This window comes from Pygocentrus nattereri, chromosome 7, assembly GCF_015220715.1.
Source record: "Pygocentrus nattereri isolate fPygNat1 chromosome 7, fPygNat1.pri, whole genome shotgun sequence".
Taxonomy (NCBI): Eukaryota; Metazoa; Chordata; class Actinopteri; order Characiformes; family Serrasalmidae; genus Pygocentrus; species Pygocentrus nattereri.
In genome coordinates this window covers 27,714,517-27,858,695 of record NC_051217.1, presented here as the reverse complement: position 1 = coordinate 27,858,695, position 144,179 = coordinate 27,714,517, and the positions used below count along the sequence as shown (strand labels likewise).

General features: G+C 39.6%; 2 protein-coding genes across 6 annotated transcripts; one reads left to right on the top strand and one right to left on the bottom strand.

The window, feature by feature from the left end:
* Positions 1 to 41,380: 41,380 nt before the first annotated feature.
* Positions 41,381 to 104,117, top strand: bcl9l (bcl9 like). 5 transcript variants are annotated; one of them, XM_037539942.1, is made up of 10 exons: positions 41,381 to 41,693; positions 75,398 to 75,500; positions 79,211 to 79,280; positions 81,771 to 82,148; positions 91,816 to 91,941; positions 95,982 to 96,159; positions 96,344 to 96,428; positions 98,471 to 100,865; positions 101,103 to 101,345; positions 102,440 to 104,117. In XM_037539942.1, exons 4-10 carry the CDS (start codon positions 81,848 to 81,850, stop codon positions 103,642 to 103,644), a joined length of 4,533 nt encoding a protein of 1,510 aa, XP_037395839.1. In that variant the 5' UTR covers positions 41,381 to 41,693; positions 75,398 to 75,500; positions 79,211 to 79,280; positions 81,771 to 81,847; the 3' UTR covers positions 103,645 to 104,117. The 5 variants fall into 5 exon arrangements, with proteins under 5 accessions (XP_037395839.1, XP_037395840.1, XP_017578062.1 ...); XM_037539943.1 differs by lacking the exon at positions 75,398 to 75,500 and having other exon boundaries at positions 91,819 to 91,941; positions 95,985 to 96,159; XM_017722573.2 differs by lacking the exon at positions 75,398 to 75,500 and having other exon boundaries at positions 91,819 to 91,941.
* A 92-nt stretch (positions 104,118 to 104,209) lies between these two features.
* On the bottom strand, positions 104,210 to 126,707 carry LOC108442502 (C-X-C chemokine receptor type 5). The gene is made up of 2 exons (XM_037539944.1): positions 126,619 to 126,707; positions 104,210 to 105,609 (listed from the first exon to the last, which is right to left on the bottom strand). Exons 1-2 carry the CDS (start codon positions 126,634 to 126,636, stop codon positions 104,545 to 104,547), a joined length of 1,083 nt encoding a protein of 360 aa, XP_037395841.1. The 5' UTR covers positions 126,637 to 126,707; the 3' UTR covers positions 104,210 to 104,544.
* Between the last annotated feature and the right edge of the window lie 17,472 nt (positions 126,708 to 144,179).

Sequence of the window (144,179 nt, the reverse complement as noted above, 5' to 3'; positions counted from 1 at the left end):
ACTACAGGCTGATCCAACTTTGATGTAATGTCCTTAAAACAAGTCAAAATGAGGCTCAGTATTGTGTGTGGCCTCCACGTGCCTGTATGACCTCCCTACAACTCCTGGACAGTCTGTGGTGCAACGTGCCGTTGGTGGATGGAGCGAGACATGATGTCCCAGATGTGCTCAATCAGATTCAGGTCTGGGGAATGGGCGGGCCAGTCCATAGCTTCAATGCCTTCATCTTGCAGGAACTGCTGACACACTCCAGCCACATGAGGTCTAGCATTGTCCTGCATTAGGAGGAACCCAGGGCCAACCGCACCAGCATATGGTCTCACAAGGGGTCTGAGGATCTCATCTCGGTACCTAATGGCAGTCAGGCTACCTCTGGCGAGCACATGGAGGGCTGTGCGGCCCTCCAAAGAAATGCCACCCCACACCATTACTGACTCACTGCCAAACCGGTCATGCTGAAGGATGTTGCAGGCAGCAGATCGCTCTCCATGGCGTCTCCAGACTCTGTCACGTCTGCTTTCATCTGTGAAGAGCACAGGGTGCCAGTGGCAAATTTGCCAATCCTGGTGTTCTCTGGCAAATGCCAAGCGTCCTGCACGCCTCTGGACACCATTACATTTTACATTACATTACCGGCATTTGGCTGACGCTCTTATCCAGAGCAACTTACAATTTGATCATTTTATACAAATGGCCTAACTGCATGTCTTTTGGACTGTGGGCGGAAACCGGAGAACCCGGAGGAAACCCACGCAGACACGGGGAGAACATGCAAACTCCACACAGAGAGGACCCCGGTCGCCCGGCCGGGGAATCGAACCCAGGCCCTCCTTGCTGTGAGGCGACAGCGCTACTCACCTGGATGAGCTGCACTACCTGAGCCACTTATGTGGGTGTCCGTCTCATGCTACCACGAGTGTGAAAGCTCCACCAACATTCAAAAGTGACCAAAACATCAGCCAGAAAGCAGAAAGGTACTGAGAAGGGGTCTGTGGTCCCCACCTGCAGAACCACTAATTTATTGAGTGTGTCTTGCTAATTGCCAATAATTTCTATTATTTATATATTATATTCTTATATTTATTATTATATTTATATATTAATTTCTATTAGTTATATTGTGTTGTTTAAGTGTTCCCTTTATTTTTTGAGCAGTGTATATAGAGAAAAAGTATAAGACACTTCAGTATGCTTTTTTTGCCAACCATAAATTTCTCTGTTGAGAACTGCTGTTTGTTTACAGTTAATTACTGTGGGAAAAAAGCAAATATTGTAAATCTGGATACATTTCGATTGAAAAGCTGCTGTTATGTCAAATAAACCCAAAAGTTATTCACCGAACGAATTTTAAATCCTTTCAAAGTTTCCAGAAGCAGCTCTAGGTGGACAGTTATCGCCTCCGCAGTGAAATGTTAGTGATGGCTTGGAATCTGCTCTCCTCAATACAGGTGGAATCTTCCTGTATGTTTTTTGCCGACACTCAAGGTCAAGAGGCTTTTATTGTCATTCCATCTATGTACAAGTACTCAGTGGAGTGAAATTATGTTCCTCCAAGAACAACACGGTGCAACAAGGAACAAAAAGTACAAAGTGCAAACATGCAGACATAGTGTGCAGACAAAAAATTAAGCTAGAAACAATATAATAAAAACGATAAATTAAACAGACATTAGACACAGTAAACAGACAGGGCAGTGCAGCCCTGACACAGCACACATTCCTCTGTCAATACCTCAACAGTAAAATCTGTAATTTAAGTCCAGGCAATGCTTCTATACTAATGAAAACTAAAATGTATTCTCTAGCTGCTAGCTAAAATTTGACTTACAGCACAAGAAATTTGACATGGCGTTTGGTAGCTGCAATGACATAAAAGAATGGACAACTGCCAAAGCAACATACTTGGAAATTGTTTGTTTCCTAGCAATAATTAAAAAGGTCTTACCTTTGGGAAGTTGAAGGACTGCGACCCCTGAAACGTGAAGTCACTGGTGTCCATGAGGCACAAAATGCATTAGGCAGACGTGTGAGGTGATTAAAATCAATGTTCCTGATAAAACATAAGTAAATTCTATTCAATGTATCAAGGCTAATTTTATTAAACCATCCATCCATCCATCCATTTTCTAAGCCGCTTCTCCGTCAGGGTCGCGGGGGGGGGGGGTTATTAAACCAAAAATGCATAAAATTGAATTCATAAAACATTCAAGTTTATTGGATTGAGCTCAGTTTGATTTCTAACTGAACAGTCTTTTTTATTATGTAGAGGCTACTGTTAGTTATTTAGCAGATATTAATTAACCCCAGTCCCACTTTTCACAGTGTACATCAGATAGACTTTAGAGGAAATGTACATTTACAGGGCAGGTGCACAAAGTTAAAAAGGTGGATCAAGATTTGAAATGGCAATATAAGCTGTAAAACCCTGTGGCTGTGGCAAAGTGAACTATGAAAAGCTTTGAATCAAATTCTAGCTGAAAAATAAACTGAATATGCAGCGGAACAAAACATTTCATTGCTACACACTTTGCACTAATATTGACACTCACCTAGCACTTCATTAAAAGCAGTATACTGGGTAGGTGCTCCCTTTTGGAACAACCTCAGTTCTTCATGGCATAGATTACACAAGATGTTGGAAACATTTTTTGAGATTCTGGTCCATGTTGACATGATTGCATCATGTAATTCCATCATTTATTTAGGTGCATCTTCATGCTACTAGTCTCCCATTCTACCCAAAGATGTTGGATTCAGATGCAGTGACGAGAAGGCCACTGATGAACACTGTCATGTTCAAAAAACCAATTTGAAACCATTTTTGCTTTGTGGATAATGCTGTATAATGCTGGAAGTAATCATAAGAAGATTGTGGCAAATTGTGGCCATGCAGGGATGCACATGGTCAGCTACAACACTCAAATAGGCTATGGCATTCAAGCAATGATTGATTGATGATAACAGGCTCAAAGTGTGCCAAGAAAACATTCTCCACACCACTACACCACCTCCACCAGCCTGGACTGTTGTACTCAGTGGTACAGAGTGGATTATCCAAGACTGTTTTGCATGAAAATGCCAGAAGATATTAACAGAAATATTCAAACCAGCCTGTCTGGCACCAACAATCATACCACAGTCAAAATAACTACTAAGTTCATATATTATGCCTCGTAAAGCATGCCACGCAAAAGTCAAAAACATTTTAACATATGATCCTGCGTGTCTACCATGGCAAACTGTGAATTTTCCACATTCAATATGAAATCAAATTAACATTGTGTGTGTGCCTTTGTCTATCATCCTTTAGCACAGCAAAATCACACTTATTGCTTTAATAAGTCAGCACTGCTGTCTTGTTAGAAGATCACACATGATCCTTGGTAATCTGTTTTTAGTTGTTAAAATGCTGAAAGACAAAGTGGACTGGGGCCTTATTGCTCGGATCAAAAAACAAGCTACAAGTGAGCCATACTGAGACCAACATGATAATCTGTGTTCAGATTGTTTTTTGGGTTTGATTGCATTTGACATGTTCACAGATGCAAAGAATACCATGACTCAGCAGTCTGGCGACCACTTGAGATGCTGAAACATGTGTGAAAACACCCGTAGATGCAGATTGGAAATAAATTTTGCAGGAAGGTAGATCTCTAGGAGGTGGGATGACAACCACTCCTGTAGACCTTCTTGACATCACCTCAGCAACTCAGGTGGGAGGTGAGCCTAGGGAGCTGCCAAGGTGGATTTCTTTAAAGACATTTCTTTGAAGAATACCAACATGAATCTGTGACAATAATAATTACAGACACTGCACATTTTGATAGGCCATGCTATGTTCACTACTGTTTGTATCTAGATGTTTGTCTGCAGAGCCTCAATGAGAACTGTGTCATCATCAGGCTGTCTCTCAGATCAGAATCTGGGTTGGGCAGCATCCGGCAATGAAAACTGTAACATACAAGGTAAAATGTATGTTAATATGTTCGTTACAAGCTTCAAATAAAGCAAGCAACCTCTTTTAGCTTAAAACATTTAATGTTTAATTTAAAATTATGTACTTTAAGCTTAGCACTGACATATTGCTAGAAAGCCCATAAAGGTGCTAACATAAATTAGCATTATTGTAGAGGTGGCAGGCCCCCTCCATTTTTTGACATAAATAACCTAAACCTCTAGCTCTGACAGTCAAAAGTCTAGCTCTGATAGTCATGGTTTGCCACTAGTATATAGGTAACATAGACATAACATATGGGTAACATATGGGTAACAGACTTTCTTATCAGTAAATACTATATATAATGTCATATCTTCAGTCTGTAGGCCAAACAACTTCCTTGGATCATCTTCTATGAATGTTGGCTCCAGTTTCCAAGCCATTTCCAAACCACACGGAGCCTCTCAATACTGGCTCTGCTCCTTGAGCTGTGTTATTTTAGGCAAATTTCAGGCCCCTAATCAATGGTGTACAAATCGACTATAGCCTTTTGTTTGGCCATAACCTCCACAGCCAGCGGGAAATATATGTAGATCTTCAGCTCTCTGTCTAAGGGCCAGAACTAGGACATGAATATTGATGAATGATTTTATTTTGTTGATGTTTTTTTTTGATAGTTACTTGACTTATGTTTTTGAGTCAGTGTGCAGTTTGCATTGGGCAAGTGGCTAGGCTACAGCCTCAGAGCTGAATGTGAATGCTTTCTGTCTGCAGGATGGGCTGGACTGCTATTCTTTCATGTATATTGGAATTAGAGATCATAATTAGTCTGATGATGACAAGCTGTGCAGGTTTGCTGACAGACCAGCCATTACCTCATACGACCTCTACGAAACCTTAAATGCTGACTGATACTTTGTTCATGTGTGTGTGTGTGTGTGTGTCAGAGTCAGGGGGAGAATTATTAGGTATAGGCTTAAGTAAGAACATTTTTATTAAACTGTGTGTTCTGGATTAAATTTTTGCTTGTCAATTTCATACTTTAACACTTTCGGCATATAGAAAAGACATGAATTTTCACTACATTATATCATCACCACTTCACACAAAGTGTGACTGAAAAATGTAACCATCATTATGTTCTGTTGTAAACATGCCGCAGTTGTCTCTGGAGATTTTCAACTTTAAAGGATAAGAGACGCTTCTCTTGATGATGTATCTTAAAGGTGAGATAAATTGTAACTTTTGATAAACTAAATTTTTTTCCCCCTTAGCTGGTGAATGTAGAAGTAACGCAGATAGCTAACGTTACAGCTAGGAAGCCAAAAATCTTATTGTAAACATTTGTAATTGTTGTCAAATCTTTACTACAATTGAAGAGAATGGGGTACTTAAATGACAAAAATGCCAAAAGATGAGGAAAACAACATGATGAAAGCTAAAGGTTTGGCTATGTTGTGGCTGGATATTTGACATTAATTTTTTTTTTTTGCTGTGTTAATATGACCCTTTTCTTTATGATTTTGTTTGAGTTACACAAACGTTAGCTTGGTTGCATTTATTAGCCCATAGATCAGTTGCAAGACTAGCAGTCAAGATTGGTTGACATCACAAGGATTCCTTATGGTTGTATAATGTATTTGTGTAATGCATGCTGGGCATTGTAGTGAGAGATCATTGATAAATGAAAGCCTAAAAACAATATAAGATTGTGGATTCTGTCAAATCAGTGAGGTTGAAGGCTGAGGCTGAAACATTACTGAGATACAGAATCCTGCATAACACATATTCTGTTTTTATTTATTTGCTCTGTCAAATAAAAATTTTGAACACCTTCTTGAGCATTGTCAATGGACCCTTTTAACCCTTTTATAATGGCTCGTACACTTCAATTGCTCACTCACATAACTAAATAGCTTAAATGTAACTTTGTTGGTTGTTACTGTACAATTTATGATATTTGTTGAAAAATAAGTGCTACAATTAACACCTACAGTTTACTACTACAGGGCTTATAAAAGCAACAACACAACATAGCTGAATTTGACTCAGGAATGAGCAAGAACAAATTTGTCATTGTTTTGGGGCTTGATTCATCCACTTGCAAGATACCACAATAGCAGCAGAGTCTGTCATTTTCCAGAGAGATAATGATGGCCAAAGCAAAGCTGAATTTCACTCCATAAAAATAACCAGCATGGAGCAATGTTTTTGGGATAAGCTCTGAGCTCTGTCTCTTTAAGCAGCTAATGCTTCGAAGCACAAATACAGTAATTTATGACTACAAAAGGCAGGCCCATGTTAAATTCTCTAAGGGCTGGCTGTTTTCCACTTGGTAAAATACAACTGAAGAATTATTAAACTCTATAAACTCATAATTTACAGACTGTCATAACTGCGGCTGCCTCTTCTAGGTTTGAAATCATCAAAATGAGCTCATGAATAAAGATGATAAGAGTGTGTATATTGGGAAAATTTTCAAATTTGCATTAAAAATATCTCAGTCAGCGCATTTCAGGAGCTCGGCTGTATAAACTCAGTCAAATAATGACAAAGTTGGAAAGCAGCAGAAGCATTTTTATTAGTACCAAAGTACTCGAACATCATACATTTGCTGCAACTTTTAGTGCTTGTTTATTTATTTATTTATTTGTTGCTAAGTTCATAACATATTAGAAATATTAGAAAAAAACACAAATTATTAAATGTACCACAAATTTTGCACAAGCCACATTTTCTGTTTTATTTTTTCCAGTATGTTAAATTCAGCAAATAAACAGTAATTATCCAATAAAATGTACAGAAGTGTGTTTTCTGTACAGGATGTGTTAACTTATTAAGAAAATCAACAAATGTTACAGTTTGTCTAGTTGGATATGATAACCTTATAGAATAAAGAGAATGTGATTTTATTGTACATTCATGTAATGATATACTATTTAAAGTAAGTCATACAAAAGAAAATTGTACCATTTTTATTGGTCCATTCATTATGAAATGTTTACAGAATGTAGAGGGCAGCTGGAATTTTCAAAAGATTTTCTAAAAGGCTTTGATGTGAGAACAGTGGTAGGTACAGTGTAACCAATCACATAGCTGAACATTCCTGATTAAAGTTACAGTCAAAGCTAATGAAAGCGCAAAATTCTTTATGCATTTTTCTTGGCCGTTTTCTGCTGACCTTGAAGGCTCAGCTGTGTGTAATAGAACGTAACTCTGGGCCCATCGTCAGTGTCGTAGATAGCCTGGCAGTTATAAAGGCCTTCTGCCTCAGCCTGCACCCTCTCCAGCAACAGGTTTGATGTATTGGTGGTCAGCAAAGCATCCCCCAGGGTGCTAGCCAGCGGCAGAATCTTGGGCCCCAGGCCATAGTTGTAGGCAACAGCTTCGCCATCAGAGCCATTTTTGGAGAACACCCAGATGAACAGGGTGGGCATAACAGCCCCACAGTGCAGGGACACGGTGCCATTTACAACAGCCTCACCTTTTTGATGTATGTAGGCGATGTGCTCAGGGTCAGGAATCTCCAGACCTATTAATGAAACCAAAAAGAAGGACAGGTTGAGAACACATTAGTAATAGTAATATATTATCATTTTTATTAAGTTGGCTTGACAAACAGTTCTTTGTTGTCCTCTTATTGTTGTTTTTATTTCATACAGTTTTTTGTACCATTTTCACGCATTGCACTTTTTGAGCTAGAACCTCAAATCTTTGCACAATTGTACATCCTATAGGGAAATAGTGCACTTCACTGACTCCACAAATGATTTTCATACAGCATTTGTCCAAACACATTTTTTTCTATCTAACTGCTGCAACCTTAGTAACTACTTAAAATATAGCAATGGCCTAACTGCACCTTAGCAACCACCTGCAATACCATAGTAATGGCCTAGCAACACCTCAGCAACTACCTGGGACACCATAGCAATGACCTAGCAACACTTTAGCAACCACCTGGGATAACATAGTAATCACCTTACAATACCCTAGCTACTACCTGGGATACCATAGCCAAGCAACGCCTTTGAAACAACATGGAGTACCATAGCAACTGCCTAGCAACACCTTAGCAATCACTTGGAATATCATGACAACAGCTTTGTCAAACCACCTAAAAGTACACTTTTCCAGTTTACCAAACATTTTTTACCATTTAGGTTCCATAATCTCAATGTACTTTACAAAGGAAAATAACTAGAACAGTGCACATATAAAACATTATGGTTTAAATGAAATAATAGCACAATTATAGACTAAACTCTGATGCATTGAATTTATTTGATTCAAATGTGTACATTGCTTGACCACAAGAATAAAAAGTATTACAACACAACTGTTGGCACATTAGTACAGTGAAGGACAAATTTATATTGACATAATGTAGTTTATCCATGCAAACATGTATCAAGTGAATTCAATGCTTCACATTTTTTCATTGTGGCTTGGAAATCAAATAAGTAAATAATCTCCCAAATTAGGAAATCTTCCAGAGCCGACAGTTGAAAGTGCCATCTTTGATGTCAGCTGACGAACATCAAAGATATTTTCCAGCATCTTATCTTCTTTAAAGACACTTAGAAGGTATTTAGGGTGGAATGAACATTACCAAAGTTCCCTTTAAGGTCTGTAATCTTGATTTCAGATGATTTCAAAGTCTAAGTGGTCACGCTAAACCCTAAAACCCATAAGAGTATGGCTGCTTGATTTCCTTAGAAGCATATCTCAACTGAACCACACTCGCTTCGAAGAGCAGCCAGAGAATATGGCATCCTGGATAACATTTGAGGTTATGTTGTTGAAATGTCTCCGAATCGTATATTTTATTTACCGCTGTCTATAATAAAACAGACTACACTATGTCTAACGAGGCATCACATTTTCTTCCGTTATGGCTCCCTACCTTGTGCCAGAATGAAGAGAAAGCAAAAAAACAGAGAGACGAACAGAGCTCTTTCCAGCTGCGTCCCCATAGTGCCACAAACGACAGGAAATGCTGATAGCAGATCTGCAGACAGCAGAAACTTGGAGAAGCTCTCAATGATCAGCCTGATTCTAACCAGACTATCCAAACCAGTAGTTGTTTCACTCTCAGGGTCTGGACAGAGCATTAGTTCAAGCTACACTTGAGCTGAGTTTAAAAAATGTATCACCTAAAAAAAAGCACAACCTCTCGTGTTCCATTGGTGTGTTCTCTCTCACTCTTCAGTATCAATAACAAGCATAGGTCTCTCTCTCTCTGGACTAGTAGTAATAGTGAGAGGTAGTGTACAGTATCATGACCATCGTTCATTATTTAGCACCTAGAGAGGGTCGGCTGAATGAAATTCCAGTAGGCCGCACCTCACCTGGATCTAGAACAGCTACGCAGTTTAAGCATGCAGAAAAAAGAGTTACACTTCTGTTTACCCACGAGGCAACAATCACCATGACTATTCAGTAATTCTGTGAACTGGTTTGCTGCACACAGATCACACAGACCTAGAATAAAAAAAGTCCCCTCAACTGTGAACTCCATATAGCAGTCCTGGATTAGGCTTAAACTAGAAAATCTGCTTCAAAACAATTTGAGAGGATAGAAGGCAGCTGATAAAATACACAGCAATAGAGGAGCTGCAGTCAGTAACTGTAAACCTATAAAGTGCAAAAGGCATTTCTGATAATGTGGTCAAAGAGTGTAGGTAGAAGGTAAGTATATGTTGTGTACCTAATAAACTGATAATGTATTACAGTATATACCTTAAAAAGCTATTTCTATACTTTAGTGCTTTTATATATTATGTTACCAGTTTATTGTGTACACTTACATCATACTCACTGGGTATTCAGATACACTTGCCCAATTGGTGTACTTCCAAGGTGTACAATTACTGACTGTAGCACATTTGAGGGGCAGAGGGCAACTAAAAATTGTGCAGCAACAAATGGGCTACAGTCTGTAATTGTACCTGCAAAATGCACTTGTATGGTAGTTGTTTCTGATAAGTGTAGGTACAAGGACCTAACATACTTGGCAACTCACTATATACTTTAAAAGCACCATTAATGGATAGACATATGCACTCTAAGTAGTCTCTATTCACCTTCATTTGGAATCCATACAGCATTATTTACAGTTTTCTGTACATACCCCAGGATTGGGGGACTTAAGTTAGCAACTTGGACTCACCCTTAACTGACTCTAGACTCATGACTTACTCCAATAAATTAATAAGACCTTTCCAACTTTACATGTGACGTTCCTTTCAGTTGTGCTGCGATCATGAGGCATCATTATTGCAATGCTGTTCCTCCCCACTGCTCACAACAGTGTCATGTTCAATATGACTTTAAATAATAAGCCTTTCATTATAATAAAAGCTTTGCTAACTTGTGTCACACTGTGCACTAAACTAAAAACATGGTGATTATTGGGTTTGTGTGTTAAGAAATGGGCTAAAATTTCACAGAGTATTTCTGGAGGGAATAATTGCCAAGGCAGGATGTTTAAAATGAGGCAGGATGTTTAAAATGACTAGCACCTTTGTGTCTGACTGCCATGGCATCAGCAGCACTTCAACCATTGTTCACCACCTGCCTGTGTGGTTTATTCATCAGCACAGCAGTGTACACTAGACTTGTGTTACATGTTATCAGATGGTATCAGATGTTGGTATTTGTGCATTTTTTAATGCGTGTGAGTGTGAGTAAATAAGCATGGTATGGGTTGATACCTGAAATCAGTATCAATATTGATGCATCCCTAATGTAAAAATTGCATCACTTCAATGGATGATAATATAAAAAACATGCTAGTGAGAGAGCGGAGAGTGAATATAAATGCTAAGGCTTGTGTCAGAGATGTTCTAAGGTGACTATGCATCCTCATTTTCCATGATGTCCTCTTTTTGGGATCTAAAAACATGTCTAGCCAGGATCTTTAAATTGCCCAAAATGTCCAATGGCTTAGCTTTCATTTGCTTTCTACAGTCTGCCCTGTATTTTCAATCTTCCCTCAGTGTTCTCTTTTTTCAAAGCCAAAATGAGGTAAGATGTGTACACATTGCTAATGACAGTCTGAGTTGAGTCTTGAGTCTTTATCAGAGAATTTTAATTTAGCTTAGTGTCAGTTTTATCTGCACACATTGCATTGGACAAAAGTAAACCCCTATTAAAACCTTACACAGCTTCAAATAATGAGCCTCTTATTGTTGAAGAATCTTCAGTCTCAAGGGCAGAACTGATGTGCTACATGCGGTACACGTTGTGTTGAAAGGAAAGCGGCAAAACCACTTAAAATGGCTGGTGAGTCTGTAGTTTATATTTGGGGATAGACTTAGTCATCCTTGGCTTGATCTCACAGTTAGAAACCTTCATTAACCCCATTTGTCCTAAAGACCATAGACTCCTCCAAAGAGACAGGCATCTGAAATTCCAGCAGGCTGCAACTTACCTGGAATCAGAACAGCTAGGCAATTTGAGCACACTTCTGCACACCCTTCTGTTTACCTGCCAGGTGTGTGCAAATAAAGCACTTAATAACAAGTCATAAGATTAGTGACTGAGCAGTAAATCTAGATTTTAAGTACACCTTTTGTGATATGTTTTCCACTTGTGGTGCTTGGACCCCTAAAGATCCATTATATCCACACAAAAGGCATCACTTCCATTAAACGAGGCAGATGTTACATGCCATTGCGTATGAAGGATCGCAGGTTAAAGAAAAAAGTGTGGAGAAGAGGTGATGTGTAATTTAGCGGGATGAGTGGCTCTGGTGGAGCCAGGCTCGCCTGGCTGAGCAAATTCCATACCGGTGAAGCACATCCCCTGTTAAAGCAGCCTTAGCCCTGCGGAGCCCTGCGATGTCTCGCACAAGGCCCTGGACACATCTGCTCCAGGAGACCCACAGGCCAGGGAGGGAGGGAGGGAAGAGAGAAGAGGACTGGAAAATGTGAGTAGTTTGAAAAACAAAATGTTTTGGGGGGTTGAATTGGTTGACGGTGAGAGGAGATTGGACTGGAAAGAGCTGACTGTGTCTAGGGAGGTCGGTGTGGAGTAGAAGATAGAGGAGGCTTTGAGCCTTATCTGGGACCTGTTTACTGGGTAAAAGCTTGCAGGTGTGGTACTCTTTAAAAAGCAAATCTGGCCCAGGGTAAGTTGTACGGGGCGGTGGGGTTCTGGCACCACATAAGAGGAGGCCATGATAGCAACGAGGAGGGGCCTGCTGAGTGCGCTGCTCATGTCACTGCTGCGCCAGCGGCATAGGCCATTTCAGGCAATACGTGTCATCATTTCAGATAAAAGGAGGAAGCGAATAGAAGAAGGGAGATACATAGTAATCACTGGCCATGATTAGATGGAGGAATCAAGATAGAGAGACAGTAATGGCGAGGGAGGAAGACAGAACAAGAGAGAGCATGTTTACAACAAAAACTTCCACTGATATGGTTCCCAGAGGCCTCAGGCCATGTTTAGTGATTGCAGTAGCCTGCCTTGGCTGGTAGAGCTGAGGGTAAATTAAGGATGATTGGATCTGGTAGATATCATTGTTTATTCTCAGTTGTAAAAGCTTTTTTCCTTCTCTCTGTGTGTGTTTTCTTCCCGCTATGACTGCCGAGCATGTGCAGAGATACAGCATGAAAGTGTGTGTGTGTGTGTGTGTGTGTGTGTGTGTGTGTGTGTGTGTGTGTGTGTGTGTGTGTGTACTATCTGCATGGATCTGAGGTGTGTGTGTGGTTAATTTGCAGTACTGTTCAGTGTACCTCTGTGGGGTGGGATATTCAAGCCGGCATTCCATTACGAGTAGAGGCCCTGTGTGTGTGAGCATGTTTTCCAGGCTTCTGTCGCATCTCATGTTAGTTACAGCTGTGAGCACACATACATATACAGCTCTCTTGGTTTTGCTTGTGTGAGAGACCACACAGTGTGGAGGTGGAGGGGAGGGAAGGGCTTTGGGGGTGGAGCTTTGAGATTGCTGCATGTACAGTATGTTACAGTCCTATCATCACCAATCTGCCTATCTGCCATCACCAATCACTACAACTCCACTCAGCCTGCAACCAGTTTCCAATATGGACCATTCTACGAAATTACTAAAAACACTAAATAATAAACACTGAACAATTCAGACCTTATTTCCATTATATTTACAAGGTCTAAGTTATGATCTACTTAAACCTAAGGCATTCACTATGATATTAATATTAAATCATCATTTAGATAGTACATTGTATTGGGTGGTGACTGTCCTAAACCCTTAAGTTATAGTTAAGAAAAATGTCCCATGTTTTTTGTCACCACGGAAACAAAAATAATTTTACTCCATAGATGAAGCCTTATTGTATTCCTGCATTTCAGAGCAGGTAGTAAGACTGCAAAAGGATTTTAATCTCCAAGTCCAAGTCAGTTAGTCAGAAATTATTTTTGCTTGAAAAATGCTAGATTTTGCAGTGGCAGTATTTGCAGTGGTGGGTGTGCAATAAAAGAAAATAATTGTTTTACAACAATTTGAAATATTTGAAATATTTACAAACAAAATATAAAGTAGTATTCAACCCCCTGCAGATTTTGCAGGTTTACACATTTGGAGTTAACTTAGTATTATAAAATTTGGACAGTAGATGGGCCTGGACATGTGAAATGTGCTGCAGCAAAAAACAATGTTATTCCTCTGTTTATTTATTTTTACAAATTTAGAAGTAATTGAGGTATTAAGAACAATGAGCTTCACAAGGAGCATTCCAAGGCCATCAGAGACAAAATTGTGGAGGGTCACAAGGCTGGCAAGGGGTACAAAACCCTTTCCAAGGAGTTGGGCCTACCTGTCTCTACCATTGGGTGCATCATCTGGAAGTGGAAGGCTTATGGAACTACTGGTTACCTTCCATGGCCTGGACAGCCTTTCAAAGTTTCCTCCTGTGCCAAGGTCAGGCTTGTTCAAACGGTCAAGGCTGACCCAAGGACAACAAGGAGGGAGCTTCGGAAAGATCTCATGGCAGTGGGGACATTGGTTTCAATAAATACCATAAGTAACGTACTCCACCGCAATGGTCTCCCATCCAGGCGAGCCCGTAAGGTACCTTTATTTTCAAAGCATCATGTCAAGGCCTGTCTAAAGTTTGCTCATGATCACTTGGAGGACTCTGAGGCAGACTGGTTCAAGGTTCTCTGGTCTGATGAGACCAAGATCGACGTCTTTGGTGCCAACCACGCCCGAGATGTTTGGGGAGAGGATGGCACTGCAGACCCCAAGAATACCATTCCTACAGTCAAGCGTGGTGGTGGCAGCATCATGCTGTGGGGTTGCTTCTCAGCCAAGCGGCCTGGCCATCTCATCCGCACCCACAGGAAGATGGGTAGCCTACCTGGAGATTTTGGCCAAAACCTCTGCTCCTCCTTCAAGGATCTTAAGATGGGTCGTCATTTCATCTTCCAACAGGACAACAACCGGGCCAAGATTACTCCAGAAAACTGTGCTGGCCTGATCAGGTCTTATAAAACTGTTTATTCCATAAAATATTAAACCTAGGGGTTGAATAATAATTGATCCTAAGTTTTATGTTTATGTATTATGATTTAAGTGAGCAGCTTATATGTTTTGTTTGTAATATTTAGGTATCTGTTAATAAATGCTACATTTGTACAAAGATTGAAGGCTCAAACTTATTTGCAACTTGTTGAATTTGGTTGAATACTACTTGGATATATGCCATCTTATATATATAAGGTCTCAGCATCTGAGTATCTTTTGAATCTTTAACTGTTTTAGGAAAGCATCTTGGGTGGTGCCTCATGAAGCTGTTAGCAAGAATGCTAACAGTGTGTAAAGCTGTATTTAAAAGGGGCACTAATTTCTAAAAGAGCATCTAAAATCAAAGGTATTTTGATTTGTTTAACACTTTTTGCTCTCTGCAGAAGTCCATGTGTTATTTCATTAGTTTGAATCAGAGACTTTTTATTTATTTAATTTTCAGTCAAAGTGGCCATTAAGTACAAGTTATCGTATTTTAAAACAAAGAAGCTGTTGGTGTTCTTAGAGTAATGGACTGGACACCCCAGAGCAACATCACTGAATTTTCTTGGGATTACTTGGATACTGAAAAGTAGAGTCTGGGCTGGAGGTTAGGGAACCAGCCTTGTGACTGGAAGGTCGCTGGTTCGATCCTCTGAGCCGACAGTTCATGACTGAGATGTCCTTGAGCAAGACACCTAACCCCCAACAGCTGTGGATAAGGCTGCCCACCACTCCGGGCATATGTGCTCACTGCCCATTAGTGTGCACGTGTGTGTGTGTGGTGATTCACGGCATGGATGGGTTAAATTGCAGAGGTGAAATGTCCCTGTTGTGGGACTAATAAGGGTCTCTTAATCTAAAAAACAATTGATATCATATTTAGCTATTGATTTTTCCATGTAATTATCTTTTTCCTGTCACTCAAAAATCAATAATGTGTACTTAATGGTTTTGACATGAAATTAAATTAATGGTGGTCTCTGATTTTACATAGTAAAACCAAATTGGTAACTGTGCATCAAAACCAAATTGGTAACTTTTAATGGTTTATTTTATTTATTTATATTTTATTTCTAAAACATTGGTTCATGCGACATGAAAAGTTCACACAATATAAACGGCAGTTTGTGTTGTTAAATGATTGAAAATAAATAAACAAATAAACTGAAAAAGTTCTCTTCCCCTTTCCTGTGTCCTTTCAGTTGCTCCTCCATCATTTCTCCTCTCTCACTCCAGGTCTGACATACCCAGCTCTCTGGTGGCTCCCTGGCCTTGGGGCTCAGCCTGTAAGTTAGGAGGGATGACAGCAAGACAGAAAGAGGATGAGGAAAGAGAGGAAGCAAAGAGGCCAAAATAGGGCAGATGAATAATCCAGGATAAAAGAGAAAAGTACACATGCAGTTTCTCAGAAGCTTCGGCCAGCGTTTTGCTTTCAAATGAGGTTTGAAGGATTACTGTGGAGTGTGATATCCTGAATACTGCTGTAAGTAACTCGTCCACGGTTGGCCTTTGCACACTCATTTATGAGCCTCTCTCATTACTGTAACCACCAGCAACACTTGGCTTAGACATCTGCCTTGCGCTTATTGTATACACAAACCACATTTTATGTTTCCAGCCTACACGCTACACGAAGCCCTCTGTGTTTCTGTATATAGCCCACTTTCAGCATGGCTGATATGTTTGGCTAGAGAAGTGAAGGCAGTAAGCTAACAGCTCCCTGCTAGCAGCTCCTCTAGGATCTCCTCAGTTTCTTAATGATGATGGGAGGGGGTTGCGGAGAGGCTTGCGGCCTGTCAGCGGAGTGTGTCGAGGTTATGAATGGATGAGCTCAAATGCTTCTCAAAGTGCCGTGGATGTATTTGTAGCCCGGCCAAGCGGTGGACACACTAGAGTGAGTTTTACAGCTCAGCTGACCTGCCGGTGGGAGAGAGGGACCCAGGACACGACTCTGTGTGTGTGTGTGTGTGTGTGTGTGTGTGTGTGTGTGTGTGTGTGTGTGTGTGTGTGTGTGTGAAGGAGAGAGAACAGGGGTTCATGAACAGGAGACAACAGAGGATAACCTACAGTGTAGCAACAACAAAAATTTTTTGAATAAAAGCTGCTTTCAACCATTTCTTTTTCACTACAAATGGTAAGGTAAGTTTTAGGTTTAGGTGCAGAAAATTCATATTACATCATACTACTTGTCGACTACATGTTGCCTCAGGGTAACAGGCAATATGGTCAATAATGGACAAAGGCATTTTTAAATAAACCAAGGAACACTTACATACAACCTCACTTACATAACCACCTGAGAGTACTTATTGGTCAGTTTCCTTCATATGTGTCTGTACTCATATCAACAGATAAGTCTAATTACAATTTATGTTCTAATAGTTACATTCAGCTGGATGTTCCAATAGAAATGTATGACTTTGGCAAGGCAGCTTTTTAGTTACAGTGCTCCATCTACATGGAATGATCTACAAAAACATTTGAAATTGGAGCAGTTTATTTCCTTGAGGGATTTTAAGATAATTATGTTTCTTTCCATTGTTATACTGTATTTGCTTTAAGTCAATATACCCCAAAAGTTTTTAATTTTAATAATTAAATTCATTCCATAAAAGAAAAGTGATTCAAACATTTAATAATGCTTCAACACTGCATGCAATAAAGGGAGATGGTTACCCATACATGACACATATGAGACAATGTGTATTACCCCATGTCCTAACACTGTACAAAAACAAGAATAAGTGTGTATGTGGCAGTAAGCAGTTGCAGATGAGTTGACCTGGAAAAAGGTAGCTGAAGAGGGGGCTATGAACACCACCATGGCCTTCTGCAAACAATATGTGGAAAGGCTCTGGCCTCTAATGTAGCGTGGAGCATTTATGCACTGAGCTCAGACTCCTTCACTGCCCATTAGGAAGCAGCCGTAGCGGTAGCGGCCATGATGACCAAACAGCCACTGCGGACCCCACTGCCTCATCCTCTACTTCCTGCGTGTATTAATCCCCCTCCTCCTCCTCTCAGACAGAAAGACTCCCAGAGGGCCGGTCCCTCAACAGCCCGCCTTCAGCTGTTTAAGTGCGCGGAAGTGCTTACCCACAATGCTCCCTGAGCAGGTGGCCCCTCACAGGCCTCTTTTGTTTTTCCACACCATGCCAAAGGAAGCAGAAGTGGGGGGGGGGGGTGCTGGGTAGATTAAAAAAATGACAAGGTCTTTCTTCTTATGTATTATATTCTGGCACGGCACACTCATCTCTCACACTGGCCGGATCGTTTCTGGAGTGGCTGAGGGATCCAGAATGGGATATCCTGTGCCGGTGCCTTGACATGCTTCTCGAAGCACTGGATGGCTCAATTTGCAGTTGGTGACTCAACACCAGGAGCTCCTTCCAGAAAGATACAAGTGTAAACATTTGGTGAAAGGCCAGACAGCACACTTGACCTTTGGCACATTCTTTGCACATTTCTCGCATTCTCCCTGGCCTGCTCCAGAGCTGCGTTTATGAGATCGCAGAAGGGCTCGCTCATTCAAAAGGAAAAAAGCGCTTGTGATTTTGTTCTGTGAATGACTTCCTGACCTGATCTGGCCTTGTGCACTGATGTTAATCTCTTATCTTTCTAAGTCAGCGCTCCCTTGGTCCTTTTCTGTCCCCAGCTGTGTGTGTTCAGCCTCATAACCAGTTCACAATTATGTACAATTAGCCCTTACAATTTGGCTTCGCTTCTGTAGATTCCACAGCCCGGAATGTCGTAGGGATAAAGGGGCAGAACAGATTACGGTTCCGGCCGAAACTTGGAAGGCAGGAGTGTTAATCGTTCATCTGGCAATGATTCGATTCTTTGGGAAATGATTCCCTGAACCATGTCAACTCAAATTTCACTACAATTTGACTTAATTGGATTTTGGTATGATTCAGAATTATTGTGACTCGAGGAATTACACTACACAGAGACAATAAAAACAATACACTAAAACAATTCACGATAAAATTAAAAATAGCCAGGGAAGGGAGCAATCAGTGGTTTCTTGATTTTATAAAATAGTTCAATTAATAATTATTAATAATAATCACAATGAACAATTCTTACGTCAAGCAATGGAGTTTTGTTATGTTAAGTGATATTCTGGAGCAGTGCACCCCTTAGTCCTTCTACTTCAGGGGAGAGAATTCAGGGGGTCCAAGAGGTTAATTAGGAGTCCTAGACACCCCTGGTCCCGCTGTATTTTGCACCTTCGTTACCTCCCATAATAACAGCAATAACTATTCAGTTGATGTTTGCAATCATATGAGTGTATATTTTATAAAGTGTATAAAGTATTTTACATTGGATTCGAATACAGTTTTAGAGCTGGAACTATCTCTTTCAAGAAACTGTTTCTAAAGTTCCAAAATGAATGCAGTGTGGCCATTTATTTTATTTACTATATGCACTTATACTACACTACTGGAGTGTATCTGTAGAAGGGGCTTTCATAGACTTCAACCAGGGGCCTGCTTCCCTCCCTTGCCCTCCCTGTCACGACAGCTGCAGAACACAGTCTCCAGTGGGCTCCAGACATATCAAGGACGAGCTCAGCATGAGAGGCATTTCTTAGGGCTGCTTGGCCTGGCCACTGTAAGTCTCCAGTGGTCCGGCAGTATGACGGAAGGACCTTTAGGAGTGGAGAAGATAGCTTCCTGCTGTTGGCCAACGGTCTCTTAAAAGAGTTAGATAGCAGCTCTTAAGCATTTTATGGACATGTGAAATGGTCTCCGGTGGTAACCTTGAATGTGTGCAAGATTTTGTCAGTAGCTTTTATTACATTTGTTCACAATCACAGAGAAATTTAGAGGGACATTCCCAAAGCTGTATGCATTTCTTCAAACAGACCCACTCATCAGCACCACCGGGAAAGGCACATGCAGAGTTCTCTCTCTATTTCTTTGTCTGTATTGCGCTCTCCCTCAATGAGAACCAGACCATGTCTCAAACCATGACAGCGTCTAAATGACAGTACGATAATGTGCTTTTCTTAACACTTACGAGCACAAACAAACACATACACACATATACAAATGAGTAAACAAATCATTCAAAAGAATGCAGCTGATGACTTCAGCCACAGTAAATACCCCTCCCTCGACCTCTCCCTTTTCCCCCTCCCCTGTTCCTTTATTCAGAACTGCATGTACAAATTTACAGACCTCAAGCCTTGATTTTTTTGGAGATTTTTTCTGTTTCTCGTTTCTTTTGAAAGGCGAAGACATTATAGCATTACATTTTCTGAAAAACAAACTTGAACCCTGGTGCGCCTCCCGCATCTGGAAATGGTAGAGGCCTTGTCTGAAAGATAAAAACGATATGAATCGCTCCTGGCAACTATAACACCCAGTCTGGGATCAATTACAGGGACGAGCATTCTGCATGCTGAGGGGCGGGGTGGTGGAACTCCAAACAGTTTGCGAGTCTGGTCCTGAGAACGTATACATACACACACAAACACATAGAAAGTAAATTAGCACTGGGCAGCCTGTAGCTTGAATGGTAAATGTGCACAGCCTGGTTGTGGATTGGCTGTTGCCACGGGCAACGTCGGTCCCACCCCTCGAGTAATAAGGGGCTGATGGAAGTTCAGTGCTTCCTAGAATATCTGTCCAGGCTTGTTGCCCATATGAACAACACTTCTGCCAAGGATCAATACAACACAACACATCTCTCTCTCTCTCTCTCTCTCTCTCTCTCCCGCCCAAACTCATCCATTTTTCCTTCAATCTGAACTATGATTGAACGCAGAGGCATCTGTATCCACAGAACGCACAGCTGTGATGCATGCTGATCTGCGCAAATATGACTGCTTTGCCTGCATCTGGTGTTTTCACACTTACAATTTGGCCTGAAAAGAAAACTTTTGGCTTTGCAAAAATTGTCGAAAGATGGAGCACTCCAGTGCCCCAACTGTGAAACATCTGCCAAACAGCCTGGGAGTGATGCGTTGTGGGAAGGACAGTGGGGGTTAATGGAAGGAATATGAATAGCAGAGAGAAAAAGCAGATAAGACACGACACAGAGAGAGAGAGAGAGAGAGAGAGAGAGAGAGAGAGAGAGAGAGAGAGGAATCTAATGCAGTCCAGATTGCATCGAATTTTTATTGTTCCAAATGGGGCACATTGCCACGTGTGTTTGTAGGCCAATATTACTAAACCTGTAAAATAAAGAGAGAATCCAGTGCAAGTCATACATTCTTAAATTAATCTTCAATAACTGTCAGTATGCATGTTAATCATGAAGTATAGACTTTCCTTTATTCCCATATCCCAGTCAGAAAACATGAACAGCACTTCATCCACACCTGGGTTATTGCCAGAAACAATGCCAAAGTTACTATAATAACTTTTTTTAAATTTCCACTAAAACCTATATTTTCTTCAGGTGCATCATTATTAAAGTGAAATAAAGTCAATGGGATAAATGTTTCTTTTTCTTTGATGGCTGATTAATTGAATTTGGACCGAGTCCCACAGCACTGCAACAATGGCCGCATGATGGAGTTAGTAAGTAATTCGTGACATTGTTTACTGCTAGATATAAAGGGAGCCACCGAGTCAGTGATGTGTTAGTTTAGCCTCCCTCCACAGCTTATTTAGGCTCCTGTTCATGTTTCTCTCAACAGCTGGTAGAATTTATTGTTTAAAAAGCCCTCTACTGCCATCTAGTGGCCAAAGGGACATGATACAGATCATAGCTCCTACTAATGGAAGGATAGTTTGCACGGACGTCCATACACGAGGACGGCCTCAATATCACTGGGTGTTACACTTGAATATGTTTTAACACAAGACTTACAACTTTAATACACGGCTAACTATATTACACACTATTCTGTGTTATTTTTTATGCATTCATTTATTTTATTACTTATTTTCTGTAATGTGCCTTCCTGACACCAACTGTTAAAATGTCAGTTACACTATACTGCCGAAAGTATTTGCACATCTGCCTTCACACACATATGAACTTGAGTGACATCTCATTCTTAATCCATAGGGTTTAATATGATGTTGGCCCACCCATTGCAGCTATAACAGCTTCAACTCTTCTGGGAAGGATTTCCACAAGGGTTAGGAGTGTGTTTATAGGAATTTCTGACCATTCTTCCAGAAGCGCATTTGTGAGGTCAGATACTGATGTTGGACAAGAAGGCCTGGCTCACAGTCTCCGCTCTAATTCATCCCAAAGGTGTTCTATTGGGTTGAGCTCAGGACTCTGTGTAGCCCAGTCAAGTTCTTCCACACCAAACTCAATCATCCATGTATTTATGGACCTTGCTTTGTGCACTGGTGTGCAGTCATGTTGGAACAGGAAGGGGCCGTCCCCAAACTGTTCCCACAAAGCTGTGAGCATGAAATTGTCCAAAATCTCTTGGTCTGCTGAAGCATTAAGAGTTTCTTTCACTGGAACTAAGGGGCCGAGCCCAACTCATGAAAAACAACCCCACACCATAATCCCCCCTCCACCAAACTTTACACTTGGCACAATGCAGTCAGACAAGTGCCGTTCTCCTGGCAACCGCCAAACTGAGACTTGTCCATCGGTTTGCCAGACGATGACACTTTGCATTGTACTTGGTGATGTAAGACTTGGATGCAGCTGCTTGGCCATGGAAACCCATTCCATGAAGCTCTCTATACACTGTTCTTGAGCTAATCGCGATTGACTCTGCAAAAAGTTTTCGACCATTGCGCACTATGCTCCTCAGCACCCACTGATCCCGCTCTGTCATTTTACATGGCCTACCACTTTGTGGCTAAGTTGCCATCGTTCCCAAATGCTTCCACATTGTTGTAATACTACTGACAGTTTACTGTGGAATATTTAGTAGAGAGGAAATTTCACGACTGGACTTGTTGCACAGGTGGCATCCCATCACAGTACCATGCTGGAATCCACTGAGCTCCTGAGAGTGACTCATTATTTTACAAATGTTTGTAGAAGCAGTCTGAATGCCTAGGTGCTTGGTTTTATACATCTATGGCCATGGAAGTGATTGGAATACCTGAATCGAATTATTTGGATGGGTGAGTGAATACTTGTAGCAATATAGTGTATATTGACTGATTAATTAGCACTGGTCCAGAATAAAAGACAAATTAATTATTACCCGAAGACAGCAGTCTATTGTTCATGCTAAAAGTAGTTAATTAAACTCATACAGCAGTAAAATGTTTCAAAAACGGATTTGTTGCAAATTATAAACAAGACTTTAGACCTTTTCTCTAAATAAGAAACATCTACCTTATACTTCCACTCACTAGCTACTTTATGAGGTTTACAGTGATGTCTTTTTGAGGGAGGTCAGATAAAAAAGCCCTGACTTGCTCAAATTGACAAGAAGGCTACAGTAACTTCAATAATAATTATTTACAACAGTGGTGATCAGAAAAGCATCTCTGAATGCACAATACATCCAACTTTCAGGTGGATGGGCTACAACAGCAGAATATTGTGTTCTTTGCCTATCAGCCAAGAACAGGAATCTGACGCTACAGTGGGGTCATCCAAATTGAACAGTTGAAAATTCTTGATAATTCCTGATTCTTGCTGCAACATGCAGATTGTAGGGTCAGAATCCGGTGTAAACACCATGAATCCTTGGACTCTTCTTGGAAGCCTGTCTTCTGCCAACAGTGCAGGCTGGTGGTGGTATAACAATGTGGGGAATGTTGTGAGCCCCATAGATTGGGCCCCCTAATAACAATCAAGCATTGTTTGCACAAGCACATGTCAACTCAGACTAGTTCCATAAACCATGACTGAGATTAGGGTTAATGTATTTCAAAGGCCTTTCTATTTAATTATGTGATGCAATCATGTCAAAATGGACCAGAATCTGTAATCTGGAATGTTTCCAGCACATTCTATGCCACAAATCCTTACCACAAATTATTCAGGCAATTCTGAGAGCAATGACATGCCCTAGTCAGTATTGGAAGGACATTCCTAATGAAGTGGCCGGTGAATGCATTATTTGGTGGTAGACTATACTCGGCAAGGCAGTTACAATGACATGGTAGTGTCATGGTAATTTGCAGGTGCAGCAGCACTGCTGGTGTTAGTTGCAGGTTAAGAGCAGTCTGCTACACAAAAATAGCCAAGAGTGGTCTTGTGGTAAGACACTGACCCTCGTTGAAGGGTAATGCCTGCAGAGTGGATGTACAAGGCAATGGTTTGTAATAAAGTGGTGTGATAGGGCGATAGGTTTACAGTTGGTTGGTGTGTTAGAAAAAGTGAGAACGCTGCCATGCAAAAACCCTTATGTGGACTAAATAAGCACACCAAGACCCCCTGAGGAGTCTGGTGGTATGATTTGTTTGAAATATGCAAAATGGACAAAATGCAAAACCCCTACCTCTACATATCTGGTTTGGGACATGGGTGTGTTTATCTATTCCTGAGCTCTGAGTCAGTAACTACACAACTGATATTTCTGGTTTTTAAATGCAACTGAGGCACTTTTCCAAGCATTATAAAATATGGCACACACACACATCACCCTGTTGAAAAAGGAAAAAAATATATAATACTGGTCTAATCGAGTTTCTGCTAGTATATGCTAGTCTGGTGAATGTCTGGTGCTGGTTTATTTGTATACCAGCATCCAAAACACAATATGCTGATTTTACTGGGTGATCTATACTTGTTTTTCTAGCAGGGTATATTAAATATTACTGGTTTACATTTTTGACATAAAAGCAGCAAGATGCACAGTAGTGTGTGCATTTTACTGCTTCTATTTGTTGGATTATGATTTTACCCTGTTTCACCTTGTGGGGAAAAACAATATTTCAAGGGTGGATTATTGCTCCAGAATATCACAAGACAAAGAAAAACAAGTCCCTAACTATAAACAGTAACAAAGCAAAAGTGAACAAAATTATTTACTCATGCACACTAATCTGTAGCAAAAAATGTAGACTACTGTCTGGCGATACTGAGGTGACTTGTGTGAAGCTGCAATTAGCCAAGCTACCATCGCCACAAACATTATAACACAAAAGTGAACAAAATTATATTAGACAATGATATAGTTGCCATAGCACCATGCTGCACATCATTGTGCAGAGAACAAATGTGGTTCACAGCAGTGGGGTGACTATGCAGCTGTGGTTAGCCAACAAGCTAACATTACAGATAGCAAGCTGGCTAATTTGTCGACCACAGACATTAAAACCACAAACATTAGATTAAGTACACAAGTCTGTACATTAGTACATTAAGTCTGACTGACTGTGTATCCTTTCTTGTGTTTCCTTAGCCAGTGGGGAAGAAATGTTCAAAGGTTCATGCTTAAACACTGCTAAAATGAGCATTTCCTCCATTTTATCAATGGAGATACCAGTGCACTTATAGCAGTAGCGCTAAAGAACGCAAATTTGTGTAACAGTTCACCAAGGTTAAACTCCAGACAAAATCCATTCACCCTCTAAGTCTGTGACGCAAAATCACAGCAAATTGCATTGAAATTAATGTGATTGCGCATGTGAAATTTCATTGACAGACACTAACATGACTGGGCAAAAAGACAATGGATGTTAATAATATGGCTAAGTTTTTAGCTTCAAGCAGATGCAAATTACACAGAGATAATATGCAAGTGGTTGCTATATGCTTGTGTATGTTCCACTGAAGGAGCTTCTTATGTTCTTCTGCTGTAATAGCCAGAGCAGGAGGGGGTTCATGAATTATTCAGAGATTCATTAGCCAGACGCAATCTCACATTAGCCCAATTAGCAGTGGGTGTACAACAGTTAGTGTGCTAATCAACAGGTAATTTCACAGGATTGGGTCAGTGGAGAAAGACATGTAGCACAGGTGCATCTACACTCCACACACCTGATTTTTTAATATGCACATATGTACATACAGTAGATGTATGTAAACTGTGGTAACCATATGGCTGTTAGCTCTATGTGTGCGCGTGTGGCCTGACTTCTCCATAACAGACAATGGCAGGGGTACTGTTGTCACCAAGGAAACCATTAGTTGCCAGGCAACCGACCCATCAAGCCAGACTGTGAGCGTGGCATCTAATGATGGGATTCCAGCAGCTCAGAGTGTTAAAATACATCCTCTTGCTTTGTGTGTGTGTGTGTGTGTGAAATTTGTGTGTTCCTAAGTGACTGAGTAGGTGGGTTGAAGGCTGAGAGAACATCAATAAAGTATTGAGATGTGCTTTAATAAAAAAAGGGGGCTAGAGATTGAAGGCATTGAAAAAAGAAAGAAAAAGGAAAACAGACCGAAGGTTACTGAAGGCGAAAGGACTGAGCTTGAATGGCCTCTATTTCAGTTTTACTGCTGTGCTTTGAGTAACTAAGGGCTCCTTAATGTGTGGTCATGTGAACTTTCCCTGGCCTTGAACATTCCCATTTCGCCAAGACCCCTGACGCTAAATGCCTATCGTTCCAGACGTGTTCTTTGCTAGCACAAGATCAACAGCCATGCCTCAGCCCTGAACCAGATTCAAAGAGGAAAAAAAAGCATAAAATGTTTTAGATTTACAGCATTTATATTTCAGAAATTAATTCTATTTATTAACATGTTAGAACTCCATTGTAGGTGGATGTTATATCATGTTTTTGACATGCCAAGACCCCAGAGGTGGTGACTATTTGTAGTTTCCAGAAGGAACTGGTAAAAGGATGTACACTCATCCTCCACTCTATCACAAACACCTTGTACTTCCACTCAGTGATCACTTTATGAGTTATCAAAATGGCCATTGGTTATTCATTTTTCAGCAGCAGGAAAAAAGCACAAAACATACAGTATATTTATGGAAATATATGTTCCATTCTTTTTGGGAGACCTGCTTTAGTTTTCAATAGAATCTGCTGGGATATTTTTCCACATCGCCATTTTTCAGTCTTAGAAGTTGGTTGCATTTTCTTTGTTAGTTACAAATACATTCAGTGTTGTTGATGTCTGGATTCTGGGGTGGTCAGTCCCTTGCTCTGGGAAGAACAGCAATTTCTTTGTTTGGTTTGCAATTTTTTCCCTTTTTGTCCATTTCCTTTTCTCAGTAATGACTACTTCACATCCTTTCAGATCCATAGTGCTCACAGTGGAAAGATGGACAGAAACACCTGTGAATTCTTTCAGACCTGAAGCAAAAGTAGAGCTTGATTTTCTCCTCTCTCTCAAAGATGAAAACTGACTGCTGTTTATTTGATGGTGGTGATGCATTTTCTCTGCATCTTTTTTTTTTTACTTCAGTTTTGGAAACTGTTTATTCATTTGTTTTCCTTTGACTTTCCCCTAGTCTCTGCTGGAATATCTCGTACAAAATGCATAACTTGTACTTAATGGCTGCTTTGACTGGAAGTTAAATTTATGAAGGGTTTGTGCACTCATTTTACCAAACAACTTCTACTCACTTATTGAGGTTCATCTACCTCATGAAACCAATATATAGGTCCAAAATTGCAAAATGCAGTCTTTCTGTTGTCATGCACAATTTGTCAGCCACCTTCTGTTAACCACATGGCTGTTAGCTCTTTGCGAGCAGTCATTTTATTATTTGGGTGGGGGATGAAGGGCTAACACAAAGTTTACTTCATCAACTAAAATGTTGGTAGTCATATATGAAAAATGTGCTATATGTCCATGCTAACTGAGACGTGCCACTTAAATAGTCCAAAATTATAGTGATTTATCACAATCGACCAATTTATTATTTTGATTTTGACTGACCAGTAGTGCATTTTTACTATGTAAAGTACTCTGAAAGCTGTTGCTACACCTACACATACCTGTCACAGCATTATTATGCATAAATCGTTGTTCAAATAGACAGTTTAATAACATGAATAATCACATTTCATGTTATTGAGATAGGAAACCAATTTGTTATTTTAAAAATTAAAACTCTGGCCTGTTGAGGAGCAAATAACGTTGTTTGTATTGCAACTTTTTCTATTAAACCCATATAGAAATCTGATATAAGGCCACATCATGAATATATTTATTTTAAAATATATGTACATATATGTTTGTAACACCAGGGAGCGATGATGTGGCAGATGCACACACTGAATTAAGCGAGATTTATTAGGGGCAATTCCATAATCAGGGTCAAAATGGTCCAGGGTCAGAGAGCCAACACGGATAGATGGAGGGACAGACGTAACGAAAATGAACACAGGATAAACAAACAACGGAGGCCAGAAGAACACCAAACAATTCAATACAAAAACTGAACAATGTTCTATAAAGACCAGCAAACAACTAGGGAAAAACACAGGGCTTAAATAGAGCAGGGTTAATAAGACACACACGGTAAACACAGATGAGAACAATCAAGGGCAGAGTCTAGAAACAAGGGGGCAAGACAGGGAAAAAATAAAACAAAGAAAGTACATGGACAACACCAAAACAAAAGCACATGGAGGACTGGGAGGGGACAATCGTGACAATGTTGTGTACATATATTTATGCTTACAATGTGCATGTTTTTAGAGTTTAGTTCTGTAGCCATTTTACTAAATGTCACTTCATGAGTTATGTGGAAGAAAATGCATAAAAACCTTATATAGCATGAAGCTAACACATATAGGTCATATATGCCATCATCAGCTGTTGGACGAGCGACTGAGAGTGCGCCACTGCGGCAACATTTTTTGTGCTATCAGCTTCTAAATCGACAAAAAGCGGTAGGTGGCTGAAATATCATGGCTTCTGCTGGTTGTTTCGTCTGCGCAGAGTGTGGCATGTTTAGCCTAATGCCCTTTTCCGCCTCTATCGCAATAGCGATAGTGGCTGTGTTTGTGCTAAGTGCCAGCTAGTTAGCTGTTTGGCGGAGAAGGTAGACCAGTTAAAAGTGTGCATCCGGGGGTTATTAAGGGATAAGCAGCCAGATACAACGTTAGCAGCTCCGGGTGCCATAGGGAGAGTTAGCACCCCCTCGACTCCGGTGTTAGAGCCCTCACAGCGGGGCGAATGGGTGACGACTCAACGGTCTTGCCGGAAAGCTAAGGCTAATGCTAATGCTAATGCTGAGGCCAAAGCTAGCCCACCGGAACACCACGCTCCTCTGATTCACGTGTCAAACAGGTTTGCCCTGCTCAGTGAAGCACCCACTGTGAAGCCTGTTAAAAGTACTCTGGTCATAGGAGACTCGATTGTTCGACACGTGAAGTTAGCTACTCCTTTAGGGACGCCAGCGGTTACAGTTAGATGTTTATCGGGAGCCAGAGCGCCGGACATTAGTGGCAACCCTAGACTCTAAGCTGATAAGAGATATTCGAGGATAGTCATTCGTGTAGGGGCCAATGATATCCATCTGCGGCAGTCTGAGGTAACTAAGGCTAATATTAGAGAGGTGATTAAACAGGCCCAGACGATGTCCAATGCCGTAATCTGCTCTGGCCCCATCCCAATGCGGCGCGGCGCTGAAGCCTACAGCAGGCTTCCGGCGTTAAACTGCTGGATGTCCAAGTGGTGTTCCGAAAATCAAGTGGGCTTTATAGATAATTGGTTGCATTTTGAGGGCAAACCTGGTCTTGTAGATAGGGATGGTGTCCACCCCACGCAGGAGGGTGCTGCCTTACTTTCGTACAGCATAGCACATAGTCTTTTAGTTAGTCGGCAGAGTAGTGTAAACAGCTGCTGACGGTCCAGAGCCGGGACCAGGCCGCAGACAGACAGGCTAAACCTTGTGTCTTTGCCCCGAATTAAAACAAAATTTAATCTTAGAAAAACTCAATCAGTCCATTTAAATAACCTAATCAACATATATCCATGTACTGATGATAGCACTTACACCTTAGATCTAAAATTTGGACTACTTAATATAAGATCACTAAACTCTAAAGCAGTTGTCGTAAATGAAATTATAAGCAATCATAAATTTGACTTTTTTTGTCTTACTGAAACGTGGGTTAGACCAGATGAATATTTAGCTTTAAGCCACCCCTGTACGCTATAATTATACACATAGGTCAGGATTATCAGGCAAGGGAGGTGGAGTCTGTATAATATACCAAAATACTCTCCATATCAGTCAGAAACAATGCGACACTTTTACTTCCTTTGAGGTCTTTTCTATTCACGTTACAAATCCGGTCACAAAAAAGAAGGCGTTTTCATTATTTAACATTTACAGGCCACCAGGGCCATACTCTGAATTATAAAAGAATTTAGTGACCTCGCTGCAAACCTGGCTGTGTGCAACGATAAACTAATAATTGTAGGAGATTTTAATATTCACTTTGAGAAGGTAGATGACCCATTAAAAAAGGCATTTACCTCAATCCTAGACTCTGTTGGTTTTACCCAAAATGTAACAGGGCCTACACACTACTGTAGTCATACGTTAGATTTAGTTTTGACACTAGGTCTTAACATAGACAGGCTTAATATCCTACCGCAAACCACAGTAATCTCTGACCATTACCTAATTTCATATGAGCTACGACTTAGCCATAATATATATACGTCCCCGCGTTATTCAACAAAGCGCTCAATAAAACCTTCTACCGCCCTACAATTTATAGAAAATCTCCCAGAGTTATCAACCCCAGTCTCCACTGCATCAGACCCAATGGAACTAGACTTACTAACTGATTATTTAGAAAATACCTTATGATCTACTTTAGAAAATGTGGCCCCACTTAAAATAAAAAGAATAAGGCAGAAAAAGCTCGCCCCGTGGTACAACGATAAAACCCGGACCTTAAAACAAACAGTTCGGAAATTAGAGCGGAAATGGCGTCAAACCAAACTGGAAGTGTTCCACTCTGCCTGGAAGGATGGCCTTATAGAGTATAGAAATGCTCTCACTGAAGCTCGCTCAGCATATCTGGCCTTGCGAGAAAAATAAGTATAATCTTAGAATACTGTTTAATGTGATTTCCCAAATCACAAAAAATCAGGCAGGTACTGAACCAGAAATTCCAGCAACTCTCACTAGTGAAGTTTTTATGGACTTCTTTAATAATAAAATTGAAAATATTAGACAGCAAATTCAACCCACAGTATCAAATTCAAATCCAGCTTGGCTGTCATCTAACTTGGCTGATATAGAACAAAACACAGCTGTAGAAAAGAGCATGCCAGTTATTATAAACCCTATTTCAACTATTGTAAACTCGTGTATATATATATATATATATATATATATATATATATATATATATAAAAAATGTATTTCATATGTTCATTTAAATCATACACAGTAATCTTATAAAAAGGCCAATAAAAATGGGCCAATTTGGCTGTAAGTGTTGCATAAAAAATCCAAACAGTGCATCCCTAAAAAATGACATTAAAAAGTTAAATTTTCGTTACATACTAGCTTTCAGATTTGCTCTCAATGACGTTGCTCATTATTGTCTTACATCATGACTTTACTGTGCTGAGAAATGGACCTCCTGCATCACTGTGACTCAAATGGGCTGCTTTTGGTTTTCACAACTTAATAATAAGGCTTCAGATCTGAGTCTTTACTACTATAAAATTCTCTAATAACTGCATTGTTCCACAGAGACTCCACTATAATCTTCGCACTCCTTCTGCCTGCACTGTCACTGTGCGTCTGCATGTTATTGCAATTTTCGATATAAAACACAAATGCAAGGGAAGCTGGCCCTCCCTCGAGGACGACTCCCCTCTAACAAGATTAATTAAATCTGTGAAAGGCAAACAAGGCAACACTCCTGCCACACCGCATGCACCCGTGCAGGGACGCATACAGGCACACAAACTCCACCCTCACTCACCTAAGCCTAATTAATAACACTTCTTAATTACTTGAGACATGGGTTTTGCCTAATTAGATCTTCTTTCTTCCAACGGATCATGTTTTGCCATCTTTTTAAGCACTTGGAGCTTCTGATGCGTTCGCTGCCTATTCACCAGAATCTTTCTGAGCTGCTCTGCTTCTGCCTGACGCAATTAACCTTTGGCTTTGAAAAGTTGGACTCATTTCACATTCTTTTCATATAATTTGAACGTATTTCTTAGATTTAACATACCTCCCCTCTCCTGCCTCGCATACATCCTCTCACTTCTTTATATCATTCTCTCACACTCTCTCATCTTGTTATCCAACTCAGTCACTCTCTCTGAGGGTAAACCAATTTCCATTCTTGTTTTAGTCTTCAGATCCTTGCCAGTTTCCATGACAACACTGCTTTCTCTCTCACTCTTTCTTTTTCTTTCTTTCCCCACACCTCAGGATCTTTTCATTCCCTGCTGCTTTTTTCCCTTTCCTCCTCTTCTCTTGACCTTCCTCTACTGTCTTGTTTTTTTTTTCTTCATGTCCTGTTAGGTTCTTCTCTCTCTCTCTCTCTCTCTCAGGAAAGACAGCAATGAAAGAGACAGAGAGAGAGAAAGAGAAAAAGGAGAAGGAGAGAGAAGAGAAAGAAGAGGGGGGAAGGGAGAAAGACAACAAAAAAGAGAGAAACAGGATACAGAGAAAGAGAAGGAGAAAGAAAAGAAGAAAGAGAGAAAAATGAACCAGAATGAGAGAAGAGAAAGAGAGCTAGAGACAGAAAAAAGGAGAGAAGGCAGAGAAATAGAGACAGAAAGGAGAATGAGAGAAGCGAGATAATAGAAAAAAGAAAGGAGAGGAAGACAAGAGAGAAAGGAAAAGAAGGCAGACAGAGTGGCAAAGAGGGAGCAAGAACAGAGACAATAGAAAAAGAAAGAGAGAGAGAGAGAGAGAGAGAGAGAGAGAGAGAGAGAGAGAGAAAGCGAGCGTGCCAAATGTGTCTCTCGCCCCACGCGGTGCCTCTGGTGTCTAAATGATCAGCACGGAGAGGAAATGATTTGGGCATCTCTTCGCCCTTCTCAGTGAGCACGTCTCTCTTTCTGTCCTTCATCTCTCATTCTCTTCGGGCCATGGCTCATTTCTCTCATGGAAATGAATCAAATGTCTGTGTGAATGACAGCAGCTGTTGGATTCCTTGTGTTTATAGATATACGGGTGAATACACTCATCACAAAAGCTGCTCCAATTTAGCCATTAAAAAGGCATTAGTCAGAGTCGTGTACCTGAGCTCCTCTTTTCCACACATTTCCCGCTCTTTAACAACTTTCCTTCTCTCCCTGCAGTTGCTCTCTCAACCACATAGGCGCTCACTCACTCTCCACTCTCTCACACTCTCTCTTCTTTTCTGTCTCTCTCTTTCCCCTCCAGGCTTGGCACTGGAAACTGTAACACAATACCCTGTCTGGGAAACAAAAGGAAAAAGGGCTCTGTTTCCTAAAGGAATATGAACTTGCAATTGCCAAGTTAAAGGTATTTAAAGAAAGCACTGTCAGTTTACAGAGGCTTGTTTAACTTAGACTCCCAAACAATGGAATTCATTTTCCACCAACCAAACCTTGCACACTCTTTCTACAATAAGCTGCATAAAAACTTCTCTCCAGCATGATTAAAAGATGATATGCATCCTGCATTTCGCTATGTTACATCATGCACTTATAATTATAATAAAAGCCTGCTGAAAAGGAAAGTATTAAAACTCACACACACATACACACTTTGCAGACTGTGGCTATTTATATGCAAAGTAATATTAAAGGAATAGGCCTGCCTTTTTTAGAGTCCATCTCGTTTAGGTTTTAGAGTTTTAAAAATGATTTTGGTGAGTTGTTTTGCAAAATGTGTGCTGCTCAGTAAGATAAGGGGCAAAAATAAGCTTCCATAAGCTTCCGCAGACATAGAACTGCATTCTATATAAGGTACAACTGCAAGTACGAAAACGGTCCTGTGAGCTGTGAATGAATATTTGAACATATCAATTAAAGATTTTAAAAGTAAAAGAAAAACATGTCAAATGATTAACAATGTTAACCATGATTAATCACATTTATCTTATCTGCTCAAATTTGACTGGAATTGAAAGTTTTCCTGAAAACCAAAAGCAGGGCATTTTGTCATAGCTATATGAGTGGACAAAATAAGCTTCACTCGAATGTATTTATTACTTTCTATAATTCAATAACTTTTTTTATTATTTGAACATTTGATTTGTGCAGTTCACATGAACCCGGACATCTTTATACAGTAAACACAGTTTATAATTTTCATCACCAATTGCCAGTGAGAGCAACAGTGACTGCACCTATGTACATATGTAAAGGTCACACAAAACACAAAGGCATAGCAGTGGCGTGTCTGGGCAGGGGCCAAGGGGTGGTCAGGCCCCTACAGCGATCCAGTCCTAGTCACCTGAGCCAGTTTAAGGAACAAAACTCAACTCAAAACGTAATCATCCTTAACTGTTCTGGAACAGAAGTGTTCATTTGGAGTCTCTGTTAATGGTGAGTAAAGTTATGTTTCATTCTGTGTAGCCCAGTAGCTTCATATTTGTGTCTTTCTTCCAATCTCTCAAATATTTTTGGACCAACATCAAATCTTGTGTGATTTCATTCAGTTTATCACTGTGCAGTATTTATATGGCATGTATGTGGTATTTTTATGCTAAAAATATAAGACGTGTGAGTAGACAACAGCTCTGAATGTTCTCTCTGTTTTTCAGTAGGCCTATACTCTTACAGTATCATATGTCAGGATGCAAGACCGCTTTTAACCAGCTAACTGGTAGCAAACCAGCTAGCAACCACCTATAATTGAATATAGGCTATTTCATAGCTGTATATTGGAGCGATTTACTTATTTATTTATGTGCATTAAAATTTCATAGCCTGTGTTTGGACATACCCTTATTGATACAAACACATTTAAGATTTCCAGTGCAGGAATGGAAATGCTGAGCTATATACAGCTATGAACCGATTTAATTTTCAGTCCATTTCCCAGTCCTGCTTACAGTATGAACAAAATTGTTCAGGACTATTATCAATTTAATACCCATTGTATCACACCACTTGATCTCTTCTGAGGGTCTCTATTTTGTCACCTTTCATGGAAACCCCTGCCAATGTACCTCAGAAGTAGACCTGCAGCACAGGAGCTCAGTCTTCTACTCAGAAGTAGTCACACTGAATCTTGGCCATCATTCTCATCAAATTTATTTTATTTTCTTGAACAAGTCCAATAACCATTTAAAAATTATATTTTCTTTCTTGTAACTGTCACAAATATGTCCTGACTTGCACTCAATCAACTCATTGGTTAAAGTGGACTGAGCGAACCAGAGCAAAGCTTCAGCACCTTTGGTTCTTCTTAATGGCAAAAAGAGCTTAACTTCAAGTTAATAGAAATTTAAGCCATTTTGCAGAAAATCATTTGTCAGCTCTGCTAGAAAATCAGCACAGCTGGTCACCTCCAAAACCAGCATATGCTATGTTTTGGATGCTGGTATGCTGATCAATCAGGACTACAATGCTGGGTAAGTAGCTAAACCAGCAAAAGATCAGCATAAACCAGCACATACCAGTTTAGACCAATCTTTTTCCTCAGGGAAATCTATTTAACTATTTGATGTGATAAACCACATTCTTCTGTTTTGTGACTTTTGTGTTTTAGCTAGGTAGACTAATTTGTTTACATTTTGTTATACCTCAAGAAGCAGACTAGATTATTTGATGTTATTTATCCTGATAAATCTAAGGTCATTTAAAGCATTCTGTCAGTGTTATTCTGTAGTTGGCATCATGCCCATATTAGGAACTCCAGGACTAAACGTTTTCTCTGTATAGGAAAAATGAATGGCATTTTTTCGAAAACTGCATCTATTGCACCCTGTGGTATACAAAAATGTTTCAAAACTGGTTTTGTGCTGTGTAACTTTCCCCTGAATGTCACTGGATCATCTGAATTACAAAGTCTTTAAGGAGTTAAAATTGTCCTTGTTATTATAGTGGACAGTATCTCCAGGAGAACAGGGTTCGACTCCCTGACAGGCTGGCATTGGCCTTTGGGCAGTCATGGCCTGGAAGTTAGGGAACCAGATTTGTGAAGAGAAGGTTGCTGGTTTGATCCCCTAAACATGAATGAAGTGCCCTATAAGCAAGCAAACAGTTCTGTCCACTGAAATCAGGTCACATACAAATAAGTGTGCTGCTAACAGTAATATTACTATATTACAGCATTAGCTACTCAAATTGTAGGCTATTACCGCTGAAACAACTTAAGTGCCACATTTGATGCTGGTTGCTGGTAAGATTTATATTTATTATGCTATGCACACACTCATGCACAAATGACTGACCATTAACCCAAGTTGCAGTAGGGTTGGGTGGTATTCCTTTTTGTAATACCTCCAAACTGTCTCCAAATGTTACCGTGGTACGTATGGTATTACAGATAAGTGACATAAAAAGTGATGTAAAAGCTTTTTGACTTCTCATCCTATGTTATTTCAACAGCTCTACTCACCATAGAACATGTCTGATTCTGGTTAACTAATGGTAACTGGTTTACTTGGTTGGCATGGTGACAACCAAGATGACAGATCAGCTGCTTCCTTGAAACTGGAACTTTGGCTGTGTCTGAAACGTAATAAATGCTGCCTACAGTATTCTGAAGCAGGAAGGCACCCAGTCATGTCCAAATTGAATGTTTGTATAAAACGTTGCCTGCTGAGGTTCCTCTTTGAAAGCAGCATAGAGGTATTCTTTGATTCCTTGCATATCCCATAATCCTTTGTGTCAGCATAGATGTGTCTTTGAAAAAATTGCAGAAAACTCCAGTACTGACACAGTGGAGGAGAGAAGGTGGGGCATACGATTCCTTTCATTTTGGTTATAAAAAGTTCAGCAAGCTAGCCTTCTTAAAAGACATTTTTTCTAGGTATAAGAGGCTAATATCTGATGCTAACAGCTAATAGTGGGCTGTCATATCTTGGCAACAACATGACGCATCACTGCTTTCAAAGTGCATCTCAGATATGATTGGTTGCAGATATCTTCATAACAATGCTTCCTTCTAAGGTACTGACAGAGCACTCTGCCTTCAATTTTGGATACAGCCTTTTAGCAAATGTTACAAGGATTAGAATCTTTAATTACGTGGCTCAAAATGGGCTAGAAATATTTAATTAATATGTAAAAGAGCTCAACATTTCAGCTGATGAATGATGCAATAAAGCTCTGTGGGCTACTTTCACATTTCACAAACAGAAAGCAACTTGCCCAGTCTTACAATTTGCTCATTCTGTGAGAATATTTTATTTTCACTAGAAGACATTTGACCTGTTTCTTTTGTACCTTATCTTGTGTGGATCTGCATCAAGCAGCTCAAATTGAATGCAAAGGAATATATATATCCATCCATCCATCCATTATCTAAATCGCTTCTCCGTCAGGGTCGCTGGAGCCTATCCCAGAGAACCGGAGAACCCGGAGGAAACCCATGCAGACACAGGGAGAACATGCAAACCCACACAGAGAGGACCTCGGTCACCCGGCCGGGGAATCGAACCCAGGCCCTCCTTGCTGTGAAGCGACAGCGCTACCCACCACGCCACCGTATTTGTATATATACATACACATAAGAGATATGTGCTCTGCCCTTTTTTGTGTTGCCAACAACTCAGTAAAATTCAGTTGTGTTGCATCCAGTGTGTATAGTTTTAAACAAAAAAAATGTATCTGAATATTTCCTTTTTTGTGAAGTTTATTCGTATCATGTTCAGTTTGTTATGTCCTCTTACTTTCGCTTAGTCATTCTAAGGTCTTTCCCAGTTCTGATTTTCCCCTCTTTCTAACAGCTTGCCTGGTTGGTGAGCTCCCTCACCTCAAAACAGTATAAACAGGTGGAATGTGTTTACTTAGCCATTCATGTGAAATAGAAATTTGACCTGTCACATTTTGAAATACTACAGTATACCTTTTTACGTTATAAGATAAGAAGGCTTTATTGTCATTCGCATCACACGTGGTACATGAGGTGGAACGAAATAGTGTACTCAAGGTCCCAGTTAACTCCTAAGTCCTCCTAACTCCTAAATACCATCTAAACCTAAGCTATACTATATAAGTTTTGGGATTTAGGAGAGGAAAGGTGTACTCACAGGCAGCATGCAGTAGCACATTTTGTAATGTTAGTTGTGCTTCGGACCCCTTCCCCAAGACGATTAATCTGTTGATTATGAGTGCAATGCATTGAAAGAGTATTCAAAGAGAATAGTCAAAACTTGGTGAAGGACGTGTCTTTTGAGGAAGTAAGTTATGTATCTTCATAACAATGCTTCCTTCTAAGGTAGTGACAGAGCACTCTGAAAGGACTTGCCCCAGGTGGAGGAGTTTAAGTATCTCAGGGTCTTGTTCACGAGTGATGGGAAGAGGGATTGTGAGATTGGCTGCAGGCTGGGACAGGAGGCAGTTAGGGTTAGGGTTAGGGAGCAGTAATGCGGTCAGTGTACCGGACTATAGTGGTGAATAGGGAGCTGAGCCATAAGGCAAAGCTCTCTGTTTTCCTGTTGGGTGCTGACCCTCACCTATGGTCATGAGCTGTGCGTAATGACCGAAAGAATGAGATCGTGAATACAAGTGGCAGAAATGAGCTTTCTTCACAGGGTGGCGGGCTACACTCTATTATAAAGAGCTCTGAAAGAACAAAACATAAAATATTGAAAGTCAATTCAAAACTTGACCTTAGAATCAAAAATTGTACTGTAATTGAAAATATGTGTTGGGAAAGAAGAAAAAAAGTTGGTAAATTACATATAGTGAATAGGTGAATTATAAGATTACATGCATTCTGTTTCTAACACAAGATGAACATATTGGAGTATATGGGCTCACTGCATTAGCGGCATTTTAAATACAATTGTACTGTTTTTTTCCATGCGCATGAGAAGCCGGGGAGAAATCATTTTTGTGACAGCACACATTTTACAAAAAGGAAAAAAATTATATAAAATATATAATATAATATAAATTATATAATATACATTTTATGTATGTATATATATATATATATATATATATATATATATATATATATATATATATATATATATATATATATATATAATATACAACCCCAATTCCAATAAAGTTGGGACGTTGTGTAAAACATAAATAGAAACAGAATACGATGATTTGCAAATCCTTTTCAACGTATATTCAATTGAATACACTACAAAGACAAGATATTTAATGTTTAAATGGATAAGCTTTATTGTTTTTTGCAAATATTCACTCATTTTGAATTTGATGCCTGTAACACGTTCCAAAGAAGTTGGGACAGGGGCAACAAAAGATGGGAAAGTTGAAGAATGCTCAAAAAAACACCTGTTTGGAACATTCCACAGGTGAAAGGGAGCATTGCTGAAATTCTGTAACGGATATTACCACATGGGCTGAGGAACTCTTCAGAAAACCATTGTCAGTGAACACAGTTTGTTGCTCCATCTACAAGTGCAAGTTAAAACTAAAAATGCAAAGCCATATATCAACAACACCCAGAAACGCCACCGGCTTCTCTGGGCCCGAGCTCATCTGAGATGGACTGACGCAAAGTGGAAAAGTGTCCTGTGGTCTGACGAGTCCACATTTCTGATTGTTTTTGGAAATCATGGACATCGTGTCCTCTGGGCCAAAGAGGACTGTCCGGATTGTTATCAGCACAAAGTTCAAAAGCCAGCATCTCTGATGGTGTGGGGGTGTATTAGTGCCCATGGCATGCACAACTTGCACATCTGTGAAGGCACCATTAATGCTGAAAGGTACATACAGGTTTTGAAGCAACATATGCTGCCATCCAAGCAGCGTCTTTTTCAGGGACGTCCTGCTTATTTCAGCAAGACAATGCCAAGCCACATTCTGCACGTGTTACAACAGTGTGGCTTCGTAGTAAAAGAGTGCGGGTACTAGACTGGCCTGCCTGCAGTCCAGACCTGTCTCCCATTGAAAATGTGTGGCGCATTATGAAGCGCAAAATACGACAACGGAGACCCCGGACTGTTTAACAACTGAAGTTGTACATCAAGCAAGAATGGGAAAGAATTCCACCTACAAAGCTTCAACAATTAGTGTCCTTAGTTTCCAAACACTTATTGAGTGTTGTTAAAAGGAAAGGTGATATAACACGGTGGTAAACATGCCCTTGTCCCAACTTCTTTGGAACGTGTTGCAGGCCTCAAATTCAAAATGAGTGAATATTTGCAAAAAACTATTTATCTGTTTGAACATTAAATATCTTGTCTTTGTAGTGTATTCAATTGAATATAGGTTGAATATATATATATACAACCCCAATATATATACAACCCCAATTCCAATGAAGTTGGGACGTTGTGTAAAACATAGATAAGATAAGATAAGATAAGATAAGATAAGATAAGATAAGATAATTCTTTATTAGTCCCACAGCGGGGAAATTCACAGTATTACAGCAGCAGCAGAGTAACAGGAGTAAGGCACTCAGTAATAGAAAGGGATAACAGTATAAACATTATCAACATTATAAATAATAAAGATTAAAGCTAAATCTCTAGACTATTTACAGGAAAATAAGGATAATAATAACATAAAATAAAATAAAATAAAATAAGAGTTGCATAGGAAAGAGAGAATACAATGATTTGCAAGTCCAATGAACAATGATTTGTCAATTGAATATACATATATATATATATATATACATATATATATATATATATATATATATATATATAATACAAATTGTTTTCCTTTTTATATATAATTTATCAGGACAGTTTAGATATTGGCAGGTAATCGTTTTAAAAAATGATCAGCATCTGGCAGATCTATAGATTTGACCAATATTTCAAACCGATATTTGAAGATATATTTATTACACTATGGAAGTGCAGAACGTTTAGGTGATGTTGGACTACTGTGATATTAATAAACATAAGTCAATATGAATAAATGTTAGATTTCTCCATAAAGATAATCCAGATAAATGTAGACCCAACTCTGAAATTTTATGTTGGCATCGGTATATGCGTACATAAACAATGCAGGATATTGTCATCGGCTGTCAATTCTGATGTTAAAGCATGCCTCGGCTTAATTAGGTTTGACACAGACACAGATGCTAATTCACTGAAAGGTAAACTGGTTTGCATATTCTCACAGCCACATCATCCTGTGCTTTAAGTGATTCAGAACTGTGATATACAGGGCAGTGGGGCTCCTCCTGAGGGACTCTAAAAGATTTCACAGAGCCCTGCACCACCAGAGGGAGTGCTCACCTGTGAAATGAGGAGGGAACTGAATGCCCTTTAACACTGATCTCAGATCAGTTCAGGAGGCAACGGCTGCCCCTCACAGATTCATTCTCATTACTGCCACCACATTCCTATGTGACATTTAGAGAGAAGGCAATCAAGTATTAAGCTTGTTATGTTATTTGGAAAGCGGCCTTAAAGAGAAGAAAGGAAAGCACCAGGACTTTTATTTGATTTGGGAGCAGACTCTGTGGAACTGGATCAAGTATAGGCTGATAAGTTTATGACTCAGTAAAATAAGAATTATGAGAAAAGGTCTAAAAATACTACATATTATTGCCATTTTATTTTATTATTGTTGTTATTACTAGGAGTAGTAGTAGTAGTTGTCCTTCCTATGTCCAATTTCATTGAATAAAAAATCGCCAGCATGACCATTTTTTGCTATAATAATATTATCATGAAAAATAACGCTAATATCACTAATACAGATTTATATAATTTATATATTTAAAAAATACTATAAGAAAGGGGTGCAGCAATTTAAAATATCTTGCAGCATAATAATAATAATAATAATAATAATAATAATAATAATAATAATAATAATGTTATTATTTCCAATGTCCAAAATCAATAAATGAGCAAACCATCTCCAGCATGACCAGCAGATATCTTTCGCTTGTAAAGCCAGGGATATAATATTTGGGCAGCGAATGGAGGAGAAACGTGGCAGCTTGTGCCGCTAGACAAGTGTGCAAGTGAACCGGTGACTTGAGCAAATAGCGCTAGAGTGGGTGTCTGAGTCGTTTCATCAGCTGGGTGCGTGCGTGCGTGCGTGTATGTGTGTGTGTTGTGGTACCTAGGCTATGGTGTGTAACATGCACACAGCGTCCTGCCCTTCCCCGTCTCCAATTGTGGAGTCATGATCTGCTGTCTTCCCGGGCACTCGTCTTCCGCCTCGAGCCGAGCGAGAACAAATCTGCGAGCATCTCACTTGTGAGCAGCGGCCGCGCGCTCGGGACTGTGCGTCGCGCGGCGGAGATTCTCGCGAGCCCCGGAAGGATCCAGGGCGAAGCGGCGGCGGCAGTGGCTTCGGCTGATGTCGGCTGGCCGTCACTCTTGACACCGGCCTCCCTCCGTCCCTCCCTCCCAGACACGGCGGAATGGGGTAGGAAAACGTACAGCGGCGCTCACACAAAACCCTCGGCATTTGTTTCGACCCCGCAGTCTGAACACAACATGTAAGACTGACTGACAGCGTATCTGTATGCGGGGAGAATATACGCCCCGCACGAAGTGGTTCCTCGGCTTGCTAAACGTGTCGCCTGCAGATGTAGCCTGAGCAGACGGCTGAAGGAGAGCGCGGCGACGTCATTTAGCTTACTGTAGTTAGCCTCGTCAGCTAACTGGCTAGCTAAGCTCTCCATGCGATGGAAGCTAATGAGCTGACGACAGACTAGTAAAACATCAGGCCCGCATGTGACTGAACGAAAGAAGATGTTTACAACCGTTATGTTTTTGTTCGTATCTCAGTTTGTTCGGCGTTTTTATATTAGCTTGTTGAAAAATCGCGTGTTCAGATGTGCAGCCAGCTTGGCACATATTCGGGCAGACACTTGAAGGATTCCGTGTAGGGCTATGCTATCAGTAGCGGAGGCTGGGTGCCATAAAATGACACTCTTAGAGTACAGTTGTAGGATTTGCTCGTATAATCGTATGAATTAGACTAATATAAATATTTTTTTTCACTGGCATATTAAAATAAGTCGTTTCGTTTTTGAAAACTTAATTCTAGTGTCTTCTCTGAGCCATGGCCTATTCACTTACATTAATCAAGGCATGCATAGTATCGTTCACATTGCAGCTGTTAAATGTAAATGTTATGACATGATTCAGATTACGAGGTCACCTGAACTGTTGCGGTCTGTGACTTACAGTAGCGTACTGAGTATTCCTCAGCCTTACTATTAGTTTGTGGTAGCTTACTGGGGCAAGAGAATTACTGCTCTCAGCAGTCGAACCTACAATCTGTGTGTTTACCATGCTTTCAGTTGAACTCAAAAGTAGCGCTGTAGAGGCCATTGAACTCCGTGTCCTTATTGGCCTTTAAAGGGGACTTCCACCATTTTTTCCAAAAATTTCAGAACGATTCAGTCGTTTATCTGTAAACAGAGTCATTCAGTGTGGTTTGATGTGAAATGGTGCATTGTACAACTTACTCACATTTCTTTACAGTGGTGGTGATGAGAACATGAGGGGTTACAATAGCTACAGTGTACATACAGCCATTTTATTTATTATTCAAAATAACCAGTGACCCTACCTATATTTATGTGTAATTTACATTGATAATGAAAAAATAGTGAAAAATCTAATAAAATAAGTTTACTTTTCTGCACCACTTGGACTTGGGGAAAACCCTGTATATACTTTTCTGGCATGAACACATTAAAGTACAGTTTAGGCCTCAATTGCAAAACTTTGTGACAGGAAGCTTTTAGTTGCATGCTTCAGATATCTGATTTCTGTCACCAGCACTCTGAATAATTTAGACTTCGTAAGGTTCTTTATTGCAAAGCATTTCACATCAGTCCACTTTGAACGACATTGTTTACATCATAAACATTAATTATGTAGAAATCTAGGAAAATTTTGAAATTCCTTTTAACTAGATGGCATCCAGTTAGACTTGTGGTAATTAGTGGACTTTTATTTTAATATCATCATTAATTTACTTCAGTGACATTGATCACTAAGCTTTGATTGAGCAAGGAGCAAGCTGGTTAACCTAGGTATACTAAATTAAGGGCAAAGCCCACAGTAGTGTGTAGTCTCTTCCAATGTCAGATCGTATTGCAGTAACACCTATAATCGACAATGTAAGAGTGTTCCTAAGACAGCTCATTGTCCCTTGGACAGTTTTGGCAGGGCCTGTAAAGTTCCAGCAAAACCAACTCTTCTCACAGCTGTATTGCCAGTGCCTGCCTAATTTGCCGTTTCCCGTCAACTCCCCAAGGCCATGATGACGCAAGTTGATTAACTGTTGTGAGTGAGAGATAGCAGTAGCATGGGTTGATTCCAGATCAGTCATAGCTGCTGTTAATGTTGCATTTCCTCTCTGTGGTTTTTCCAAAGCTCACTCAGCCAATGAAAGAAAAAGGGACTTTTCCCTTTATAGACACCCCACACAGAAGTCAAGCTATGTCTGTGGTAGTGATGCAATTTGTTTAAAATTGTGAGGTCTAGATAGGCAGGGTGTGCTGCTACAATTTGATATTCAAAATGCAAATAGTGTAGGACTTAGGGAGTGAGAGAGGGATAGAGGCATGGAGGGGAAAATGCGTGAAGTGTAACTTGACTGTGCGTGGCTGCTCTTTGGCCCGCCGGTCTCCCCATTAGCCTGCTCTGTAAGTGTGATATCCTACTGTGCTATTTATAGTGGCACACAGAGTTTGCAACTTGATCTGGAGGCCAGAGAGCCCCAGTATGCCTTTTCAGCATGCAGGCTCAACATCTCTTAGCTATCATTGACCGCTCTTGTTCTGGCCACATTCAAGATCTGGTTTTAAAAGTCCATCTAACCGATCCATAATATGTTTAAGCTTGAAGTGTTACATCACAGGAGTTTGGAGGAAATATGATGCCATGCCTAAACTGAAATTTTGCTCTGTGCACTTGCTGCAGAGCTCTAAATAGTGTACATTGAGGTTTTGTATTTACCACAGCAGAGAGCAAGTTTCAGGTGCTCACTGCATGATAGCAACGGCCTTCCTGTGTGCATTAAAGATGCAGTAGCTGATTTCAACAGTTTTGTAGCAGAAACTTATCTTTGAAGTTGGTGTCTCTAGAGGAGAAAGGAAAATATATATTTAATGTGCATAAAAGGGGCAATCCAGTCTAAAAACACCAGTTATTCTATTATAAATAATTGTATTCTGTATTCTGTAGCCCATTGAAGCCCCCCACCCTCATAATTTTGGCTGAATTTATGATTTTGTATGATTTTTTGTGTTTTTGTCCATCAATATTATCTCACTACAATACCCACCTTCACAGAAATATGCCATACAGGCATTGGGAACCTCCCACCTATGAGGATAAAGAAATCCTTACTGCTAGCATAGCTATTGTTGTTGCTAATATATACAGAAATTATATTAGCCTTCTGCATTAGCCAGCTGGCATAAAAGAATTAGGGATGCATCGATACCGATACTGATCAGGTATTGACCCAATACTGTGCTCATAATGATCCACCGATACCAACATCTGGTACCAGCTGATACCATGTAAGATCTGCTGTGCTAATGAGCAAATGAGAGGGTTTGCTCACACAGAGATGTGGTACTGACTCCATGTGGTCACTTTAAACATTCCGCCTTCACAAATTCACACCAGAAATTCACTGTGTGATTAAAAACACACATAATTGCAACCACTTCCCCAATATGAGTGGAGACACCCATGAGGCAAAACAAGAGGCAACAGAGTTGACAGTGGCTACCAAAGTCTGTATATGCCAACTTAATCTTTTTGACTGAGTAGAATTAGCGTTAATCCGGTCTATTGTTTTTTATTTATTTTTTTTATTTTAAATAGGTGGTAGACAGACTGTAGTGTCTGTGTATATCACCACTAGGTTTAGCTTCAGTGCAAAGTGTTGCTAAATAAGCTGCTCAGTACTCATTGTGCTGTGTGTTGCTTTGAATAAAACAGCTTTATTTGAAAGTGGTCAAAGACAGAGATGTCTATAAGGGCTGCATTTCTTGTTGCATGAACATTTTTGCACAGTGTAAGCATATAAATCCTAAGCTTGGTCCATACATAATGGTCTGTCATGTATGGACAGTATGAGTCACCAAAGAACAAGATATTAGAAATCTCGTACTGTATGTCTGGCTTTATAAGGCATTCAGCTACAGCTCAACCAGCCAAACAAAAGACTACAAGAATACATAACTTCCACAAGTGAGGTCCTACTGTCACTGTGCTACAGATAAAAATGATGACATACTTTACTTACTGCTCTAGAAAAGCTTTCTGGTTCTGTACAAAAAAACATTATTCTTCTATGAATAATCTCTCTTTCTACATGGTTTTAAAGTGTGTCTGGAAATTTGTGCCTGTTCTGTCAAAACAGCATTTATGAGGTCAGACACTGATGCTGGACGATAAGTCCTGGCTTGCATTCAATATTCCAGTTCATCCCAAAGTTGTTCAGTGAGGTTGAGGTAAGGGCTCTGTGGAAGCACTACAGTTTGGGCACACCAGACCGTCTCTTTATGCTCCTTGGTTTGTGCATAGGGGCACAGTCATGCTGGAACAATAAAGAGCCTTCCCCAAAATGTTGCTGTTAAGTTGGAGGCAAATAGTGGTCTAAACTGTCTTTGTGCACTGCAGCATTAACCTCTTAACCTGGAAATAAGGGGCCTAGGACAAACCCTTAAAAAAACCTCTGACTATTATACCTCCTCCACCAGACGTTATTGTTAGTCCTGTTTAATCTGGTATGTTCTCCTGGCCTCCACCAGACCCACACTTCCAAATAGTGAAGCATGATTCATCACTCTACACATCTCCACTGCTCCAGAGTCCAGTGGTGGCATATTTTATATACTTCAACTGTCTCTTGGCATTGCACATAATGATCTAAGTTTTGTGTCCAGTGGCTTGACCTGGGAAACCCAATTCATGAAGCTTCCAATGCACGGTACTTGTGCTGAGGTTGCTTCTAGAGGCAGCTTGGAACACTGTAGTGATTGATGCAACAGATGATTGATGTGAACGAACAGTGATATTTATTTGGCTATGGAACAGGAACAGGAAAGGGTCATACCCAAACTGCTGCCACAAAGTTGGAAGCATATAGGCTAATTGTCAAAAATGTTTTTGTATGCTGCAGCATTAACATCTTCACTGGAACTAAGGGGCCTAACAGCTTAGGCCATTATCCCTGCTCCACCAAACTTTATCGTTGGCACTGTGTATTCCGGTGTGTACATCAACACTCAGCAGACCCACTCTGTGAGTTTCTATGGTCTCCTGTTTTGTGGAATTTGTGTTGTTGCTCCTGGATGATTTAGCAGGGCAGAAATTTCTCTTGACTTTGGACTTTTAAGGTGAGCTCTTCATTATGAACCATTCTATTGCCAGTGCTCTTCAATAGAGATTGCATGGCTATGCTGATTTTATATACCTGCTAGCTATTGGTGGGGTTAAAACATTAGAATTTGCTTAGGAGGGCTGTCCACATACTTTTGTACATCAGCATAAGGGGGTTTTCCTAGTCTTTATACCAGAAAATCTCACACTAGTAACTATTGCAACACAGCTATAGTTGGGAAGTAGGCATGTTTGCAACAGATGTAGCAATGGTCATATTTTTAATTTAGGCTGCAGTGTCTCTTTAAGAATGTATGTTAAAAGACTGTAAGTCATATTGGACCATCTGTCATGAAATGTCCACGCAATGCCCAGACACATTTTCAAAATGGAAAGAAAAAAAAAGATGAGCTTACGAAGCTTTGATATGACGGCAACAATTTTGGTCATTAAAAAGTTGTTTGATCATGAGTTTTTTATAACAGGATAAGAGACTACCATACCAGAAAGGGACTGATTTAAGCTTCTTACTAAATGCAAAACTGCCAAGCTGAAGCAAAATATTTAAGAGAGCATGCAATTGGCTGAGGCACTGGATGTGTTCCAGTCACTGGTCATGTCACTGAAATTGCATTTGTACAAACCATTTTGCCATGTGCTAAAGGCCTTGATAAATCTGGCCCAGGGTCAGGTACAGATGAACCTCTTTGTTCCTGGAAGGCTGTTTCGCAGAACTGAATTGTACTCTAATGTTTGCATGACCTGAGTTGACTCGGTGTTCAGCAGCAGGATCACCTTATCCTTTACAGTCAACTGAAAACTGGAAAAAGCTTCTTTAAGTAAGTGGGCAGTGGAACCTTACTTTATACCTCAGAGAGTTAAGTGATACTTTTTTAATCCCAAACGGGGAGATTCTGCCTCCGCATTTAACCCATCCGTGAAGTGAAACACCACATACATACTAGTGAATACACACACACTAGGGGGCAGTGAGCACACTTGCCCAGAGCGGTGGGCAGCCCTACCCACAGTGCCCGGGGAGCAATTGGGGGAATACATGCATGTATGACGGTGTCTGTACTTCAGTGATCCAGCCTCTTTCATTTTGCCCTCTGAATGTGTTGTGACCTTCAGCGATCGTGAAAGATGAATCTGAACCTGCCTGTGTTTGTCCCTTCTCTGTAAGTTGATATTGGCTTTGAGTCAGCTCCTGCAGAACTGTTCATAGAGGATTCAACAGTGTTGAGGGTTATGACAATTCTCTGACTCACCTCAGATCCCTCAGCTGCAGGAGAAAAAAAAAAACTCTTTCTTCTCTCCCTTGAAAACACCAGGCACTTTTATATGAGTTTATGGAAGAATATGGTGTCGGGGGAATGCTTTTGCTCAGGAGACCAAGGGATATTGAAAATGACTGTGCTGAATACTTCACATATGTCTAAGTATGGTGGCTGCCTTTCCTGCTGCTTTATCTGGTCATTCCTCCATATGAAACATCAGCACATGGAATTCTGTGTGTGGTGTATGTTTCTGTCTTCTGGGATTCTAGAGCTACTGTAGCAATGACGTTATATGATCTTTCAACACCAAGAACTCATTTGTGCCCTGTTGCCTAATGTGTGGTTCTCTCCAACCACATTTGATGAAACTTTGGTCACACTTGCTATGATATCTAGGCACAGTTAGGCAATGCAGTGACAGTAAAGTTGTAACTATGTATTATGCTGCATTTACATGTTGGCATAGAAAAAAAACATGTCACATTGTGATGTGCCACCAACAGTGGCATGCAGCAGGAGGATGCTCTGTGTTCATTTTTATATGTATAACCCTGCGCACACACTGGCAATGCTGTGGCACTGCAAAGCGGCTGGAATTCATTCATTCATTTTCAGTGAGAGCTGGTGATTTCAGCAGGCAGGAGGCAATGTCAGTGTTGGTGGAGTAGAGATGAGCGGAGTTGGTGACGTAAAGTTGAGCAGTTACACTTTATGCAAATTGGAGGGAAGCAATATGGCAATTACCAATGGAAACTGAGCGGGGGGGTGGGGGGGGGTGTATATTACCATACCACGATAAAATGGTTTGCCCTTTTTTTGGCTCCTAGATATTTGTTCCTACTTAGAGAAAAGCTATTGGTGACAGACCAAACACTTGTTTCTTTTCTTACTTACTGCACAGACAGCAAGAAGTAAATTTATAGATAAGCAATTTCTCTCCAGGATTTTTATTTTTAGTGGGAATGCATCTGATCTTTGCTTAGCCTCAGTAAAACCATGGAAACCAACAGTCAGCGTGAGTTCAGAAGTGCTCACAGGTGTTGAGCAACCAGCAATTTGGGTGAGAAGAGGAGAGGAATGCTGGTGTAAATGGAGAGTGATACTGGGTGCTAGAGCTGTGTCAAGACCAAGACAACCATTAAACAATTAACTAAATTATAACACTTTTCATTAATAAGTGAAAACAATGAACAATTTAATGAAGGTTTTAATTTTGGAACCAATGAACATCACCAAAGAAATAATATCTGGTTAAGGTATCATAGAAGGATCAATTAAATTAAACCACCATTTTTTTTATTTAAAAATGTACAGCAGTTTTCAGCCTGTAGGTTAATGGTACCTTTTTTAATAATGCAAAATTTCATTACAATGCATACATTTAACCAAACATAATTTTAAATATGACAGATTTTGTTTATTTGCAAAACATTAATATCAAGCTTACTGATTGTTCTGAAAAATGCTAGCTGTGATGTTTACATTTTCAGTGCAAGCCTAAATAAAACCAAGGAAATGGAACCGTGAGTAAGTAACTCTGAAATGAAAATGAGTAACTACAGCTCTGTGCTGGGGACTTCTCAAATGAATCTTTGAGTTGAGACAAAGACCTTGAGTTAATGTCTTAAGACTTGAGTACTATAAAATTAACAAATTCGACATCTTGTTTATTGTATTGCCACTGTTGATGATAAATGTTGGTAAATTGACCTCTTGACTTACTTACTGCTTAGAATTTCCTGGTGCTGCAGTATGGAATATCCGGTGTGCCGTCAACCAGCAACATGTAAACACAGCATTAGAGCTGCATGATATGGAAGGGACAGTAGTATTGTGATTATGTGGCTACATATAGAGACATATGCTATGTATTACAACTGCATTAGTGAATCAATAATGTGACACAGTTTTAATTACTTTAATTACTATATTTATTACATAATACACTTTTTGTTAACTCTTCAAGATACTCTTGAACTGTGATTGGCCAAAATGCTCACAACAAAAACTTTGATTGTTAAGTGATACTTTTTTTTTTTAATCCCACAAATGGGGAAATTACACCTCCACATTTAACCCATCCGTGAAGTGAAACACCACATACACACTAGTGAATACACACACACAGGGTAGTGAGTGGTGGGCAGCCATATCCAGATAACAGTTTGGGGGTTAGGTGTCTTGCTCAAGAACACCTTAGTCATGGACTGTCGGCACTGGGGATCGAACTGGCAACCTTCCGGTTACAGGGCCAATTCCCTAACCTCCAGCCCACGACTTCTGCCCCCTAAAGGGGACTTCTGCAATATCAGTGTTGCAGTATGGCTTCAAGATTAAATTCCAACCATTTTTCTAATTTCCGCACCAATAGCTATTTCCACCCAAAGAACTTTTCATGAAGTGTTTGAAGTATTTAACCCTTCAAAAAGTTTGTTCATGTAGGCTGTCAAAACAGGAATAGTGGATATTGTTTTTTTTTTCTATTCAGCTCTTCTTTTTTTTTTGCAGAAGATAAGTTGTTTGTCAATACATGAAATGTTCAGCATAACTGAGAGGTTTAACTTGAGATGGAGATGAAAACATTTCAAAAGGAATGCAGTTACTTTTTAGCACTTAGAAAGAATTGTTTAGAAAAGGCTTCAGCCTTTCTAAATGGAAAGCTCTATATTGCAAAGAAGTTCCAATGAAAAATAAATGGGAAGCCAAAGTCAACGTCAGTTTTTTGCAGGAAGTGATTATTACGTAAGGCATTTTTTGCCTTGCCCAGCAGCACGTTTGGGTGGAAACAAGCCTTTGAGCAGCAATTCCATAGAACCCACCCCCCCCCCCCCACGCACCAGTTAATTTTACCGATACCAATTTGCTGAAAACGTCTATGGAATCATAGCTAGTGAGATGGAAAAAAGTCATTCACAAGGTTTTGATGAGAAATGGTGCATCATAGAGAAACCTATGGCTTTTTTTTGCAGTTTCTTTGCAGTAGTGATAAGAACCTGGGACCTGATGTATATCCAACAGAAACATAATCATTTTATTTATCCATAATTACCAGTGAACCTTCTGGGTTGATGATGGTAAAATAGTGAAAAATATAAAAGTATGTTTTCTTAGGGTACTATTTTGTCTTACAGTGCCCTGCATGTTCTTGCTATGTGCCATGAATGTTTTTAGGATTTTAGGCTAGAGCTTTATCTCAAAACTATTATAATAATGTCTTCCTTAGGGATCAGCATATTCGTATAACAACTTTGTTTACATTTTAACCATTTAATTATGCAGTAATTGGTGGAATTCCCCTTTAACAAACAATATTTTGTGTGGCCCTGCTTTGCAAGTAGCCTAAAATTTCTTAATTATGTTCATGGCAACCCAAGGCAGTGCATCAAAGACAAGCCCTGGGTAAGATAAAGATGGTGAAATATATGTAACATATATTGTTCCATATTTCATGTGGCTTCATTAATGGGCTCATGTTGTGCGGTACTGGGACAACTGGATTCAGCACTGCTGACAAAGTGCTTCTTATCAGGTTAGGTGATCTGAGAGCTTGGAGATGAGTTACAAGTAGTAGCATGAAGGCGAGCTATGAAAGAATAATGTGATATAGAGAAGCTTTCCACCAGGGTGCAGAAGACCAGGGACAGCTTATTACACAGTGAAAGCAACCAAGCTCAGCTGAGAGACATTATTGAGATACCAGCACACATCCTGAATGAGGTTTATAACTCTTTTCAGAGAAGCACTTTTGATGAACTCTATGCTCCATTCAAAGTTTTGCCAAGATTTTTTTTTGTTTTCTGATATTGTGCATGCCGTTGGCGGTTTTTCAGGTAGGAAATGGGTAACCTCAAGATTTGCCCCTACCACCATAACAAAGTATTTTCCCCTCAAGGGCTGCTGTGAGCCTTCTTCTCTTAAAAAGACATTATACAGCGCCTACTTCTAAGCAACTAAAAAATATTCATTTTGATTATTTTTATAAATGTTGCACAGTTGATAAGTTGTTTTATGTGATCATCAAAATCAAAACAGTGCTATTTAAAGCTGCACTGTGTAAGTTTTGGGAATTTGGAGACCTCTCTGGTTGAAATGTGTAATTGCATGCAAAGTGCAGAAAATCATTTTTCAACATCAGTTCTGCTTCAGACCCTAACCTAAAGCCAGGCATACACTGTATGATTTCTAAAATCTTGTTCTTTGGTGACCGCTCGCACTTTGTGTTTGTATTGGCCATTGTGTACTGACAATCCTGATATTTATAAACTCACACTGTGCAGAAACACCCTATCTAAGTGACATGACGTGATATGGGTGCTCACAAATGCAGCCCCTACAGACAGCTGTATCTACTGGCAATTTCCAATAAAGTTTCATTCACAACACCACGCTGCGCCTCCAAGTCCAGAGCAAAACCACTGGCTGTATCTCAGATGGCTCCTTGCTCCCTACAGAGAGTAATACAATTGCTCCTGCACCCATACAATGCATCACATGTCTAATAACTAGCCTTTTGGGATTAAGGTGCGTGTGCACAATTCCATACTGGACAAATAGTGCACTATTCTGGGGTAGAACCCAGAACTTAGTACACTACGTAGGTAGTAGTGGGTCGTTTGAGATTGTGCCCTTGACAAACCGCTACAACAGCTGTGCTATCTTGTGCCACACTGTGCACGAAAGCTAAAGATCAGGCAGTCTACAGACAGTTCCTCGAAGTAAAAAAAAAAAAATCCCTGTATTTATTTATTTCATTATTTATACATTGCAATTCAGCCCAGTCAAATTGAGCAGGTTAGCATATATGGACATTGGTGCTGCAAATCATATTATCATCACATCTTCATCAGTGTAGTATTGATTTTGCTTTTGAAACCTAAACACTGAGCCTGAACTTATTTTTTGCCTATATGTGTGTGACCTCAATACATAAAGAAGAATTAAATAGTCTGAAAAACTTATGTAAAATCCAACCCAATACTACTGACTTTTAAATGATTATTTCAGGTTTTACAGAATAATTCATATCAGCACACAGACCCTATATTTTAGCATGTTTTTTTTCTCCTGACTCAGTAATCCTGCTTCTTTAAATTTTAATAAAAAATCTTAGATAGTGCTGCTTCAATGCATAGTGTGATGAATCGCAAGAGTTCTTCTTTTCTACCCAAAGAGCAGTGTTAAGGGCAATGCGGGACAACATATTACAGTTATGCGACTATATATTTTTTTTTTTCTGTAACAAAGTAGCGTAATTACACACTGTGCATAAAAAACATAAATATCTTCTATATGGATCATTCCGGTCTGGTGCTTGTGCTGCTTGTGTCAGCCGACTTTATGACTTCGATTGTAAATGTGAGCAGCGCAGTATGAGCGTGGGACGTGCCATAAACTCCTTGTGCAATTTGTTGATGCATTTAATAACTTACTATGAAACTGATGTATAAAGATCTCTTTGCTGAAGAACAGAGAGAGTCACAACCTCACCTTCCAGTTTTCATTCAGGAATAGCTCTGTACTTACCCACTGATACAGATGTGTAGTAGTAGTATGTGATCTTGTTACAGTTTGAGACACTCATTTTGGAAATGTGTAACGAATTACTGTTTTTTCTAAAGGACTACCTGGTACACTGACCAATCTTGGAATGGCACATATTTTTTCAACCTCATCTTCATCTGGCATGCAAATTATCTTTACCCTTGTGGATGTACTGATTGTTGTATCCAGCTTGCTAACTGCGATGTTAGCTTGTTGGCTAACAAGTTGCTCACAAGTCATCCCACTGTTGTCAACCACACCTGTTGTCTACACTTTTTTTTGCTACAGATCATTGCGCAACACTGTACTGTGTTAGGTATTTCATTATATAGTATAATTACGATTTCTGTTTCTACATTTTATGTTAGAGTATGCTAGCTTGCTGGCTTCTATGTTAGCTCCCTGGCTAACGAAAGCTGCACACAAGTCATCTCATTGCCATCAACCACGCCAGTTGTCTACACTACAGATTAGTATATAGCATTATACCTTTGTAAATCGTTCTTGTTTGAAGAAAACCTTGTATCTTCAAAATGTTAACTTTACAGGAAAAGGAAAAAAAAACCACTTTATTTTTAATGTAAGTCAGTGGAACCAGACTTTTTTCCAAGTAATTTTGGAATGTTTCATTTGGTCCATTTTCGGACAATGTGAAGGGCAACAGGCGTTTTCGGATTGTCAAAAACTGAAAAATGGAGATACCAAGTTTTCTTCTGCCCACAATGAAATGAATAACTTTTTTTTAGTTTTGTGTTGTTACTGTTTATGATTAGCAAGTTAGCTAGCGAGTAAACTTCCCTCAGCACAGAGGATTTTCTTTGTTTTTCTTTGTTGCCAGAACTTGCATGAAAAATGATCACATACAAATTACATGCATGACTGAAGCTGAAGACTGAGAGAGGTCTGTCTATTTTTTGTAACTTTAAAGTTAAAGTAATACTAAAGAGTGCATTCGAGGTTCTCTTGGAATCAAAGTAAAGGGGGTCACAGTCTGGCTGAGTGAGTGCAGTCCATGTATACATAGTCTTAATTTAACACAAATATTTACATTTGTTCTTAAATAACTGAGATATTTCTGACTATTGAGCAACTTTGTTCAGGCCTGATCTTCAAGAGTATAAAACATTGCTTAGGTTTACCCCAGCCGCCTACAGTCCGATGCCTTTAGAACATTTGTGTTGTGCCCAGAGCATATTTTTACATTTCTAGTTTCACATTGAACTCAAATTATTTGATCTCCGAAGTCCTGCCATTATGGAAATTCACTCGCACTGGTGCTAAAATGTGCAATATTTGATATCTGCTTATTTAATTTTTAGATTATATGTTAAATTGATCCAGCACTTGTAGTTTAATAGTGGTTTACTGAATGGTATAATTGTCAGTTGTCAACTGTGAATGGCCAAATGTCATTCAGACCCAATCAGCTGTTTTTTAAACTCAAATAAGCAGAAACTCACAAAGTCTTTAAAAACAAGGCACTTGTAAATAACCTTATATGTAACCTTAAAACAGGTGAACAACATGAACTCCTAATGGTGAACTCTTAGAAGAGCAAATTTTAAGTACTTAAACCAAGCATGGTGCTTTGCTTGCATGACTTCTGCCAATTCAGACAGATCTGTGGAACAGTTTTTTGGACAAAATATCAGTCTGTCTATAACTGGGATTAATCTCATCATAATATAGGGTTAAACTAGTCAGTATGTTAGTAATAATATAATTCTATAGCAATAGTGAAAACTGTTTAGCAGCAATAGCAGATAGCGTATAATTGTTACGGTATTAAAAGGATGATTCAAAGATGAAAACATGATCTAAACATGATCCAAAACCACTGAAAAATATTGGGTTAATAGCAATGGATTAGTCACTGTCTCTAAGGCTATGACAATGCAGTAAATTTCCCAGCATGTCCTTGTCTTGGCATGAATAGTGACTGTTTAATTTTAGTTTAGGTTTTTTCCCAAATTAATCCAGCAGTCCAGTTAAAGCTAAGAATCACCTGTGACAACATTCATTTTGTTTTCTGCAGAATCGAGTATAATTACATATTTCTATAGTTTTTGATTGTAGGCAAATCTGATAAGAATTGCCAGATTGTGCTGGACACTGGTACCCCTGGTTTAAACTAGGGAGCTGACAACATATTTCGCTAAAACTAGCCTGAACAACTTGGCAGACAGACTAAAACATATTTAACAGGCTAACACACCAAACTGTTCCTTTCGTAATATATTCAATCTTAGGTTTTAAATTGTGGAATTTATGGACTATGGATTTTCTGTAAAACTGCAATATACAAATGTAAAGAAGTTTACTTGAATTTCTTACAAGCTTCAGATGCATGTGTTTTTGGTCTGATCTCCTTTAAGTAATATTAAACAGAGGCTGAATCACCAGTGGCTCCCTACTCCCTACTGTTAAGTGACTCAAAGTTAAGTGCACTGTGTAGACAATAGGGAGCTGTGTGAGGTTCAGCATCAGTGTGGGAAATGTGTAACACCATTAGCTTGGGGCAAACAGATGCCCCATGGTAGAAGTTTCTGTGTTAGATACTGTAACATAATTTTTCTGTTATTGTATGACAAACGTTAAAAAAAATTATGAAATAACTGCTGGGTGGCAAAGTTTTTGTCCTGCTTCAGCTTGCATGGCATCAGCAGCATACCAAAAGGAACTACATTTCTTGGCAAAATAGCTGTTTATAGTATAAATATGTATGAATTTATATGTGTATGAGTACTGCTGTGAGGGGCACATTATAAAGTGTGGCTTACTGCTTTAATAGAATGTTAACAAATTATAATACACAACTGATCGATAAATAATGGATTGTGTTATTAATAATAGTCTCAATTAACTTTTTCTGATAAGTGGTGTAGTTTAACAGTATGACACTACAGTTATGATGTATCTGCATAAACATCCTTTGGTTTTTCAGTAATGTGTTTGTATTCAGACGCTGCTGGCTCAGCCATTCAGATTTTAGAATGTAAACTATTTGATTTTTACATAAGCATTTGATCATAGTTTAAATAATTGATTTCAGCAGTTAGAGTTAGTTCATTTCTAAACTGAGCTCTCAGGCTCAGAGTGCCTGTGTCTCGCCCTGTCTGTGCTTCGGCCGCAGTTTGCTCTTTTTCCTTGCTCTAGTTGGCCGCTGGCCCAGAATGTGTTGGAAGAGATACAACCCTTGACCCCCCAGCGCAAAGTGAGCCCAGTACTTCCCTGTCCCAGAGAGAGAGAGAAGAGGGAGGAGGATGCAGCTTAACACTGTGTACACATACACACACACACCGACACACAGAGACTACTACTCTGTACAGTCCACTCCCTAACATTCTCTCTCTCTCTCTCTCTCTCTCTCTCTCTCTCTCTCTCTCTCTCTCTCTCTCTCTCTCTCTCTCTCTCTCTCTCTCGGAGGTCACATGGTGCATGCTCCAAGAAATTTTATTCTAAGATGTGAGTGTGCTGCTTACACACACTCATATCCTGCACATATGTTGCCATATTCACATATACAGAGTATTCTAACTCAAGCAGACTTTCTCTCTCTGTTTTACACACACACAGAGGAACTATAGGGTCTCCATTAATAGATTCTCCATCTTTAATACATGACTGCAGTTAGACTATTTGCTTTGACCTCTTTGTCTTTTGCTTTCTTCACTTTTAACCTTTTGTGCTCTCTCTCCCTCTTTCTCTGTCTTTTTTTTTCTCAGTCTTCCTCAAATAACCTGAATTCTCTGCTTCGCTCTCTTTGACTTTATCAAGCCGATATTACAGTCAGGTTGCAAGGGCACGTTTTAAACTTGCATGGCTTTGAAATAATTTCTCTGTGGCTATGTAGCATTTTTTTGTTTCTCTCCCTCCCTCTCTCGCTCTCGTTCAGTTGCTATCAGGTGGCTTGCTTTCTGCCTTGCATTCTTGCCTCCTCGCTCTCACGGCTTGGATTTGCTCAGGCCCATGTCATGTTTTGTTGCCACAGCAACCTGCCTCAACCCCCCAATGGGCTGATTTCTTGGCCGTCACCTGCATTCAGTCCCACAATGCTTTGCAAAGTTGCCCCCCTTAACTGCCTAAAAAATACACTGAGCGATTCTCTGGAGAGAATACCAAAAAGACAAATGTACATTAGACAAGACCCAGACCAGCCAAAATCTTGTCCCGGAAACACTTGTGTTTTTTTTCTTTCCTGGTTTGTGGTAGTTACATGGTGATTGTGATTTGAATCAGTGTTAGAATAATGTGACGTGAAGCCTGTTTGTCAGACTGATTTGGCTAGAAGCCACAATCACTTTTAATTGCGAAAAGCATGTTTTTGAGATGCTTAACGAGCCACCCATGTGAGCAGAGAGACTTGGAGTGATTGTAATAGTTTATGAGTCAATGTTGTTGATGATGCTGCTGTTTCGAGCCCATGCTGGGACTAAATGCTCACCAGTCGGCCCACAGCCAAACACTAAACACTCCACCACACTTCACATGGCCACACATTTGACATTTAGTTTTGATTTTAGATAAGTAGCATCAAAAATGCTCAATCCTTGTGCTGTGCATTTGGAACTGGAATAGTAATAAGGCAATCAGCGCAATCAAATGCAATGTTTTGGCTTATGATGCTAACTCTGTAAGTCTAGAGTCCTGTCCAAAAGTCAGAGATCTTTTCATTTAATTCATTTCCAGTATAAATGACCATTAAGATTATCTACACTATTGCTTAAGATCTGAAAAAATCCACAGGTATTTCTGTACATACTTCCACTGTGAGGAAACAACTCAATGCCGTGGGTCTGAAAGGATGTGCAGTTGTCAAGGAGGTGTTACTGAGGAAATGAAAGCAAAAGGTTTGCTCTAGGACATAAACCAATCGTCTGACACACAGAGTAATTCTGAAGATTTTGATATTGCATTTAGTTGTTGAGGCTTCTTCATAGTGTGCTCCTAAATAGACACTGTATGGCCAAAATCATGTGGCCATACAAATTAACACTTTCCTAATTGAGTTCAGGTATTTCAACCACATCCATTGCTAACAGGTATATAAACTCAGGCACATAAACAAATTGTGGCAGTGCAGTTAGTTGTACTGAGGAGCTCAATGACTTCAAACATCGCATGCCACCTTTGCCACAAGTCAGTTTGTGAAATTTGTTCCTTGGTTTATCTACACTGCTCAACTGTAAGTGCTATCATTGTGAAATGGAATCTAGGAGCAACAACTCTGTCTCGCTCTCAAAGCGATAGACACCGAGTAGAGCTGCCAAGTGCTTAAGCATGTAATGTGTAAAAAGCACCTATCACACGCTGCAGAGTTCCACACTGCTTCTGGAAGCAACTGTAGCACAAGAACTGCACATTTGGAGCTTCACAAAATGGGTTTCCATGGCCCGATCAGCTGCACACATTCCTAAGATTACTTTGCACAATGCCAAGCGTCAGCTAGAGGGGTGTATAGCATACCGCCACCACGACTCTGGAGCAATGGAAATGTTTTTCCTATCTGAAAATCTAATGAACAATTCAAGGTTTACCAGATGCCAGGAGAACACTACCTATATTCATAGTGCACAACAGTAAAGTTTGGTGGAGGAAGGAAAATGGTCTGGGGCTGTTTTTCTGGGTTTGTTCCCTTGGTTCCAGTGAAGTAGCATTAACATTATCCAACATACAATAACATTTTAGACAGTTGTGTGCCTCCAACTTTGTTGAGGGGTTGATCTTAACCCCTCTGAACTCCTTTAGGATGAATTGGAATGTCAGTTGCAAGCCAGGCCTTCTGCTCCAACATTAGTGTCTGACCCCACAAATGGTCTTTTGAATGGCCACAAATTCCCACAAACACTCTCCAAAATCTTCTTGAAAGCCTTTACTGTAATAGTCGCAAAGATATGGCCAATTCCAGACCAGTGGCCATGGTTTTGTAATAAAATGTCTGGAAAGGCCATATAGGTGTGATGCTCAGGTGTCCACATACTTTTGGACTTTCCTGATGAGTGACTAATTTAATGGCTATTTTGACCAGAAACTAAATAAAAGCAATGGTCTCTGACTTTTGCACAGTACTGTACATCATAAAGTAATGACTAATGATTGTCATGAGTAATTGACTAAATGAAGTTCCATCTGCGTGACAAATGAGTTGTGCTTTTATGGTGCAACAAAACAATAAAAGCAGTATTGCCTCCCAAAACATTGTGTAGTGTGCTTCAACCTGTTGGAATGACTGCATATATATACATCAGTACATATCACACAGCATTAGTGCCTTTGATTAAAAAAAAAAAAAGAAACAAAAAAACACAGGTCAACAAGTTGACACTGTAGAATAAGCATCAACATTGAAAACTAATTGTTCCAGTCCTATCCTCTTGCCTCTTTGGCATGACCTGACACAGTCATGAAATTTCAGCTGTAAATAAATTTAAAAATAGTGTGTAAATAAATAATTAAGGATGTAATAACACAGTATAACTTTGTGATACTGTAAACCTAAACTATGACAGTACGGTGTACATTGTAGACATGACAATACATTGTATTGTTCTGTTAATTATGTCATCAAAAGCATTTGCATTGTTTGAACGCCAAATTTGCAAATGATCAACAGCTCGCTATAGCACTCCTCCTGCCTCCCAGCTATAGTGTTGTTACTAATATATTAATGTTGTGCAAAAACATGATTATAGCCATATTTTTTCTTCATTTGAACTTGGACCTCAGTATTATCAGTATGAATTGAACCAAACCGTGATTGTATCATTACACCCAAATATTTGCAATTAACAATTTTGACCTTATCATAACTGTTTTACTGAGTTCAACTATTAAAGCTGAGCCTGAAGAGGCTGTGTAGTTGTTTTGCTTCATAGATGTTTATAGTCAGCAGCTCATATGTGACAAAAGCACCAAGTCAAACCCATGAAGTGTCTTAATAAATGCATATCCTGCTTTCTTTTATTTGCATGTATTTGCCTCAAGCCAACTGATGAATCCATACTTAATTTACATCCTGTTTGGTTTATTGTGACATATTTATGAAAACTTAACAACTGGAAAATAATCGCAGCAAGCTCAAAAGATTGTTGAGCTCAAATAATTGCAATCTGTGTGTTATGTAATAATTGTTACAGGCCTTAGAGGTGGGCAGTATGACCATATTTTAGCATTATCGTGATAATACTTAATAAAAATCATTAATAAACTCATAGATTTTCCTTTGTTTAATATTATTTTTACACTTGTACTACTTATATCATCATGTGTTGCTCACTTGTCCTGTTCAGTGCAGCCCAGAGGAGAATGATTTCCCCTTTTGAGTCTTGGTTCCTCTCAGTGTTTCTTCCTCCTGCAGTGTTTCTTTCCTGCCAGTGTCACCTTTAGCTTTCTCATAAGGGGGTGGGACCTGATTTCTGTAAAGCTGCTTTGTAACAATGTCTAGATTGACAGAAAATGACTGTAGCTGTCTTTGAAATGCTCTCTGTTTTCACAGTGTACAGAGCAGGTGCCTGCTTGCTTCTGGTAATTAGCTAGCATTTAGCATAATAAACAACATTTTATAGTCAAACTGTATATAAGTGCATGGGATTATGAAAGTTAAAGGAAAGTATTCATTGTTCAGATAATTTGTTGAATCTTTGCAGCCCTACATATAAATCCAAAATGATTTGCTAGGGTTGGGCTGTATAAAGGTAATATGATATACCACAGTATTTAGAAATGATGACCATGTTTCTGTTCCACTTTTATAATAACTAAACTAACATATTCTGATTTATAAATTAGAGGGGCTCACTGATAGGTGGTTTTGGGATCTTACCAATAGGTGGCACTGATAGAAAGAAGGGAAAAATTGCTCTCAGATTTCTTCTAAATGTGTGCAATTTTAGCATTAGTTTACTGAAATCAAGCCTCTGCTGTTGTGTATGGCACTGTTTAGTGAGCTAACTAAGCTTTCTCTAGCTTAGCTAAAATGCTACAGTCTTAAACATCACAGAACAGGTTGATTTTGGCTTTTTGTCACCTAGTTGCTCAATTTCTGCTCAATTCCTGCTCTCTCAGATGTTCGTTTTTATCATCTCCGCTTGTTTCAGCAGAGCACAGGTCAGTCAGAACCAAGCCTATATTGATGTATTGCGACTATTTGGGTCTGTAGCCTGCTCGCTAAGCTAAAGGCCATCGCATACAACAGTGTCTAAAAAATGAAATACATTGCTAATAATGAAGATACACACGCAGGCACTCCGCGTCAACATGCCCTAGTGCTCCATGACTCTGAGCACTGTTCAGTTTCTCAGGACATCACAGTATACCATGCAGCATTTTTCTATAGTTACGTTAAATTAAAGCCATTTTGAGATCACAGAAAGCCGCAGCAGATATCGTGCAGTGTGTTCAATTATTTGGTGACCATATAACCAAACTACTCCTATTTTTTTAAAAAACAGCGCAGTATGTCAAAGAAATGTCGTCATAAATGCTTTTATTCCATGTCTGACCCCTCCTAGTCGCTTGCAGATGTTTGATTTCAATATGAAGCATTGTTGTAATTGTGCCATCAACCTCTCAAAAAGTGGTCCCCAACGAACACCCTTATTTTTACCTGTGCACTTCAGGCCTACCTACTATAAACAACAGCCTTTTGTGCTCACACACATAGAATTGAAAAAATTTCCTCAACTTAAAAGATACGACTGTCTATTTAAGTAAAAACTAATTATTTACATCCCTAGTTTCACTTTTAATACAACAGTCAAAGTAGACAGATTTGCACTGGCCATTTGGTCCACCAAGCCACTGAATCTTGTGGCTAATATTAAGAATTTGTTACCAGAATTATAGAAGCCTGTTGATTGCATTGTAAATGTTGTATTTACAACTAACAAGCATGCTTCAGTACCAGTAATGAGTCAGATGTTGCATTTTGATATGTCTGCTAAGTCCCCCATATCCACTGTTTTCTTTTTTAAGTCAAACCTGTGGAATGACGTAAAGTGCTAAAGAGATCCTCATTTTTCACAATATTATTAATAAATAAAATAAAACTAAATATTTTTTATCACTCAGTCCTGCTGATCCACCTCCATCTTCATCTGGCTTCAATCAGTCAGCCTTGACAGTTTGTTCTTGGAATTGCTTAAGATCATTGCACTATAACAGCACTCGTGTTGAAAGTTACAACCACTCTTTTCAGTTCTGTGTTTTCTAAATATGTTACTCCTGATAAAGAAGAAACTAGTGGTGTCTTTATAATTTTATGTCCAGGCATCATTCTTGTGCAATTATTTGTTTTTATTGTCAATATCACTTTAAGCATTAAATTGATATTTTAATTACCCAGCTATTGCAGCAGGCCACAAAGAAAAGTTTGTAGTTCTAGAAAGTTGTCTGTTGCCATCATGCTATCTAGCATGGTGGCAGTTGCTGAATTCTGAAAGTTTATTTGATGTCTGTTTGTTCAGTGAACCTTGCATGAGAAAGGGAAAAAATAATGATTTTGTTCTTAATGCTGGACATTTGTGGATACATGGAAATTCATCTGGTTTGGTGGCTTATTAAAAGGGAAAAGATGTCATCAGCTCTGCAATTATAGTGGCCACAACGTCATATGATGTGGCCAGGGGCAACAGGCGTTGTTGACCTCTGCTTATTTTTCACAGTAGAGATCATTCAAATGTGATTGATCACTGTCCTTACACTGATGCATTAGTTAGTCAACATACAGAATGCTGAGGAAGCAGATCTAATGTGAGAGCAAGTGCTAGATGTTGGTGCCTGTTAGTCTCGACATGACCAGGCTTAACACAGATCCTCCTTAAGACTGTGCAAAAGCTGTGGGGCTGGTCATGACTGCTCTGTCAAGTTTAGAACTGTACTGGGCTATGCACATGCACACTGAGACTGCTCGCAGTGACTCAGCGATGACTGGAAGAGAGCCAGACATAGAGAAGCATAAGTCACAGATGCATTCACCTTTGGTCACACAACCAAACACACACACACACGCGCAGATATGCATTGCCCGCTGTTCACGCAGCTTCTGTCTTGCACATGAGGCAGTTGCCCTCTCGTAACCTTTTGTTCTGCTTGAGGGTGCTCTTGCTTGCGTGACAGCGGGCTGCAGAAAAGCAAACAGCTTTAGCAGAGAACCACACACTGATTGAAGAGGGGGGAGACCCAGCTGGATAAAGGTAGACAGACAGACAGACAGACAGACAGACAGACAGACAGACAGACAGACAGACAGACAGACAGACAGTGGTGGAGGAAGGAATCAGGATGAGAAGAGTGTAACTAGTGGAGAACCCTCAGAGAAGACCTAATGATTTCTATAAATAAAAATATAGTTTTTACTTTTTATTTAAAAGAAACATCATGCATGATATATTTAAACTGTGGTTTAAATTCTTAAAACACAGAATTGAGTATCATCCAGTCAATATCTAAGTGGATACAGCCGAGCTAGTTCTTCCATTGGTTAGGCCTTCAAGGCTTAACATGGCTTAACATTATCCACTAACATAACTAGGAACTAAGGGTATAATCCACTAATCAGGTTTTGATTTCCAGTGCATGGGACCAGTTATGTGAGAAAAAGGTAACTCTAGGCCTTCTGGTAGTCCTAGGTACTTACAGACTGTGAGTATAAGTGGTAGGCCAAATAACGTGTTCTGTGCCAGGCCTCTCTACTGAAAGAGCCACCGTGAACCTATTATAGGGTAAAATGTTTGTTAGTAGTTTTGTTAAGAGTGTCAAATAAAAGATTAAATGTATTTTACAAACAGTTTTAATGTATAACAGTCAAAACAATTCACATAATTTGTTGTTAGCTTGCTAACATGCTAGGAGATGTCCACTGGGGCATGTGCAGAATTTTACTTTATCATAAAGTTTTTTCCTTGTTTTTGACTGTATTTACGTCCTGAACTGAAGCTCTAGTAGTCATGGTTCACCAATGACTGTTAGAGAAGGAGAGTGAAAGTAACATGTTGCTTAAGATTAAGAAATCAGAAGAAAAGACAAAAAAGAGGAAATAAGAAAGTAACCCATTTCCAGGTAAACACTGCAGTAGGGCTGTTGCTGTCAAATATGTTTAATTGACCATCTAATTTATGTAGTTGAGTTTTCTGAGCTAAAAAACAAACAAGGCTGGACACTAAAAATGAACTTAACAACAATAAAACATGCAGAGCCTTTTTAAAGATTGCAAAATACTTTACTGGAAAAAATAAATCAGGAAGCATTTACATGGACATCAGGAAATATATAAAACCACTGTGCATCTAAATGGTCAATGAGGCTCCTTACTTATGAGAGGAATCAAAAATATGAATGATCATAGTGCATATCGCCAACTAATCATTGCTGACTTATTGTGAAGATATGTTTTCAGTGTTTGAAAATAAATAGGTTAATTGAGTGATTGTGAAAGTGATGAAACTGTTAGAGATATGAGGCCTGTATTGACAATAGGAAACTCTGATCTTGTTTGACTGACTGTGATGTCAGCAGGTCCTGTTCATCTCTCTGATTCCTCTATAGTGCTGACTAGATTGCTAACACCGCAGTGCTTATCACTTACAGCAGAACTTCAATCCACAATGCTAACAGTCAACAACCAATGACCTACTGACTTCTAATATCTCTTCGTCCAACGCTAGGCTGGCTGCAGCCCCTGCACTGACCATTTGCCATTCATGGTGCCATGCTTTCTGATGCAGAAAGATGAAGCCGGCATCAGTGCATGAAATTCCATTTCCCTCTGCCATCAAAAAGCCGGCACGAGATGGCTGTGTATTACTTAATTGAGCTGTCATGCTTAATTGATGCCTAGTCAAGTGTCAATCTGATTTTGGCAGCAGCATGAGTAATGGGTTTGAATGGGATTTAAAGGCTGTTTAATAAGTCCTACTTTACGCATGTCATTAAGGGCTAATCAGTGCAGAGGGGGAGACTGCAAGAAAGAAAGAGAGGGATTTGGAAAACAGCTTCTGTATATCCTCAATATAGCCTGAGTTTGACCCAGCCAGACCCAAGCAAGGCTACATTCTACTAAGTCCAACCAAAAATAACTCTACTGACTGGACACCAAAAACCCAGTGATGATGCATGTTAAATTAATTTAGCAAAAGTGTTGAGTTACCTAGAGTCAAGTGACAGCAGACATCTCACCAAATCATTCATAAACAAAGTAAATAATGAAAACCAATTTATCCGCAGTCCAAAAGGAGTATACAGTCTTCTTTAGCAGATGTATTCATCAATCAGTGCTTTCAAACAACATTGCAAAGGAACTAAAGGGTCTAGACTGAACCCTGGGTAACAGCCCCAGACCATTATCCTTCCTCTACCAGATTTTACTGTTAGCCTGTGTATTCCAGTAAGTAGTGTTCTCCTGGCATCTGCCAAACCCACATTTGTTCATCAGCCCGCCAGATAGTGGTGCGTGATTCGTCACTCCAGAGTCCAGTGGCGGCATGTATTACACCACTTTGGCCTACCCTAGGCATTGCATATAGTGTTCTTCAGCTTGTATGCAGCCACTCAGCCATGGAAACCCATTTTGTGGAGTTTGCAATGTACAGTTCCTTTACTGATGTTGCTTTCAGAGGCGGTTTTAAACTCTGTAGAAAGTGATGCAACAGAGGGTAGGCAATTTTTATATGTTATGAGCTTCAATGCTTGTCTGCTCTGTTCAGTGAGTTTAAGCCAGCCACCAGGTCAATTTTGATTTTGGGTTGACAAATGGACTATGAGAAGCCCAAACATGAAATCCAAATGTGACCCAAGCTCAACAAATGATGTCTAACAGTGATATGAATAGTTGGGTCTTATTGGCTTCAGTTAAATATTTCAAATTGGAGACTTCAGGACACAGCTGTTTGGTGGAGTTTGATGGTGATGTTTTATGTACGAGTAAGAACCAAAGAGTGAGCTGCTGAGATACAGAGACAAGTAGTGATGGGCACAAACAGACAGACAGACGTAGTGAGAAAGAGAGAGAAAAAAAGCATCAGCCAGAGAAGGGGCGTCATGTTGATGTTTTATGTAGGAGAGAGTGAGTGAAGGAGTTGTCACAGTAGGAGAGACAGAGTAAGAGTGTGAGAAGTAGCGTGGGGAAGGGTTGTAGTGAGTCACAGTGAGTGTGTATGTATGTTTTACCATTCAGAAAGTGTGTGTGTGTATCTGTGTACTAGTCTGTCAGCTTCAGCTGATCTTTGAAAGTTTCTGTGCTGCAGGTTCATGTTCAAACAAGACAAGAATCCTGTGTGAACATCCAACTCTCTCTCTCTCTCTCTCTCTCTCTCTCTCTCTCTCTCTCTCACACATGTGCTCTTGCGCTCTCTCTCTCTCTCTCTCGCACACGCTCTCGCTCTCTCACTCATTCACCCACCCACTTTTCTGTTTGTACTCAGCAGTACAGTAGGGTGTGGGTCAGTGTCTGCCACTTTTTCTTTAACCTTGCCAGAGCGGTCACTATTGATTACATTAGTAATTGAGTAATGTACTGATTAATTTAACAAGCAATTTGAGTAACTACATAATAGAGGTCTCAAGACGGCGGTCAAAGCCAGACAAAAACCTCAGAAAAACTGAGCATAATAGCATTAATCAAGGAATTGTGACATTGTGCATTCAAGGCCTTTCTGCTAGCTGTCCTCATGAAGACCCATCTCAGTCTTCAGACAGATGCTGGTCAGGAAAAACGTAGCTTGTGAGACGTTAAAAAGCTTCAGCACAACCTGGCTACGCATGTTCAGCCGGCAGGGTCGAATGGTGCAGGCCCGGATATGCTTATGTGCTTTTAAGCATCAGTAGCAGGTGAATGATTAGAGCGTCTCAATGTGTCCATCAGGCTCACCCTGTTTACCTTTCGCTTCCTCTATGCAGCAGCAGACCAAAGGGCAGCCTGTCAGGTGATACTTAGCAAAGGCTCAAGTACAGCAGCAAAGACCTTTGATCTGCTGTGTTAAATAGGGACATATGCTAAGGGTACGCATGAATGCCCATGTGTCTAAGCTTATGTATGTGTGACGGAGTGTTGAAAATAGTCCTTTGAAAATAGACTTTAAAAGCGCTTTGTACAAAAGTTGCATGTTTCTTTTAAAACTGAAAAGGGACAGTTATCCATGTGTTTTTTTTTTTTTGTTTTTTTTTTGGTTACAGAGAGGGCGGCACAGTGGCAATTTTGTCAGCATCAGCAGCTTCAGCAGGATTCTGATTCATGCCAGGATGACTCTGTACAAGCTTTAAATAAAACATGGAATGTTGTTTACAAACTTCAAATACTTGTGTTTAATCAGTAATGCCAGAATTGCTGTTAACCTGGAGCTAATGCTACTACTAATACCACTAGAATCCCATAGTGGCGCAAGTAGAACTTCTACAGAAACATCGTACAGATGTTTCTCTTTTTGTTTTGCTTTTGAAATGATGTATATAATTTTATACAGTATAAGAGGTATGGGTTATATCCATGACCCCATGTCCTGACACTGTATTAAAAAAAATTGAGAGTGTTTGTGTATGTAAACACACATCATAGTCTACTATCTGCATATAAATGTGAATCACATTGATTATATAATGTGACCTTGCTGTAATTGTGGCAATCTGTTGCTCGTAAGGATGTTGTATATTGCATTGTATATTGTATATTGTTTACTGCATTTAATAACAGTAGTCATAGTGAGATCTGGGCCATGAGTGGCTGCGTCAACAGACTTAAGTTTTCGTCCCCGCTCCTCCACCCCAAAATCTCCAATCAATACAGATTTGCCTTTTAACTGGCAAACAATCTCCACTTCTTACTGCTACTTCAACTCAATTAAATCAGTCTGCAGCCTGGCAACACTGACAAGGTTAAGTTACAAAAGTCAAAGAGCATGTTGTTTTGGAAACAAACAGCCTTGCCTGCCAGAAGAGTCAGGCCACACAGCCTGAGAGAGAGGGATAGAGAGAAGGAGAGAGGGAAGGAGACTGAGTGAGAGCGAGCATCAGCTTGTGTACATTCCTTCTCTCTCTCTCTCTCTCTCTCTCTCTCTCTCTCTCTCTCTCTCTCTCTCTCTCTCTCTCTCTCTCTCTCTCTCTCTCTCTCTCTCTCTCTATCCAACACTCTCTATCCAACACTCTCTACATTTCCACTGGCGCCACGCACAAATGCAGTTTGTTAAGCCAAGGCCAGTGTTATAAAGCCTTGACTGTGTGTATGTGTGAAATGTGTGTGTGTGTCTGTGTGTTGTCAGTGCTGAACTCTATTCATTTCTGTCACATACTTTGGGCTCCACAGTGCTGCTCTGTGGCTGTATGTGTAGGAGCAGGCCCTGAAGTTTCCCCTCACTTGGCTCTGGGGATATAAATGCACCTTAGCCCACTAAAAATACACAACTCCATGTGTATATAGGTGAGAAACCTCAATACTATACTCTGTACAGTGTGCACATTACTGTAGTATGTACAGTACTGTACAACGGTCAGAGAAAACCCTTTATGTTTAATTTCCAATTAAAATGAGTACAAGGTAGTAATTTTTAGTAGATATTTCTGAGGAGATAATCAGCTTGTTTAAGGAAGGGAAAAGTCTATTAAGGGGGGAAAGCTATGGGTCGGAAAGGATGTGTGTGTACTTAGGAAAGGAGCAGACAAAAAGAAGAACATTTGCAAATTAAACAAAAGAGCTGTCAGAACAAGGGACTGACCATAATTGACTGTTTGGGTTGTTACTTGGATTGTGAGAAGCAGAAAATACAACCAGCTTGGAAGTGTGGACAAATAGCCCTGCAGATTAAAAAAACAAACAAAACAGAACAAATAATGGGAATCAGGAGCATTTAAAAAGAAAAAATATCTAGAAGTTATAGCATGAATTCAGCACTGGAAACAGACCTCATTTATATAATCACAAGGTTGAAGATCCTGTGATGGTACAGTATGTAAACTTCCTACTTTCCTAACAACAGTAGACAACTTGGGTGAGTACTTACCTTGCAGGGGAATTGCTTCTCCTTTTTGAGAAAAGGTACAGTGTGTTTGAAATACAAGTCAGTTATTTTGTTTGTAGTGAATCATATAAGCGCAGAGGAGCCACAAGGTAGGATTTACCTCTAGTCTACATTTCCACGCAGTGTGTGCAAACCATTTGAACTGGATCTCTTCAGTTCAACATTGTACTAAATCCAGGCGCCATTGGAAGTCATGATAGCCAGGGGGATGCTACTATGGGAATTGTCTAGCATAAGGTACACCAAAGAAATAAGAGAAGCCTGAATCACCCTATTGTAGCGACCTGCAGAACCTCTGAAAGAGTACTGTTTGATATCAGAAATTATTTTGCTGCAGAATATGGACAAAATACTAGTTTTATGATTATATTGCTGTGTAAGAAATTTGTGATACGCCTTGTAATGATTTAAAAACACTGATTACTAAATATAAGGCGCATCTGCATATTGCAGCAAATTGCAAAGACCAACATTGCAGTAGCAACCAAGAAGCAACATGTCAGAAAAGTATATTGTACTGTGCAGTCAAGCTGAAGAACCACAACATTGTTCTACTTGGTACCATATTTTGTAAGTATAATGAGCAGTGGGATGGGTGGATATTGTTTATTTGGGTTCTCACCATTGGTACAATTAGTAATCAAGATACCTAGCAATTATTTTGATGATTAGTTGGGTAAAAAAGAGTTAGATTGTTTTATTTCTTTTTTTAACGGCCAACAACATCTATAGTATTGTATAGTAGTGTTTATTGCAGAAGCTCTCGCTTTATATCTAGTCTTTGTTAAGCAGCTGTCACTGCTACAGTAGTGCAAATGTTGCCCTTATGAGATCTACCATTTTATGATAGTGAGCTAGCTGGTGCACACTCACTTCCATCACTGGGTGTAATAATGCTTGTGGCAGTGGTAGCCTAAACGATTATGTGAAATTTATAATGAACATTCAAGTTAACTTTTTGTTTACTTTGCATGTTGCTTTGCATGTTTGCATGTTTTATAACAAGCCCTTCAGTAAATATTATTAAAAGTTGGAGAACCTGTTACTTAGGCCCTGTCTGCAGAGCTGGTCAACTTAATTGTTAAAAAAACACTTTCACAGATAGGGTGTTTAGTAGGTTTTAGTTCATACACATCCCGTGTGTGACTGCAAGCATACATGCATATGTGAGATTCTGTTTTTGTTGAGTTTCCTCCCTTTTAGCTCCTTCTTGTGAAAACCTTCAGCCTGCAATTTAATAGTTGGAATACCATGGTTCTCATTGTCTGCTCATCACTGGCAATTAATCAATGATTTTTTTTTTTTGTATTATATAAGAACGTTTAGTTGCGCAATCATCACAGCTTTATTGTTTACTGAGTTTGGCACAAATCATGTACTCCACAGTTCACCTTCTCAGGCTGTTATGGGGCGAGCAGGTGCTCACATCTGAAATGAATGCTAACTGGGCACATGGGCTTGAATTCTTAGAAAAAACAGAGGAAGAAATGGCAACTGCTTTTCTTTGTATGCCGTGTTGTTTTGCTCAAAGAAGCATACTGTTTTCTTTCTGTCTCTCTTACACACAAACACCTATGCACTCACACCCCTCCCACTGCAGATTGGAGCTGATCTCTTGCATATTATTAGCAATAGTGTGCATCTGTTTCCAGCACTTTGCAGTGGATAGAATGAAGCCAGGTAATTAGTAGGGCAGACTACATGACAATAAAGGCTGGTATAAATGACCTATCCAAGCTTCACCCACCCATGTGTTCATGGCTAGTTTTGCAAGATTGGACAAGCTTTGCACAATCTAATGAAAATAGAAGCACACAACACAATTTTATTTTGTATGGGTATGAATAGGATGTGTTAGGATAGATCAGGTACCGTTTTTTTGGCATATAATCAAACTTTATCTGATTGGTAGGTTGTGCACAGTGTATCAGATTCGGCTGATTTAATTTTACAATTTAGCTTTAGTCGCCTTCCACTTAATGACTCTTGGGATAGGCTCCACCTCCCCCTGTGACCCATAAGGATAATCGTCTTAGAAGACGTGTGTGTGTGTATATTTAGCTAAGTTAGTGCCTACACCACATGCATCATGCTCCAGTCCGCTCCAATCTTGCAGCAGTTCCTACGAAAGAACGGATTCATGGGTGGAGCTTGCATAAGTCAATTTGCAGCCCAATGAGGTGTGGATTCTTTCAGCCCTACTTGGCCACCCAGGCCCTCTCCCCATCTGGAGTGGAGTGTAGTGTGACAGGTCATGATGCGGATAAACAGTGTCAGAGAAAAAGTGTCCAGCAGTCGATAAGCTATCGAGAGCAAGACAGGATCGGTTTCCTCCAAGAGTTAATGAGTGATAAAGGCTGCAGTGAGGATCAAAGCATGCGGTGTGTGTGCATGTGTGTATGTGTGCGTGTGTGTGTTAGTGAATAACTAATTATTGGCCTGCTTGCCATCACAAGGTGTTTGTGAGGATAAGAGAGGGAAAAAGAACGAACAAGTAAGATGATGATGGATGAATAGGACCAGTGGAGAACCATGATTTTTAGTGCTATGTTTTCAGTTCAGGCCATATATGTTAAAATCGAAAACCACTAACACTATGCTAATTTCTGCTAGCATCTCTATTGATTTTCTTTTGGTATCTAAGCACAAGGCTAAACACAATTCACATGAACATTTTATTGTCTATTCAAGCTCTAAACACATGTAAAGTTTGGAAAAGGCATCCTGTGTTTTAATTTAAATTTGCGACAGACATAAAATATATTTTACCTTGTAGCAGCTTTACAGTGGCTTCTTCAGTAAAGGGGTGTCCAATCTTATCTACAGAGGACCGGTGTGTCTGCAGGTTGTCACTACAACAAAGCAGGAGGTCACCTGATGAAATGTTTGAAGACTAAGACCAACTGATTGAACAAGTACAATTAGGTGTGCTTTAGCTTGTTTGGAGTATTTGAAGATTGGATACCCCTGCTATAAATGCTTAATTTCTAATGATTAGTCTGCACAACCAAATAAAATAAGACGCATCAAATATATTTTGATGAACTCTTTTAGTATTTTCATACTTTACTAAGCAAAATTGTATGGTCATTGGCTATGGTATAAAAAAAATCTTAAAATTTTGAAGTTGAAATGGAGAGAAAATGTTTTCTTTCTTGTTTTTTTAAAGTTCATGTTGTAAAATACTTTGCCATCCGCATCTAAACTGCAGTTTGCCAGGTAACAATCTCTGGCCTAGAGAGAGTTTTTTTTTTTCTTCTCACATTTGATTCTGCCCATTTGAACTTGTAATTACAGTCAGATCCATAAGTATTTGGACAGTGTCACAGTTTTTGCACCTTTGCATCACAGTGGATTTTAAATGAAACACTTAAGATGTCACTGAAGTGTAAGCTTTTAGTTTTAAGGGGTTTAACAAAAATATTGCATTAACTGTAGAAATTATGGCCATTTTTTACATAATGCTTCCTTTTTCACCGTCTCAAAAGTAATTGGACAAACTAACATGTGCTAACACTAACAATGCAAGTATTATTTTTAATGCAAATGCAAATTTGTATATGCATTTAATGCAAATGCTTTGCAATCAATGACTGCCTGAAGTCTGAAAACCATGGACATCACCACATGCTGAGTTTCCTCATTTGAGATGCTTTGCCAGGCCTTGCTGCAGCTGTCATCAGTTGCTGCTTGTTTGTGGGTCTTTCTGCCTTCAGTTTTGTCTTCAGTAAAAAAAACATGCTCAATTGAATTTAGGTTAAATTACTGACTCAGCTGTTTAAGAACACCCCATTCCTTTGCCTTAAGAAGCTCGAGTTGCTTTTTGCAGTACGTTTTGGATCATTATCGATCTGTGCTGTCAAGCACCCAATCAGCAGTCACAACATCAATAAACACCAGTGACCTAGTTTCCAGCCATACATGCCCATGCCATAACACTGCCGCCACCATGTTTGACAGATTACACGGTACGCTTTGAGTCATAGGGCCTTCCATTCCCTTTCCATATTCTTCTGTTCCCATCATTCTGGTACAAGTTACTTTTGGGTGTATCTCTTCCTGAACTGGGTACACTTTTTATAGATGTTTTCTAGCAAAATCTAATTTCTTTTTGTTCTTGAGTGTTACCAGTAGTTCACATCTTAAGGAAAATCCTCTGCATTTACATTCATTAAGGCATCTCTTAATTCTAGACAATTTAATACAATGAATATACTTAATTGTTTAATTTAACACTCCTGAAGTTTTTACTATCTTTCTGATAGGTTTGTTTTGTTTTTTAGCCTAGAGATCCCCCCTTCACTTGAGAGTTCCCATGGAGAGCTATCAAATGCATATTTAACACTTGGAATCAACTTTTATCTGCAGTTATCAGTTTGTCATGAAATAATGAGGGAACAGGCCACACCTGGCGATGTAACTGCTTATCGGTTGCCTGCCCAATTACTTTTGTGTCTGTGAAAATGCATGTCCAACAGATGTCCATTTGAACGGTTAATGCAGTATTTTTGTCAAACCCCTTGAAAACGTCTACATTTCAAACACATTTTGTCTGCTTCATTTCAAATCTATGGTGTGGTGGTGTATAGAGGCAAAGTGACAAAAATTTGCCACTGTCTAAATACTTATGAACATGACTCTGTTAATTCAGCTTCTGAATTCCTAACCAATAGGAAAGCTCATTTGATTGTGTCTAACTAGATACCACTAAAGGAAAAAACCTAGTTGTACAGTTTTCTGTTGGATGGTCCAAGAATGTAACCCTTTAGATTACAAACAAAACTTAAAATAGGACGAGTATTATTACAATAATTGCAGAATGCATAATAACAGTACTAAATAAAATAAACAAGAATGACTATTTTTATTGCATAAATATATTTTTAAACTTCTCTGAAGACCTAGGTCTGATAAAAAAAAAAAAAACAAAACATAGAGAATGAGTGGAAAAAGTTGCAATGCATGAGAAAGAGTGTATGTGTGTGTGTGTGTGTGTGTGTACGTGTGTATGTGTCAATGTGTAAAAATGGCAGACTTGAGAGAGAGAGAGAGAGAGAGAGACCTGAATAAGAGTGTGTGTGAGAGTGAAACGGTAACTGGGAGACAGATGCAGCGGTGCGTGTGTGTGTTTGTGAGTGAGAGAGAGGTTTGTGTGCTGTGGGTGGGGGTGTTTTTGAGGTCATCTCCCTGAAATGGCACCCTGATGGAAATCTGTGTGGGTCCATCTCAACGTCATCAGCAGCGGTCTTTGTTCTTACTGGAAGATGCGTGTGTGTGCGAGTGCGTTTCATTCTGTTAAAAGGCACTTGTAATAGGCCAAAATCTTCATCTTATGTGTGTGAATGTGAGTATTGTATGGATTTGGTGTGTGTGTGTGTGTGTGTGTGTGTGTGTGTGTGTGTGTGTGTGTGTGTGTGTGTGTGTGTGCGCTCCTTGTGCAACAGGTGTGGAGGTAATCTTGTTGAGACCTGCAAAGAGAGACAGAAATGTACTGAATGCTTGTCTTCTCATAAGCCTGCATGACAAGCACTTATTCTGCACACCTATTTCAGAAACACAGTCTTTCACAACTGTGCAAAAATCAGACGTAATTATTTAATATCCAGTTGTTCAAAACAGCTGATAAGTTCATTCATGTTTCAGGTTCAGAATAAAAGCAGAGAATTACACCGAAGCCTCAACAGCTCAATATAGGTTTCAGTATTTAGTGTTTGGATCTTTTACATCGTTCATTCTTTTCAGGACTTGCTTTCTAATTTTCAAAGATCTGCAGGGATGTTTTCACACCTCCAAAGATAATTCTTAGTTGCATTTTCTGCTTTTCACAATCCAAGTAGTCCCAAACACATACGATGATTTTGAGGTCTGTGCTCTGTAGTCAGTCATTCTGAGCAGCTTCTTTGTTTAATTTGCATGTTTTTTCTGTTTCTTTTTCTCGTTAACAGCTTCTTGGCTGAGCTCCACATCTTTTCAAGCTCTTTGTGTTGAGTTGTCTTCTCATGACTGAAGAATGGACAGAAACACCTGTGGATTTTTTTCAGATTTGAAGTAAGAGCGAGCTTGATTTTTTTTTTTTTTTTTTTTTTTTTTTTTTTTTTTTTTTTCCCCCTATCTTTCAAAGCTTTAAGTACTGTTTATCTGATGGGCACAGTTTTGGCGTCTTGCCAGGTCCTGCATGTTTTTTAGGAGTCCAATTTTCTGTATCACTGTTTGTTTTCACCGTATCTCCATAATTTTTATTTTTTTGTTTCTTTTCCTTACAACACTGTTTTTTAAAGACGATAATGTTTTCTAAGGATGTATTGATGCCATTGTTTTCATGCCAAGTACAAGTACCATATTCCTACTGAGCAACCTACTCAGAATTAAGAAGTTGTTAGTGTAAATGAATAACGGTTAAATCATTCAAATCTAGCTGGTTTCAAATGAAGTGCATTAGTTAGCTAATGCTGTATTATGTTGTGCTACCTTGGCGTGAGCAGTGCTGCAATGAAGATGTTGGTTTTCGCTTCTGTACAGCTCATCGGTGTCTTTCAACAACAGTGACAGCAGGAAACACATCTGAGTCAAATACATCAGAGGAGCTCACGTGTGGAGTTATGTCTTCTTTGAATCTTTTGATTGGCTGGTTAAGTTGTAGTTGAATGTCCTTTAAAGCCAGACTGTTTGTTCTTTAGTATCTCACAATGTATAATAGACTGCGAATAGACTGTCAGGTACGGACAATATATGATTTATATATTTACACTGTGTGAAAACGCTCTGTCCATACTATGTGAAATGAAGCCTTGACAGACAGCTCTGTCTATGACAAGTTTCAAATAAAGATTTTTCATTCAAAATAATGTGCTGCACTCTGAGTACCAAGCAAACATGCTGAAAAACTGAGCCTCACTGCTAACACTGTGCACTGAAGCTAAAAGCCACGCAGTGATGTACACAGTGGGAATGTGGCCTCTCTTCAGCCTATTTTGCAAAAAAAAAAAAAAACACTCAATTAACGTTTATACTTCGCTATACTTGTTAGCATATACAAATTTTGGTAGCAAATGCCTTTTTTTTTACCTATTTGGCTGGCCTGCATGTCTCCACCTGTATTTAGGAAGATGTTGTGATTGTGTGTTTTAAACAGGCTAAGATCAGACAGTAGATCTGGTGTAAGTCTTCCAAGGTGGAATGTTTAAAGTGACCAACAACTTTGTGTCATACTGTCACAAAATCAGTAATGCTTCTCTGAGCATAGCCTCCTTCACTGCGTTTGTTTATTAAAACTGCAGTGTGTGCAGGCTTACCTCACACGTTATCAGCTAGCATTGAAATGTTGGTATTGTTTAATTTTTATTAAGTACGAGCAAATGGCCACAGTATTGATATTGATGCATCCCTAATGTTTTCATAGTTTGACCCTTCAAACCCTTCATTTGCACACTGGAAATGACTCTGTTGCTGTGTAGTGTTCAAATTTAGCTTTTAAATGACAACTTTTATTGATAACTTTGAAGTATCATTTACAAGTGAAACACACCATAATATCAATAATGTCAGTAGCATTAGCACCAGAGTATGCCGACAGAGTTTGTTGCTTGTGGGAGAACTATGAGTAAATCACCAAACCAAACTAATTAAAGCAAAAGTGGAAAGCTCCAGCTCCCCTCAAAACAAGACATAACATAGCAGGTTGAGAGTGAGAGGCTACAGTTAGAAAGGATATAGAACAGGCAGTGGCTTTTTGGTCTCTTTGGACATCAAACTGTGTTCATGTGATTTTTTTTATATTGAAAAGTTGGATTTTTTAAGATAAAAAATATATACCCATGTAGCCAAGTGAGACCTTCTTATGCTGTTATGTGGGTTGGCCAATTTAGCTGTGAAGAAATTGGAATTAGCCATAAAAATGGAAGATCAGTGCACCTCTAGTAATCAGTATTATTATATCCAGAGGAAGAAGTGGTGTTTCATTCTGATGGGAGCAAGCTGAATCCTGTGCATGATTATGTCAAGAAGGTGCTGTTCTGAAAGCTTCCTTGTTTACCATTGGTATTGATACTTCCGTAGAAACTGAGAAACTGTAATGTCCGCCCATTTTATCAGATATATTAGACCATAAAGCATACAGAGGTTCTGTGATCTTTTTCACTATTATTCTACTTTGAGAAGCTTAACACTGTGGATCTGAAAGGATGTGTAGCTGTGAAGAAGTTGTTTCTAAGAAAAAGACAAAATAAAGAAGAAAATTTCCACCAGTATACCAAAACTAGACAGAACATAGACTTCATCATCATTGAATGTTCTTGGGATCACTTGGACTGTGAGAAGAAGAGAATGCAATCAATTTCTCAGACTGAGCTTTGGAGGTGTATAGCTGTCAAGAAGCTGTTATTGAGAAAAAACAAATGGACTAAACATATTAACATTTGCAGATCAAATAAAGAAGCTGCTAGTGTTCTCAGAACAATGGACTGACCACCCTAGAGCTTAGACCGGAACATCATTGAATGTGTTTAGGATTATTTCGATCATAAGATCCAACCAGCTTCTGGAACTATGGAGCACATGGAAAAAAAATCCTTGCAGATGTCTTTGAAAAACTGAAAGCAATTCTCCTGAAAAGCTGTAACAAAGGTAAAGGGTGTACAGCAAACAGATTTATATTGTATTTAGTTGTTGATGCTTCTGTGATGTGAGTTGTCATCCAGAACCTAGTTTCCCTTTGTCAGCTAGAGGACATCTGGAACATTATTCTTCACTTTAGCTAAAATTAGGAAATTATTATTAATTTGTACTGTATTTAGACTAAGATCAGTTTTTTTAATAAATGTGCTTAGGTACCTGTAACTTGTAGTAACCTAGTACTGTATATTATCATTGTTACATAAAATCCTTGTATTGTTTTTGCATCCAGTTACTGTTTGCATTGTGTTAAAATTTCATGGTGAATGAACCAACAGAAATTCTCCAAAATTACCTGACAAAAAAGTTCAACATGGTAAAGTTACCATGTTGAATGCAGGAGAGGTGTGCAGGTTATGGACACAGGCAGGTGTGGCCGGTGGGTTATGTGTTGTCTCATTGCTAGAAGAGCAGTGTTGCCAGTATGGGAACAGTGTTCTGAGCTGTGCTTTCTCCATTCAAAGTACAGAAACTTAATCCTGCGTCAGCACTGCCTGCTGACACACACATACACATGGTCCCTTTGGCCCTGGCAGCTGTGGTGAAAGCAGACGGAGTTAAGAAGGGTGTGTGTGTGAATGTGTGTGCTCTCCTGGGTCCGTATTAACTCTCAGATTGTGGCCACTTTTTATTAGAAACTTTCTTTCTCTTTTTGCTGACTGGCTCCCTAAAATACACATTACTCTTAAAATATAAACTGCTTAACAGTTCCAAAATGGGGATGTTTTTCCATATATAACGTGCTATTTTATAACCAAATTTAAAATGAAGAGAGAGACCTTAGATAGTGCTGAGGAATGTGTGGTAATTTTGCGGTTTTCAAACTGCAAGCTGTGGGAGGGACTTGATATAGGGGAAACTCACTTCTAGGCAGCAAGCTCCACCCCTGGCCAAAGCTTGCTTCTCTTGCCTTTTTTTCTTAAAGGGGTAGGTACACCACACTTCTCCTCTGTCTCTCTGTCCTTTTTTTATTAAAAACTCACTTTGACCATCTTGTTGAGAGGTACTTTTGCATCACATTGTGCTGTAAATGTGTCCATAGTTTAGAAGCCTGTAATATGACTTTTACCTCTTTACTTGTGTTACAGATCAGTGTGTGAGCAGTGAGGAGATCTAATGTGGGAATGCCCCAGTGTCTGAAGCCATCATCACAGTGAGGTGAGTAAATGAACTCTTCCTCACTTGGTAACCTCAGTTACTAGAAGTGCAGTGAACAGACAGTAAGTCAGTCAGTGATTAGCCGTTCCATAAATTTCAGTTAGGGGTGGGAGATATTGGAAAACATTTTTTAAAACAATTCATTTTTTCCCAGTACACAATATGTATTGTGATATTTAGTTTTTTCTGAGATTAAAAAAAGTTGGAGAAGATAAAGTGCACCAGTCAAACAGCAGTTACTTCTAACACTCTGAGGCCAAGCAAGAAAAGCCATGAGCCTGTCTTGTGAACCAAGATTAACTTAGATTGGTCCATCTTAACAGGTCTGAAAACTCCACACATACTCAGTTGTACACCAAACAGTGGAAATGTGATCAGCCAAAAATTATAGGTCTAATTTTTATGATGGGCTGCACCAAATGAGGGAAATTAGCATCAAAGCACGCTTTCCTCTTCTTCTAGCAGCACATCCGTGATGTAGTGTCTAAAGAATTTGCCTATTTCAGTCTCTGACTTTTAACAGACGCTGATTTTGACAGCAGGTGCTGCTGATAATAATGGCATAGAAGAAAAAAAAATAATGAAGCAGTGCATTTAATTTTGGTAGAACATATTACATCAGTAACCTGATTAGTTAGATTCAGTTTACTTCCATTAACAAACCAATCACAAAACAGCACATATCAAGTAAGGTTTTGTTATTTTTGCTTTGACTGTGACACAAAAAAAGATGTTAAGCAGCTCTAGTTTCATGCAAAGTCCGTTTTTTTTTTTTTTTTTTTTTTTTAGCTCAATTGGTGGTGGATGTGAGTGTAAAATATCTGACCAATAAGAAGAACTTAATTTGGTCTGCTTCAACTGTTGCATCGTGAAACCAACCAAACCAAATGAAAAACCAAATAAAAGAGATACAATATTACCCAAACTCAAACAGCACACGTGTCATAAAACCTAAATATAACTGCAGGTAAATAATTTTTGAACAGCAGTTGACAACTTATGAACTCAGTTTTGATACTCAATTTTGGATTAATTCTTTTATGTGTGCATGTAATGTTTAGGACAAACACTTATGTTCCACTGCTTATTGGAATACGTGCTTTAAACTTTTAATATTTCTGTAGCGTAATTTGCTTCCTCTGTTAAAAAGCAATTTTTCACGTGATCGATGAGAAACAAAAAGTGACTTCCTCTAGTTTCTGATTCGTCAGAAGATCAGTCCTGAGTTTGGATCAACAGCAGTTTATGATCTGTAAGCACAAACTTAACCTGCCCTGGATCAGGTTAGGCTTTCAGCATCAGTTGTTGTGTTTATAGCCCGGTATAAAGTGATCTGAAAATCCAGTGTTGGATTAGATTATGCTTGGAGTTAACTGGTTAAACCAGATATCTTGCTTCGTGAGAGAGGCCTTAATGCCTCATAATGTTTAATAGAGAAATTAAAATGTTTGTCCATGGAGACCAGCAGATGTTTGGAATATTAAAGTAACAAGTAAAAATACACATAGTTTTCATGCTTTAATGTGGAAATACAATGCCTTTTGATGATCTTGGGTTATGAAATTGTGTACATATTGTACTATTAGGCCATGAGATCATAAACATATAGGTGTGCAGTGGTTGATCTTTGCATGTTTTTGAATGAAACTAAGGAAAAAAAAGAATTTGGTCAACAATTAAATTATATGCAGTGTATGCTGTTACTATACAGTGATTGTTATTGTAGAAACACTGATGATACCCATAGTATGATGGCATAATTTATCATGATCCTGGAACAAAAATATTATAACCTAGTGCATTACTGTATCGCTCAACAGATAAATGAAAGAACATACATGTGGAAAACAGAGGCCCATGCCTAGTGTAGATGTTGTAAAGTAGACACCAAAAGTGTAAAACCATTGTTTTTTTTTTTTTTTTTTTTTTTGTTTTTTTCCCAAACCCACCTGGGTAAGCACCCTACACTATACTAATAAGAGTCCTTGGGCAAGATTCATAACACAACCTTCGCCTACTTGTGTAAAATGATCAAATTGTAAGTCGCTCTGGATAAGAGCGTCAGCCAAATGCCATAAATGTAAATGTAAAATGTTTGAGGACAACAGGATGTTATGACCTAGTGTTCATTTGAGAAAGTTCATCTTGGAAGCTTCCTACAAATGGTTTATCTATAAAATATTAGCATCTTATTACAGTCATTTTATACATATATCTTCATTAAATTTGTGATTCAGTGGTTCATAACTTTTGACGTTCAGTCCACACTTTTTAACAGTTTTTTTTTTGTTTGTTTGTTTTTTTCTAAAAAACTGGCTGCAGTTGGCTTGATGCTACAGTATTGCAGCCTTGAATTTTGGAGCTGAACTGCAGGCTTTAGAAGTGGCCAGATGGTCTCCTGATGAAATCCGTTGTGTGAAAGAATGTCTGACTCTCCCTTAAAAATTTATCTTGCACTCTCTTTCTTCTTCCTTCATTCTGTCTTCACAGTGCAAGTCTCACTGACAGACACGACTTATTGCTGTAACTCTACCACCTTGGCTTCCTCTGCTCCATAAGCCAATCAAATGCACCCTGAAAATAAACTGAGCAATCATGGGAAGCAATCGCAGATCCCCAGTGTAAATCAGCAGCAGCAAGGATCTGCTGGCAACCTGGGGTCAAAGAGCAGTGGGCCAGGGAGCCATGGCGTCAAACCCAATCAGATATCTCCAGGCAACGCTGGGATGAAGAGTGTGAACCAATCAGGTGGCAGCATTGGGGTGGGTGCAGTGATGAAGACCAAGACCAAGAGAGAAAGAAGCATCTCCATGGATGCAGCAGACCAGAGAGAGACACTCACACCAGTGCTGGAACCAGACACTAAAGGTATGACGGACACACACAAGGCTATGGGATTGTATGTCTCAATGAACGTCTGGCTCATCAACATTTCTTCTGCAATCAAAAGTGTAAATAAGTAGGTTGTCCTCTCTTTTCCATAGTAACACCCTTTAAATATTTGAACATTGCTGTGAGTATTTGATTGCATTGAGCCTAAGCGGCTTTAGTGCGGTCGGTTAGTTCAGGTTAGATGTTGGATGGTTATGTCTGGCTCACAAACATCACTTCAGAGTATTCCAAAGGTATTTTATGGTGCTAAGTCATTACAGAGAATACAGTCTCACTACTTCACAGATTCATGCTGAGGGGTTTTATACTTCTAGCTACCCCTCTAACTTGGCATTGAGCATGGTGAACAAGATATGGTAACCAAAATCCAGCATCTCTAGAGCATCAATGCTATTGCAGTGCTTTTCTATGGAGATCATTCAAGTTATGTGTGCACAATTGAATGCCTGTGTCAGTTATGGCACACTATAAAGATGCTGCCTAAATGACAATTCAAACAGTTTATTTTTATTTTTCATAAAAGACTATCCACCTGGATTAGCATTGCAGAAAAATGTAACATTTACACTATATAGCCAAAAGTATGTGGATACTGTGACTCGGCTAGGGGAGGGGCCAACGTACGCTGACTGGGAAACCCAGCAAGAGCCCAGAGACACAAATACAAACACCAGCACGAGTGAACAAACGTGCTTTATTTACATATATAAAAAAACAAAACCGAAACTTAAATCCATGATGGTTTACTTGGTGTCGGATCACAGAGTCCCTTCTCCTCTCGCTCACTCTGGCGTGTGTTTGACTTGGAGGCCAGCATCCTCTCTCTGCTACTCATCAGAGAGAGCTCATTTTTAAAAGGTGCCCATGCTTGCACCTGTGTGGGGAGTGGTCACGGTGGCTTCATCTCTCCACCGTCACAATACCCATTCATGTTATTAAGTTCAGGTATTTCAGCCACACTCATTGGGCTAATGTATCAATAAAGGTGAACTGCAAAACACTGTAACGTTCGGGCTTCTCAGGAGAAGCTTGATAAGTTGAAGTTATGGTCCATAACATAGCTTTATTTTTAATTTAATACAGCCCTTTATACCTATCACTCTACCTGTATTCAGGGTCTTCAACATAAAAGTCCTTCTATGAAAGAAGCCCAACATAAACATTTCTTCTCTTTACAAAACTGCACTACATACAATGCGGTGTGGCAACTTCACAGTACATTTTGTCAGCACGTTATTGTACTATATTTATACTTTTTATAGTTAAAAATCTGGAAATATACACCATAACAACTTGGGCATCTGACATCCCACTCACACATACCAGTGAACTAGCCAGTATGTATTGAAACAGTTCCCTGCCGTACTAGACCCTTACTAATACTGCACTGTATGTAACTTCGTACTTTGAGTTAGATGACCTTCTTGAATCACTGGTTAACCTGTGCATACCCTGTGCTGTTACCCCCTAGCCCGCCACTAGGAGAGGCTAGTGGGCCTGGTAGAAGTGTGAGCTGTAAATAGTGTAGCCGTCTGTGATGAAAACAGCTAGCCTGGAGGTTTGGATTTTACAGCGGATAAAGCCGTAGATATGTTTTCGGCATAGGACACATTTTTTTTCAACGACTTTCTCAGCCCTCGGCACCCACAGAGCCCTGACTCAACCCCACTGAACACCTTTGGGATGGATTGATTCATCATTTGCAAGGCAGGCCTTTTCATTCTACATCATTGTCTACCCTCATAGACTGAAAGGGGAACAATTTCCCACAAACATGCTGCAAAGTGCTGTGGAAAGTCTTTGGAGGCTGTTATAGCTGCAGTTGGGGCAGGGCAACTACATATTGTTTTATAATGGGAGGTCTAAGAAGCCCATATGGGGTTTGTAGAGGGTTAGAAACAGTAAAATCCGTAAAATAAAGAGATTCTGCTCTTCCGGAAGTACAATAAATAAATATCCTCAAATATTGGCAGTTTGAGACCAATTCAGAGCACACAGTTGTTGACAGTGTTGACAATAGTCAGACTTTGAATCTGTGTGAGATATTGACATTTGGAGGTAAAGTTACGTTCAACCAAGTTTGGCTACAGGAACTATAATGGTATATATTAGTTGCTAACAGAAGTAGGAATTTGACCCTGTGTGAGAAAATATTTAGAATTTAGAATTCAGAACCATTGCCCAACTGTGTTTGCACACAGAGGAGTTAGGCCCAGAGGACTGGCCCTTTAGCTACTAAATCAACCAATTAACCAAATTCAATTGACTATTACGTTCAGTTTCGCTAGCCACACCCGGGCATGGTTACTGCCAGACCTGTTGAATCAGTGTGAAGTAGGCTAAAAGGTCTCAAAAAGCAGCACATGATACCACATTCTAAAGAGATTCAAATACAGATTTGAAACCAAGTTATTGAAATCTGTTAGTCTGGAACAGGTTACAAAGCCATTGCTAAGGCTCTAGTGCTCAAGCAAACCACAGTGAGAACCGTTATCCACAAATGGAAAAACAACTTAGAACAGTGGTGATCCTTCTAAGAAGTGGCTTATCAAAATTTTACCAAGAGTGCATTGACAACTCCTCCAGGAGGTCACAAAAGAACACATGAAAGTGAACACATGGTGTGAGGCTAACACTACATTCCACCATAAGAACATTATACTAGCAGTCAATTGTGGTGGTAGTGTGATGGTCTGGGGCTGCTTTGTTTCTTGCAGGACCTGGACGACTTGTCATTACTGATGGAACCATGAATTATGCTCTGTATCAGAAAATCCTGGAGCAGAGTATCTGCCTGTTTGTGATTTAAAGCTCAACCTCTTTTGGGTTATGCAGCAGGACAATGATGTAAAGCACGTAAGCAAGTGCACCTCTGAATGGCTTAAAAGAAACAAAATTAAGGTTTTGGAGTGGCCAAGTCCAATTTAGATGCATTGCCATGATCTTAAACAGGCAGTTCATGCTCGAAAACCCTCCAGTGTAGCCGAATTAAACTCCTCCACAGATTACATTCCTCCACAGAAATGTAAAACACTCATCACAAATTATTGCACATTTGATTGCAGTTGTTACTGCTAGGGGTGGCACAACCAGTGATTAGTTGGGGGCATTTAGGGGGCATTTACTTATCACAAGGGTGGTATAGGTTTTGAATAAGTCTTTAGTAAATAGAAATAGGTCATTTAAAAGCTGCATTTTTAAAGCTGTTTACTCACATTGGTTTCATCTTATATTAGAATTAGTTGGAGGACCGGAAACATTTAAACATGTTGTGAGAAGGGTGCCTGTACACATGCGCTCATCCACACACATCCTAATCTCCATATCTGTCAGCAGCCCTAAACTTGAAAGGCCAATCTGCTGTAATTCCCCTTTCAACTGGAAGAGATTTGAGCATAAAGATGAAACTGGCTGCTTTTAGAAATGTCCTGACCTTTGGGTCTGTGTTGGGTCTGGATGTTGTTTTGTTTTTTTCTGTGACTGTAGCTCAAGTGTCCTCAAAGTCCAGGTGGATGTGTGTGAGTGTGAGGTTGTGTTGTGATTAGGGCTGTCAATATCTCAGGAAGCCATTAATTACTTTGATTATAGAGTAATCAGAGTTTTAAAAAGTTCAAACAATGAAAGTGGACTTTTAAAATGTAAATCTGGTCTTATCTTAGGGTGACATTTAAAAGCTGTATTTGAACAAGAGGCCTATAAACATGAATTTTATCATAGCAATATACAGTATGCTAGCAGCTGGGCTTCAGCTAGCAAACTAGGAAAATCAGTAATTAAGAGTTAATCATTTATAATGCTAAACATCATTAACACTAACTTTAATAGCTTATACAGTACTGCAAAAGCTGGAGAGCACTCTTCATTTATTTGATTTACTGTCAAAATGTCCATTTACATAAAGAAGTGGAAGACGAGCAAAAGCATTTCCACAACTGCTGTTCAAAAAATTTTTGAAAGGTGAAGAGAAAATGGGACCGTGCAAGACCTAGTAGACCACCAAAATTCTCACCATTTCCTAAACAGCGCTAAATCTTTCAACGATGAGAAGCAGCCTTCCACTCTTACTTCAGATCATCTTATGTCATCATTATGGGTCTGAAGAGATGTGTAGAGGTCAAAAAACTGTTATTGAGGAAAGAAAATACATAATAAACAAGAAAATTTGCACCAGCACACAGAAACTAGACATAACACAGACCTCAACATTATTGAATATGCTTGGGATAACTTGTGAGAAGGAAAAAAAAGCAACCAGCTTCTTACACTGAACTTTAGTGGTGTTGCTGTCAGGACACACCTCCTGAGAAAAAGCAAATGGTCCAGACCTCATCATCACTGAATGTATTTGGGTTTACTCAGATTGAGAGAAGCAAAAAATGCAAACAACATATGTCTTAGAAGAATTGAAAGCAAAACTCCAGAAAAGAATCAGTCATTTGCTAGCCATTGATGCTAAATCACTTTTTGTTTACTCAAGTAATCATGACATTTCTAGCAACTCAGAGTAGTTGCGATTAGGGAGAGTACACAGGACAGGATACAGAAGAGAGTGGGTTGAGGGACAGGAAGGGAGACTGACATAGTGCATCAAGTTCCTGTATGTCAGTTTGTCTCTCACAAACACTCCTACTCACTCACTTCAACTGAACAGTGTGTGCCTGATCTATGAAGAGAGTACAGATCTGCTCTTCCTCAAGCCAGTGGGTGTGCTTTTCCTTTCACTCAAGTGTAGGCGGCTCTACAAGTGCTGTGTATGTGCATTCGTGCCCATGTGTCTGTGTGGTGTTTCACTTTCCAATTTGCATTTGTTTGTTTCATTGTGCTGTTCTTATTTTATTTGCATTTGCTGGGTGCTCTGTTTAGCGTGCTTGTGAGCACGTGAGAGAGAGTTAAATCAGTGGGAAATTACTTACAATAAATATAATTTTGTGAAAATGATTCATCTTGCTGTAATAGCACTGAAGCTGCTTGTGTGCGCATCTGCACACACATACATACTTTCATACACAGCACATTATTCTTTGGCTCCATAATAGAATGAAAAGTAGCAGGTAGGAGGTAGCAAGTCAGAGGTGTAGAGAGGAAGATGGAGAGTGTGAATGCTAGAAACGCTGGTTTTTGAATGAAAGTCTCTCTCTCTCTCTCTCTCTCTCTCTCTCTCTCTCTCTCTCTCTCTCTCTCTCTCTCTCTCTCTCTCTCTCTCTCTCTCTCTCTCTCTCTCTCTCTCTCTAAATAAAAACAGTGTGTGGTCACGACTTAGTAAGGCATGGGAACAAGATAATTAAGCCATAGTCACGACTTAGTGAGGTGTGGGACTGAGATCCAGATGAGTGGCCACGACTTAGTAATCATGTCTTACTAAGCTGTGGCCACACATCTGGATCTCATTCCCACATGTTAGTAAGGCATGGCCACGAATTATTGTTTTTTATTTATATATATATATATATATATATATATATATGTGGCATGTCCCCCTCGGAGCTCTGTAATTTTCTGTGTCATGTGTTCCAAGCATGCCTTAAACATTCAGTGCTGTAAATTTCTGGACTCTGGAGTAGCTAGCCCTTTGTTCTGAGAACACCAGCAGCTTCTTTATTTTAACTTCTCAGCAGTGTGTTTAGGGTAGAATAAATTTCTTCCCACTCAAACATTTTTCAAAGGATATTGCAATAAGTATTACAATTTATTGGCATTTCATGATGCTGTCTGTCAAAAATAACTCTGATGTTATACATCACTGTTTGCACTGATCTGCCACCGTGCTTGACTGATGTTGGATATCCAGTTTGAGTTTGAGTGCAATTTTTATTTTTTTTTTTTTTTTTTGGCCTTTTCTATTGCTTTTTAGCAGCTACACATCATTTTAGACCCATAGTGTTGAGTTGTCTTAGTGTAAAGATGCACAGAAAGTTGTGGATTCTTTCAGATCTGAAGCAAGACTGGAACTTGATTACTCCTGTCTTTTAAGCATTCTGTACTGATGGTGGCAGTTTAGGTGGTCTACCAGGTCTTGCATGGTTGTGATGAGCCCATTGTCTCTGTCTTTTAATAATTTACTGGAAACTCCATGTTGGAAATGTGAACTCCATGTGAAATGATTAATTGTAAAGAAACTTACTGAATCGTATTACTTTTTAGTGGTGTTGATGGGAACCAGGGGTCACAATATTTACAGTGAAGAATGTTTATAGACATTGTATGTACTATATGAAATGACCAGTGAACCTACACAGGCCCTTTTATAGGTAATGCTAATGATAAAGTAGTGGCGAATCAGAAAAATTCTTTGGTGACTATTTTGCTTTACAACTCCCTGCATATCTCTCTCGCGTTCTCTCACTCGCTTGCTCACTCTCTCTCTCTCGCTCTGTCTCACTTTTTCTCTTGTACACTCTCTGTCTCCCCTTCGTCTCTGTGTCTCTCTCTCTCCTACTCACCCTGTAGAAAACCAAACAGAAACACATTCAAATGAAATGCAAGTCACCCTGCCAATTCAAACCACTCTACCCCCACACCTGGACAGGGCCAATGATTAAAGCCTGTGTGTGTGTGAGAGAGACAGAGAGAGAGACAGAGAGAGACAGAGAGAGCAAGAGCTGACTCACTCGTTTACGTAAACTGATGTCTGCTGGGAACAAAAGAGGATGCAGAAAAGGTCAGCTCTTTATCTCTGCTCACTGCCGACACTGCGTGCACAGGCTAGCGACACCAAAAGCTAATCTCTCTCTGTCTCTCTCTCTCACTCTCTTTGTCTCTGTCTCATATTTTGTCTGGAATTCAAGGTTGTGAGTTATTTAAAGATGTTTTTCTCCTCTTGCCACCTCTGTAAATGTCTCACGAACAGTCTGGAGTACCTTCCCACTCCAGTGCCATGTTTGTTACCCCCCTTTAGGACATATTTGGACATGAGCAAGACCAGATGCCTGCATATTTATATTGGAGGTTATCAATAGAATCTATGAAATGTATCTTATTTTGTACATTTACTAAAAAGTAATGGTGATTTTTGTTATAAATGCATATATTACAACTGAAAACTGCTTTTATAAATCTTGTCCAGCAAGAAATGATGATCTGAATTTTCTGAATTGAACATGAAGAAATGTGTATGATTGGCCGTATACATGTTTGGGAAATACCCTAAATAGATGTCTGCATTGGTTACTCTTAGTTGAGAGTAGACCTTGCGACATAATCTCTGTCATACTAACAAATATGCTCAATGTGGGATGTGATGGCAAATTGTTAGGTTGTAAGCAAAGACATTCAGAGTGGTTTGATGTGAATGTGAAATGTGTCATTCTAGAGAAACTTACCGAGTTTGTGTTCACAAGAATGATGATTGGAACCAAATGTTCAAAGTATTTCATAATTTTAAAATGCTATAAACGGATACAGTGTAGGTGTTTTAGCATAGTAGCCTAAAATCATCTTAACATTCTGCTCTCTCCATAATGATAAATAATAAATAAACCATCAAAATATTTTATGAAATACACTATATTGACAAAAGTATTCACTCAGCCCTCCAAATCATCAAATTCAGGTGTTTCAATCACTTCCATGGCCATAGGTGTATGAAACCAAGCACCTAGGCATGCAGACTGCTTCTACAAACATTTGTGAAAGAATCGGTCGCTCTCAGGAGCTCAGTGAATTCCACCGTGATAGGATGCCACCTGTGCAACAAGTCCAGTTGTGAAATTTTGTGTGAATTTCTCGATACTGAATATTCCACAGTCAACTGTCAGTGGTATTATAACAAAGTGGAAGCGATTGGGAACATAAACAACAGCAACTCAGGCACAAAGTGGTAGGCCACCTAAAATGACAGCGGGGTCAGCGGATGCTGAGGAGCATAGTGCACAGAGGGCGCCAACTTTCTGCAGAGTCAATCGCTACAGACCTCCAAACTTCATGTGGCCTTCAGATTAGCTCAAGAATAGTGCGTAGAGAGCTTCATGGAATGGGTTTCCATGGACAAGCAGCTGTATCCAAGCCTTACATCACCAAGCGCAATGCAAAGCGTCACATGCAGTTGAGTAAAACTCCGCCACTGGACTCTAGAGCAATGGAGATGTGTTCTCTATAATGACGAATCACGCTTCAACTGGCAATCCGATGGACAAGTCTGGGTTTGGCAGTTGCCAGGAGAATGCTACTTGTCTGACTGCATTGTGCCAAGTGTAAGGTTTGGTGGGGTGGGGGATTATTGTGAGGGATTGTTCTTTAGGAGTTGGGCTCGGCCCCTTAGTCCCAGTGAAAGGAACTTGTAAAGCTTCAGCAGACCAAAAGATTTTGGACAATTTCATGCTCCCAACTTTGTGGGAACAGTTTGGGGACGGCCCCTTCCTGTTCCAACATGACTGCGGAACACAAAGTACAGTACACAAAGCAAGGTCCATAAAGACAGATATGAGCAAGCGTGGTGTGGAAGAACTTGACTGGCCTGCACAGTGTCTTGACCTCAACCTGATAGAACACTACAGCATTAGTTTATGCTGTTATAGTTAGATCTGCCGGAGTCACCAGCCACACTCTGGGAAAATCATATTTATTACAGTCGTTCTCCTGAGCAGAACTAATTTTGTCTCTTTACTCTTCCTGAGATAATGACTGCCCTCCCATCTTGCTGAAGACTGACCATCAGGGCCTCCTCTTCACCATCACCAACACGCTGTCCTATGTTTATTTGTGCTGCAACACCCTCCATTACATCACTGTGCCATTCAGATGTATCACCATTGAGATAGGATGGGACTGTTTCAGCTCACTCCCACTTTTCATGAAGACTCAGTCAGAAACTGCCTCTACCAGTGCAGTTTCTAAAGCTTTAGCATCCAGTCTTCAAACAGAGATCCTCTTAGCTTTTATTTGTTATTTAGCTTATTACATTGTAAATACTGTTTGACCGGAGGAGGATGAGTCTCCCCATCCTCGTGAGTCTTGGTTCCTCCCAAGGTTTCTTCCTCCAGACTGAGGGAGTTTTTCCTTGCCATTGTCACCTCTGGCTTGCTCACTGGGGAATATGTTTTAACTGTATTTTTTTCAAACTTCTGTAAAGCTGCTTTGTGACAACATCGTTGTAAAAAGCGCTATACAAATAAACTTGAATTGATACCTTTGGGATGAATTACAGCAGAGACTGCGAGCCACGCCTTCTCATCCAACATCAGTGTCTGACCTCACAAATGCGCTTCTGGAAGAATGATCAGAGATTCCCATAAACCGACATGATGTGGGCCAACATCATATTAAACCCTGCGGATTAAGAATGGGATGTTACTCAAGTTCATATGTGTGTGAACGCAGACAAACTTTATAATTTCAGCAATATAGTGTATCAGTCAAATCTAAACATTTGCAAAATGACAGTACTATTTTCAAGAAAATATTCTAATGCTTATGTGAAACTGATATAATTGTGTGTCCCTTTTATCACCATTACATATAAAAAATGCAACACACATTGGTCATTTTGAAAAGTAAATAAAATGGCTATATTAATATGGTAGGCACTTGTAATACAGTGCTATTGTATTGAAACTGTTTCTGTTTCAGACTATGCTTCCTGAGGTGTACTGTGTGCGAGCTTTAAAGCATTGGGGTTGATATTGTGTGTTTTGTCGGTGGTGTCCAGTAGAGGGTGTGATGCGCAGTAAGCGTCGGTGTGTGCTGGAGAAGAAGCAGCCCTATAGTGGAGATGAGTGGTGCTCAGGGCCCGAGAGTGAGGAAGAGGAGGAGAAACCCCCTACTGCTACACACAGTGAGTTCTCACACCCACGCACATAGACAGTGACGCTCCTTGTCAGTGAGATTATTCACTATCACTATCCACAAAGGCTCCAAAGTGTGATTGCCCCCCTGCCCCCAGGTAGTTACACCAGTGCATAAATAAAATGAAAAGAAATTATTTGTCCTGCACTGCAGTCAGTGCAACACTGAAGCCCCATCAGTTTTCCCTGCTGATCTTAAGGTGGGTTTGCTTACTTTATATATTTAGGAAAGAATGCCTTAAATGATCAGGACTTACCAGCAGGTGCAAAGTTTTACTACACACTTCTATGACCTAAGAATAACTCAGCTAGTTTTCAATGTATTCCATGTAGCTACTGAATAATAAGCCTTAGTATGTAGTAAGCCTAAGATTTTAAGGGGTTACCTTAAGGGGTTAAAACAGTAGCTTAATAAATTTGGTCTTATCCGAAAAATCCGCAGAGCGTTGGCTTCTTCCGTCACACTGCTTATTATTCAGTTAAATTGGCTCATATTACCAACTACAAATGTAATGAATGTGAAATGACTGACCTTTTTAACAAATGTAGGAAAGCATAGATTTCTTGGGAAACCATGAAGTTTTACCCCACAGACAAATCCCCAAGACTGACATTTTTAAAAGTTTATTTCAGTCTTTTAAAAGTCATCCAGGCCCATTTTCTGGACAACATATAACTACATTGACTCTGCTAAAGAGCTGAATAATGGCTCTAAATAGTGATTAGAGGCCTAAAGAAAATGGGGAGTTTCTTGAGATGGGTCTGACTGGCTCAATGCCTGATATTGGCAGTATAGTCATGCTCTATCCTGTAGTACAGTACAGCTTTTGCTGCATATTGGACACTACACTGTATAAGTACTGAATAAGAGTAGCATGCAGTATACTGTATATACTGGTGCAGTATGCCATATATTGTACACTGTATGCTAGCAGGGTCAATGGTACTCCAGGACCAGGAGGGAGAAACACTGTTCTGGGGGAACTGTGTCTAATTTAAATGTAAATACATGCTCATTACAATCCTAACAGTCATTCTGTGTGTGCTATTTGAATATATAAGTGGAGAGAGAGAGAGAGAGAGAGAGAGAGAGAGAGAGAGAGGAACTAATTAAGCACTTTCATTTGTCTCTATTTTTCTACTTCCTTCATGATACTTCAGACAGAGTTTCTCTTTTAATAGCTTAATGTAATATGCATAAACGTTTTGTCTGAAGTTTAATGCAGAACTTTGAATCAACATTTTTTTTTTATAATTTCTTGACTATTGAAAGAAATAGAAGTCAAGATGTGTTACATAACTATGTAGCGGAATGCAAGAACCCTCAACTTCTAAGGGTTAAACCTGATTCTCCCAAAGTTTTTTTTTATTTTTCTGTAATTTCTCTACAGTTCATTCCAAATCCACCATGTCAGTATTTTTTGTTTCTGCATCAGTAAAGTAAAAGTAAAAATAGAGATAGTAGAAAACAGTACGTTCATCAAGTGAGTAACTACTCTCATCACTGTAAATTATACCAAGATTTACCTCATTACCTCACCTGCCCATGTAAAACTAATCTCATCCAAGTAGTTCAAAGCCAGTAGGATCTAAGTATTTAATTCTAGTAAAGTTGGCATGGCTAGACCTAGCTTAGTACCCAGGTAATTACTGGGACCACTTGTTTAAACAAAAGCTGATGCATTACTGGGTAATACAGTGACGTCTAGATTACAGCCAACAAGTACAATGTTTCTGTTATAGTTTAGTTTAACAGTTGAGTTTTGCAAGTGAGAAGTGGAGTGTATTTTGTACATCATTTTAGAGAGAAACAGCAAAAAGGAAAGCAACGTGGCCAGCAAAACAAAACCTTTGTGTAATGCTTACTTTTGCAATCGATTTCGATTTTTCAGCTTTCAGAGAGATAAACTCTGTCGGAGTATGTTCTGTACATTATGTCCTATTTACTAGATGTTTTTTGTAGGAAATATGCTTTGCTCATGACAACCGAAAGCTCTGAATTTTCCATCTTGCTTCCCCCCTAAAGGCATTCCTGCAACTTTAGCTGTTTAAGGTTGGGAAAAAATGGCAGCTCACTAAGGTAGCATTTGTTTGTCTGCTGTGTGTGTAAAAGGCTCTTAAAAGTGTTTACAGTTGAATAAAAAGATCTGTTTAATTAAATGTAGGCTGTGGCTATTCACCATTATATAAACTATTATACACAAACAGCAACTCAAAAGTCTGTTTAAAAAGCTAAAAACATGCTATTACTACTTGTTTGACTGGTTTTGCCGTGTTAAAATGATAGGTTGGATTAGCAACTATGTCATTCCAAGTGGAAATTATAAGTTTTGAGGGATGTTCAAAAAGATTTTTCTTCACATTTTTATGTACACTTTCAGCAGGGTGCCTAATCATTCAAACCGATTCACTATTTAGACAGATTCAAATTGACATGAATACAGAATACTACCACTTTCTGGTATGGAAAGTTATTTACTTTCAAGCAGAAGCATGACTGTATGTTCGTGACGGCTGTCAGCTGCAGTCTTTAGTGTATGTTAAAGTGCAGTTTTTCACAGAAGATGAAGAAGTGATGTGACTGAAGGCAGCCTTGAATGGCGCTGGCTCTTCATTATTGGCTTGGTTGTCAAGGCCATTAGATTCTCCATGCCTGAGGGTCTAGCTCAAGAATGGTCTGAATCAGCACATAGTTGGAGTTTACTCCTCACCTGTTTGCTGCTATTTCAGGATAGGATTTTGGCTCATATTTTCAGGGAAATGCTAGTCTAAGACAAGACTTGGGCTCCGTCTGGAAAAACAGTGGTTTACACAGTAGTTCTGTTAGGCAGAAGGAGAACATAAAGGTCTATGCTCTCAAAGTGTTCAGATAAGGGAAATACAATTGTTCCTCACTTTTTTAGATGAACAGTTGTTAAACATTGTAAAACATATGGTTTTGAATTCATAGCTTTTGTAATCTCGTGAAGACCAATGCATTTACATTTATCTGCCAGTTCAGTCTACAGTCTGTCTTTTCATGTTAAAGATATAAGAAGTGTTTCAGACCAGGCAGACCAGTTCAGCCATTCAGGACAGAGTTCATTTACATACAGGCACAGAATCAAAACAACCAAAAACAACAACAAAGATAGAGAAAGGCTGCAAAATGATGAAGTAAAAATAAGTGGTGACCAGTTTAAGGACAAAAGCTTACAGAAATATTGTAAGTGGACCTTAAGGTGGAAAGAAGGCCAAGAAGGATTCTTTGGAGCTTTGGTTCTGTGAAGCACCACTTTTGTGATGTGATGTGCATGTGTGAAAATGCTTTTTAAAGAATTTCCACTTTATATAAAAGTTCTAAACAAATTGTTTAAGCCAAGAACCAGTTAGCAAACTTTACTTTGAAGCGTATGCACTGATGACACTGTAGAACCTTGGGGGGTGGAGGGGTGGTGTCACTGAGTCATTTGTGTACAGTAAAGCATGCAACTGGAGGCATGTTGTATTGACTACTTTACTGCACATGCAGAAACACATGGACATGGACGCATACACAAAGCCCTCATCAGACCGAATGAGTAATCTCAAAGTTGCTTTGGTTCACTTTTATGCATCATCGTACAAATAAATGGATTATCCAAAACAATGGAGGTTCTTTTGAACTGTACTGATTGCATTTCTGTTCCTTGACCCCTTGCTCAAGTCTTCTTTGGCCTGTTCTTTTTCATACATGCTATTTGGCCTTGAAGCACAAAAGGCTTCTTTTCATAAAGCACTCTATTTTGCATCTCTGCATACATCATTTTATGACACAAAAGCCAGGCTAACAGGCGACCAAAGCCTTTCTGAAATCAAACTGTGGGATTTTAGCTCCATCTAGTGGCTGTTTTTCAGCTTATCCTGGATGGATAAAGTATGCATCGTGTGTTTGTCTCAAAGATTTAAGTTTCTGTAAATGCAGCCAATAAAACGTCTATCTTGCCATTTTATTTACTTATTTATTTATGCCATGAATGTACTAACCATCTCTCCCTCTCTTTTTTCTGAGGAGAGCGTGGGATGTCCTGCCCTGGCCAGTCTCTCTCAGGTCCCTCTGCAGTGAGCTCAGTCAGTGAACAGGGTGTGCCTGGTTTAGGGTGTGGCCTTGGCCCAGGGCTACGCTCTGACCTGACCTCTCATCCCCCTCAGCAAGTAGTGTATGTCTTCACCACCAGCCTAGCCAACAGGTGAGGCTTTTTTTTTTTCTCTATTAGCAAATATGAGTTAAAACTATGTGCTAACTCTTCATTCAGCTAAATAGCATCATTCTCCAAATGTTTTGTTAGAGCACTGAGTGGCATGTGTGTTTTCTAGTTCATAGGCTGATAGTTGAAGTGTATGTGCTTCAGCATGTGTTTGTGTATCCCACAGCGCTGCAGAGGCAGTAATGCATGGCCAAACGGACTCTATCCTCCTGTTTCACCAGCAAAATGTCCCCCGCACCAAATTGGACCAGGTTTGTATGTGTTCTAAGACCTTTGCACAAGTTGAAGCAGTACATAAATCCTAAAGGTACAATTCATGCAGGTTAATTTTCTTGAGGTGCTGGTTCATTGGAAACGGGTGCTGGACAGTACTGCACTGATCCAATACAGTGGTCCGATACTGACGTTATTAAATGGATTGGTTGTTTGCCATATGAAATGTTGAGTGTTGTTCCAAAATGTGATACACATCAGATTCTCATTGTGTGTTTTTATTGGATAGCTTGGATCATGTTGTAGTCAGCAAATAACTATTTCAAAAAGAATACTTCTTTCAATTCAGTGTAGGCTAAAAAGTTGTCTACAATGATTGCTTAGACTTTGCAGCTCTAAAATAAATTAGAAAGATATGGTGGAATTTTAAATACTTTGCTTATGTGACTCTTTTTAAAAATCCTTAGTTACTAAAATTACTTAAAATTGAAATCATATTTTAGTATGAACTCTTTAATTGTAACAGCATATTATATAAGGTAAACAGATTTTAAATAAAATTTGGAATCACTATCAGGAGAGAAAAGGTCAGATAAATGCAACCCTAGACAAGACCTCATTTTTGGGTCTACCAGTCACTTCACTCTTTACATCTTTAGTGTAATCTACCTTTTTTCTGAGAGTGTCCTTTTTAGCTGATATGAATACTCAAATGTACTTAACTAATTAAAAGGGATGGACAGGGATGGGTGTTTTAAGTTTTTTTGCAAGTTGACTATCTGCATTGTTAAAGGAGTAGTATTAAAATATTTGACAAGGGAGGCATTTCTATTGTCAAGAATGAAAACAAAAATGGAATAACATAGCATAAGAGGTGAACTGTTTCTGATTGGTTGATGCAGTATTTTATTTATTTTTTTTTAAGTTTAAGTGTTTGTGTTTTAATGTACTACCAGTGGTGGGCAGTAACACAATACATGTACTTAAAGTATTTCTAAATGAAACTTTAAAAATTTAAAGATGTGCAGTAATGTTGTGTGGGGGAGAGTGTTTTAATTAGATATCTGGTAATATTCTTAAGCAAGCAGTACACTTAAAACAACAAAAGAACTAAACAAAAATAAGTGACTGTCGTAAACACTTGTAGGTAGATATATATATATATATATATATATATATATATATATATATATATATATATATATATATATATATATATACACACACAATATTGTATTGCATAAGATATATATTCTTAAGAATAACTCTTAGCACCGCTAGATGCTCTGTACAGTGACAAATGTGTGACACCATGTGGCTAAATCACACCAAGGTAGAAGTCTCAGATCAAACGAAGATTTTGAGAAATGTAGCGTTATGCATTTTCAGGAACAGCCTAGGAACTCTAGGAAATCTTTTTAGGTGGGCTTTGTCTGCAAAAACAGCTCTCCTCTGTCAGAGGATGTGACTTCAGCACCCTGGAGAGCAGTGGGTCATACTTTTTCTTTTTCGGGGTGGCCACAGCACACAACACAGAACATATTGAGCTGTCATGTAGGATGCTCGTCTGATCGCATATGCATACATTTTTTTTACCCCAATACCAAACTTGATTTTCATCCACACCTTTAGATTTACAAGTAGGTATAATAAACACAGTGTGTCATTGTTAAGGTTTCTGATTTGAATAAGTGGCTTTGTTTGTGCTCCTAAAAGAGGAAGGAAGGAGAAAGTATTTGTATTTATATGCATGTGCTCTTGCAGGTGGCAGTGTGGGAGGCTGCATTTGTTTAAATATCTATTTAAGTCATTGTGCTTATGCTTTGTTCCCTTTTTTGTTGTAGATAATTTAAATTGGAATGATGCACCTGTGATTGTCAAGTGAAAATGTCTTGTTTTTCTTCAATGATTTTACATGTGTTTGTATAAAAACTGAATGTGTCTCTGGAAGCTAAAAATTGACTTGCACAATGTCTATGTTGCAGCTCATATGTTTTGATCTCTACTAAAAAGCTGATTGTGCAGTTTATTTTATTGAAGTTGTTAAATATAATGTTTTTTCTCTCTGTCTTTCTGCCAGTGCACTGGCATTGGGAAGCTTCCTAGCCTATCGGAGCAGCTCAGCTCTAGTAGCACCCCTCCCACGGGAACACCCAAATCCCAGAGTGGTACACCTCGGCCATCCTCTGACAGTGGAGTTGTTGGAGGGCACCTGGCAAGCGGAGGTACTCCCTCTTCCACAGTTCACCCAGAAAGCGAGACTACCCAGGCCCATCCCGGGGGGACTCCCAGTCACAATAACAGTGCAACATCTCACCCATCTGGAACAGGAAGCTCAGGCCAACAACCTGCAGGGATTCCAGGATGTGGAGTTGTAGATGGGTCAGGCTCTATAAACCATCCTGGTGCAGGTGTCTCACCCACAGCCAGTCCAACTGTGTTGTCTACGCACCTTCAGGGTGAGCATGGTCAACAGGGAGGCCCGGTGAATTCTGATGGACTTTCTAAAGAGCAGCTAGAGCATCGTGAGCGTTCTCTGCAGACGCTCAGAGACATTGAGAGGATGCTTCTGCGCAGTGGCGCGGGCGCTGGACATGGAGACCCAGGAGGTCCTAACAGTAACTCAAACAACAGCTCCAATGTCAATAACAATAACAATACTGATGGTAGTAGAGGTCTGGAGGATGGAGAGAATTGTGGCGGAAATGCTGGCACCAACAGTGGCCTGCCTCCTGGTATGCCTCCTATGGGAGGAATAAAAAAGTATGAGGAACCTCTTCAGTCCATCATTTCACAAACGCAGAACCTTGGTGGGCCTGGAATGGATGATCCTCTGATGGGTCCACATCATGGCTTGCCACCTCACCACCACCTGTCCTCACCCTCAGGACTCGACATGGGGCCTATGCTAGGACCTGACGGGCTAACACCAGAGCAAATAGCTTGGAGGAAACTACAAGAGGAGTACTATCAGGAGAAGCGTCGACAGCAGGAGATGAACCCCCACACACACCCCCAGCATTTCCGCATGATGTCTGAGATAAGCATGCCAGGGGGGCCACACCTCATGATGAGGGGTCCCCCACCTCCGTATCACAGTAAGCCTGGAGATCAGCAGTGGGGACCAGGGCCTATGATGGGAGGCGGGATGGGAGGGAATTTGAGGATGATGGACATGCATCAAGAGGGCCCTCGAGGTCCTAGATTTCTTGGGCAGATGCAGCGAGGACCTCCAGGTGGTGGTGGATACCCAGGAAGCCCTGGTGCAGTTTTACCAATGGAGGGGCTAGGGCATCAAAGACCTCCTAGACCAGGAATGGGCTGGCTGGATGACATACCACCCAATATGGGTGGAGGAGGTCCATTTCATGGGTGCTATCCCCCCGGTGGGCCTGGTGGACCACCTCAGCACATGCAGGGTGATCTGGACCGACCTTTAACACGGGAGGAGATGTTCCGTATCATGGAGAAACGTCAGCTACAAGGGCTCCGCAGAGTAGAGCTTGAGCAGTTATCTAGGCAACAGCAACAAGGTGGACTTGGAGGGCCAGGCTTTCCAAATCCTGCTATGGGAGGAGGCCCACCATCCCGTGGTGATCCTATGGACTTTCCCAGTTCTCGGTCCATGATGAGCTCTCCCATTGGTGGTGCAGGTGGGGGTGGTGGCCCTTTAATGAGAGACATGGTTGACTCTAGTTTAGGAGGAAACCTAAATATAAACATGGGCATGAACATGAATCTACAGCAGCAGATGTTGGCCCAGAAACTAAGAGGGCCTGGGGCAGAGATGTTGAGCCCCGAGGACATCTCCCGGATAAGGGCTGCGCAGAATGGCCGGGTTGGTGCTAACAAAGGAATGATCCCTGGCCCAGATGGACCACTTCAGTTCCCCAATCAGGGTCCCTTTCCAGGTGGACAAGGGGATGGGCCATATCTCCAACCATCAGGCCCTGAGATGTTTGGACCTGACCAGCAAGGTCCTCCCCAGATTAGCAGCACTTCAAGGCTAAGTCATATGCCTATGAACAGTGGCCAGAGGGGTGCTGACCTGGGATCACGCCATCCCTCTGACCTTTCCATTAATGTCAACCCATTGGGCTCCCCTGCCATGCCCCCGCCTCACCAGCTCAAGTCACCCTCCCTTAGCCAGGAGCCATCACCGCTCATGCCCTCTCCTTCTGCCCCAGGCCTGAAATCCCCCACCCAGCTACCACCCACTGGTCCACCACACCCCCCTCTGCCAGCTGCTTCTGGAGCAGGAACACCCTCTACCACATCCATGAAATCACCCCAGGTCATGGGTTCATCTCTTGGACTCCGGTCACCATCTGGTTCCCCTGGACACCTCAAATCTCCAGCCATGCCTGTTGCCTCTCCAGGTTGGACTGCCTCACCCAAGACAGCCCTGCCTAGCCCTGGGGCTCCACCTAGCAGTAAGGGAGTAGGCAACGGAGGGAGCAGTTCCACTGAGACAGGTAAAGAATGTTTAATATAAAACATTTTTGTTGTAGTTTATATTATTAAAATTCTGATTCAAATCATGTTACTATAAACCTCTCTTTTATCATGTTTCTGATTATTGAATTAGATTTTTCTGTTGTGGATTATTAATAACTATAAAACATATATTATACATTTTATTATTTTCTTTTTTTTATAAACACACTTTTGAGAATTTTATGAAGGTTTTTATCCTGACTTTCATACTGCAGGTATGTCCCTGCCTCCCAGGAGCTCCACCTCAACACCCAGCAGTCAGCCTCCCAACATGCCTTTCACCTCTTCTCCAGACGCACCCCCATCCCAGAATCCTTTATCCCTCATCATGTCTCAGATGTCCAAGTACGCAATGCCCACCTCCACTCCTCTTTATCATGATGCCATCAAGACAATCGCCACGTCTGATGACGAGATGCCACCGGATCGACCCCTCCATCCTGGAGCAAACATGCCAGGTGCAGTCTATTGAAGTAACTACCTGTAGTTAGTCAGTATAACTGCCATTAGTTTTTCTCAAGTCTGGTTTTGCAGATCCAGTCAGCTGCCGCAAGTCAGTTAGTGAAATTTCTGCCATAATAGATTTGCCCCAGTAAACTATAAGTGCTATTACAAATTTAGTAGCAACAACAGCTCAGCCATAAAGTGGTAGACCATGCAAACTCTGTCACTGTCATGAAAATACCTTGTCCATTTTGTCATATTTAATTTTTTTTGCCTGAAAACTTCACTTTGCCTTTGCATTAAACTTAAACTTTCATGGATAACTTACAACAATGGTCCAGAATTACTTGGAAGAAAACATCTTGCAACATTAACTTGAATTGCAAGTTAAAGTTTTGCCCTTTTTCTGAGAAGTTCCCATTTTGGAAACTTTGGAAAGGTTCTTGTTCCATTTCAAGGTCCATAAAGACATGGTTTTATGTGTTTGGTCTGGAGGAATTCAAATGTCCTGTGCAGAGCCATGAGAACTGTCTAGGCATTTTCCTAATATTCTAATGCGCAGCTTTGTAGACATCTCTCTAAGACTCCCAGCCTTCTATGCCACTCCAGCAAAACTAAACACAATCGTGTGAGAAGGGAGAAATGTCTGAAACATGCACTACATATGAAGATGGTGTTTTGTCCATGGCTCACTGAAAAATTATGTTTTTGTGTGACAATGTCTTAAAGCAGGTAGGATTATCTTTTGCTTTACTGCTGGATATGCATCCAGGGACTGCACAGACATGACAAACAGAGAGATGCACTAGCTTTCTAGGTTAGCTTTGTGGATAGCTTTTGTTCATTAAGTTGCTCTGACTCAAAGAAAGTTAGATGTCTAATTTTAGTAAACCTGGGTAGGCAGGACAGACTGCATGTGAGAAAAAACATTAGCATGACCTAATTAGAAAAACAAATGGTTTTGTGGGGCTTTAATACATGCATTTGTCACAGATTTGTAATTTATTTTGCATCACCTTAGTTTAAGGTCTCTATAATTACATAAATGTTTATCCCCGTTTACTCTGATTACTGTATAGAATTAATTTTCTGCTGTGTCTTCTAACAGGAAATATTGCAAATCACCAGTCCACACAGATGCTCCTGTCCCAGGGCTCAATAGGACCTCACAGCAGCCCTCAAAGTCCTATGGGAATGGTTCTCCAGGGAGGTCAGCAATTATCCCACGATCACTCTGGGCCAATGCTGCCTTCCCCTAACCCCATGGGCATGTCGGCGATGATGGGAGGTGGAGGGGGACCTCCAGAAGGGATAGGACCCTGCAACGTGTCCCCTATGCACCCTTCAAGCCAGATGGGTGGATTTTCTCGCATGCAGGGACCTTTGCACTCTCCGATTGGCGGTATGGGGCAGCAGTACCCACAGCCTCCTGATGATGTCCTCCCTCCACAGCAAATGCACCTTCTCACTAAGGGCATGCCCCATCAGCGTCCCCCTCACCCATCAGACACTTTCCCCTCCATGCCCATGGGAGAGGGCCCGGACTTAAGTGAGGTCATCAGGCCCACACACACAGGCATACCAGAATTTGATCTGTCTCGAATCATTCCTGCCGACAAGCCTAGTAGCACCCTGCAGTACTTCCCCAAGAATGAGGCCATGTCCCAACCGCAACAGACCCCTCACCAAGGCCCACCACCTCAGCAGGTTCCTTCAGCCCAGCTCCTGAAGCAGCTCTCTTCATCCGGGCCCCCTCACAACAGCGCTCCCTCCTCCAACCCTCACATCGCCAACTTGCAAAATATGATGGCTGAGCAGCAGCTTCCTCTGCATCCCTCACACTGCGGCCTGCGCCCTGGGATGGGCATGAACCAGGGAGGGTCCAGAGTTATGGGCTCAGGTGGTGGGATGGGGCCTGGACCCATATGCCATCCAGGGCACCTGATGGGCAGGACAGGTATGCCTCAGCAACAGCAGCAACATCATCATCAGCAGCAGCAGGCTATGATGGCTAACAGCCTTTTGCAGCACCAATCCCATCCACCACAAGGCATGATGTCGCCACAGCAACATCCACACAACCTTATGGCCCAGCAGAACTTGATGATGATGCAGGCCAAGCAGAGGGGCATGGCCATTCCTGGGGAGCACTTTGGCCAGCAAGGGCCACTCCTGTCCCCTCAAGGGCCCATGATGGGACCTCCACACCCACAGTCGGTCATGATGGGGCCCCAAGGTATCAGACAGAGAGGCATGTCTTTGGATAGTCCACTGGGCTATGGACCTGGAGGCATGGCAAACATGCCTTTCTGAACATGTTTCTCCATAAACCTGTAAAAACCTTTTTTTTTTTTCTTATGGGTTACTTCCAACTCTGACATGTTTTTATTGACGTTTATTGATTGTGGCAATCAAATGCTAATATAATTGTTATTAGAAATATTCCCTTAATTCTGAGGTAGACAGTAAGAAAAGGCTAAATCGTTACAGTAAAGCAACAAATTCTGAAGCCATTTTTTAAAGTGTCTGTAAAATATGTATATTTCACAGATCGATGTGTTTGTTTAAAGGAGGTGACGGGAAAAACTCTGTTTCTAATTCCATTTTCTCTGGCTACCAAACTGTTGTGCAAGGGAGTATATAAATATATATATATAAATACAAATTCTCTCTATATATAGTTGCTGTAAATAAGATGCAATTTGTGCTCGTTTGCAACTGTTCTGTATAACTGTGTTTAATAGAAGTCTAACAGCAAATAATAAGGAAAAAAATCTGCAAATCTGCTCAAAGTTTGTGTTGGTCTTGCTTGATGTTGAGACATTTTGTGTTGTGGATAATTTAAGATGGGGAAAAAAGGAGGCAAAACACTATCAGACAGAGATAAACACATTTATTTTTCAATCTCTAATCTTGGTACCAACTGGTACTATGGATAATGCTGGCTCAAGCGTTTCTAAGCAGGTAGAATTCTCACAGCGATGAAATGGCATCTTTAACTTTGTGAATGATCGAACCCTCATTCATTTAATCAGTAATCTTTATTTGCACTCTGTTATTGTTTGCACGATATACTTGCATAGCTGAAGCAGCAAGCTAAAGAGTGGTCAGGAGTGGTCAAAATCAGAAAAAAGAAACTTTGGCTTTTTATTTGCAATCATTTTCCCATAAATGAAGGATGCTTTCAGTATGCTTCATTCCTGGATTCTGTCCTCATATGTATTGGCTGCTTGTGGTTGTGGTAGCTGCCTCAGACACATACACCATGTTCAGTCCTCCAGCCCGAAGCACTGGAGCACAAAACGTTCCGCAGCCCCATTTTGCCAGCAGTCGCAGAAGGTCTTTCCGAAAGCGCACCCCTATGAAGGCATACAGGATTGGGTTGAGGCAGCAGTGGAAGAAGCCAATGCTCTCAGTGACCATCAGGCCCTGATCTAGCGCATATCTGGCCTGGCAGCTTTTCTCAGACACAATACCCAAGCGCACCAGCGTGTCCACAAAGAGGGTGATGTTGTAGGGCAGCCAGCACAAGCAGAAAACCAGCGTGATCACCATGGCCAGACGAATAGCCCCCTGTTTCTCCAGGCTCTGCTGACTATGATAGAGGGTGAACACCACTGCAGCATAGCAGTAAACCATAACAACCAGGGGCAGGACAAAACATAACAGGTGGGTCAGTAAGCGACTGGCGATTAGCCAGTTATAAGCGTGAATGCCATGGTTATTGAAGTAGCACACCTGCCTAGCGGACTCATTGTGCACCACTGAGAGGAACACCATGTTGGGCATGGTCACTGTGAGACAGAAGATCCAGAGAAGAGCGCAGGTGAGGTGAACGATCCATGGCCGGCGGCTCTGGAGGCTGGAGACAGCGTGCACAATGGCGAGGTAGCGGTCAAAGCCGATGCATGCCAGCAGCAGGCTTCCACATATCATATTCATTCGATTAAGCAAGCCCAGCAGCTTGCACAGGAAGTCACCAAACAGCCAGCCTGTCAGCACCTCAACCACAGCAAAAGGGAAGGTCAAGAGCAGGAGTAGGTCAGCCAGGGCGAGGTGTAGTAGGTAGATCTCAGTGATGCGGAGATGAGCACGATGCTGCAGCAAGATGGTCAGGAGGAGACTGTTTCCCGTCACGCCCAGCAGAAACACCATACTGTACACCAGAGGCTGGAAAACCATATAAAACAGGGCCAGGGAGACTTCTTTATCACAGATGAACTGGCCTTGTGGTGGAGCGCTCACGGAGATATTTTCAGTGATGTAGTCATCATCGAACTGATTAGAGAACACGCACATGCGCACACACACATACACACACACATACATAGTTATGAGATATTGATTTTCAGTGTTATACAATTCTTTTTCATTTTTTTCATTGTGTATTCAGTAATCCCTTCTCCTTGGCAAAGGCTGTTAATGAACCCTCTGTCATTCCTGAGGGACTACACAGTTGCCAGTTTTTAGGTACACCTATTATATATGCAACATTTGGCCAAGATACTAAGCACTGATGATTAGCCCAAATTGTTCACGGGAAAAGATGAGCTTTAGGCATTAATTGTTGCTTTGTAAACTGCAAGGTGTATTGGGGTGACCCAGCAACCAGAAAGTTGTGGGTTCAAATTACCCAGGACTGCCCTTAGCCAAGGCACTTAACGACCTCTTGCCCGCACAGGCATCATTAGGAAGCAACATAACAAATCTCCCTTGTAGGATCATTAAATTACACAATCTCAATAAGGCAAGTGTTGTGTTCACATTAAAATAAGGAGAAATGTTCTTATATAGATGGTGGTGTTTTCTTTACTGATCCACTCCGGTAAAAGCATTGAACATTCCAGAACACCTTCTATCAGGTATTACTAATCAACCCAGCTGTCATTGTCACTCTTGGTTGGGGTTTTTTGTCAGATTAAGGAGTTATTTGTTGGATGTTGCAAGGAACAAAAATTGGGCTGGTTTTCATGTTTTGGCAGGTCATTAAAAACTATGTAAAGTGCATGACTTAAAGCTGCACTATGTCAGATCTGAAGTAGAAATTAAAATTGAAAGAAGTAGCATTACCAAATCAGAAAAAAACATGTTTAAACAGCGCTGCTTGTCATCCTGTAAAACCTGAAATTCAGGGTTTTTTTGAACCACATGATATGTTTGGATGTGCATGTAAACATTATACTGGATTATCCACTTAACATAAGTTTTAGCTTAAGTTTTAAAATGTATGTGGATTGTTTATGCTTGCTATATATATATATATATATATATATATATATATATATACATACACATACACACACACACACACACACACACACACACACACACACACACACACACACTGCTCAAAAAAATAAAGGGATCACTCAAATAGCACATTCTAGATCTGAATGAATGAAATATTCTCACTGAATCTGTACAAAGTTGAATGTGCTGACAACAAAATCACACAAAAATCATCAATGGAAATATAATATATTAACCAATGGAGGCCTGGATTTGGAGTCACACACAAAATTAAAGTGGAAAAACACCTCCACATGCCTGTATGACCTCCCTACAATGCCTGGGCATGCTCCTGATGAGGTGGCGGATGGTCTCCTGAGGGATCTCCTCCCAGACCTGGACTAAAGCATCCACCAACTCCTGGACAGTCTGTGGTGCAACGTGACAGTGGATGGAGCAAGACATGATGTCCCAGATGTGCTCAATCGGATTCAGGTCTGGGGAACAGTCGGGCCAGTCCATAGCTTCAATGCCTTCATCTTCTAGGAACTGCTGACACACTCCAGCCACATGAGGTCTAGCATTGTCCTGCATTAGGAGGAACCCAGGGCCAACCGCACCAGCATATGGTCTCACAAGGGGTCTGAGGATCTCATCTCGTTACCTAATGGCAGTCAGGCTACCTCTGGCAAGCACATGGAGGGCTGTGCGGCCCTCCAAAGAAATGCCACACCATTACTGACCCACTGCCAAACGGTCATGCTGAAGGATGTTGCAGGCAGCAGATCGCTCTCCATGGCATCTCTGTCACGTTTGTCACTTGTGCTCAGTGTGAACCTGCTTTCATCTGTGAAGAGCACAGGGCGCCAGTGGCGAATTTGCCAATCCTGGTGTTCTCTGGCAAATGCCAAGCTTCCTGCACTGTGTTGGGCTGTGAGCACAACCCCCATCTGTGGACATTGGGCCCTCATATCATCCTCATGGAGTCGGTTTCTAACTGTTTGTGCAGACACATGCACATTTGTGGCCTGCTGGAGGTCATTTTGCAAGGCTCTGACAGTGCTCCTCCTGTTCCTCCTTGCAGAAAGGCGGAGGTAGCGGTCCTGCTGCTGGGTTGTTGCCCTCCTACGGCCTCCTCCACATCTCCTGGTGTACTGGCCTGTCTCCTGGTAGCGCCTCCAGCCTCTGGACACTATGCTGACAGACACAGCAAACCTTCTTGCCGCAGCTCACATTGATGTGCCATCCTGGATGAGCTGCACTACCTGAGCCACTTGTGTGGGTTGTAGAGTCCATCTCATGCTACCACGAGTGTGAAAGCACCACCAATATTCAAAAGTGGCCAAAACATCAGCCAGAAAGCAGAAAGGTACTGAGAAGTGGTCTGTGGTCCCCACCTGCAGAACCACTCCTTTCTTGAGTGTGTCTTGCTAATTGCCAATAATTTCCACCTGTTGTCTATTCCATTTGCACAACAGGATGTGAAATTGATTGTCAATCAGTGTTGCGTCCTAAGTAGACAGTTTGATTTCACAGAACTTTGGTTTACTTGGAGTTATATTGCGTTGTTTACACTGCTCAAAAAAATAAAGGGAACACTTAAACAAAATGACCTCCAGCAAAATTACCTCCAGCAGGCCACAAATGTGCATGAGGATGGTATGAGGGCACGACGTCCACAGATGGGGGTTGTGCTCACAGCCCAACACCATGCAGGACGCTTGGCATTTGCCAGAGTACACCAGGATTGGCAAATTCGCCACAGGCGCCCTGTGCCCTTCACAGATGAAAGCAGGTTCACATTGAGCACATGTAAAAGACGTGACAGAGTCTGGAGACGCAGTGGAGAGCGATGTGCTGCATGAAACATCCTTCAGCATGACCGGTTTGTCAGTGGGTCAGTAATGGTGTGGGGTGGTATATCTTTGGAGGGCACAGCCCTCCATGTGCTCGCCAGAGGTAGCCTGACTTGTGAGACCATATGCTGGTGCGGTTGGCCCTGGACTCCTCCTAATGCAGGACAGTGCTAGACCTCATGTGGCTGGAATGTGTCAGCAGTTCCTGCAAGATGAAGGCATTGAAGCTATGGACTGGCCCGCCCGTTCCCCAGACCTGAATCCGATTGAGCACATCTGGGACATCATATCTCGCTCCATCCACCAACGCCAGCCTCATTTTGACTTGTTTTAAGGACATTACATCAAAGTTGGATCAGCCTGTAGTGTGTTTTTCTTTGTGTGTGACTCCAAATCCAGGCCTCCATTGGTTAATAAATTTGATTTCCATTGATGATTTTTGTGTGTTTTTGTTGTCAGCACATTCAACTTTGCACAGAACAAAGTATTCAATGAGAATATTTCATTCATTCAGATCTAGGATGTGTTATTTGAGTGTTCCATTTATTTTTTTGAGCAGTATATATATATGTATGTATATATATATATATATATATATATATATATATATATATATATATATATAAAATCTTCTTCTTTCGGCTGCTCCCTTTAGGGGTCGCCACAGCGGATCATCTGCCTCCATCTTTCCCTATCCATTGCCTCCTCTACTTTCACACCAACCATCTCCATGTCCACCCTAACTACATCCATAAACCTTCTCTGAGGTCTACCTCTTCTCTTCCTACCCGGCAGCTCCATCTCCAACATTTTTTGACCAATATATCCACTATTCCTCCTCAACACATGTCCAAACCATCTCAACCTGGCCTCTCTGGCTTTATCTCCAAACTGCTCCACCTTCACTGTCCCTCTGATCTGCTCATTTCTAATCCAGCCTTGTCACTCCTAACGAAAATCTCAGCATCTTCATCTCCGCCACCTCCAGCTCAGCCTCCTGTCTTTTAGACAGAGCCACAGTCTCCAAACCATACATCATAGCAGGACACACTTCTGTCTTGTAAACCTTCCCTTTCACTTTTGCTGCTATCCTTCTGTCACACATCAGCCCTGACACCCACTCCATCCTGCCTGCACCCTCTTCCTCACCTCTTTTTTGCACTGTCCATTGCTCTGGATGGTTGACCCAAGATATTTGAAGTCATCCACCTTTACGACCTCTACTCCTTGCATCTTCACCTTTCCACCTGCCTCCCTCTCATTCACACACATGTATTCCATCTTATCTCTACTGACCTTCATTCCTCTCCTCTCCAGTGCAAACCTCCACCTCTCCAGATTCTCTTCCACCTGCTCTCTACTCTCACCACAGATTACAATGTCATCTGCAAACATCATGGTCCATGAAGCCTCCTGCCTGACCTCATCTGTAAATCTGTCCATCACCATTGCAAACAAGAAGGGGCTCAAAGCTGATCCCTGATGTAACCCTACCTTCACTTTGAAACCATTTGTCACTCCAACTGCACACCTCACCACTGTCTCACTATCCTCATACATGTCCTGCACCACCCTAACATACTTTTCAGCTACACCTGACTTCCTCATACAGTACCACAGTTCCTGTCTTGACACCCTGTCATATGCCTTCTCTAGATCCACAAAGACACAATATAGCTCCTTCTGACCTTCTCTGTACTTCTCTACCAACACTCGCAATGCAAAAATTACATCTATGGTACTCTTTCTGGGCATGAAACCAAACTGCTGCTCACTGATCTGGACCTCTTGCCTTAGCCTTGCTTCAACAACTCTTTCCCATACCTTCATGGTGTGGCTCATCAACTTTATACCTCTGTAGTAACTGCAGCTCTGCACATCACCCTTGTTCTTAAAAATGGGGACCAGTACACTGCTTCTCCACTCATCAGGCATCCTCTCACTCTCCAGGATTTTGTTAAACAACCTGGTTAAAAAGTCCACTGCCTTCTCTCCTAAACATCTCCATACCTCCACAGGTATGTCATCCTTTTGTCATTCTTCATCCTTTTTAAAGCTGCCCTCACTTCCACCTTACTAATTCCCTGCACTTCCTAATCCACTATCTCTCCCCCCTTTGTCCTCCTCTCTCTCTTGTTTTCCTCATTCATTAGTTCTTCAAAGTACTCCTTCCATCTACTCATCACTCTCTGTTCACTCACTAGTACATTTCACTCTCTATCCTTTATCAGCCTAACCTGCTGTACATCCTTTCCAGCTCTATCTCTCTGTTTAGCCAAATGATACAAGTCCTTTACTCCTTCTTTACTGTCCAGCCTCTCATACAGCTCATCATAGGCCTGAGCCTTTGCCTTTGCCACCATTCTTTTTGCTATGTGACTAGCCTCACAGTACTCCTGCCTACTTCCTTCATCTCTCTGGTTATCCCACTTTTTCTTAGCTGCCTTCTTCTTCTAAATACTCTCCTTGACTTCCTCATTCCACCACCAACTTTCCTTGTCTTCTTTCCTCTGACCAGACAAAACACCCAACACATTCTTGCTAGTTTCTCTCACCACCTTAGCTGTAGTTTCCCAGTCCTCAGGTAGCTCCTCACTGCCCCCAAGGGCCTGTTGCAATTTTTCCCTGAACTGCCTGCAACCATCCTCCTCCTTCAGCTTCTACCATCTAATCTTTGGTTCTGCCTTCACTCTCTTCCTCTTCTTTGTTTCTAATCTCATTCTACAGACAACCACCCTATGCTGCCTTGCTACACTTTCCCCTGGCACCACTATACAATCTCCAATCTCCTTTAGGTGGCATCTCCTGCTAAGGATATAATCCACCTGTGTGCACCTCCGTCTACTCTTGTATGTCACCCTGTGTTCCTCCCTCTTCTGAAAATACGTGTTCACCACAGCCATTTCCATTCTCTTAGCAAAATCTACAACCATCTGACCTTCCGCATTTCTGTCTTTCACACCATACATACCCAGCACCTCTTAATCCCCTCTGTTTCCTTCACCAACATGTCCATTGAAGTCCGTGTGTGTATATATATATATACACTGCTCAAAAAAGTAAAGGGAACACTTAAACAACACAATATAATTCCAAGTAAATCAAACTTCTGTTAAATCAAACTGTCCACTTAGGAAGCAACACTGAGTGACAATCAATTTCACAGCTGTTGTGCAAATGGAATAGACAACAGGTGGAAATTATTGGCAATTAGCAAGACACACTCAATAAAGGAGTGGTTCTGCAGGTGGGGACCACAGACCACTTCTCAGTACCTTTCTGCTTTCTGGCTGATGTTTTGGTCATTTTTGAATGTTGGTGGTGCTTTCCCACTCGTGGTAGCATGAGACGGACTCTACAACCCACACAAGTGGCTCAGGTAGTGCAGCTCATCCAGGATGGCACATCAATGCGAGCTGTGGCAAGAAGGTTTGCTGTGTCTGTCAGCACAGTATCCAGAGGCTGGAGGCGCTACCAGGAGACAGGCCAGTACACCAGGAGACGTGGAGGAGGCCGTAGGAGGGCAACAACCCAGCAGCAGGACCACTACCTCCACCTTTGTGCAAGGAAGAACAGGAGGAGCACTGCCAGAGCCCTGCAAAATGACCTCCAGCAGGCCACAAATGTGCATGTGTCTGCACAAACGGTTAGAAACCGACTCCATAAGGATGGTATGAGGGCCCGACGTCCACAGATGGGGGTTGTGCTCACAGCCCAACACCGTGCAGGATGCTTGGCATTTGCCAGAGAACACCAAGATTGGCAAATTTGCCACTGGCACTCTGTGCTCTTCACAGATGAAAGCAGGTTCACACTGAGCACATGTGACAGATGTGACAGAGTCTGGAGATGCCGTGGAGAGCGATCTGCTGCCTGCAACATCCTTCAGCATGACCGCTTTGGCAGTGGATCAGTAATGGTGTGTGGTGGCATTTCTTTGGAGGGCTGTACAGCCCTCCATGTGCTCGCCAGAGGTACCGAGATGAGATCCTCAGACCCCTTGTGAGACCTTATTCTGGTGCGGTTGGCCCTGGGTTCCTCCTAATGCAGGGCAATGCTAGGCCTCATGTGGCTGGAGTGTGTCAGCAGCTCCTGCAAGATGAAGGCGTTGAAGCTATGGACTGGCCCGCCCGTTCCAGAGACCTGAATCCGATTGAGCACATCTGGGACATCATGTCTCGCTCCATCCACCAATGCCACATTGCACCACAGACTGTCCAGGAGTTGGCGGATCCTTTAGTCCAGGTCTGGGAGGAGATCCCTCAGGAGACCATCCGCCACCTCATCAGGAGCATGCCCAGGCGTTGTAGGGAGGTCATACAGGCACGTGGAGGCCACACACAATACTGAGCCTCATTTTGACTTGTTTTAAGGACATCACATCAAAGTTGGATAAGCCTGTAGTGTGTTTTTCCACTTTAATTTTGTGTGTGACTCCAAATCCAGGCCTCCATTGCTTAAGAAGTTTGATTTCCATTGATGATTTTTGTCAGATCTAGGATGTGTTATTTGAGTGTTCCCTTTATTTTTTTGAGCAGTATATATATATATATATATATATATATATATATATATATATATATATATATATATATATATATATATTAGAATATTGTTTGAAGACACGATGTGTACATTTAGGGTTTTTTGAGAAGCAAAATGAGAAATGAGAAATGAGAAGCAATCTGGCAACGCTGGTTACCAGTAATCTTACTGGACACTGTATACTCTGCTGCAGTGGTCATTAAGTCAGTCCTCAGGGAGCAAATGAGGAGCATTTACTTGAAACATCAAGTAATATTGGAGCCTTTAAATCTAGTGTAATCTAAAAGTTAAATCTAAAGTAACCTCTATGTGTAAAAATCCTTCTTTTAATGTATGTGGGCATGGCTTTGGAAATCATTTGCAGTCTGAAGTGATTCCAGGTCAGGGATGGAGCAATACTGTCGATAATCATGATTTTTTTTTTAACTAAAATATTCTAATTATTTCAAGATGTTGCCTAAGCCCAGTGTCTTAATTTTAGAATAACAAAGACATCAGAACTATGAAGTAATATAAAATAAAAAAGAGAAAAGTGCTTCAAATAAATCTAAATATCTTTTATTTAAAAAAATGAAAATATGAATGAATCATGAATTTATGTTTATTTCTGTTAATCGACTTAATTGTTGGTATTTATCTTAGAAACAAATGTAATTTGTACTTGAGTGTTCAGATCAGATTGTCTTTTTTTGAGGATTTGGAGAATTCTCTGGTGAAAGTGCTCCAGAAAGTGGATGAACCTGATGACTGTAAGAAGAATGAAACTGACAAAATCCCAGTAGTTGTGACCAGTTTTAACCCACTTGCAAATGGCCCTCTGAGCCCTGCATTCCTCCTCAAAGTCCACATTTTGATAATGTACAGACCTGTAGGACAAGAGACTCCTGAGGGTGCTTGATTTAGAATTGTGCATTTGGAACAGACTCATCCAAGCTGCACACTCTTTAAATGATCTAAATTAACTCATATTTCAATATATTCTTTTCCACTAAGTGGGGCAGACAGCTATAATCCTAACCATCCACTCGGATTGGTCCTCACCTATATCTCATGGAATTCTGGTAATAGGCCACATCATCCTCGTCCTCACCTTAAACCCAGAGTTAGAGCATATAGGGTCATTTTATATATCTCTTCGAACACCAAAATGAGAAATGGGACAACCTACAGCAGTCCGTGCCTGCTTGCGCAAACTGCTGGGCTGCAAGTGCACCATTTAGGACTGGGCTTTTGTACAAAAAGATGTCAAATGTTTCTGTGTAGGTAGAACACAGAAGGCTGACACTGACAAACTTTCCAGGAGGAGGTAAAAGCATTGGTATGTTAATATATTTTATTCTGTTGTATTGAAGCATTTCTTTTGGCCCTTTCATTGTTCATTTTTGACATAATGTATAGGACAGCTGGCATTCTGAAATCATGTGAAAAATGAAACGAAAAATGTGTGTGGGTACAAGGCACTTGTACTTAATAACCTGCCAGTATTGGTAGATACTGTATATATAATGTATTATAACATATACATACACATATATATTACACACTATATTTCCAAAAGTATTCACTCACCCATGTGGCTGATATAAAACAAAACACAATTGTAGAAGAAAGGCTGGAAACTTTTTACCCACTCCCACAGCTAGAATAAGAAGATTATCTCCTCTGCAAATTGCACAACCTGCAAACTTGATGCAATTCCCTCAAAATTACTCAAAGAAGTACTACCAGTTATTATAACCCCTCTTTTAACTATAGTAAACTCGTCCCTTAGCCTGGGCTATGTACCCAAAAGCTTTTAAACTAGCAGTTATCAAACCTCTGATGTTAGCATATTGTCAAATTACAGGCCTATTTCTAACTTACTAATTATATCTAAGATCTTAGAAAAAGCTGTGGCCCAACAACTTAGTTCATATCTATATAAGAACCATATATATGAAAAATTCCAATCTGGATTCAGGCCTCATCACATCACTGAGACAGCTCTAGTTAAGATAACTAATCATCTTCTTCTTGCCTCTGATTAAGGCTACGTATCCCTGCCAGTGCTACTTGACCTCAGCGCAGCTTTCGATACAATAGACCACAATATTCTCCTAGAAAGGTTAGAAAACATGGCTGGAATCACAGGGACAGCCCTTTCATGGTTCAAATCTTACTTAACAGAATGTTATCAGTTCGTCAGTGTAAACAATTTATCTTCCAATTATTCAAAAGTAAGATTTGGAGTTCCGTAAGGCTCTATATTAGGACCATTATTATTTACACTATTTACCTGTTACCCTTAGGCACAGTTATAAATAACAATGGCATTACTTTTCATTGTTACGCAGACGATACGCAACTGTACATATCAGCCAAGCCTGATGACAAATACAGATTAAAGAAAATAGGGGACTGTGTAAAAAACATGAAATGCTGGATGTTATGTAATTTCCTCCTACTAAACAGTAACAAAACAGAGGTTCACTTTCTGGGTCCAAAATTGGCAGGAAATAATTAATTAATCAGATTTAATTTTAAATCTCACTGACTTTCCAGATACACCTGGTTCAGCAGCAAAAAATCTTGGCATCATAATTGATTCGGATTTATCATTTGATCAACACATAGGCAGCATCAATAGCTTTTTTACATCTTTGCAAGAGTGCCAAGATAAATGCCCTATCCTTGCATGATGCAGAAACATTAGTACATGCCTTTATTACTTCTAGGCTAGACTATTGTAATGCACTACTCTCAGGATGGACGAGCAGGAATCTAAGCAAACTTCAGCTAGTCCAAAATGTGGCAGCCAGGGTCCTCACTAAAACTAGAAAATTTGATCATATCAGTCCAATGCTATCATCACTTCCTTTTTTTATTGACATTTAAAGCCGTACATGGGCTCCTGAGTACCTGCAGGACCTTATTTCCTATAACGAGCCATCAGGACTACTCAGATCACAGAGTGTTGGCTGCAATTCATAAGGCTGCAGCTTATAAAGCCTTTTCTTATAAAGCCCCCAAACTCTGGTATGATTTTCCAGAATGTGTTTGGGACTCAGACAGTCTCAATCCTTAAATCTAGGCTGAAAACTCACTTGTTCAGTTTAGCATTTGGTAGTTAATGTTTCCCCTTAGATAAAGGCAGCAGATCCAGGGGTTCATGGACACAGGGAATTATAGTAAACGGAGACGCTGGTGCTGTCGTCCCGCTGCTCGCACGCGGTCACTCAAGTTTGAGGACGGTGGAGCGGAGGGATGCTAAACTGTTTCAGAGTGCTGCCGTGTCTGTGTGTCCTTCTGGTTCTCTCCTTTTAGTTAAGCTGTCATAGTCAGATCTGCCGGAGTCGTTAGCCACACTCTGTAAATGTTTACATTCCCTGTTTATGTACAAACGGATAGAATAAAACTAATTCCATCTCCCTGCCTTTATTCCGATTAAACGACCGCCCACATGTCCGGCCGGACACTGAAGGACGACTGACTTTTGACCTCTCCTGCTACCCACTTCAGACCAGCTGCCCATGCCCCAGCTACTGCCACCTGCCTTGGACTAGCTGCCCACCCTACATAGAAGTTTTCACAGACTCCTAGCTATTACTACTACTAATACTACTGCTATATTAGTAGTATAATCATTGGTAGTTTGACTAGAGAAGGATGGGTCCCACCTTGTAAGTCTTGGTTCCACCCAAGGTTTCTTTCTCAGCTCTGAGGGATTTTTTCCTTGACACTGTCACCCCTGGCTTGCTCACCCTGGGGTTTTTACATTCCTGTTAAAACGGTGTCTTTTCTGGAATTCTGTGAAGCTACTTTATGACAACATCAGTGGTAAAAAGTGCTATACAAATACATTTGATGTATGTCGGTTACTATCTTGAAATGCCTGTGTTTAAACAGAGCTGGCCTAAGTAGTATTAAACCCTGTGTGGGAAGTGAAGATTGCTATCTTGGTGCCAACAAAACACTGAAATTCACATAGTAGCAATAGCAGGAATTAGTATTACTATAGTGTAGTGGAGGCGCTCAGGGTACTATTTCTGGAGTAAACACTGCTATACATTAATTTGTGCAGCTTTCATTCAATAATTGACTCAAAGCAGCATTAAAGCTATTAATTTCTCAAACAAGCATTTAAAATGGACTTACAATGCATTGCATTGAATGCAAGATAATTAAATTAAATACCCTCATTATGCATATTTGAAATTGTCTAACAGGTCACTTGGATACATTTTTATGCACTTTTTACCACCATCATGTAACTTTTAAAGGCTTTCTTTTTATATTTTTCAGTGATGTATTTTGGAATCTTTGAAAGGTTCTATATAGCATGTAAAAACAAAAGAAAAACAAGATTACTAGATTATTTATAAAAAATAGTTGATAAAATACTTGATTCCTTATTCTAACATCCCAAATCATTTCTAAATCATAAGATTAAGCTATCAGAAAATGGAAGAGAGAGAGAGAGAGAGAGAGAGAGAGATTTTAGTCTACCGGATTTAAAATGTGTTCTCATGTGACTCACACATGGTTTACTCTGTAGTGGACTAGCTACAGAAATCATAAAACTGGTATAGTGCACTAAAAATTAAATGCAGCCTATGGATGAATCCCAAATTACTGTCTACTAGACATATAGGCCTAATGCACCCTTTGGGCACAGAAGTCGTTATTTCATGACCTACATAGTGCACTACATACAGAGAAGGAAGCCACTGAGATTGAATCTCAGAAGAACCTCCTGGCTTTCTAAATAGGAATCCCAGTTAAGGGGGGTTTTCTTAGATTTTTCCTAGTTGTGAGTGGGAAATTCTTAGTCACGAGCTTTAGTCAGTATTATTCTCTCTCTCTCTCTCTCTCTCTCTCTCTCTCTCTCTCTTTATCATGCTTAAAGTGTAAAGAACGCATTGTTTTTGTTTTGCAAAATAATTTGTTAGCATTTTCTTATTTTGCTTGTTTAATTGGATATGATCCACTTCTCTGACATATATTTTCACATTTTGAACTAAAGTCTTGTCTATCTACTGAATCCCTCATGTCTCCAAAAAATAACTTTAGAGGAAAAGGAAAAAACACACTTTACTTTTATTGTAAGTCAATGGAACCAGACTTTTTCCAAGTTATTTTTGGTTGTTTCTTTTGGTCCATCCATCATGAAATTTAAACTCAACATAAAGGCCAAGAGGCATTTTTTTGTGTCAAAAACTTAAAAATGACAATAATGGAAATACAAGGTTTTCTTTTGACAGCAGCAATATTATATTACAGTATAGTATTTAAAGTACAAAAGGCAGTGTTATAATTATATGAAGTCAGCCAAACCATATATAATCATTTTTCTCTTCCTTTCATCTTTTACATGAGAATGAAATCAGTAATGTTGGTGGTAATGTGATACAAAGTAACATACAGGTATGTGACCTCTTCTGTTATGTGTAAATTGGGTAATGCATTATAGTTACTGACTTAACAGGAATTGTTAATTATGTCTAAGAAAACATCAATTGCATGCATTGACCTGAAGTCATACGTTTCCTCTATATAGATTATAGAACAGATTATAGTCTGGTCATACTTTGCATGTGTGCTATCTGTGACAGGTGACTGTGTGACTGTGTGACTTTGATTAAATTGTGGGCTGAATGGAAAAAATATATCATGATATTTTATGATGTTTTCAACAGACACCAGGTGTCATGATAATATATATATATATATATATATATATATATATATATATATATACACATTTGGTGCTTTTTCTACAATACGTTAAACTGAGCAAATAAACAGGAATTATGAATTTAATTTAGCAGAATAAAAATGCTGTTAAGTTTGCTCCCTGTAGAAGATGTTTCAATATATATTCAACAAAACATATCATTTGACTGGATGTGTTCACACCTTTGCACACAGCTGCATATAATAAGTATTTGTTTGCTCATTGCCTTGTTGAGTAAAATTCATATCTTTCTCACCTCTGTGTTTTCTTACCTTCCGGCCTACCTTGCCTTGCATATGTGCATCTACCTTCTGTGGTTAACCACTTAGGCTTTTTGGCTGTATGAGCGAGTTACTATGCTCCCTGCAGCTGAGCTTATTCTTACCACAGCTGCAGGGCTGGAAAAACTGAAAACATGAACACTTTGTCAAAATCAATTAAAACTATTAAAGCTAAAGTATGGAGCTAAAATATACTGTAAGGAAAGAAAAAAGAAAGTATTTACATTTTAAAAGTGAAGTATATAACATTTTGCCTTCTCCACAATTTTGGAGATTTGTTTTTTTGTGACAGTCTTTGTGGCAGTGGGTGAATATTTATTTGTGTGTGTCCTCTAATGACAAATCTAATCTAATCTCTAATTAGATTAAACTTGCAAAACTTGAAAACTTGTACAAGACTTTTAGCTGCATTTCTGCTACTTGTTCAACTCATTTTCAATAATCCCTTTTATAGCTACACCTACACCCCACATAAATAAAGATAAGATTTACTTAGCAATGTTGTATCAAGTGTTTCCACACAACTGTATTAAGTAGCGTCTTAGACAATATGTTCTTGATCTGTAATTGATCTGACCATTTTATGTATGATGCACATCTTAATTTAGCTTTTTAGAGCAGCATTCAACTAATGAAGTCAAAAGAGGCATTACAAGTTATTAGATGTACAACAGACCTACTTTTAATACGGAAATGAAAGTTTTGTGGTGTGGTGACTAATCAGCAGCATTAATCCTTGCACAAAGATAAATTAGCATAGTCTTGGGCCATTTCATGTTATATGTTTCATTTTACACATAAGAAATTTGGTTTAATGTTTTAATCAAAGCATTATGTTCAAAAGCACAGAAGCTCAGCTGATTGGTAAGAGAAAATCTCCTTGCCTTTGAGATTTGTAGGGATAATGTAAATACTTAAAATTATGCTTTGTTTGGTTTTTGAAATATAATCAAGGAAACGTACAAGTATTAAATTTTAATACACAAGTAAAGTACAGAGCTTCTGACAAAATAGCCTTTTTAGGTGTAGTAAAGTAATGAGTGCAATTACAGAATTATGCGGGAGCAGGGCATAACCTAACACATTTTGGTTTTGTAATGACATAATTTTAAAAACTTTCAAGTTGGAATAATCATGTTTTTACATAAGCAACATGTACAACTCTGCTATAAATAAACACTTTAGCTTGTGATGATGGGAAACTGCACTGTTACTACAACAAAGAGTTAGTTGTAAAAGTCACTAGAAAAATCTGATAAATTCGTGCAAAGTTCATTCAAATTTTCATTCAGAAATTTTATTGTTTTTGAAAAGTATTTTCCCATTTTTAATTTGATGCCAACAACACGTTCCAAACAGGGCACCAAAGGCTGATAAATTTGTGTAATGCTAAAATACATGTGGTGGTTAATTGACAACAGGTCAGTAACATGATTGAATATAAAAAACATCCCAGAGAGGCTGAGCCTTTCAGAAGATGAGGATGGGTTTACCACTCTGTTGAAAGACTGCACAATCAAATAGAGCAAAAATTCAAGAATAATGTTTCTCAACATAAAATAGCAAAGAACTTTTGCTTTTCATCATCTATGGTACATAATAACATAAAAAGATTCAGAGAATCTGGAGAAATCTCTGTATGCCGATTTGATCCCCAGAGCCGACAGCACATGACTGAGGTGTCCTTGAGCAAGACACCTAACCCCCAACTGCTCCCTGGGTGCTGCGGATTGGGCTGCCCACCGCTTCGGGCAAGTGTGCTCACTGCCTCCTTGTGTGTGTGTGCTCACTAGAGTGTATGTGGTGTTTCACTTCACGGATAGGTTAAATGCGGAGGTGAAATTTCCCTGTTGTGGGACTAATAAGGGTCTCTTAATCTTAATACATAAACAGGATCTAGAAATGCTATCGCCTACTCTGAGCCTGAGCTCATTTAAAATAAACTGAGGCGAAGTGAAAAAAGTGTCCTGTGGTCTGACGAATCAAAATTTGAAATTATTTTTGGAAATCATGGACAGTGTGTACTCTGGACTAAAGACCACTCATCTTGTTACTAGTGCACAGCTCAAAAGCCAGTGTTCATGATGGCATAGGACTGCATTAGTGCACGTTATGGGTGTCTTGCCAATTTCAGCAAGACAATGCCAGACCAATGCAGTCCAGACCTGTCACCCATTTTGTGCATTATGAAATGAAAAATATGGCAAATGAGACCCTGAACTGTTGTGCAGCTGAAATCCTGTATCAAACAAGAACAACAAAATATTTCACTATCAAAACTCTTCTGTTCCCAAACGCATACAGGGTGTTAAAAGAATGGTCATATATCTTTTAAAAACAATAAACTTTTTCAGATTCATCATTTGATATGTTTTCCTTTAAAAACATGGTTTACATAACTTTCATATCATTGAATTCTATTTTTATTTACATTCTGCACAGCATCCTAACTTTTTTGGGAATAGGATTATATGTTATCTATCTTTATCTATAAGACAGACAGACAGACAGCTCAGATGATAGATACATATACACACAATAAATTATATATGAGAATGAAAATCCCTGTTTTCATTATGTTTTTCTTTTATTTTAACAAAAAGACAAAATGTCTTTATTTACTAAATGTGGCTCAGTTGTAATCCCATGTAAGAGTTAAACCTGCAGTACGGAGGCTGTACTTAGGCCTAGCTAGCACTTGCTGTGAGCTTGTCAAATGCTTCAAAATGGCACTATGTTTTTGGTAACAAGATGGTGATTAAAGTAACATAAGGTTGTGTTTTGTGATTTACACAAACAGCTCAGTAACTGAAAAAATTGTGTTGGAAAACAATCTTTGGTACAGATTTCTTTAAAATGCTGACAAATTGCTCAAAATTTTCACAGGAGGCCGTGGCTAGGACATGTGCTAATATAGCACCCACTGTCTGACTTTGAATAACAACAAAAGTCAGCGTTAAACTGTGCCCCGTGTTGTTCCCCATGCTTCCATACTTTCCACCTCCTACACAGCTGGGTAATGTCTTTACAACTTAAATATGTCTTATGCTTTAAATATGATAACTTGTTTTGTTTCTTTTGCCTTCATTTGTTGAACATTACCCTATAAATTTAAATGAACGTATGCATAACATGTAAAAATTATTAATTTAATTAATTAGCATTTACTTTTTGCTAATTGCTACACTTACTAATTCATTAATTATGTAATGTGCAGTTAAGTGTCTAAGATGGTACTTAACACAGTTGCGTGGAACCACTTGATACAATGCTGCTAAGTAAGCTTTTTTAAATTTAATTTTACAATGAATTTTATGTGGTGTAGGTGTACATGTGAAAGCGATAAATTTAATCTGATTACAAGTCACACACACATATACGTATTGAAGTGACTGCTGGTTAACATGTAGTCTTATTGTTGTGGCCATTAATTTATACTCATCCCATTGTCTAACAACAGAAACTGAGAAATATGTAAATGAGAACAGCTTTATTGAGAGTTTCATCTGTATTACAATACAGAGCACACTTTAAAAAGATTGTTCTTTATGCGTTTTTTAGTAAACAAAATGGTTCTATATAGAACCATGAACACTCACAGAACCCTTGCTTGATTAAAGTGTTCTTTGCATCATGAAAAGGTTCTTAAGATTGATGAAGAATGTGCTGTATATGATCAATATAGCACCAAAAATGGTTCTTCCATTGATCCATTGTAGACTTCGTAACCACAGTAGAACCCTTTTTGGTAAAATATAGAACCCTTTTAAAAATATAGAACTATCTACATATATAGAGCTATCTACAGCACATTCTCTATCAATCTGAAGAACATTTTCATGATGCAAAGAACTCTTTAATCATACAAATGGTTCTGTGAGTGTTCATGGTCCTATGTAGAATATTTTTTTTTACTAAAGAACCCTTAAAGAATCATCCTTTTTAAGAAAGTACCTATGAACACAGGGAGTAGGAGAGAAGCAATCAGATGTAAAGGGCTGACACCATCTGATACTAGGCAGAATGCAAAAACAATGCAATGATGTCAAAAATATGCTAATTAGCATATGATGTAATCTAGCAACATTCAGCAACTTTTCAAGCAGGCTTTAGTGTGTTCAAAAGCTAATAGTTGACATCACTGGATGGTTAACGGAATTACTGCAGTAACAGCCCCCAGAGATGGCAAAAACTCACTTACCACCAGTTAAAAAACGTTGTCTAAAATGGATTTCAAGTATATCATAGCAAGCCAAACTAGAAAAGAAAAAAAAACAGTACAGACTAGCTTTGCTCATGCTTTTCTGAAGAACCAGCATATGTTGTGTTTTGGATGCTGGTAGTGGGAATTTTAAGGCTGATCACACCAGCAAATCCAACACATCATGTTGTGTGCTAAACCAGCTAAGCTACCAATAGACAAACACTAGACTGGTCTAAACCAGGGTAGAATGGATGCATGCATTTTTTTAGCAGAAATTAGTACCACATGTACCTAACATAAATAAGATTGTTCTAGAAATGCAGCCGTGCTGGTTAAACACACTCTGTGCTGCAGACAGATGTCACACTTGTATCAAAAATGGTGTATCTTTGAGGATCTCCTCACACCACAGTATCAGGTTTCAGACTGAAAAATTGTGCATGGAGAAAAGCTTCAGTCTCAGGAAATAACTCTCCTTCATAAGGCAAAACAGGTAATTTCAAACAGCCTCAGGTGGCTTAAGAGAAGAAAGCAAAGAGAAAACAAAACACCCACAAACTCAGACAGTAAAATTTGTGTGATGTTTGCAAGGCCGTTCTTTCTTACTAGAACCATTCAAGATTCATGGCCAAATTGAAGATGACAATAGATTACAACCACAGCTTTTACCGAACTGCACTTTATTGCGTTATTTTATTTGACAAAGTTTAACTCAACTCCCTTGGTATCACTGAGTTTTCTTCCAAGTCTGCTTCTATATGTGAACTTTTAAAATTACAGGACAAAATGCTAACAGTTATCTGAAAAAAGAGGACTTGGCCTTTTGGCTTTAGCCCAAACAATTTTTTCCCAGATTATTAATAATTCTGTATTTTCTAATCACGTTTCTCTTCAGTCATGGCAGCAACATCGATGACCAAATATATTATTTGGGTGTGGGCATTTTCGGCACAGCTGGGGTACCAACATGGTAGTTGCATTTTAGTGTGGGTTGTGCTTATATGTTGTGGAATTGCTGAGGTGTTTACACCGGTACTTTCTGGGTTGAGAATAGTCTGCCAGAAATATCCAGTGGTAATGTAATCAGGAACTCACCACGGTTAAAGCTAAATAATGATGAAACAAACTGTGCAAAAAAAGATGAACCACAAACTTTATAAATACAGAGTATAACAACAAGGTAGGTATGTCTAATGAAGTGACCATTAATTATATACAGTATATTACAAATATTTGCCGTAACCTTAAAACCACCTCGTTGTTCTTATATCTTCTTCTTCTTCTTTCGGCTGCTCCCTTTAGGGGTCGCCACAGCAGATCATCTGCCTCCATCTTGCTCTATCCATTGCCTCCGCTACTTTCACACCAACCATCTCCAATGTCCACCTTCACTACATCCATAAACCTTCTCTGAGGTCTACCTCTTCTCTTTCTACCCAGCAGCTCCATCTCCAACATTCTTTGCCCAATATATCCACCATTCCTCCTCAACACATGTCCAAACCGTTGTTCCTATATCTTTGTCAATTTTATCAGCTCCAATTACCATATAGGTGAACAGTAGAGTTTTACAATTACAGACTGTAGTCCAACTGTTGCTCTGCATACTTTCTTAGTTCCCATTCCCAGTTTCCATTATCCTGTTATGCAATGGTCAGGAGCACCACAGAGCAGGTATTATTTGGGTGGTGGATAATTCTCAGTACCACAGTGACAATGACATTGTGGTACACAGTGGTATGGACAATGAATGGACAGTGTTTACCACAGTGTCCATTCACTGTTCACTCTTTTAGGCACACCTACTTTGGTTCACCTTGTAGAAGTAAAATCAGACACAATAGCTCAGCGGTTTGTGTTCGTTGCCCTCTAGTACTTTTTCAGTGGTCACAGGATGCTGCCCATGCTTGGTTGGTGGACTATTGTCTCTCCAGCAGCACTGCTATGTTTGATCCACTCATACCTGCACAACACACACTAACACACCACCACCGTAAGTGTGATCCACTACCCAAGTATTACCTGTTTTGTGGGGGTCCTGATCATTGAAGATCAGGGTGAAAAGGGCCTAACAAAGTGTGCATAGAAATAAATCGACTACAGTCTTTAATGTTAGAACTACAAAATGCACCTATATGGTCAGTGGGACTGATAAAATAAAGAAAAAGGGAGGTGTTTTTAATGTTTTTAATGTCCAGCTCAACACAAACTGACATGCCACTACTACATTGGTGTCTCTGCTGTGTTGAGAATGGTCCACTATTTAAATATCGGTCAATAGTGCATGTGTTGGTCCCTTTACCTTGATGCCTGAGTAACTGTGTAACAGTAGATGGCCTACAGTCAGTAAGTGTAACAATAATTAAAATGTAAAGTATACCTAATAAACTGGTAACCATATTAGCTGAAAACGTTTTGCATAATTTCTGCATAATTAGCTATGCAGAGTGACTTGTTTAAATTGCATGTTTATGTGTTTTAAGCCAAGGAATTATCAAAAAATAGCTACTGTGCAGGTATATTTTAGTCCCCCAAGGTACAAACAATGTAAATGTAAAATGTAAAAATGGATTTAAGGTCCAACAATTTTTCTAAATTACTGCATCATTGGTCAGAACTGTTTATGGTGGTGGTTATAGGAACTTTTTTAATGCCTCTAAAAGCTAAATCAAACAAAGTCCAAATAGTTACAATAAGTTACTATATTTTACGAAAGGTTTAAGATAATTTAGCATAATTTAAAGTATATTTAAAGCTCATTCATGGCAGAGGTCACACAGGGTATTGCAAAATAGGTATAAAACAGACAAATATAGTCCCCAAATAAGCATATTTACCACTTTCTGACATCATCAACATTACATATAAAACTTCTGACACGTTTAAATTCTCTGGTCATTTTGGGTAGTTAATGAAATGCGCTGTAGGCGTAGTGTCCTGTCATCAATATAAAGCAATCTGAGTCTGTAAGTTTCTTTATAATGAACCATTTAAAATCACACTACTCTGAATGACTTTGTGTATATCACAGTGATTGAATTATACAGAAATTTCGAAAGATCACTGGAATTCCTCTTTAAAGATGCCTGCTAATTAACAGCATGGCATTCAATTTATATGTATTCTTTTAAGGATAACATAAAGCAGTTTTTCTTCCTCAGCCACCAGCTGTATATGGAAATATTTCACTTCCTTCATTCTGTTAGGTGTGAAAACAGTTATTGAAAGTGGGTCAGAAATGCAGTTATAATTCATGACCAAGTCCCTCAGTTGAATTATTACAGGTCACTTAGTAATTGCACTACATAAAGCATAAAACTCAAGTGCTGGTAAAGCACTGTTTGGCATTTTACAAATTCCACAAAGTTTTCTGCTCTGATACTCTGCTGTTATATAAGCTAAATTACTTGAGCATTATTAAAGGGTCCAAGAGTTGTGAATGTAAGCAGTTATACTCACATCATAAGACCAATCCATTATGTTAGTCACCCTGTGGCCAGGTCAGTAATTATTCTGATATTTCCTAAGCGTGCGCTTGTCTTTACTGAGGGCAGGAACTTCACTAAAGGTCAGCCGACCGTGTTTCCAGGAAACATTGTTCCAGCTCTCATGCTGTTCTTTTTTTCATACACCCACTTATTATTCCGACATTTCTCTTTTTCTTCAGCATGCTTAGTTTCTGAATTGCCCACAAAACATCAAATGATACGAAACTGAAAAAAAAACCTCAGTCAATAGCATGTGTACTTTTTCCCCATCAGCCTGAAACTTCTTGTTTTTTATACACTGTTTTTATTTTAATTATTAGGGTTTCAAGCAAGAACACAGTTTCAGTCTATAATTCCTATAATTGAATCTCTTCATCTCTTCAGGTGTAATCAGGAGCTCTTCTTGAAATGCTTTTATATTTTTTTTGTGTCAAGCTTATGAGACATTTCCTTATGAGACATTTCTTTTTAATCAGTGCAGTCAAGTGCTACTGCACAAATGTTGCCTTTACAGGGGAATTCCACCAATGCTCAAAATTTTTGCATAATCCAACCACTGAAATGTAAACAAAGTCAGTCAGAACAGTTTGATGTGAAACTTACTGAGTAATAATTTTCACAATAAATTTGGTCATGATAGGAATCAGATGCCTCAAAAGCTGCCTCATTACAGTCATTACATGAAATTGTTACACACACATTGCCTGTTGCCAGATACACTGCTATTCGGTAGTTTTGATATGAGGTTTTGGCTTAAAACTTATTTTCAAGATACACTCATTTTAAGAGTTACATACATGTATGGTAAAAAAAAAAGTACCCATAGAAAATGTATTACTTTCATTTACCACTATTTTACTGTTACTTTCATTTACCACTATGTTACCGTTAAGCCTTTCATGTACCTCTCCACCGTGAATAGATAAAAAAAAAAAAGTTTTCCCAAATGACCAGTGAACCTACACATGTCTTATGAGTTTTATAGTTAATGCTGATGGTGGTAAAATGGTTTTTTTTTTGTTTTGTTCAGGGGTACTATTTTGCCTTATAACTCTGTGCATGTAACTCTCTGCCATGAACATATTTTTACAAAATATATATTAGGCTAAAATCTTGTCAAAACAATGATAAAACAATATATCAAATGTCAAGCATTGTATTCATAACCATTTCATGTAATAACTTTCTGTAAGGTAACTTTTAGAAGCATTAAACATTCTCAACATGTTTCTCTAACACAGTCTCACAACAAACCTACTCTGAATGACTGTGTTTACATCTGAAACATTAAATTATGTAGAATTTTGGAAAAACTGGTGGAATTCCCCTTTAAACGCCATGCTGTACCTTTGAGGGAACAACTTGCCATTCAAACTATTTACCTACACCCATTTATATTTTCAGGCAAATTGCATTTTTACCCAAAAATTTGAATCTGAATCAGGCTTCATTGCCCAGATTGGTTTCACATACAAAGAACATGTTTTTCTGTAAGCGAATTTCCAAATCAGCTGAAAATAGAAATGTTATGTGTTTAGTGAAATGGAAATCCACTCCTGAATCGTGCCAAGCAAACACATAGTCACACATTCATAAATAGAGAAGAAGCAAGTGCAAAGTGTGGTGTGAAGTGCAGAATAAAACACCCAGATAAGATTTAGCAATACTGAGATTTAAAAAAAAAAATCATTTTCAAAAGCCGCCTGTCTAATAGAGACACTGCCCACCTTTTATAGATTCACTTTTGGACCACTCATAATAAGATTTCATTACAGCACAGAGAAAAGTTCCCCTAAAAAATAGCCTTAAAGCCCTAAGTGAATGCATGATTTTGTATGCGTGATAGTAATGAAGACATTTTCAACAAAATGCAAAAGAAATTCTAAAACAAATTAAAATAGTAAAAGTCGATGTCTATGTATAAAGTTATTTCCAAAGCAAAAAAATTTGAATAGAAGATAAAATTTAAAGTTATTTCTAGAGATATATGTAAAATAATCTGCACATATGCAAAGTAAATACATTTGCATATATTTTTCAAAATATCTGTCATGTTTGTAATATATTTGCATATTATGTTTGGCATACATGAAAATATTCAGTATTAACACCAATACATATATATTCTGAGGTAAATCTTAGATCGTGATTATATTTTTATATTAATCAAGTATTTAGCTTTAATCAAACAGTGTTAACTGTCTGCCTGCGTAGGAGGCATTTAACCTGACATGCTGTCAATAAATCTTTTTTTAGAAACATGTGCAATGAAATGATTCCTGTGTAAGAAAGAAGCAGCATCTTCCTCTGTGGTTGACACTTGTTTATTAAAATTAAGTCCACCCCAGAGTACATGCTCCAGCATTGTATTTTTTTTATTATGTTACAAAATGGTTTTACACTGTAACCAAACATAGGCTTTATACTATCTGTTCTGAAGTGCCTATATAATCCATTGCCAGAGGTGAATGTTTGAGATTTTTCATCACAAGACAGAACTCTCCCTGTCCTGGAATAAAGGAAGATTTTCTTTAACTCAACTGCATGACTCTTTACAATTTTATTAGATTGAATCATTTTCCCAAACATTTTAGCATAGAAGGAGGATCCAAATATTTCACATTTTGTTCCAACTCTGGTTCCAGGCCAGCCATATAGCGAATTGATTGGATCTTGGAGAAACTACCTCCTACAAATACAGAACTGGACCCCACCTATGGAAGGATATGGAACTAATCAGTGAACGGAAGGTTCTGAACTAAGTATGCAGTTGGCTTAATTTTGAACAGATAAATATATCTTAATTTGTGTGTATTTGTTGTGTAAAAATATCTTGTATCTCCATTTTTTATGTTTTTCAGTTTTTAACATAATTTGAAAATGCATGTTGTCCTTTACATTGTTTGTGAATTTCATGATGGAAGGACCAAAGGAAATGTCCCAAAATTACTTGGAAGAAACCCTGGTTCCATTGACTTACATTAAAAGTAGAGCATGTTTTTCCTTCTCCTGTCATTTTGGAGATACAAGGTTTTGTTACGACAGCAGTGATTGGAATACCACATTCCAATCTGAAGAAGAGGGAACATTGTGAACAGGGCTTAGCATGTTTCAAACATTCACAAGATCATATTCTGTATAGAGAAAAACATTGGGGGTGAAATTGGAATGGTTAAGATACCAGTAAAACCATATTCTCTTGAGACAGTAAAATTGTGAACAAATACTTATAGAGGTAGGAAAATGTGAGTAAGCTTTATATGACTGTGAACAGGGTTCATAATGGTTGCCATTAAAATGTGTGAAATTTTTGGCACCAATATGTCATGTGTGTTTAGTCTGTATATTGTTGTCATTGATCTAAATTCTCTTAATACTGAGAGGTATTATTGACGATTTACCAGTCAAGGATTTTTGCAGTATATGTTTCCTTAAAATAATTATGTAGGTCATTTTATTTTTATTTATTTAAATGGTACAGGGCATGAAACAGAGAAAAGGGATGGCCTAGATACAATAAATGCCTGTTTAATTAAAGACTCTGGGTTTAGCCCCATCACCATCACCACTGCTCACTCCTCTTGCATACACTCCAAATACAGCTGTTGAACAAGTCCTTAGACTGGAACCAGAAGCATAACCAAATTCCACCTGTACAGGGTAATGGTCTTTTTCCACTATGCCTTGCATAGTGCAGAATCCATCCAGGTCTACTGACCATGGCACATGCCTGCAATGCTGCATTGGCAGAAAACATAATCCTTTTATGTTTTTTTAAGTTTCTAGCTGAGTTGAAGGCTATGAAAGCCATGTATGACCCTAAGAAAAGGAAGTGGTAAACTGTACCAGTTAAAGTCCAGAAGTTCAGGAGGGCAAAGGTCAAGTCTACCTGTAGCCCAAATAGTGAAGTGCCTGACAGCACTCCTTGGACTCAATAGCACATTTGCTTTTTTTATGCTTTCCAAAGTGACCAAACAAAAATTACCAACCTGTAGCAAGACAAGAATAAAATAGCACACTTTTTCCTTGACAGAGTAAGAATGCTATGGAATTGTACAGTGGACTTGAAACACAAACTGTGAAAGACCAGGTGTCTGAGCAACATTTGTTCATGGACCTGCCTGGAGTATAAGAAAAGTCTAATTAACCTGTATATCATGGGAGAACAGTGACATCTCAGGCATCCTGCCACATTCTCAAAATGCCAAAAAAATAACAAAGCAGGATGGAGAAGCAAGACGCACAACTGAGTGGAAAGGGTGAAACCATAACCTGGACATCAAGAACAACTGAAGAAGGTAGCAGAGGAACAAAGCCAAGGCAGAAGAGTCCCAGAAGAAAGATAAAAGGGCTCTGCTATGCATGTTTTGTGAATGGACATACCTCACTCAATTGCCCTAACCACCAACGCTCAACAAGGGGCATGACAGCATAAAATGAGGTGGAGGAGGAAGGAACCGAATTGCTGCGATTAGACATTTGCTCTGGTTGAATGAGAATCTCCATCTTTTTTGCATTGTATTGATAAATTCTCACACATAACCAGTGTCTTTCAGTTTGAGTTGGTTTCTAGGACCTTCGAAGAAGTCACTTTCTCTAATGTATTGATATTGATTTAAAACTATGTATGTCATAAGGTCTGCTCCATTCTTCTGATCAATCCAATTTACTTCAGGTATGAGGGTTCCCTGCAGTTCCATTGCTAAAAATGTGGGAATGTGGAACAATTTGAGTACAACAGGCACAAGACTGGGAGCATACTGGCTATGGTTATGACTCTGACAGCTTAGATTTAGATTTTTGCTTTGATGACTGCTTTCCTTACTTCTCATCCATTTTGTAGATGACTCATCATTGTGCTGATGGCTCACCCATTGTTGCAGATGCTGTTTGTAAGGAGTGGGAGCCAGTGGAAACAGGACTGCTCCCCAGTCATCTGCATAGGCGGCTGAACCTATATACTTGCTGATGGCCTCTCAGTTACTATTTTCACCCATTCTCAACATAATACACTGTTGAAAATGGGGTGATTTGCAAAAACTGTTGGTTTTCTCACATCATTAGGAAAACCCATAGTGCATCATGTCCTCATCCCGAATCTCTCACATGTGATGCTAATGATTTGTCTCTAACCTCCCTTAATGATGTCTCTCAAATACAAGTGGAAGTTGATGCACAAGAGGTGGCTATTTAGCGAGCTCAAAGTTTTGCACACCCATCTACTGGGGTTTAGGTCACCACTGAGGGTTGCCACATGCTTCACTGCTCCACCTGCCCTTTCACATCATTGAAGATTTCTTGGTAACACTTTACAATTCTGGTCCACAAATGAGCAAGTACTAATACTTAACTAATGCTTTTATCACAGTAAATTAATTCATGAACTAATACTTAATAAATTCAATAACGAACTGAAACAAATATGAATAACTATTAATAAAGGCAGTCATTAATTATTAACATAGTTCTAGCTCAGTCTGTTAATTAATACTATGACTTATTATTTTAATTAGGACCCTTTCTATAATGCATAATGTCTGATTGAGATGATGTAGGTTAACCACATTATAGGATAATAACCAATCTGCAGGAATCTCAGTGGCATCACTGCATGAACATTTTATAATTAATGAATTATCAGAAATTTCATTACAATTCAATATCGAACAATTGAGTCTCCTATAACCAGGGCACTTTTAACAGGCTCCTCAGTGGGTGCTTCGCTGAGCAGGGCAAACCTGTTTCACACGCGAATTGGAGGAGCGTGGTGGGCTAGCTTTGGCCTCAGCATTAGCATTAGCCTTAACTTTCTGGCTATGTCACCGAGATATCACCCATTCACCCTACTGTAAGGGCTCTATTGCCAGAGTCGAGGGGGTGCTGACTCTCCCTAAGGCACCCGGAGCAGCTAGCAGTGAATCTTGCTGTCTGTCCCTTAATTAACCCCGGATGTGCACCTCTAGCTGGTCCACCTTCTCCACCAGAGAGCTAACTAGCTGGCACTTAGCACAAACACAGCCACTATCATCATCGATAGAGGTAGAAAAGGGGATTAAACTAAACATGCCACACCCTGAGCAGGCAAAACAACCAGAAGAAGCTATGGTATTGCAGGTACTTACCGCTTTTGGTTGATTTAGGAACTTACACCAGAAAACATTGCCACAGTGACGTGCTTTATAATTCTGAGCATGTTTAGTACCATTTGATATTGTTTATATGCCTATAATGTGAATAATTTATGAATATGTTAAGCCATAAATTTGTAAAAAGTTATCATTACATACCCACTTTTTTCCTGTAGTATAATTTTGATTAAATAAATAAACAGCACACTGTGCAAATTTTTCACACTGAGCTCAGCCCAAAACTATTTTAAAAGTCTGTAATATTGCATTTTGGTAAACATGTTTAACCTGCTGGATGCAAGCCACTGGTTTTCCTGCAGATGATTATTAGCCTATTGTGTTAATTTGTGTTAACCTACATCATCTCCAAACAAACATTATGCATTATAGAGAGGTTTTTAAATAATATATCAAGTCATGGTAATAATTAATAGAGAAAGTTAGAAATATGTTAATACTTAATAATTACCTTTATTAATGACCATCTATACCTGACACAGTTCTTTATTATATATATATATATATATATATATATACACTTCATCATTTCCTGATGATTGTGTATTAGTCCATGCATTAATTCACCCATAGCTAAAGGCAAACAAATACTTTGATTGTTCATCCAATGGAATGCTGAAGAAGACTGAACATAAATGAATCACTGTGTACAGTTCCAGCTGGTATATTTGAGAGGAAAATATATGGATCTGGTACAATGGGTGTTTCAGCATCAACCACAGCATAAATTGCTCATAAGTCATGTCCAAATTTGGTTTCTCAATTGGAAAAATTGGGGTATTGCAAGGGCTCTTAGTTTCAACCAAGACTCCTGCATCCATTTTTGATCCCTCCATAGGTCACTGGACTAAGTGGGTATTGTCTTTGGAAAGGAAAGTCTGACATTTGGTTTTACTTTAATCTGAACTTTTCTTGTTCTTGTTCTGTACTCAAGACATATTGAGAGGCTATTTTTACTCTGTCCACCAAAACCTTTTCTACCACTGTTCTATCCACTGCCTTCATTGCTATTTGGTAATATAACCCATCCACTGATCTGTGGATATACTTGTCTGTTTTTATCCATTTTATTTCCTTACTGGCTTTCATGATTGGTCTTAGATCTTTGACAGTCTTTTGCAAACATTAGTGAAACATGTGGAATAACATCTGGCACTTAATACCACTGAGCTGTGTCTAGATCTAATTCTGCATCCACTGTGGGCCAATGATTATGTCTCCAGTCATCACAAAAATTGATCATCCTTCCACTTATTCTTTCCAAGCTGGGATATATTCTTCATGAACGTTGAGGCATTCCACCTCAAGCTGATTTCCTGCTGATCAAGCTGATCAACTTCATCTTGTATGGCTTGCTGTCTTCTTCTTGCTCCTTCAACTAGTTCAATAATTAATTATCCTTCAACTCATTGATAAATTGGAGAACCACATGTAATGCCTCTTTGCCTCCTTACAGATTCTTTCATTTGTACTTCTGCTTCTGTTCATTCTTGGGCATTGAATATTTTTTTTCATTTTGGAACAACAGGGGGTTCTGGTTCATAAGGTGGAGGTCTCTCATCATTTGCCTTGTTCATGTTGACCATTCTTTCCTTCAGCTTCCTGTGTCTGTGTATAATTTTGGTCTTTTTCATTTAGCTGTATGGCATTCTCTAAATGCTTGCAATATGGTTAGCCTATCCGGCTTTTAAGTGAGTTGGGCCTGTGTCTTTTTACTTTCTTCCTTGCAGTTGCTAATCTATTTAGATTTTTAGCAAGTCAAGCTTCTTTTGAACATTTTTGATGATTGTGTATATTTCAGTATGAAATGATCCCCAAGAGGCCACTGCTTCTCCTCGAATTGTGTTAGTTTATTATTTTATATGTCCTGATTAGTGCTATGTAATATGACTGCTTCCAAATTTGGATTTTGCTGTAAAATGTCATATAATGGGTCAATTTCCCATATTTTAATCCCCTGAAGAGGTGTTACCCATCCTAAAGCAACTGCCTTTTCTATTCCCCACAGTTTCTCTTCTTTGGGTAGGCAAATATTTTAGAGTTTCGCCTATACACAATATACATGTTTCATCTAGATTGGTCTACTCCACTGATTTAAAGTAATGCATTGCAGGTGCTGCTCTAGGTGTAACTCTAGGGCCAAACACAGCTGCTTCATTGCATCTTGCAATTGCTTTTGTTTTCCCCACTGTAACAGCTTGTTTCATAAGTAGTTCCTGATAATATTCAGGTCCAAACACATTAGGTCTATCAACTAAAACAGCTGTTGCTACCTCCCTCTTCTCAACTGTGAAGTGGATTTCAAACTCCCTGCACTGCCACTCCTGGGGTGGTCCAAATAAACCCCACGACGATGGTTCTAGCATTCTAATGGCACTTCACTGGTTAACAACCAATTTAATACTGGTGCTAAAAGTTTCTTGTTCCAGATCTGTCTTATTCTTATTCTATGATGTGGCAACACTGTCTGCACCTTATCCCAATTAGACCATTGTGTCAATCTCCAGATTATTATCCATGGAATCGCTACAACTGATGTTTTAATCCAGTTACTTTGCTTACTATTGATGCACCCACGGCCCGGTTCATACAGCATGTTGACTCTCTCTGTTGACACGCCCTATTACTATGGATTAGATAGGGTTCTAGTCTCAATTAACTTCAGCTTCATTTGTTTATCTTCTCTTTTTCACACACACACATTTTCTAAGCCGCTTCTCCCTCAGGCACACGGGGATTGGTGCTGGAGCCTATCCCAGCAGTCACTGGGCAGAAGGCAGTGTTGGACAGGCTGCCAGTCCATCACAGGGATCTCCTTTTCCTTCCAAATTATTAATATTTTAAAGCCTTAACTGACAGCATTTGTACATATACTTGTACATACTTGTGTGTTGCTGGTAACACATTTCATCCAATCTAATCGGTCTCTCAAAAGGGTATATTCTCATTTCTTTATTGATATCCAGTTGTCTTTAACTCCTGCTCTGGGACTTCATTATTTCTCATCATTACTGTTGTAATCCTAATTACAACTCACTCGCAATTTCTCAATGTTGTAATACATATCTCTACACTTATATGAAATATGAGCCTGTCTCCTAATTTTCTCGTACTGTTGCAGTCATGTATTAAGAATTTTATTCACTAACCCCCTCAACTTTTGTGGCCACACATTTAGACAAAATCACATAGACAAATACTTAACTTATATCTTGTTAGCATACTTTACTTCTTTTTCTATTTGCTCTTATTATTTCCTCTTTTTTCTCTTTTTCTTGCAGATTTTCATAGAAGTATTTTTATTTTTATATGATGTATTATTTTACTTTATATAACAGGATGGGTGTTTTCTATTTTCTAACTCATTTTTTTAAAAGACTGCTTATTAAATAGCAAACAAATAACCCAGTGAATTAAGCCAGGTTTTAATCCAAACTTTACATTTTTTTGGTAACAAAATCCACCAATTCTGAATTTTACACCTTTTTTGGTAACCATTAAAACAAACTGTCATCTGGTAAAACTTTCTTCTGTGAGTTCAAAAGTTCATCCCCATCAGAAATTCCATGCATACAGCCTTATAGCTTATCCCCCTATATTACCAAATCAAATCAAATAAAATCAAATTTATTTGTACAGTGCTTTTTACAACTGATGTTGTCACAAAGCAGCTTCACAGAATTCCAGTAAAGACCAAGTTTTAACATGAAATGTAAAACCCCCATTTTGACGTCAGAAAAACGTTGGTTGAAAATGAAAATCGGACTGATGCCGAAACCCAACGTCGGCTTGATGTCAACCCCTGACGTTAGACAGACATTACATTTTGCTTGAAAATGAAAATCAGCCTGACGCCAAAACTCAATGTCGGCATGACATCAACCCCCGACGTTAGACAGACGTTACATTTTGCTTGAAAATGAAAATCAGCCTGACGCCAAAACCCAACGTCAGCTTGACGTCAACACCCGACATGGGAATGATGTAAGATTTTGGTTGAAAATATAAATCGGACTGATGCCAAAACCCAACATCGGCTTGGCGTCAACCCCCGATATTGGAGAGCCGTTGGATTTTGGTTGAAAATGAAACTCAGGCTTACTCGCCGAAACTACATCGGCTTGACATCAACACCTGACGTTGGACAGATGTTCAATTTTGGTTGAAAATGAAAATCAGGCTGACGCCAAAACCCAATGTCAGCTTGATGTCAATCCCCAACATTGGACAGATGCTCAATTTTGGTTGAAAAAGAAAATCGGGCCAATGTCGGCTCTACACCAATGTCAGTCAGAGAAGTTGGGTGCCTTGCTCAAGGGCACTACATTTGTCAATAGGAGTCTGGAATTGAACTGCCAACCCTTCGATTAGTGAACAACCTGCTCTACCACCTGAGCTATGGCTGCCCCAACCTAGCTGTCACCACTTAATGCCTTCCTGAAAATGTCACCTTAAATTTTTTTTTTAAATTATAAACAGACACACACACACAAAAAAAAACAAACAAAAAAAAAAACACAAAGCAAAAAAAAGCACTTCTTTTTCAGGCTGTTCGGACTGATGTCAAAACTCAACGTTGTTCAGCGACTTGAATTCAACCTAATTTCAGCCACGAATCCAAGCTTACATATTATATTCATCATATTCATAATTGCTCTCAAAATAAGACAGTTGAAAAAAAGGACCAATAAAACACTTGCTTATTTATTTTGGTAAAACAACTAAAGACAACATCTTTCAAAGAGACAGAAAAAAAGTTAAATTGAATAAATATTGGGCTCCTAACTGTTTTGGGTTGGACATGTAGCCCCCACTGCCAGACTGTCCAGGGGCTTGTTAAAGGTGGTCTGCCATGGAACAGGATACATGTTCTGGTCCTTGCAGTGCCACTTTTTGACAGCAGCTGCAATAACAAAGAAAAACTAATCTTTGTTTGATGAGGATTACAGACTATAATCAGAGGAGCCAAAGTTTATGATGTTAGATAGCCGTTGGGTTTTGGTCACCATTCCTCATGTGTACATGTCAGTGTTCTACGTCAATATCATGTTGGCATGTGACGTTTGGAAGATGTTGGATCTTGGTAAGTGAACACCACACATTAAAACCTACAAAATATCAACATATATCAATATTAGCATGTTACAAAAATATGACATTAAGGTTATGACGTTAAACAGACATTGGGTTTTGGTCAATATACCTCTCGACTGCATGTCAGTATTCTATGTCAATATAACCTTGGGATGTGATGTTTGGAAGACGTTACATTTTGATAATTTACATCACAACTTAAAATCAACAAAATATCAATGTCTAATGATGTTAGAATGTTACGTCACTGTGACGTAAAGGTTATGACGTTAAGTAGACGTTGGGTTTTGATCAATATACCTCACAACTGCATGTCAACCTTTTACGTCAATATGAAGTTGGGTTGTGATGATTGGAAAACATTGGATTTTGGTTACTTAACATCACACCTTATATTAAAGCAATGTGATGTTAAGGTTATGACATTATGTAGACGTTGGGTTTTGGTCACCATACCTTACGACTGCATGTCAGTATTCTACGTCAATATGATGTTGGCATGTGACGTTTGGAAGATGTTGGATCTTGGTTAGTAAACATCACACCTTAAAACCAACATAATATCAACATCTAACAATGTTACAGAGTTATGACAATCTGAGGGAAAGGTTATGATGTTAAATAGACATTGGGTTTTGGTTACCATACCTCACGGCTGCATGTCAGTATTCTACGTCAATATAATCTTGGGATGTGATGTTTAGATGTTGTTAAATTTTGGTTACTTTATATCACAACTGAAAACGAATAAAATATCAACGTCTAATGATGTTAGAATGTCACGTCAATGTGATATTAAGGTTATGACGTTAAATAGACGTTGGGTTTTGGTCAATATACCTCACGACTGCATGTCAGCATTTCATGTCAGTACATGTCAGTGTTCTACGTCAATATCATGTTGGCATATGACGTTTGGAAGATGTTGGATCTTGGTTAGTGAACACCACACATTAAAACCTACAAAATATCAACATATATCAATGTTAGAATGTTACAAATATGACATTAAGGTTATGACGTTAAACAGACATTGGGTTTTGGTCAATATACCTCTTGACTGCATGTCAGTATTCTATGTCAATATAACCTTGGGATGTGATGTTTGGAAGACGTTACATTTTGATCATTTACATCACAACTTAAAATCAACAAAATATCAACGTCTAATGATGTTAGAATGTTACGTCACTGTGACGTAAAGGTTATGACGTTAAGTAGACGTTGGGTTTTGATCAATATACCTCACAACTGCATGTCACCCTTTTACGTCAATATGACGTTGGGATGTGATGATTGGAAAACATTGGATTTTGGTTACTTAACATCATAACTTAAAACCAACAAAATATCAACGTCTAATGCTGTTGGAATGTTACAGCAATGTGACATTAAGGTTGTGACGTTAGCTAGATGTTGGGTTTTGGTCACAATTCCTCATGACTATGTGTCAGTATTCCACATCAATATGATGTTGGCATATGACGTTTGGAAGATGTTGGACCTTGGTTAGTGGACATCACACCTTAAAACCAACAAAATATGTTCAAAATCAATGTCTAATGATGTTAGAATATTACGTCAATCTGACGTTAAATTTATGACGTAAATAGACATTGGGTTTTAGTCACCATACCTCAAAATTGTATGTCATTATTCTACGTCAATCTGACGTTGGCATTTGACATTTGGCAGACAGACCTATCCTCTTCTGGTCAAACTACTTACAAAATTATTATAGTACTAATATTAATAGTAATAGTAGTAGTAGTAATAGTTAAGAGTCCATGAAAACTTCAATGTAGTGTGGGCAGCTAGTCCAAGGCAAGTAGCAGTAGCTGGGGCGTGGGCAGCTGGTCTGAAGCAGGTAGCAGGATGGCTTGACAGTTATTCATCCATCAGTGTCCGGCCGGACAGGTGGGCAGTCTTTTACTTGGAAAAAGGGTAGGGAGATGGATTAGTTTTGTTCTGTTTGAGTGTATGTAAAATAGAGAATGTGAACATTTCCAGAGTGTGGCTAATGACTCCAGAGGATCTGACTATAACAGCTTCAAGCTGTTCCAAACAGTCTAGTCACTTAATATTTAGTTTATTGCTCGTTAATAATGGAAGTTTTATTCAATTTTTTTCTATCGGGTGCAACATTTTTATTCCCCAGAGAAGACCTATTATACCTGCACAACTACAACAGGCAATACTGAATGATCCACAGTGGGTTGGGTTGCCATATCCTCCAATTTCGTATAACAAATGAAGCAAAAAGACTTTTACTTGTGATAGTGGAATGATGCTTACCAAAACTGTGTATGATGTTGATGTGTGCAATAGAACACTACTACCCAAGAGTCAAAACTCCCCTGACTTTCTTTTGTATAACTGAACTAGAGTTTGGTTATGTGACTGCAGGGATAGTGGTGACTGTTTATTCTTTTTATCAGCTGGTTTCTGCTTATGCTTCACACATGGAAAGTTCACACAGGAAGCACAAAATACTTGCAAACTGCAGTGACTAAATGAGCTGAAATGAGGATAGGATAAGAAACCATAAGGCAGCTAAGAGCTGAGAGATGGCAATTAAACCTTGTGGTCGGACAAGACCAGTTAATGCAAGTCCCCCAGATCTACCAGTCTCCCACAGAGCTATAGCTGTATTGCTATTTGGCTGCAAAATCAAGGCTAAGAAATTAAAACTCTGAATAAATTTTGCATGAAATCACATAGTTAACTGATCGGTCATACAATATCTCACAAAAGTGAGTACACCCCTCATATTTCTGCAAATATTTCATCATATCTTTTCATGGGACAACACTTTAAAAAAGAAACTCGTTAGAGTTACAAGGTTCCAGGTGTGAATGGGGAGCAGGGCTGTTAAATTTGGTGTTTTGGGTACAATTCGCTCATAGTGGCCACTGGATATTCAACATGGCACTTCATGGCAAAGAACTCTTTGAGGATATGAGAAATAGAATTGTTGCACCTCCATTAAGATTTCCTAGGCTATAAGAAGATTGCTAACACCCTGAAACTGTGCTATAACATGGTGGCCAAGGTCATACAATGGTTTTCCAGGACAGGTTCCACTCTGAACAGGCCTTGCCAGGGTCAACCAAAGAGTCCACATGTTCAGTGTGCATGAGTACTGCCAGCATTGCTGCAGAGGTTGAAGAAGTGGGAGGTAAGCCTGTCAGTGCTCAGGCCATACCTCATACAATGCATCAACTTGGTCTGCATGGCTGTCGTCCCAGAAGGAAGCCCGCAAACAGTTTGCTGAAGACAAGCAGTTCAAGAATATGGATTACTGGAACAATGTCCTGTGGTCTGACGAGACCAAGATAAACTTGTTTGGCTCAGATGGTGTTGAGCATGTGTGGTTGTGCCTTGGTGAGGAGTAACAAGACAACTGTCTCTTCCCTACAGTCAAGCATGGTGGTGGTAGCATCATGGTCTGGAGGTGCATGAGTGTTGCTGGCACTGCGGAGTTGCGGTTCATTGAGGGGAAACATGAATTCCAACATGTACTGTGACATTCTGAAGCAGAGCATGATCCCCTCCCTTCTGAAACTGCACCGCATACCAGTTTTCCAACTCTATAACGACCCCAAACATACCTTAAAGATTACAACTTCCTTGCTGAAGGTAAAGGTGATGGACTGGCCAAGTATGTCTCCAGACCTAAACCCAGTTGACCACCTGTGGGGCATCCTCAAGCAGAAGGAGGAGAAGTGCAAGGTGTCTAACATCCACCAGTTCTGTGATGTTATCATGGAGGAGTGGAAGAGGATTCAACTAGCAACCTATGCAGCTCTGGTGAATTCCATGCCCAAGAGGGTTAAGGTAGTGCTAGATAATAATGGTGGTCACACAAAATATTGACACTTTGAGCTATTTAGACATTAATGGCTGTGTGTTGAGTTATTTTCAGAGGACAGTAAATCTATACTGCTATACAAGGTGTACACTGACTATTTTAAGTTATATCAAAGTTTAATTTCTATAGTGTTATCACATGAAAAGATATAATAAAATATTTGCAGAAATGTAAGGGGTGTACTCACTTTTGTGAGATACTGAATGTTGGATCGGACTTTCTCAGAGACATTGCAGTAAATGCAGACAGCTCATATATTGTTGAAAATTAGGTTTATTTACAAATACACATGATGACCATCTTCCAGGAGTCTTCTGCTGGAGTAATTGGAATACAGGCTTATGTGCCTGAATGTGAAGTCAGGCCCCAGACTGTCCTGATGGTCTGACAGTGAATGTGGAGTTGAAAGGGTTGTGATATAAAGACAAATGGCAGATTTCCAATTGGTTGATAGGGCTATTAGAATAACAATATAGTAGACTTCCTAAGTCCAAATGTCTGCATAAGTCTAAAAATGTTTTAAGGCTTCTTTGTAATATTTTTGAAATACATGGTTTCAGCTTTTTTATTGATGCTGCAAAAATAATTTCTTGTACTTAAGAGCTGTTTTTACTGGATATTAAATAAATGTGGTTTTCAGAAACAAGATCTCAAAATGTGTATCTTCTGAAGTCCAGTTGGACATGAATCTTGATTGCCTCCTCATGAAGCAGCTTAGGAGAATACCAAGACTGCATAAAGCTGGGGGATGTCTACTTTTCTGAAAGACTCAAAAATAGAAAATTAGAAAATCTTGTTTTAATGTGTAATGTTTTTTCTGGTCTCTGCACAATTCTGCTATTCCATAATTAACATCTTAACAAGAAAATTATTACAAATAATTGAACTCCTTTTATGACTAGGTCTAAACTTGACTAGGTGTTGACTAGGTGTTGTACATCCTGAAGCTCTAAGTGTGTCGATGTGCTTTGATGGATTTTGGCCAATAGGAGGCACTACAGCTCACAACAGGTCAACCTCATCAGATCTGACAGTGATTTCCGGTGTTTTGCTCAGTCAGCTTGCAAATTTTGGCAGCCTTTCAACATGATGTGGCAGCACTACTTGTTTATAACGTTTTAAAAATGTCTCAAAATCCTAAAACCTACTGGATTTCACTTTTGTCTTTCACTAAGCCTAATATGCCTCTCATTCTTTTCTTCAAACAGATACCGCCTACAAACCATGAACCATTGTGCCAGAGATCTGCACTGCTACTCAGCCAAATTAAGCCCATCAACCCCATGGTGGCACTATAGTGCTGCATTTTACATTTTTGCTCATTCCTCTTAAACTTTGATTCATACAGGTTGTTTTTTTTCCCCAAGTGCTTGACTTATGCCAGCCAAAAAAAACCCTCAAGGATCATATGCTTCCACCATATTGGATTTCACAATAATTGCATTAATGCATAATCTGCATAAAATGATTGTAGTCCTGGGCATTTTACCCAATCTGCAGGCTACTAGGTTCAAATAAATGTGCAGACTTGGCTCCACAACTTAACAGAAAGATGTGCTGAAACTTGTAGTGGGTACATTCCTGCTAGTCACTCATGATTGCATGATCCAGTCATCTTCGTGTGGTTATGCAGTATGACACTTTGGCAAACTGACATACATTGAACAAAATAATTGAAACCCTTGGTAAGGATGATCAAAATATGCTGTGAAGTAGAGATGATTACTATTTCTTTTCTGATACTGATACACATATTAAAAGTGTGTATAATAATGATATCAACCCACTATTTCTTATTTTAAAACACACTTAATTGAACTAAGTCACCTAAGATGAACACCTAAAAGTAGGCCAAGCCCAAAACTACTCAAACTACTACCCCACAGGAAAAAGCATACAACTAACATCACATCACACAATGTGAGTGTATGCTTAGCTCACTGGCACGGCTGCCAAGAAGGGGAAAAAGAAGGGAAAGATTTCAGGGGTCCTGCCACTAGGGGGCGCCTACGAGGCATAGCATTAAAGCACAACAGTGGATACACACTATATGTCCATACATGTGGACACCCCTTCTAATTATTGAGCTCAGGTGTTTCAGCCACATCAGCACATAGCCATGCAATCTTCAAACACTGGCTGTAGAACAAATCATCCTGAAGAGCTCAGTGAGTTTAAACACGGCACTGTCATAGGATACCATTGTCATCAGTCAGTTTGTGAAATTTGTGCCATGTTATGCCTGCCCCAGTGAACTCTAAGTGCACTTATAGTGGAATGGAAGGGTCTAGGAGCAACAACAGCTCAGCCACAAAGAGGTAAACCACACAGACCCTGTGCAAACTCTTAGCAACACTAATCTGAAGCAGTTTAAAGCACACTGGCACTAGAGCAGCAGAAATGTGTTCTCTGGACTGATAA

What these genes read in the sequence shown, in the direction of transcription:
- bcl9l (XM_017722571.2), top strand. Translation starts at nt 81,848, where the DNA reads ATGCACCCTGAAAATAAACTGAGCAATCATGGGAAGCAATCGCAGATC. An exon ending in GCTGGAACCAGACACTAAAG is followed by an intron (nt 82,149 to 91,815) that starts GTATGACGGACA and finishes GGTGGTGTCCAG; the next exon opens with TAGAGGGTGTGATGCGCAGT. An exon ending in ACCCCCTACTGCTACACACA is followed by an intron (nt 91,942 to 95,981) that starts GTGAGTTCTCAC and finishes CTTTTTTCTGAG; the next exon opens with GAGAGCGTGGGATGTCCTGC.